Genomic DNA, 144,179 nt, shown 5'->3' on the forward strand with positions numbered 1-144,179 from the left:
TTGTCCTTGGAAAAACATCAGTTGACTATCAAACCAAATGCTGCAGTTTGATCTCTAAATTCAGTCACACTAGGAAGACATTAGACACAAAGGTATTCATGTTGCTTATTATTATATTTTAAATAGCACTTGAGCTTGTATACATTTGTATACATGTTTGTGTAAAGATGAGTGTCTGAATGTTCGTTTTTTTTTTTGGACTAGATTTTCTAGACAAATTGTGTGGGAAAACCGCAACACTAGAAATGCGAATAGAAAAGCAAATATGTGTGTGTGTGTGTGTGTGTGTGTGTGTGTGTGTGTGTGTGTACATGTTTATATTACATTGTATATTACATGTCCCCACAAGGGTAGTTAAACCTGAGATGATATTGAAAATGAATTAATAGACATACTAAATGATGTTTTATTGATAATTCAAAAATGCAGGAAGTTTTCTGTGATGGGTAGGTTTAGGGGTAGGGGACAGAAAATACAGTCTGTAGAGTATAAAATCGATTATGTCTAAGGATAGAGTCCCCACAAAGTGTGTGTGTGTGTGTGTGTGTGTGTGTGTGAATAAATTTCACATTTAGTTATGTTTAAAATTTAAATGTTTTAAAGCTGATCCTTTTTTCTACTTGGACTGAGTTTGGATATTATTACAATTTTAAATAACAATTTTTTATTTTAATATTATTATAAAATGTCATTGTGTCACGTACTGCTCTGAGACACAAAGGTTGAGGATCCAAATGCAGTTTATTTAATAGGGACAATTCCAAACACGTAATCCAAAGTATAGGCAAGGTCAAACACAGGCAGTCCAATCAAACCATCAAACAGGAAGGGAACTCAGGCAAAAGGGTAATTCAGAGACAGGCAAGAAATCCAAAACCATAAGACCAGGAAAATGCTCAGAGATGCAGTGTAAACTAACAAGACTTCGCAGGGAATGAATGTGAAAACCAGGCTATTATATAGGCTGAGACTGACAAGGTAATGAGACACAGGTGGATGCAAGCAGGGATGATGAGTCCGGGCAGTGAGTTATGGGAAATGTAGTTTATGAGTTTCTCTGGTGGCTCTCAAGGGCACTCCAGCTGGTGACCGTTACACTTTTTTTTTTTAATGACAATGCTGAATTTCCAGCAGCCATTACTTTAGACTTCAGTGTCACATGATTCTTCAGAAATCATTTCACCATGTTTGTATAAAGATGAGTGTCTGAATTCTTACAAAAAAAATTCTGTTGGGTATAAGGCCAAGCTTCATATTTTGGCAGTAGACTCAAGCCATATGTTTTCTTCCATCGACAGATACAGCAGCTGTGTAGTCGGCCTGGAAGCTCATCATCCATCAAATCTAGAGTTGGTTTGAGTCTTCTATTGTGTTTTGCCAATTTATTGTGTCAAGAACCTGATTTCATTGCAGTCTCTAGATTAAGATTCAAAGATTGTTGATTTAAAATAGTAATATTACTTTTGTGGTTTCATCTATCACAATTATAACCATAAATATTTTACAATATGACACAGACATTTTTCTTTTCAAATGCCCTTTAACCAATTAATGTGGTACAAAGATCTTTCTATTCTGACCAGGCATTCTTTAAAGTACAAAGTAAAGAGTTAAAAAACGTAATGTCTCATTCTGTCATTTCTTAATGTACTTTTGTGAATACTTGTGCTCAACAGATGTTTTTTAATTATGCGTGAAATTAAGGCTCCTGAATTTCATTTGTGTTCTCACCCAGCTTTATATTGTTGTATATAGTTGTATAGTTGATCTTGATTTATGTTTTTTTTCTTTTTTTTCCGCATTTGTATCTTCAGAACACATGGCTCGACAAACATTTCCATATGCTTATCTTCTCCTCCTCATCAGAGATAGCAGATTGTAAAATTAAGACGTGACAGATATTTATTTAATCCCCATATGCAGGAAAGATCACTGTCAATCTTCTGTGTTAGCCTTTCCCCCTTGCATATATCAAATGCACTCTACAACAAGGAACAATGAGTGAGATTTCCTCTGTCATGATTTGCTGTTGATGTAAGATTTGCTACTGCTGTGATGGCAAGCAGAGATGCAGAAAAGATGATTGCATTATAAAAGCATTTGGCTTAAGGTTATTTAATCAAAACCAGCCATATAAAAAGGGTTCAGCTTTTCTGCCCTTTATTCTCATCATCCTCTCATTATATTCCCAATAATTTCTGCTTCTACATTGGCCTTAACCATAATCCCTCTTTAGCAACAACAAACTAACAAATCAGGTCTGCTTCACTGCTCAAGTTTTTGCTTTTAAGCGGTTGTTTCTTGTATACATTGTGCTTACTAGAGCGTCCACAGGGAGCTCCTTAAGCATCACTAGTTTCACATGGCGTCAGAAAATGGCATATGGCCTCTCTTTACAGCTCCACATGCCCTCATTTGATCCGCTGCTGTGTTCAGAAAGACAGAGTTTAAACTAAACAGGGTTAAAGTGAGGAATTGGGAAAAGTTATTGTATTTTTTGAAAAAAGAAAAACCTGAATTATTGTATCCGTGTTTCATAGTTTGTGTTTTTGGACATTTAAGTCACACTTAATGTGTAAATGTGCAAGCATCTGCAAAACAGTGATGCTAGAGATCTGACAACTATCTTACTTTTCTGAGCCTGAAAAACATTCGGTTCTTGCATGTGTTTTCTTCTGCCTATGCGAACTAAATATCGATTTAATACTCTGACTATTGCCAGCAGTCATCACTCTGCAGCTCTCACCTGAATGCCCACTAAGGCTAAACAGGGTTGAACCTGGTCAGTACCTGGATGGGAAAACTCATGGGAAAACAAGGTTGCTGCTGGAAGAGCTGTTCAGCAGGGGGTTTCACAATGTGGTTTGTGTGGGTAATGCCCCAGTATAATGATGGGGACACTATACTGTCAAAAAGCACCATACTTTGGATGAGATGTTAAACCAAGGTCCTGACTCTCTGTGGTTATAAAAAAATCCCAGGATGTCCTTCATAAAGAGCAGGGGTGTAACCCCAGCATCCTGACCAAACTTGCCCATTGGCCTCTGTCCATCATCATGGCCTCCTAATCATCCCCATATATAATACTTTGGCTTCATCACTCTGTCTCCTCTCTGTCACAGACTGGTTGGATAGACTACACTACGACAAAGATGAAATTCAATGTCTTTAATTAGAAATCCACAATGAGTAAAGAAGTTAAAGACAGGCAAAGTAACAACCATTAAACATAGACAAGACTGGACAACTAGGAACAGAAACACAGGAACTTAAACACAAGAGAAAAACAAGGTAATTAATCACACTGCTGAACAGAATGACGAATCAAATGAGTAACCAAGGTGACACTAGTGGTGGGAAATAGGCAAATAACATAGAATCGTGACTCCGGTCTGCCTCGCTTTCTTTCTGCGGTGTGGTTTGCGTCTGTAAGCTCCATATAGCTTTCCGTTTTGAATCTCTATTTACTATCATTCCTTGTTGTTTATATCGCTAAATATATCGTACTCATCAACCAGATATCTGATATTATCTAATTTTGTCTGTCACATTGATCTGACTTCGCTAGCTTTAATCTAAATAACTATCGCTCGCAAAACACACTTTGCCGTCTTTTTTTCTCTCGCATGCTCGTGCCTTTTCGAGTCCATCAAACAACTGTGGTGAGTAAGATCAGAACTAGAGACGCATCCAAACTTTAATCAAGGATAGTTAGAATGCAAGGGCTTTAGATACTGCTTTGGATGCGACTAGCTTAGTGAACTCTGTACATTGTTCGGTTCCGGCTGTAGAGCCCGTGCAGCAGGGCAACTGGGTGACCGTGAGACGCTGTAGTCACGGGACAAAACACCGCTCTTCTGTTCCGATAACAACATTAAACAGGTTCTCTCCACTCAGTGAAGCACCCACTGAGAATCTTGTTGAAAGTGCGCTAGTTATTGGCGATTCTATTACACGGAACGTGAAAATAGAGACACCAGCCACCATAGTCACATGTTTGTCGGGAGCCAGAGTGCTTGACATCAAAGCAAATTTAAAAGTGCTGGCTACTGTTAATCGTAAATTCTCTAAGATTATTATTCATGTTGGCACTAATGATGTTCGACTTCGCCAGTCAGAGATCACTAAAATTAACGTTAAAGAGGTTTGTGAATTTGCAAGCACAATGTCAGGCACTGTAATTTACTCTGGCCCCCTTCCTGTTCGAAGGAGTGACGAGATACTTAGTAGACTGTCCTCACTCAATGGCTGGCTGTCTAAGTGGTGTCCGCAAAATAATATAGGGTTCATAGACAATTGGAAATGTTTTTGGGGCAGACCTGACCTGTTGAAAAGAGATGGTATTCATCCCTCCTGGGATGGTGCTGCTATTCTCTCTAGTAATATGGCACAGAGGGCCCTATCTTGTACCCAGCGCAACTGACTTTGTACACCGACGCATGTATCATTCCTATTTTGCACCCGACGTACAGCGGACTTTTCCCTCCACAGACGCACGTCGGTAAATTAGGGAATGAACTTGCGCTCCCGGGGGCGGTTTAGCGAAAAGAGGATGTTCCACAAATGTTCCCTGGTGCTATTTTGCAGTTTCAGAAAACAATTCCGCCACAGAAAAACCTCTTAAGTCAGTGGCGTGTTATTCAGAGGCTATTTTAAGGGCGCACGCTTGGCCATAATATAGCGTGTGCACAACTCGCATACACTTTGCTTCTCTCATATACACAGACGCAGCAGTTCCCATTTTTGCAAACCATACATAATTACAAGGAAAAATATTACCACACGAGGGAAATCATTGTGGTGTCCATGAAGATGTGAAAAAATAGGCATAAATCTAGCTTACACATTTACCCAAATTATTCAGGCTAATTGTAGTAATGACGGATCAAACCTTTTTGACCAATAGTGGCAAGACATTCAACAATATTATTGATCTGCCTTACTTAAGGTGGACGATGACACAATTTTCTTCTAGAAACAAACTTTGTTGCATTATTTTCACGTTATCATAGTGAAGCTGCTTTGATACAATCTGTATTGTAAAAAACGCTATATAAATAAAGGTGACTTGACTTGACTTGACTTGACTCTCCACCAATAAGCTGGTGTGTGGTGGGCGTTCTGGCACAATATGGCTGCCGTCGCATCATCCAGGTGGATGCTTTACATTGGTGGTGGTTGAGGAGAGTCCCCCCTTCCATATGTAAAGTGCTTTGAGTGCTGAAAAAAAGGGCTAGTGCGACGAGAGTTTCTGATTCCCAAGCTCTTCTTTTTAATTAATCAAAAACAGGCTGTGCAACCAAAGCAGTCCGATTCCTTAACGAATGGCTCAGAGCCATTCTATTCGGTGAATTAAAAACATGCTGTGCACCTGGAGTCTGATTAGTTGAGTTATTTTAGTGAATTGGACAAATATAACTGTGAGACTTAAATCACTGTTGTTACTGTTGTTCATATGATAGCATGGTTCTACAGATACACTTGATAAGTTTTGTTAGTAGGTCTAGGAATGTAACATATTTTATTTAAAAATATCCACCTTTTTTTAGTAGGCCTATTGATGTTTAATATAATAGTTATGGCTATTTAATTGATTTCATTTATACCTCTAAAAACAATTTTTTTTAATTTTTTTTTTATTGAAATTATCAGATAATTTAATAAATCCTTAAATTGGTAAGGAATAGGAATCATTATGAGGAATCAGATCTGGAGCTCTTCACGATTACTATCTTCATTCATTAGCTATTGACAGGTTCAACTAATGTTGGCTACAAAGTGTGACAGAATGTATTGTTTTATAATTGAAAGCACTTATTTTAGTAAAATGTCCTTAAAGTGTGCCTTTTTTTTTTTTTTTTTTATAAATGCAACCTGGTTTGATATTTTGTTACATAATACAAATACTTTTCTGTCCAAATGTTTTTTTTTTCTATATTTAGATATTTTCTGGAACTCATTGACATACATAAAATCTCATAGTGTAGTAGTGGCCAGTGAGTGGAGTGTTGAACTTGCGTTCATGGTTCAGTGCACCGTTTGCAGGGACGGCTCTTCGAGGCTGGGGGATGGTTATGAACTCATGAGTGTGCTATTGAACAGGCCACAGGTGTTAAGGTTGCATGAGGCCTTCAGGGCTTCGGTTGGAGCTGTCAGCTTCGATCACATTCTCTAATCGAGATATAATGTTACAACCTCTGCACTAGAGGGCTGAAATTAAAACTAGAGTTACCTCAGTTGTGATCACCTCAACAGAGAGTTCAGAAGCCACCGGTGTCCTTAAACGGCATTCAGTTTACCGAGCTGCCTTTTCTTCATAAACCCAATATAGCATAGTTAAGACCTCAAAATACTTCAAGCAAAACAGAAGAATGAACTGGTGTGAGATTTCAAACAAAATCAGTCCAAAGCGAAGTTTGTTTTGATTTTGTTTCCGGAGTTTGTAACAGCTTGCCAGAGCGAACTCTCTGTAAAAGTTGGCTGGTAAACACCTTAGAAATACTGTACCATTTGTCCGTGGCGATTTTTAATGGGTAGGTGTGGCTCTGGCTTTTCTGTTCACTTCATCCCCGAGGTCAGACGTGAGTAAAAAGATGAACACACTGGAGAGCTGCTTTAGAGTAGAGATTGACATTGTAATTCTAATTGAAAACGAAACTGGCAATGTTATTCATGTTTAATACTGTAAAGCCGCTTGCTTTAAATCAATATATTGTATAATGTGCCATATGAATAAACATGATGTGACTTAACTGGAGTGCCAAATTGCAGAGCTGGTGCAAACATTTCCATGTCATTATTATCAGATGATTTCTTAACTGCTGTTTTCTCACATCTGTCATTTTTGTTGTGTTTATTTTGTTATTGAAAGAAAGAGTGCAGCACATTTTTACATATCCATCTAAACATTGCTCTCAGCAGTGTCATGAAGTTTGCTTATAGTATACCGTAGCAATACTTGTAAAGCCGGTATTTCAAACCTGAGCGAAGAATGAAAAGAACTTTGTCGTGAGTATATCGGGGCCTTTAATGCACTGTAAAAAAAAAAAGAAAAAAAGTTTCAACTTAAAAAAGTAAGTGTACATACTGCCTTAACATTTTAAGTTTAGTCACCTTGAAATGTGAAGTTGTACACATGTAAAATTTTAAGGCAGCATGAACATTTACTTTTTTAAGTTTAAACAGCCTTTTTTTAACATTGTGTTGATTTGTATGAATCATTGGTCAGTGTTGGTACTGTTTGTCAAGTGGTTGCAAGAGCAACAAATACCAGTAAAACAATACCTCCTACTTCTTATTACCTTTGCGATACAATATACAACCTAACGCAATAAAGCAACCCCAAGGAAAACTGCCACGAATCAAAACACATGATATGGACATTGTATCTACTGAGCCAGTTCCATATTATCATACTGTTTGAGTCACTTGGGCTGCAGGTGAGCATGTGAATGATGATGAATTGCTGGTAATATGGGGTCAGTCAGTGTTATTGAGGTCTTACTTCCTCTTCATAACATGTTCTGCCATCGGCGCTTGGAGTGACTGTTTACTCATCCTGCCATTGCTCAGATTTCACCGGTGGTCTGCTGCCAGATAATTGTTCTCATAGAAACACACTTGTGCCAGTTGCTCTTGCAGTAAAGCGCAAAAATCCAACAACACAAATTCCTCGTCATTGCCACATTTGGTCATACAAGTTGCATAATGACGCGACTTCTCTCTCCACTTCCTGCCACATGACAAATTTTATCAGAAGATTTTTTTTTTTTTGTGCAAAGAATGAAAATAAGTGACTTCACAGATTCAAACTGGCTTCTAATATGACTAATATGAGCTGAATGAGGACTAGAACAGCAAGTAATGCAGAAGACACAAACACTTCCATTTCCTGTAAAAGTATCACAGTTCACAGTTCTATTTTCAAGGCCTCAGTATTTGCATTCTTTTCTTAACCTCTTTTTTTTACCACCATTTCGACGGATTACATTATAATTGATTATCCTTTTGCTTTTGACCAGATGTTTATGCCATTTTTGTTCACCTGAGATCTTTGCAAGAAATCCACGGTTGCCAAGACAGAAGGCTGCGTGACTGACAGTGTGCGTCTGCAGGGTGTGTTATGACGCAGAGTCTGCGAACCCCCTACACATGTTCTCTTACTCCCTCAACCGCAGGTGTGATGGCTGGATCCAGCACAGAAAATGATCTTTTTCCAAGTTCTTCTCCTTTTCCCTTTCAAAGAAGCTCAGCTGCTGCATATGAATATTTTATATTTTTGTAACATAAAATGCTACATACATTTTCACTGTGTTCAGCTGCTTGATTTCTATATAATTTTAAAAAGGACCTTTTATGCTGTTTTACATTTTCACATTTTTTTAGTGAATAATGTTGCTGTTTGAGCATTAAAAAGGTCTGCAGAGGTACAAAGCACAAAGTCTCTCCTAAGGGGATTATTGTCTATATCAGTAAGCACTGTTTCTGAACGCCCTTAAATGCCTCAGTTCTAGTCTTGAGTTTTCTTTCAGTAACGTACGTCACAATATCGCTCATTAACAATTAACAATGCAAGCTGAAGGCATTCGCAAAGAAAAAAGGGACGAGGCCTGATTTAGTTGCATTAAAAGTGTGTTGAAACTGTTAAAGGAAACATTTCCAAAACACGCTCAAAGCAGTTGACCAAGCACGCCACACTACAGCTGACCAATCAGAGCACTTTGGGCTAGCTAGGAGGAGGGGCTTCATAGAGACAGGAACTGAACAGAGCGTTACTGACGGACTGGGAAAAGTGGTGCAGCACAAATGTAAAATATATGAAAAAAAAAAAGTGTTTAAATTCTAGTAAACATTATTACTCCTATTGAGAAATAAAAGGACAAATTGAACTTGTCATAACTTGTCTAAGAGGGTTCCTACCTGCTTTATAGGTGTTTGAATCCTATAAAGTTCCCCAATAAATCTAAAGGACATTTGGGATTTGTGTAAATGGCAAGCAGACAGTTTTTCATAGTTTTTGTTGTGCTAATAAAAGGCTAGTGGATTATGTGACACAACCCTGAGAGGCGGACAGTGAAATGAACAGGCACAGACTGAGTCACAGCTCATTCTGTAACACTTTTGTCGGTTTAACATACAATGATATTCGTATGTGGTATTAACTTAGATAACTAATTTGCTTTTGTATCATAAACTGATGAGTCTTATTCAGAGAGGGAAATCACACTTTTTAAAGTTGCAATGTCTGTTAACGCCCAGGAAGTTGAATAAGCCACAGCTTTAAGCTAAAACCATGCAGATGATACAGTATAATAATCCAAGCATGGGTGGGATGTCACAGTGCCCAGTTTTTTTTTCTATTTTGCAAATGAGTGTACTGGAAAACAAATGTATTTAACTATATATGATCATATGTATCATCTATGAGTCATGAGCTATTATCATCACATGCAAATGCTGTGTGTATTACAAATGCTGTTATATTTCCTCCACCTTTAATGTTTTTATGATATTTCCAATGTCATACAATGGAAAATAGATCATACATCAAGTGTAGAGTGATTTTTCTTTTGGAAGGGTGAGCCATGGGTTTATCTAAGTCTGTCTCTCAGCCTGTTAGCTTTGACCTAATATTACCATGTCAAAGGAATTTATGACATGTGGTTGTGTGTATTTTTCCAAATAGTCTTTTCCAAGAAATTTCCAAAATGCCATTCATTTCTTTTCAAAGCCACTCACACTGTTAAAAGTAATGTACACTGTTAAAAAAAAACAGTGAAATTTACAGTAAAAAACCGGCAGCTGTGGTTGCCAGTATTTTACCGTAAAAAATAAGGTAGCAACCTTTTATGTTTTACGGGATTTAAATTTACGGGCAAAAAAACACAATGTAAAAAAAACCCTGTGAAATTTACGGTTTAAAAAACGTCAGCTTGGTTGCCAGTATTTTACCGTAAAAAATATGGTAGCAACCTTACTTTGAAAAAAAAAAAAAAAAACCTTCAGCAGGATTTAAATGTGTGGTAAAAAAAACATCAGCTGTGGTTCCCAGTACTTTACCATGAAAAATACAGTAGGAACCTTTTAGTTTTCACGGGACAACCGTTATATTACATAAACTAATAAATGTTATCATTAAATTTCACTAAAGTATTAAAGTCTGCTTTATATCTTTGTAATATACTGATAACCATCATAATAACGCAAGCGGTAAAAAAGAAAAAAACACAATGATTTAAGTATACCATTAGTTTTCCACAAACTGAGGCACATGTTAATATTAAGAAGGTGCACAGTGTCATACACACAAACACAAAACACCATCATGGTGACGCACACATGACTCCAAATAATGCCATAAACATTCATTAAACAATATATGATGTAATATAAACCCCAAATGTATAAAACTGATAACAAAAACCAAGAAGAAACATAATTATTTAAATGAAATAGCATCAAATGTGAAGTGTCACACAGGGAATTCTGGGAATGTCCATTTAGAGAAACAACAGGAACAGAAAAAAGAGACGAGCAGAAACACAAGAACTACAACTGACTTCAGCCACAGCCTTAGATGAAATCAACTGAAGATAAAAAACATTAAATCTGTGAAGATCTCAGCAGAGGAGGATTAAACAACTCCACAAACAGCATTACCAGCTTCACTTATTACTAACCAGACTGACTTTATTTCTGTCAGACGTCTACAGTTCTGTTTGAGAATTAACAGAGGTTTAGATGTTGATGATTTATTGTTTCATTTGAAGTCACCATGATGGAGATCAGTGACTGCTTTAGTTGGGCTCTTGACCCTTGACTTTCTGACATTAGTTTTTCTCTGCCTGCTGTAACTCTGTGTTTATAAGACATGTTGATTATGGCTAGGAAATCAGAGAGAAAATGAATCTTGTGATGGCGGTTGTGTATCAGTGATGGCAATCACCTTGTTTGATTCACTGAGCTCTTATCTTTGATTATATGTGTTATTAATTTTACATTATTGATTGTAGTAGCCCTATGATTCTACAGCATGTGATCCCTCATTGCTGTGATAATCAGAAGAATTTTTAAAACATTGTGTACAATAACGGTTTGAGCGGCTGTATCTTTCAGACACACACAGACATCAAGAATCAGCGTATGAATCTCAACAATGGTGATGATAAAAGTGCAGTGCACTTGATGGTGCCTCCAATCAAAACTCATCAGTATCTCCCAGCATGCATTGCAGCAGGAATACATTATGCTGAATTGCCTTAGTATTTTCTTTTATTATTATATCTGCTTTTATTTTTTATGTTGTTTTTGTTGCAGCTTTTTAGTAGCTTGTTTTGTGATGTTCAGAGTTTTATCTGATTATTGTGTTGATTGTCACCGTTGTTGAGATTCATACGCTGAATCTTGATGTCTGTGTTGGTTTAAATCAAGCAATAGTTCAAAACCTTTTTCTACACCATGTATTTTTAAAGTTCTTCAGATTATCTGTTGCTCACTTACAGAGATATTATACTCAATAATATGAAATATTTATTTTTAATATTATAATTAATATTATCACTTTGATCATAAAGTGAGAGATAAGACTCTTTATGAGATCAGTGAATCGGGCCACAATATGATGATTATCTCATCATTAACCTGCCATCATCACCTGGTCACATTTTTTCTCTGATTTTCATGCCATAACGTTTGTGTTATATAACCACACAGTTAAGACAGTCAGAGTAAATCTAAAGATAAAAAAGGGTCAAGAGCCCAACTAAAGCAAACACTCATCTCCATAATGGTAACTTCAAACTTTATTATTTTCAATAAAACATCAACGTCTAAACCTCTGGTAATTCTCAATAATTAGATTACAGGAAACCACAGCTGGCAGGTTTTTATTTTTTATATAAAAGTTTAGTTCAATGTTCAATGCCATAAAACCTAAAATATTACTACCGTATTTTTTACGGTAAAGCACTTGCAAGCTGCTAGTTTTTTACCGTAAACTTTAGTTCAGTGCCGTAAAAGCAAAAATAAATTCTACCGTATTTTTTACGGTAAAGTACTGGCAACCACAGCTGCCAGTTTTTCACCGTAATTTTTAGTTCGATGATGTAAAACTTTGTAAAATTAGTACACATTTGCTACCGTATTTTTTACGGTAAGGTACGGTAAATGCAACGGTAAGTTTTTTTTTTACAGTGTACTTCCAAAATCCGTACATTTAACAGTACATTAATGTAAAATTACATGAAATGTCCCGTGAGAGCTATTACAGTTTTTCACTGTATATAGTAAGGGTACATACCGTTAAGGAACATTTTTTTTCCGTTGCTTTTTTACAGTTTTTTACTGTTAAAATTACGAACAAATAAAATCAATAAAATCAATTAATTTAGATGTTACTACATGATGATGCACACTTTTTACATCAACATTTTGTTCAGTGCACTTGAAGAGACGCCAAAAGAATGGGAGTGTCATCAACCCCAATCCTGAGAAACCCTGGCTATGGTTTCTTACTCCAAAAGTTTACAAGATTTCATTGTCTTATTCTCATTCTATTATTTGTGCTGTTGCCATATGAATTAATTGGCATTAATTTATGCAGCTACTGATATTTCATCTTTTAACCACACTTTTAGAGGTGTTTTTTAAAATCCTATTGTAAAAACACACAAAAAAGTGTTATTATGAAGTGAATAAATTGTATTTCCCTTTCAAACCATACTTAACTGTTAATCAAATATTTGGATTAATTAATAAAATAGACTTTCATATCCCTTTTTATCACTGACTGATATACTGTGTATATCCATATATCATATATCTTAAAATTAGGTAAGTACAACTTCAGATGAACAACATACAACGACACAAAGGTACATATTACACTGTGTCATGGTTTATTTAACAAAAATAAAGCCAAAATGAAGAAGCCATGTGTGACAAACTAAGTACACCATATGATTTAACTGCTTGTAGAAACACCTTTAGCAGCAATAATTTGAAGTAATAATTTTCTGTATGACAGTATCATTCTCTCGCATCATTGTGGAGGAATTTTGGCCAGCTCTTCTTTACAACGTTACTTCAGTTCATTGAGGTTTGTGTGCATCTGTTTATGCACAGCTCTCTTAAGGTCCCACCACAACATGTCAGTCTGGTTGAGGTCTGGACTTTGACTGGGCCAGTGCAACACTTTGATTATTTTCTTTTTCAGCCATTCTGTTGTAGATTTGCTGGTATTCTTGGGTTCATGACCCAATTTCGGCCAAGCTTTAGCTGTCGGACAGATGACTTCACATTTGACTCTACTTTGGTATACAGAGGAATTCATTATTGACTCAATAACTGCAATGTGCCCAGGTCATGTGGCTGCAAAACAAGCCCAAATCATCACCACTTCACTATTGTGCTTCACAGTTGGTATAGTGTTTGTGCTGATATGCTGTTTGGTTTTCATCAATATTTGCTCTGTGCATTATGGCCAAACATCTCCACTTTGGTCTTGTCTGTACAAAGGACATTGTTACAAAAGTCTTGAGGTTTGTTCAGATGCAACTTTTCAAACCTAAGCCGTGCTACCATGTTCTTTTTAGAGAGAAGAGGCTTTCTCCAAATTGTACTGTTATGAACTTTAACATGCTAACTGGGGCCAGTAGAGTCTGAGGTGTAGTTGGCCTTGTAACCCTCTCTAGATTGATGGGCAGCAACAATTGTTTCTCTAAGATCATTGCTGATGTCTTTCCTCCTTGGCATTGTGTTAACACACACCTGAATGCTCCAGACCAGCAAACTGACAAAACTGCTTTTATAGAGGTGATCACACTTGCTGATGATCAGTTAATCAAAGACATTTGATTAGCAGCGCCTGACTGCTACTCACCCTCTTCATTCCTATGGAAGCAGTGAGGGTGTATGGCTTGTCAATTTTAGCCTAGTTTTTTGTTAAATAAACAATGACACAGTGTAATATGTCAAGTGTTGTTGTTCATCTGTGGTTGTATTTACCTAGTTTTAAGACCAGCTAAAGACCAGATGTTTTTTTGTTTTTTTTATGTCCTGAATCCTGATACGTAAAACCATAGAATTCAATAGGCTGTCCTTTCTTTTTCACATGAATATATATTGGATATAGAAAATATTTGACAGAGTATGTACTGTATAACTAATTCAGAGCCAGATGGGATATGTGACTGCCATCACAACATGCAAATGCTTTTAAATACAATTTGTACCTGGCTTTAGTCAGATTATTTGATATGTCATTGGCACTATCTTTTAACTACAGGTGTAAAATGTTGAAAGATGACATTATTCTCCTCACAAGGCAAGAAATAGGTTAGCAATTTGATTGTCACTTGCACTTGCAAATGTAATAATGTCACTTACATTCATTAAAGTCCTGTGTGACATTTTAAAATGTTAGACTGTTAAGACACTGATGCTGAATTTTTAAAGTTAATTCTTTGATGTCTGACCACTCCTGTTTATTTTATCTCTGAAAACTTTTATTGTTTGTTTTATAATGTTTTTCTTTTTAAAATTATTTTCTTTTTCTTCATTTTATTTTGCCTTTTGTGACTTATTTTGTTACTTATCTTACTTATTACATAGGGTAAGCATAGTGTACACAGGAAATGATGGGGAAAATGATCAGGAAATGTTAAGCTTAACAACTCAACATTTCAAAGCACCTTCTTTTGAGTAATAATGTACATTTATTATGAAATATCATTATTGAGGGCCTCTCTGCAACAAATCCATCCATAATCTGTGTAAAAAAAACAACCTATGACTATATAGATACAAACACACATTTGTCTAAAGAAGAACTTTAACTCTTTCTGAAACGCAACCTTTGTTATTCAGCGTAGACTCTGGCTTTTGTGTGGGTGACTCCTCTGGAGTCAGTGTGAGTTTTTGTGTGTGTGAGGGGGGGGGGTCTCCGAGTTGGTGCATCAGTCCGAGTGACTAGATCGCACCTCAAGGGGGTTGAACAAGCCTACAAACTGCAATTGATGTGGAGCTTATGAGCAACAGCACCTATCTGAGGAGGAGCGTTAGCATGAGCAAGCCCCATTGACGTGTCCCGTGCTGTGATAGGACGATTATGATGATGGAGGGTGGGGGCCTCCCTGTGAGGGCTCACGTACAGCCCACGTCAGCCACCCCACGACTAAATCCAGTACCGTGACGTATAGTGCATGAGCCAGCAACAACTTGAAAGGACTGCAAGAAGTCATCACTGCCTGTGTCACAATGAGTCAGATATTAGTTGACCTTTTTGATGCAAGACAATGAAGTTAATGACACATGTAGAGTTGAACTATTTGGATTATGACTTTAGGTTTACTGTGTGGAACAAATGGATAAAGTCTCATGGAGAAAAGCTAAAATTTGACTTTGCACAGACTGTATTTTCCAGCACATATTTTAGTTCTAAATCAAGAATGTTTGTTAAAACTTGTAGCGTACAGTATGGAGCACTACCAAATATATTCACCATTGGCAAGTTGGCAACTATTAAACTTTACTAGTCTTATTCTTTAAATTATAAATTAATTGGAGCTTAATACACTTAATAACTTTAGTTATTAGTTTTATAATTAGTTTATACAAGACAAAGAAAGTAAAGAAACACTTTAAAATGAGTTAATCAGATGAAATTGCTTAAAACGTGTAATACCATAAAAAGATTATGTTACTGATTACAATGTGCAATTTATAATCAGTACCAGATTACACAGTAATCTACCCGACACTGCCCACATCCAAATGAAGTCGGTGATCAGTTACTATTTTTCTGCTTATCTTCAAGTCATTTTAAAGTCATTTGAGTCTCATTTTATTAATCATGCCTTTGTTTTTTTGTTTTATCTTTCTTTTGCCACGTATTATAATAAACCACAAGTAAAGACATAATTGAATTACCACAAAGATCTCAGTGGGAGTATTAACTACCTGCAACATAATCAGTCTGATGGGAACAAGTTTTATTATTTATGCCTCAAGGGATTCCTGCAAATATACGCACAGAAATCAGACCCAGAGCCACAGAAACGCTTTCATTTCTTTGTACCCATATCCTCTTACTGATTTAATTTAGACCTTATGCAAATGTGTCACTGCATCTTCTGTAAAAATCACAGATTCTTCATTGCCCTGTTCCAAGCGATATCGACAAAGATACACATGCATCTTTATTAGGCTAATACTCTTTATCTGCTTGGAATTTGAGACGCAGCTGCAAATATGACGCAAATAGCATCATCATGCTATATTCAGCAAAATCATATTTCTTTAACATTTTTTTTTTTAAATCGGTTTTCATTTATCCAAGCTTCCAACCGCTATAAACAATCTTGTTGAACGATGAAGTAGCCAATAGCTTGTTTTTAGTGCAAGTATTACACAATAAGCTTGCAACTCCTAAAGGAAGTAAAACAGTTCCAGGTGTTTTAGTACAAAAAAAAAGAAAGTTTATTTTTATAGCCTACGTATCGTTTCAACATGGGTTGCATGTTTGTAAAAAATATTTAAAAAGTACAAAAAAATGTTGGGTACATTTTTTGGTAAATAGACGCGACCGAACAGAGGTCGATTTCGTAAGAGGTGGTAACCATAGCAACAGTGGGTAGCTCGAGAGAGTTCCATTACGGTCCGATAGGGATGATAGTCTATCATGACAAGTTTGTTTTATAGGCTATGTATTAAAAACTTTTTTTTAAAGTCTTAATATTTGACGTTTAGCTAACGTAGTCACGCGATTTGACAAACTGCGTTGCACGAGAAGAACCTCTACAGCGCCACGGAGAGAGAGAGAGAGAGAGAGAGAGAGAGAGAGAGAGAGAGAGAGAGAGAGAGAGTCCAATCTAGAAGATAATCTGAGCTGTTTAATTGATGAGATGAGACGCATTGATTGCTCGATTAGTCGTGTTTGAGTTTTGATTGGTCGGTGCAATCAAAAGGTACGCCAATCTTTATAGAGTATCATCTGCTGTTTTTGTTGTAGGTATTCAAAGGCCACTCCAACTTAATTCCTTTGATCAAAAACTTCGTACTGACGCAAAACAATCTGAATTTGATTATTGAATTACACTTGACAGACCTAAGTAGCAGACCCAATAAGGTAGCCTACATATTTAAAAATAAACTTTCATGAAAAAAAAATCATGTAAACTTCAAGAATGTCATAGATGTCCATTTTAACTTACGTCTCATATTCAATAAAACTGATCTGCATCTGAACATCAGCAATGATCTTGATGAAAATGTCTCGTGAGTTGTATTACGAATGTGTTTACGATTGACGTATATGATGTGGAGTTGGGGGCAGCGCTACTGTCATTTCCACCGCCCGGCTCGTGTTTACGCAAGGCGCAGCACTGTATATAAAGCACTTGAGGTGCAGGCAGGACAGATCAGTGAGTGTAACTTCTTATTGCTGAGAGACCTCACAAAGATTCGGGAGACGCAAAAAGAAGATTGGAAAAAGAATCTTCAGAGTTCCAGTCCAGAGAAATAACTGTACCTAAACTCTTAAACTGCTGAAAGTAAGTTTTTATTGTGATTATCATTCTGCATGTGGAGGCGCCAAATCAGAAGTTACGTTACGTGCTAAATTTGACTTGAAGTGCTGTGGGGAATCTAGGCATTATTGTTTTCATTAATGTTAGATTCATTCTGAGTTTGCTATGCAGGATACAAAATATGTTTTCAGTATATGTCATTTTTGTTAGTACGAGCACATTCAGCACCATGGACAGCAGACACAAACAATTAGTCCAAGTTCATTCATAGCCTACTACTTGTAATTATCTGCTAGGAAAAAGGCGCGATAGATTAGATTAACAGAACATTTTTTTATTATTATTCTTCGTAATTATTCCATCGTTTCACAAAAGTTTGTATCGTATGCTACGTAAACTAAAGTGATTCATTGCTTTATGCAGTTCAAACCGTCTTGATCTCAGTTGTTTTTTAACTTTCGATTGATTCAAATGATAATTCTGACAAATAATTCCGAATTTCAAAGAGATATTTTGTAAGTTTTTGCAATCGTGTTGACTGCAGTGTAGCGTGCACATGCAGCTACTATCATGCAAATCTGAATTTTACGCATTTCAAAAACCGATTTACGCTTTCCCACTTGTTGTCGCTCCCTCACTTAGATCCATTCAGACGTTTTATAAAACGCAGTCCACACGTGCACTGGTTCATGCAAGGAAATTAAAGGCGAGTTGTATTTTTCAGATGGCTGTCATGCTGAAGCCCTGGACCGTCATCGCTACTCTCCTCTTCTGCGTACTCCTGTGTCTCGGGACGCTTGTGGACGCCTATCCGCCTAAACCAGAGAATCCTGGAGACGACGCTGCTCCGGAGGAACTCGCCAAATATTACACCGCGCTGAGACACTACATCAACCTCATCACGAGACAACGGTGAGAAAGACACGCGGTGTATCATACGCACCTGTAGCTATTATGTTTGCTTAAAATGTTCTTATTATCACCCGACCAGGTGACCATGATAAAAAATCATTTCCCGTTAGTGTCAGTGCACCGTCTCCCAGGACAAATGACTAAGTTCTGCAATATGATTCTGAAATTGCATTATGGTCCACTTTTCAGTAGCCAAAGGCTCTTCATATAACAAATCAGAGTGATAAAACCCAACAGATGCACCTCGGAGAAGCCTCAAAGATTAAATAGGGTTCTCATCTGTCATAGATTGATGTTTCTCTGCAGCCCTGTCCTATAGAGGACCACATTGATTTACATATTTATAGTCTAACAGGAATTTGACATTTAGGACTATGAGCAACACATTCCAATAAAAACATTTACAGTAAATTGTTTTCTCTCCCCACAATACACCTTTATTCCAGGGCCTCATACTCTGTTAGTCCACCAAAGAACCTAAAGTCTTGCCTGTATAAGAGGTCAAAAGGAAAATCTATGATGCCTATCTGAGATAAAACAAACAGACGTGATGGTTCAAGCAGCTAAACCATGAGTATGTCACAGTCGTGACTACATTAAATGAATGCTGGCCACTTCACAAAGTATTGCCGATGTCCGTAATAGGGAGCAGGTGGGATTCTGTAGAGCTCATGTTTCAGAAATAGCTATAACATTAGTTTAGTCTCAGACTCATTGATGTTGCTTGTAGGCATCTATTGAGGAGTAATCTGAGCATGAAATTGCTTTTTTATTCGAGTGCCAAACCAATGCACTTTTAGCTTGTTTTCAGCATAGGCCTATTTATCTAGAAGATGCTGTTCTGAGAGTCCATATTCAAATTCTTCTCTCCATTTCCACGAAATGTTCTCTAAAACTGACATTCGTGTTTTTTCTAAAGATATAGAGGCTTCATTCATATAACCTGTGAGATAAATGTCAGAGTCTATAGATGACATGTCTCAAGCACATTCAGCTTTCAAGAAGTCAAAAAAACATTTAACCGCTAAATTAGATTCATAACGTCTGGGGTGAAAAGACAGTTTGTATTTATATCGGTGATTGGTGTCTGACAGATAAAGTGGGCTGACTAGTTCTTTTCACTTTCTGACACTTTCACACACCACAGTGAGCTCACTGTGTGAGCAATTTGAGTTCATTATTTCAGTACTGAAATGTTCCCAGCTAAGATACACGGATGGAATGAAGTAATGAGGGAATAAATTGTCATATTTCTTACATGCAGGTATGGGAAAAGGTCCACTTCGGAAGATGTGATGGCAGAGCTGCTGTTCGGGGACGATACAGAGCGCAAACAGAGATCAAGGTGGGAGTCTTTTTTACTTTTTTTAGCAATTTTAATGCTAATTGCTAATGGGGTTGTTAGTATACTTACAACAATAAAACAGATAAACAAAAGTTGGAAGTTAAAAATTCTAAAGGTATTTTGGGTGAATGCAGTTTTTTTTTAAATCCTCGAGGAACTCTGATAGGTTGTGTGTTAATGGGAAGAAGGACAACTCATGATTTTTTCACACTTGTAGAGGAATAAGGGGACAGATGGATCCCCGGCTTTCTTTCTCTCTGTCCGTCAGGAAGGGAGTGGGTTAGGGAACATGACGCACAGTGAATATTTGAGAGGCCTTGACATTTAACAGCCCTTATTAGGCCTCAAAATAAAAAGTCACACTGTGCTAGCTAATTGAAAACTGTAATAGACTGACAGAAATTGTAGCACAAATTAGAAGATGGAAAGATTTAAAGGTTAAATACTATCAGTGTAAACAATCGGAATAGGGAATAAACTATATTGATGTCAGTAAAAAAAAAAAAAAAGGTGATTGTTTATTTATTTTTTACATTTGTCTCTTTCAGATATGATGACTCTTATATGTGGTGAAGTTCAGTGACTGTGTGTTGACTGTCCTGAGCTAAGCCCACCTGTGCCTCCCACAGAAAACCTCCAGACAATTAAATGAGAACATCAGACAACCTCATCCTCATCTTTATTATACATCATCTTTTTTTCTTTGGTGCGCACAGAACAAATATCATTAACAACTGTACATAATATATTATAATAGGAACTATCAATGGAAGTGTATATGTGTATACATCATTGTGTCATTCAGAAATTATGCTTTTTCGTTTGTACCATGTAAATTATTCTATGTGATTAAAAGTTTATTGGATGAATTTGGCCATTTATTTTGCTCTGTTGGTTTTTGAAAAGGCTGTGCCATATGCCGTAAAGACAAATGACAAGTTAGGCTTATTTTAAGTTTTTATTATTATTTAATATAGTCTGATCGTAGTACATTTTCAAAATACCTAGTTGTTCTCTTTATAAGGTTATTTCTAAATGACCAGCAGATGTCCCTCTTGTAACATAAAACTCTTTTAGATTCCACACGTCAATAACATTTAGGCAAAATACCTAAATTCTATTAATTTCTTTTACCACAAGTCATTGCTAACATCTCATTCTACAAAAACAACTGCTCAAACAATTTTTGAACAGCAAAATGTATATGAATGACAGATAATAACACTTGTTTGGTAATATTTATTTAATGACGTGATGGTCTCGACTTATGTTAAACACATTTAGCAGAAGAAATGTTCGCTGATGAACCTGCAAATGCACATTACTCAACTGTTTGCCACTGTTATGTAAATGAATGGAGAACATTTAAAGCGGGCTGTCGAGAACATTCTATTGTAAACGCGGCCCTACAGCTAAACATCAGCCGGGTGGGTCCCACCTTCTGAGACATTTGAGCGTTGCCCCTTTATGTGTACGCAATGACTAGATTCTGATTTGATGCTTTGTAGCGGGTTAGACACCTCTCTAGAATCAAAACAACGCAACGAAGCTATACGGGAAAGGTTAGTATCTCTTTTTATTATACAAATAATTTAAAAATTGCGTATGTTGTGTGTTGATGTAGCCCTCTAAACGTATATTCCATTTAGGGATGCAAACCATATAGTCGTTTCATCTACTGTATAGTATAGTGTTGTCGTCTTATTGTTGTTAACGTTTCACGGTTAGGAGGGGGTTGTTGTTCTCCATTGGCATGATATTCTTTTATTCATCAAATTTAAGTGAAATGTGAATGCTGATTAGTGTAATTGAGGACTGCATCAGATATTTGTTGGTATCGCTTCTGTTCTGTCCATATTGTTGGCGGTGAGTGAAATTCTTGAACGTCTTTTTTCCCCTTATCATCAGCACTTAACCTATTTCACAGTTATTCACCAAAATAACTGCAAGATAACCTGTGATCAGAATGTAGAAATACACTTTCTAGTGCTTATGAATTGAGCTATACTTTAAGGATGTAACAAAGGTATAGGCTAAATAACTGAAACATTATTATGAAGAGCATCTTATTATGAGAGCTCTAAAAAGTATAGGAGAAATTATTATGGGCTGCAGCAATTAGTTCTGGTCCTCTAATGTGATTGGTCGAATTCCATGAAGTCGCATATTTATTATTACAGCTCTGGGACGTTTTACTAGCTGTGTCCGAAATCGCCCCTACATGTCCTTATATAGTACACTTTATTTCTGGTCAGACATTTTGTAATTGTATTCGAAACCATAGTGGAGTGGGTTGCCTAGTTCACCTATTCAATATCATTTTTTTTTTTTTTTAATTATTAAAGCACAAAGGAATAAAAACATGATAGTTGGTGGTGCTTTTATTTTGTGTTTGGTGACTGAAAACTTATTTATGATACCATTACACTAGCAGATTTAAAGCGTTAATGCCTATAGGAATATTATTTATGTGCTGTCAAAACCAGGTGATTAAAAGCAGAGAATAATCTGGCATAGTCTCAGCTTCTTGTTATGGTTCCTTAAAGGGGACGCATATGTATTTGTCTGTGCTTGAGACAGATGGGCCATGCCTTTTTCTGGCTCAAAGGGAGCAGATGGAGAGCGTGGCTGCTTATGATGTGGGCTGGGCCAGACCAGGGTGTCATTAGCATGGGGGGCTCAGTGGGGTCTGCAGGAAGGATGGGAATGGAAGAGGTGGGGGCCTCAAGAGTTGCCAATACATGATAAATTGACCACCCCTCCCTTTTATAAAGGGCTAGAGGAAGACCCCCTCGTGCCTTCTCTCAGGGGATCTCACTCAGATGCTGAGTTTGCATTCACACCTGGCCAAAACACACTGGAGCAGTCTGATTGGTAATGAGATTGAAATGTGAGCTTAAGCATATACCATATTTGGCTGACAGCTCTCCATGGGAATTGACATCAAACATTAGTAGACCCTTCAGCTAAAGCCAGTCTGAGAGAGTTTCGGGCAGTTGACAGAACGTTTTTTATTTTATTTATGGCTGTTTTTGGAGTTTAGGAGTAATTTTCAGATATTATTGCTCAGATATTATTATTATCTAGTTAAATAATATTATATTGATGAATTATTTAAAAGATATGTTAAATACTAAATGTAATATAAGCTAATACATAAGGCAAGCGAAAACAGATCCATGATTTTTAGTTGATCCATGTAGTTTGCTTTGTTTTTGAGGTGTACTGTTTTTTAAACATATATATTACTTTTAATCAATACCTGTTCTAAATGATTTAAAACCTTAAGAACACATATTTGTTACTTAAAAAATAAAACGTTAACTGAAAAACAATAAAATATTTTCATTTTTATTTAGTTTAACTTGATGTACTAAAATAACTAAAACTGAAAACAAAATAAAAATGAATAAAATCTGTATAGAAATATTGAAAAAAAAAAATCTAAACATTTTTAACAAACAATGGCAAAACAAAGTTACTAAAACTTAAGCTAAAACGAAAATGAATATAAACAATTCCAAAATATTCGTAAAAACTATAATAGTGTCCCAGATACTAAAATAACACTGATTTGGACTCTTGGAAAGAACTAGCATCAATTATTTGCATATTATTCAGACATTTTAAGTGATTTATGGATCAAATATATATTGGGCCCACTGTGTATTTTATATTTTATTATTTTTAAGTTTTGACATGATATTTTGCTTTGCTTTGTTTTTTCCCCAGCAACATTTATGCTAATATTTTGCTAACTGTGGTGTTTAATATTTAAAGTTTTAGAGGAGCAATTTATGTCCTGTTATTCTCAAGCTGTGTGCCTGTAGGTTAACAATAAAATCTGTTTGTTTTGTGTGGGTTAATAAAAGCTTGAAGATGGAGCCCTGAGGTGCTCTGTGATTAAAGATGGTAACTAGTGGACAATCAGAAATCAGAAGCTCTTGAGGCGTTCACAACACCTATATATTCAAAGAAAGCACAGCCAACACCCCTTAATAAAGACCGTTTTTTTAACAAAGGAGTTGCTGGAAATGAGCTGAGTGAGACACTAGACTCCATTTAAATGAGTGTCTGTGTTTGCCTGAACTGAACTGACACTTTATCGCAGTATAGCAGCATCACTCTGAGCCTTGTCATGCGTGTGAATAAGCTAGAGTGTGAGAATGAAACGGAGGTGTGTGTGAAGTCTGACCTCTCCATCCCACCAGGACTGATCTCAGCTACATAAACAACAGATTCACACTAGCATCACACAACCGCATGATCAAAGATCCTATGTTTTGTGTTTTCTTCTTTAGATTATTAAAATAATTAGACTATGTATATTGCAATTATTAAAACCAAAATGTGGAAATGTTTTTCATAACTTCCTTTGTGTAAAAATGATTTTATTTCATGGCCCAGCAAAATCAATGTATTTTTATAAAGTGGATAGAATAAGTCATCAGTCTGAGTTGTTCCGGGAATTTATATTTACATATTTATATTTATGCATTTAGCAGACACACACACACACACACACACACACACACACACACACACACACACACACACACACACACACACACACACACACACACACACACACACACAGCTTGTAAGCCATTTTAAGCCATTTATCCTAGCCAGCAGCATTATTAACAGTGTACAAAGTCAGGTTTATTAGAAAGCTAGACTAGGAAACAAGCTAGAGCAGAGGTGAAATGCAAAATTGGAATTTTTTTATTTTTTTTTATTCCTAAAAGCAAAGTGTCAAAAGCAGGCTTATTTGACCTTGTTTACCCATACCTCATATACATATAGAGAACTGACTCAAGATATTTCAGGACTGTTCTGGTGTTTTAAATGTGTCATGTTCAAAGTGTTCTTTCATCTCTGTCATCATTTACTCACTCTCATGTCATTCCAAACCGGAGGAATTTTGAAGAATGTTGGTAACCAAACAGTTGTGGTGCCAATTGACCTCCATTGTATAGACAAGGAAAAAAAAAGATATTTCTCATAATATCACCTTTAAAAAAACAAAGGAAATCATAAAGGTTTGGAATGGCATGAAGGTGATTAATGATGACAGAATTAAAAATTTGGGGTTGAACTATCTGCATAATAAGCATTCATATAGTTCAGATTCTTAAGTAAGGCGGAACGACTTCCTGGAATTCAGCTTCAATTCTGTGCAGTAGGCAGCTACTTTCCCCTTTAGGGAAGTAGGCTAGCCACTCAGCTCATAAGCCACGTAACATGTGGGGGGGGAAAAGGAATCGCTATAGCAACCACCTCCGTCATACAGTGTATGTGAAAATGGTTGCATGGGATTTTTGAGGAATGTTTTTTCATTCCCATTTGTGTTGAAATCCTCATAATGTTAGTAGAATGGTGCGTTGTTAATGTTCCAATGGGAAGATCTGCCTTTGACCTTAAGTAGTGAAGGCAGTGTAATCGTCTCTAGAGTAAACAGACCAATTTATTGCCCTCTGTGTGCTGTATCAGTACATTCATTACAGTGCATCCTGTTTTGTAATATGATTGACAGTGCAGCTCCTGTTCGTGAGAAACACAACAGATGTCTAGACCAAGAAAATAATTGTTTGCCTTATAGTTTGATGAGGCGTGATGATCTCTCTCTCTCTCTCTCTCTCTCTCTCTCTCTCTCTCTCTCTCTCTCTCTCTCTCTCTCTCTCTCTCTCTCTCTCTTTTTGAAAATGTAAAAAAGTTTTCTGTGAGAGTTGTGTTTACGGGTAGGGATAGGGTTTGGAGATACAATATACAGTTTGTACAGTATAAAAAAATATATTATTTCTATGAAAATTCCCCATAAAACATTGACTCCCAACATGTGCATGCATGCATGCGTGTGTGTGTGTGTGTGTGTGAGAGAGAGAGAGAGAGAGAGAGAGAGAGCAAATGAGAGGGAGAAAGAAGATCTTGCTTACTGGGAAACCATTTACAGAGTTTCAGAGCAGGAACATAAGGGAATCTGTCTGTCTGTCTGTCTGTCTGTCTGTCTGTCTGTCTATCTATCTATCTATCTATCTATCTATCTATCTATCTATCTATCTATCTATCTATCTATCTATCTATCTATCTATCTATCTGTTTATCTATCTGTCTATCTGCCTGTCTGTCTTTCTGTCTATCTGTCTGTCTGTCTGTCATATGGCATAATGTATCATCTATTTGACTGTAATGACCAGCAGGCAGAACATTATCCTTCTACTTAGCAAATAAATGGACATGAAATATTGATTTGGTTGTTAAAAATTATTTTATTATATGGGAAGAAATAGAGTGGAGTTAATCTATTGCCTGGAACAACAGTCAGTTATCCAGTTAAGTCAGTTATACAGAAACAGTAGAATGCAACGAGTATTCCAGAAAGCTGTATAATAAATACATATAAAACCTTTCAGTCTTATTCTCAGCACTTCTGTCGCTCCCACCGTCCTCCCCTCTCTCCTCCAGCGACTGGTGCACCTGCTCCCTGTCATTGTTTCATTTTGAGGACACGGCTGAATCTAAGCACCCCCCTAAAAACAGTTCATTCTCTCCCTCCCACCTCTCAACAGGCACACAAAGACTGCATGTCTCATTTTATTGTATATATCGCTATAGCAACCAAAGCTTACTAGTAAATGCCCCACTCTTTTACATTTATTTTTATTCCCCATATTTTATTTGTTTATACTTTACCCTCTAGTCCTAATGATGTAAAATATTAATGTTAAATCTCTCTCTGATGCTTTAGTTGCAGATTTCAAACATCATGCCTGTGGCAGCCACCGGCACAGAGCATGGTAAGTATCATCATCTAAGAGTGTTTTTGGCCCTGTGGACCTTTATAAAATAACTCTTAAACTGTTCACACCATCTCTAGTTTATTTGATGTGTCCAATAACAGTGTCCAAAAGTGAACATACATGCATCACAGAATATTTTTGTCACTTTTTCTAAACTGTCGTGAATATTTCCACCAGTGTCATTTCTATCACTTTCAAATTATGTATTTTGTTGCATAACTGCATTATGTGATAGAAATAATGGTGATGAAATGCTTCCAGTGTTGTTTTAATGTGTTGTTTTAACATTGTTTACAAATGTTGTTTTAATGTGACCTTCATATAGCAAAATGAAAAAAGTTTCGGTTATTTTTTAATGAAAATCAACCCTTGGGAGATACCCCCCAAAAATATATATTTTTTTTTTTAAATGAACATCTAATATAAAAGTATTTATTTACAGCATACATTTATTTATTTGCAATTCTTTGGACCCTAATGCAGATGGTTTAGCGTCAATACAGCACACTAGTGTTGTATTGTGCCTTTGGCGTAAGCAGTAGCCACAACAGAGCTGTGGCTCTGTTCATTCAAAGAATTTGAAGTCGAGCCAAAACAGTACAGATCAAAATATGAATTACAGAATAGATGAAATACAAAATCATTGAAGGTAGTTTAATTGTGGTGAAGATTTTCCTGGCGCTGTAAACATGGACACACTTGTGCCAAAGATGGCTGGCACAGCAGGGAAACCCAGCTTTAGTGAGATCATGCCCTGCATCTTAAGAAAAGTGCTTCTAAACAGTACCAAATTAGGGTTATTTGGCTTGTAGCAATAGCAGAACCCTTTTTGTTGCTAAATAGAATCCATGAAGAACCATGTTTTTAAAGTGTTATAAAGGTCCTAATTTTTAACAATAGTTTATTGTAATTAATATTAGTATATTAGTATCTTCTTACTAGTAATTGCTGGTATTATTAATATTATTTTTATATATATTATTTATTAATATGTTTTTTTAGTCCTTTATCTGCCTGGTCTTATAATATCTTGTTGCCTCTATTTGGATTTTACATATAAAAACAAATAAACCCCAGCATGTTGTGTCAATTAGGTACATTTATTTTTTATTGACATGGCAAATTGTAGCAAAAATGATCTTGTTCTAACAACAGTTGATAGCTGAATACATTCATAAATAACATTGACATTGAACACAATATTGATGTAATGTGATATAAGTAGGCTTAGGCTATGTGATATAAAGTCATGGGATATCAAAAGTGATATAATATTTTTTGTGACTGGGTGTTTAGGCATAAAATAATAATTAAAGAAAAGTTTTTTTTTAACAATATGGATCATAAATTCAGTATCTCTGTTACTTACTTTGTGGAGAAGAGAAGATGAGTAGCCTATATCCTTAACTGAACAGAGCTACTCACACTTACATGTTCTGTTAAACTTAAAAGAGAAAAAGACATGATTGGTAGGAAACCAGTTACAATATTTAAAAACAAAAGTGACAAAATGTATTGACATTTTAAGAAATAATTAATTTACCTGTTGAGAGTGTGTTGACAGTCTTTGTAGTTGTATCTGAGCTCCAGAAAAGCAGTAATGAGGAGGCTTTGACAGTTACAGATTTGAAAAACAAAAAGGCGGGAAAGAACCCTGAACTCTAACACAAATGGCTCGTTTCCACTGAGCGGTACGGTACGGTACGGTACGGTACGGAACGGTACGCATTTATTTGCGTTTCCACTATCAAAAGTTGTGAATGGTACCAAAATGCCGAACCGTACCGTACCACTTTTTAGGTACCCTTCCATTGGGGTACCTAGCACAGTGGAACGGTACTAAAAGGTGGAGCGAGACTCACTGCAGGACGTTGATTGGTTGACAGAGAATCGTCACTTGCGCGTGCTACAAGAGGAATGACAACATAAGAAGCGCCATTTTTTAATATACAGTTTAATATAATACTACTGGTACTGTATCACTAAATGTAATTTTAAGAGTTTTTCAGGCGAGAATGTAGTTGTTTAAAGCTCAAATCTGTGGTTTATTTATAAAGATGATTATTTTTTTCCCCGGTTGTGAGATCCATGCGTTCAGCGGGCGCTCGGCGCTCATGTTTCCCGGCTGGATGAGCCTTTCCTCGGCTAGTCCTCGGCGTTCGTCGCTGACTCCGACGGTAGTGGTTAAACATAAGATATAATTCGTTTTGTGTAGACCTAACGGGCGATCTTTGGTCTCGTGAATATATAATGAGTTCCCTGTCAATCGTTTTGGCTGAGGGCTAAGTTTAGTTTCATATTAACGTTATTTGTATTACTTTACTTGTAATGTTAGACTAGAGCGTTGCATTTGGATATTTGACTGAATTGTTTGCTTTATTTCTTATTGTATAGCTTCTTGTACTTTACTTAAACTTTTATATAGGCTATTATTGATAAAACTGAAATTTTACAAAAAGAAATATGGTTTCTTGTCATTTTTTATTACAAGATTATCACTGATGTTTATTGCAACATTTGTACAAATGCATATATTGCCTGGAATATGTTTATTTTATTTATTTTTTTTAAACGAAAAGAGGTAACGTTAGGGTTGTGTTTTAAATTTCGTTTTGTTATAAATAGAATAACGTATAACGTGCAGTGAATAATCAATATGCGTTGCGCATGAACCACATTTGTGTCCCTATAATGTTTAATTTATTTAAACGAAAACGAAAAGAGGCAGAGTGGTGTTTTATAACATATTTCGTTTTATTGTTGCTTAAAATGTAACGTTACATACAGAGTAAGTTAACAGAGATAACCGGAGTAGCAGAGCGAGCTGAGTGACGCTTTTAAGAACGCGATGTACCATGTAGGAGTCGCATGGCAAGTAGGCCTACAAACTTTGCGTACTTGATATTGAGAAAAGCCTAATGTCGGCGCTTGTCTTCTTGTGACAAACATGTCGAGGAGCAAGAACAAGATCTGCTGTATGCATAGGCTGTATGTCATCCATTGTAGTTTACTATGTTGGAAACGCTAGCCAGATCATGGTTAACAGACCCGAACCGTACCGTTCTGTCCCGTACCGTACCGTACTGCTCAGTGGAAACGAGGCAAAAGAACCATTCAGCATATAAAGGGTTCTTCAAGACGATACAGTTCTAAATAGAACTGTAAAAAACATATATTTTTTACAGGAGGTCCACTTGACATTTTCTTCTCCTGTAGTGTCTGCTAATACATACTGTGTGATTCTGAAGAAACTCATAGATTAAGGGTCTGTGATCTACCCTAAAAGGTCAGTCTTGTAGTGTAAACTAGTGGTCAACCGATATTGGTTTTTTGATGGCCGATGCCGATATCTTGGAGAGCAGGGTGGCCGATGTAAAGCCGATATTTTATATATATATATATATATATATATATTTTAATCAATATTTAATAAATTATAAATAAATTATAAAACAAAATTTTAAAATAAACATGCTTTTATACTTTAGATGGCAACTTCTTAAATTTGCAATCCTATTACAGTATTTTTCACAAAGTAATTGTTTAGAAATATATGAATATGTGAATAAAAAGAAGGTAAACACTGTAACAGGGCACTCAGTATTCTGGTAATTTCGTGCTGGTAATCATATTTTTTTCAAATAAAGACAAGGTAACGCTAATTTTACATACAGCACAGTGAAAACGATATGAATATGACACAGTTGGCAACTGGTTATATATCAGCATATTTTAAAATGAAGGATTTAAAGTTTTTTGATCGCGTCTCCTGTGAAGCTGATCTTCTGTTCGCATTCACTCACTTCGCACGGACCGACCGTCACTTGCTGACAGTAATGCACACTTCACAAGATATCACAGCTGGATTCGATTAAATCTGCAAGGTTTGTGAAATTAAATGTTTATTAGACATTCAGAGATTTGTTTAAATGACGTAGATGCGCATTTGCTGAATGTTGACGGCAAATGAGAAAGTATTTTAGCCTGATTGTTTGCCTTTTCTGTTACAAATAATATAAAAGCAAACGCTTTACTTTACTTACTTCGCATAAGTTACCATTTACTTTGTTTACCAGTTCTGTCTAACAAAGTATTAGATATGACTGACAGAGATCGTAAATTAATGAAGACGGAGAATGTGAGTGAGCGCTGTTTGATCTGAGGAGCTGCCGTTGCCGTTCTCTTCTGGCGCTGGTGTTCTCAGCGCCGCCCGTCAAAATAAAAGTCCGGAGCGCCGTCAAAATAAAAGTCCCGCTTTCAACACATCGGCCAATCAGAAAAACTTATCGGCCGATGCCGATATTTCAAAAAATGCCAAATATCGGCCGATATATCGGCCTTGGCGATATATCGGTCGACCACTAGTGTAAACCCTCTACATCATATCATATACACTCCCAGTCAAATTTCAGTAGTTAAAGGCATAGTTCAAGAAATCATTCTTACTGGCCTGACAAAAATGTAGTGTTCTGGAAAAACTGTGGCAAATGTCTGGCAAAAAAAACAAAACGGATTCACTACAAATTCATATTTCATGTACAGTTGAGCTGTAGGCTACTTTTAAAAAAAGACCTAATATCATCCATATGTGAATATATAATTATATAACAGATTGTGTGAGTGTGTGTTTGATCAAACAGCACAGTATCTCATAAGCAGGTGCATAATCATGTCTCTATTCCCCCCAGCAGTGCCGCAGATGCTGGACACACTGAGTGACAGCACCAGCTCTGCCACTGCCAATGACCTGGACCTCATCTTCCTCAAGGGTATCATGGAGAGCCCTGTGGTCAGTTTTCTTTCTGCATACAGTAGGGCAATTCTAGACCCAAAATGCCAAAAAAAACAAACAAAAAAAACTGTTCATTATCCCACTTATTAAATGGCTGTTTGGGTATTGTAACATTGTACATTTTCTTTTTTCTTGTCATTACTATCATTACTATTTATAATGCTTTGGCAATATTGTATGTAAATAAGTACTTTAAATTGAAATTTGAAACACACACACACACACACACACAGTTGTCAAAAGCAACAGTAGCAAACTAATAATCGATGATTAATATGTTGTTTAAAACCTGAATGATCTCCCAGAGTGCAGAGAGTCTGGAGGAGACACGGCTGGAGGCCGTGAGGGACAATAATGTGGAGCTGGTGCAGGACATCCTGAGAGAGTTGAGCCCCTTTACACACCACAGCAACACCGCCGCAGAGCTGTCACTCATTCTCAATCAGCCGCACTTCCAGGTACACAGCTGCCGCTCAACAAACCTGTGAAATGAAACGAGAGTAATACACTGTCTGTATTTATGGCTGACACACTATGCTTGTGATGATCAGTCTCTGTTGGAGACCCACGACTCTGTGGCCTCTCAGACGTGTGAGACTCCGCCCCCGAGCCCCTGCGCTTTCATGGAGCCGCCCATCAACAGCGCACCCGTGCCAGCTGATGCCATCCGGATGGTGGGCATCCGCAAAGTGGCTGGAGAACACTTGGTGAGACCGCATTCAGTGTATAATTTGTAGTAATGTTATATTAAATGATAATACTAATATTATATTAAACAAAAGGATTAAATAAAAATGTATGATCATGCTCTAAAATATGAGGTTAATATACATTATACAAAATGTCTTTAGTGAATATACATTGTATATTAATTAAATTATATAATTATATATTGTATTATCATATTTCAGTATAATAATAATATTATTCAGAGCACAGCATAATGATGGGATTGCATTTAATTTATAGTAATACTCTGCTCTAAAACATGTGATTAATAAACATTATACAAATTTTCTGTAGTGAATATACATTGTATAGTAATTTAATTATGTAATTATTCATGATATTGTAATATTTACATATCATAGTCGTTATATTAAATTATAATACAAATATTATATTTTAGAGCAGAGCATAATGAAAGGATTAAACTAAATATGCTTATGCTTTGTTCCTAAATATGAGATTAACGCAAATTATGTATTAAAAATAGATTTCATACAGAAAATTTCCATAGTAACAATTACATTGTATATTAATGTATATATTAAATAAATATATTTGCATTTAATAGTAATATTGTATTAAATTATAATATTATATTATAATAGTAATATTATATTTTTGATCAGAGCAAAACATAGGATTAAATGAAATTCATAGTTTTGCTTGCTCTAAAAATTAGAAAATATTAATATTTTATTCTTTAAAAATGTTTTACTCTAAAAATATTTATTATATGAAATTCTACAGTGAATATACAATTTTTGTTGGTATGCTAAATAGTAAATTAATATAAAAACGTCATGGTAAAGTCATGGAAATTCATTGCTCGAATTCAAAATGTGCTTGCAGTGTTTTGACCACCAGTTTCTGACTTCATCTCATGTTGTTGTGTCAGGGTGTGACGTTCCGTATTGAGAACGGAGAGCTGGTGATTGCACGTATTCTCCACGGGGGGATGATCGACCAGCAGGGTCTGCTCCACGTGGGTGACATCATCAAAGAGGTGAATGGGAGAGAGGTGGGCGACGACCCTCGTGTCCTGCAGGACATGCTGCAGGAGACCAGCGGCAGTGTGGTGCTCAAAATCCTTCCCAGCTACCAGGAGCCACATCCCCCGAGACAGGTACCATCCCCTCCCCCTAAATACAGAACGGGACACTGAGTGAGTCCCGTGAGTCGCTCTCAGTTAAAGCCAGATGTGTTTACTATGAGATCAGACAGGATCGTGAGCTGGAAGGTAGAAGCTTGTTATAGACGGTCACTTCCAGCAGCGTTCTACTATCCACCTCCTGATCTTATCATCTGTCCAGACTACATTTATATGGTTGTTTGATGGGGTGTATCATTTTAACTTTCAGATAGGCTGGGCATTTTAGGTTAAAGGCTTTAGAATAACTTCTTTGAAAACTGACCTCATTTCATATATATATATATTTTTGAATCATTTTCAATTTTCTAATAAAATTGTAACTTTAATGTAAACTATATTTCAGTCTGGATCACTCTCATCCTTGTCTCTACAGGTTTTTGTAAAGTGCCATTTTGATTATGACCCTGCCAATGACAACCTCATCCCTTGCAAGGAGGCGGGACTGATGTTCTTAAGTGGAGACATTCTGCAGATTGTGAACCAGGAAGATGTGAACTGGTGGCAGGTTGGTTGGTCAACTTAGGCCGTTTACACCTGCTATTAAGATGCGTTTTGGTCGATCACATCAAGTAGTCGAGGGAGACACATTCCCGTTTACACCTGGTATTTTAATCCGTCTCTTTTGTCCACTTTCAACCACTTCTGTCCTGATTTTTTCGAGGGGAGCCTCTATGGGCGGGTGTAGGGACTTTTTCAGATCTTTCAATCTAATAGATGAAAAAAGCTCATGCGATTTACATATAAACAGAAAAACTTACAGAGAGCAGCAGCTTTTGTTTCTGCTCTGATAGTCTCAAGTGCACGTTAGAAATCAGAAATGATGAGAGAACATTGTGCTTGGTATGTTTTTCATCTTCAAACCAAACTTGGGTTTAAATCCCGTCTGGCTAGCACGCTTCAAATAATGTTTATACATTAGGTCAGTAAACAGAGAGTATGTGATCTTTTGTGATATTTTTGTGATAAATATTTTTGCGCTAAAATGACATGCCAGATAGTTTATTAACTTTTAAAGGACCTAAAGTCACATCTGCTTTTTATTTAAAATGTAAGATATCTCTTTAAAATTTCATTCAAGGGAATTTCTAACAAACACACATAAAAATATGCTTGTTTATGATATAGAACAATGATACAACAATATTACCCTCTGAAAGCTGTACATTAGAGTCATATATCTCTTTGCAGGCACGTCATGTAGAGGGAGGCAGTGCTGGCCTGATTCCCAGTCAACTTCTGGAGGAGAAGAGGAAGGCTTTTGTGAAGAGAGATGTTGAGCTGTCACCAGCAGGTATATAAATATATGGATTAATTAATAATTTCAGAAACATTTCTGAAGGATCATGACACTGAAGACTGGCATAATGGCTGCTGAAAATTCAGCTTTGACATCACAGGTATAAATTACATTTACAATATATTCGAATAGAAAACAGTTCTTTTAAATCGTAATAATATTTTACAGTTTTACTGTTTCCCTATATTACTATATTTTCGATTAATAAAAAAAATCTTAATTACTCTGAACTTTTGACTGGTAGTCATAGTTTTCTCTCTTCTCTCTTACATTATATATTATTATTATTACAAAATTATAATTTATTCCTGTGATGGCAAAGCTGTATTTTCAGTATCATTACTCCAGTCTTCAGTGTCACATGATCCTTCAGAAATCATTCTAAAATCTTGATTTGCGGCTCAAGAAACATTATAAATGTATTTTCTGTCAATTTTGATCAATTTAATGTGTCCTTGCTGAATAAAAGTATGAATTTCAACTGTTTTTAAATCTACCCTACTGAATGGTTGATTTGTGTATACTGCCCCCTGGTGGATTTAATATGAACCATTACTATGCCTAATCTAATCCAGTGCTTCTCAAAGTGTGGTGGGGCAAATCAGAAAACAGAAAACAGCCAAGGCAACGGCGTTCTAGTGCATGAATAGCGGTTGGCTCTCTGCCTTTATAAACTCCAATTCCTCTGAACTTTTCTCCTTCAGACCAATGACTTCGCACCACTGCTCTAATCAAACATTCACACAGCAATGCAAACAGTTACAGTGCAAACTTTAGTTAAGATTCGATAATGCTGTAAATGTTTTTATCTAAAAATAATATCACTGTGTATTGCAGCCAATCTCTGCACTGGAATGGTTGGCAAGAAGAAGAAGAAAATGATGTACCTGACTACAAAAAATGCAGGTTAGGTTTTCTTTTTCTTCAAAAGCATATCTTGTGTCTTTTGACGCTCAACACTCAACAAACTTGGTATTGTTATGCGATTTATTATTATCTCTTTTATTCCCTGGAAGATTTTGACAGGCATGAGTTACTGATCTATGAGGAGGTTGCAAAAGTCCCTCCGTTTCGCAGGAAGACTCTGATTCTGATGGGTGCACCTGGAGTGGGCCGACGAAGCCTGAAGAATAAGCTGCTAGTGTCAGACCCTCAGCACTACGGCACCACCATCCCCTGTGAGTCTTCTCGGGGTATATCGGGTGCAATTCTCCGTTTTAGGAGGGTTCAGACCAGGGCCATATGCAGGGTTTTAAAGAGGTCCCAAAATGAAGCTTGCTAGGGGAGTTCGGAGGCATGCATTTTAAGAATTAAAAAAAGATTATAATAACAGTTATGCCTAATGTGATAAATATGTATTTGTTAATGTTTCTTGTCTCGTCACATTGCTAGTCACGAATTACTAGGCCTATTTTCAATTCAAAATGGTGAAATTAGACAAGTTTATTAGTTAGCATCCCTGTCAGTCGTTTAACATTTCTACCATAAACCGGTTTCAAATATGAAATGTTTCGTTTAGCTACTCATCTTATCTCGCACTTTATGACTGTTGACTGAAGCATCGGTCTGTAATTCTTGCTCAGCCGCTTCTGTGAACATAAAGCCCGTCTACTTTCATTTGTACAGGCAAGTATTCGAGACTCTACTGTAAGCTGCTGTTTGAACGGGACATCCCGTGTGAATGTAGTATTCCCTTTAGTGTGCGAATTTGTTTGCACTAATCTGTTAATAAACAGATAATAAAGAATTATCTGATGTTCACTCGGTTGTTCTTGTATCAATGTCCGCAGACACCTCTAGGAAGCTCAAATCAGCAGACAGAGAGAATATGATGTATGCCTTCACATCCCGGAGTAAGATGGAAGCTGATATTAAAGCTGGTCACTATCTTGAACATGGTGAATATGATGGTAACCTCTACGGGACCAAGATCGACTCCATCCATGAAGTAGTGGAGGCTGGACGCATCTGCATCCTGGACGTCAACCCACAGGTAAGGGTCCTCTGACTTTCTAAACATTGATGAGATTCTATAAACTATTACAGATAAAAGTTCTTTATTGGCATTGATAGTTCCACGAAGAACCTCCATGGAATCTTTCCATTGCACAAAAGGTTCTTTACAGTGGTGAAAGGTTCATTTGATTATTCAAATATTCTTCATTCTAAAAAGAAAACGGTTCTTTTAAACCCTAAATGGTTCTTCCATATCCTTTTTTTGGAACCTTTATGATGCTGTTTTGTAGTAGTTCATGAAAACCAGGTTTTGATTCTGATTTTTTCTTTTCCATAGTCCCTAAAAGTCCTCCGGACATCAGAGTTTTTGCCGTATGTGGTGTTCATCAAAGCCCCTGAGTTTGAGGTGCTTAAGACCATAAACAGATCTGGGATTGAGGCAGGAGTGGCGACCAAACTACGAACAGTAAGTCCCACAGTAGCTGTTTACTAAACTTGGTTCTCATAAAAAATCCTAAAAATGTCTCTTTTTAACAGGACGCAGAGCTAAAGAGGACAGTGGATGAGAGTGCCAAGATTGAAAGAGTGTACGGGCACTACTTCGACCTCACCATAGTGAACGACGATTTGGAACAGGCGTACAGGACCCTCAAATCCTCCTTAGAGCAGTTAAAGGGAGCTCAGCAGTGGGTTCCGGTTGGGTGGGTCTTTTAGAGCTCACTATAGCAGCTACTGTATGTTTCATGTGACACTTTATATCAGTGCTATCTGGTTTATATCATCAACCTCGTTCCAAGTGTGTATGCTGATCAGAGAGATCTGTCTCTTATATGAGTGCAGGTGTGAGTGTGTCTGTGAAATCACCATCTACCCTCTCCGAACACATCCTGATACAAACCTCAAAACCAGAATATCTTTTGTCAGAATTTAGCCAGTCTTTGTCTCAAAATCTTTTTGTTTACAGCATGAGTATTTACATTTCTGTTCAAACACATTTTGAAAGTAAAGATTAATTTTTGAATTTTACATACAAAAAAATATTAGTCTTAATCTGTTTTTTGTTTTGTTTTTTTGTCCAGTAAAAATAATCCCTCAATGAACACGATAGATTTACTTCAGACACAACATTGTGTAAGATAAAACTATGTTTTGTAGAATATATCTTTAATTAATCATTTATAATATGATACCCCATTAGCAAATAGTTTTTTGTTAGTTTAAGCATAAACTCAAAATTTTGTTAGATTTATGTTTAAACCAATTTTTTTTTTTTAAATATAAACAATATATTCAATATATGAACTTCTGTTCAAAAGTTTAGATTTTTTTAAAGAAATTAATTTTATTCTGCAAGAATGCATTAAGTTGGTTAAAAGTAACAGTAAAAACATCTATAATGTTACATAAGATTTCTGTTTCAAATAATTGCTGTTCTTTTAAATTTTCTATTCATCAAAGAATAAAAAAAATGTATCAATGTTTCCACAAAAATATTTAAACTGTAATAACATTTTCAATATTACTCTTTATACTCTATTTTTAACAAATTAATTCAGCCTTGATGAGCATAACAGGCTACTTTCAAAAATAAAATGTTCCAAGTCTTTTGCAGATTTGCAACTGAAGTAAATTTATCAAGTTATGTTTTTTTGCAATCCACTGGTTAGTGTACATTAATTCTGATGACATAGATGGTAGATGATTGGACAGTGTTTCATCTCTGAATTATATTTTTTATTATAAGGTTCTATTTTGCTTCAGCTCCTGTTGTTGTGTCAGGCACATGACTTTTGTACAGTTTGTTTCTTAAACATCCACATTACAGTACTTTTTTAAAATTTTGGGCAGGAATATATAGAAATGTGATCCTATTTAGACACTGAGAGCACACTGATAGGGGCATGAGAAATAGAATCAGCAGGCAGATCATATTTATAATAATATAATACTGTGCAGAAGGTGTCACTGAATGCAGTCGTGTATCGATTTCAGATGGTTGTTTTTGTAGATTTGTTCACCATCAACCAAATTCAGCTATATTTACATATACTACATGAAAATGTGGCAATAATAATTTGTTTGAAAAAGTTGAAAGGACCAAACATCAGGTTTACACCCTAATTAGAAATGAATCTGTGAACTGAAAGCAAGAACAGTGCTAGAGCATGACATCAAGACCTTTATGTTGATATCTATGAGGATGCTGTCGGTGTAAAATGTTGTCACTGCATGTATCTGTGTATCTGATCTTATTCACTGAAAACATTGTTGCATATTTATTATAATGCTGTATATGCTTATTGGATGACAATGTCTCTTTTTCTTACAGGCAAACCCTCTCTACTTTTTTATTATGAACAAACATAATGCAAGTGCTAATTAATATTCACCAATTACCATTCATGCTAATGGTATTTGGTTTGAATTCTGGCAGCTATTATTTATTTATTGTTTTTTATTGTTTATATCTATGTGTAAGGTATTTGGATTTTAGTTTTGATATTGATATTACATTTTCTACATATCAGATAATGGTATAAGCTAGAGGCAGATACTGTATAGTCATGTTTCACTTGCAAAATCAGTGTATGATTAGAATAACACTCTGTAAATTGCCTGATTTCTGAAATAAAATGTTTGGGGAAATAATGTGTGAAAAAAAGTAATGACTAATTCCATCAAAATCCCCCCAATATATATATATGAAGAGTTCAGATGCAAAAGAATAAAAAAAAATACTAGAATTTTTAGCTGCTCATGTCCTCAGACTCGGAATTATGCAGGTCTATGGAAACATTATCAAACTAAACGAATCAGCAGAGGTCAGGTGTACAGAGGTCAGAGCTCTTCCGAGTTTACACGTTAACGCTTTTACAAGCGGTAATTACAGCATGCTGTGAATGGAAGGCTTTTTATGTGCTTTTCATGGAAAAACGTCTCTGAATGAAATCAGCACAGGGAAGAGATCAAACTAAATACGAAAAAAAAGAAAAAATAATTAGCTCTAAATCCTCTTCACAGCTCGGTCTCAATATGAATGTGAAATCTAAATGTGAAAAAAAAACCACTTCTCGCTTAAACTCTCTTATGCAAGTAATAGTCCCTATGTGTGTTTACACTTTATTACATGTTACTGGCAGTGTTGTACACTCCCCTCACTAACATGTTTTATCTTCCCGCACGTTTGGAGATGACAACACAGCTTATTCCGATAGGGGGGGGTGACTTCTCAAGTAACCTGTAGAATTGCAGATGCTATTTGAAAACAGAAACCGTTGAAATGACCGACTGTTTATTAAGAAAAGATAATTCAGTCTGAAAGCAAGTCCTTCTTTTCAGCAGGTCAGGTTTTCAGCCATTTAATTTTAATGTCCCGATGGGTCTGAGAAAACAGAGAGAGGCCATAAATAAAATTGCCTCACTGAATCCATTCTTCCTTTTGTAAATGCAGTATACTTTCTCCATTCACTTAAATGTCACAGTTATTTTATCCGGTAAACTACAAGCGAATGGGAAAAAAGCCTTTTTATGTGTTTCTGCAGGTCATTTCCTGGATGTCTTACATGATTCACCATTTTATGGCAGAACAGTGTCATTTCTGAGAATATTTTAGTCATATAGTATTATGACATGGGCGTGTTTTATGTTTTTGTTTCCACTCACTTAAGACATGATGCACAAGGACTAGCTATGTAGACCTTTGTACCAGTAAACATTCCATTACAACCCTAAATCCATTGCATTTACAACCCAGACACTTCTTTTATAACATTATGACAATCATTAAATTACATAGATTACATGGCACAAAAAAGGATGTTTTGAAACAGTCCCTGAGCCTCTTGAATTTAAATAGGCCTATAAAATCAAACATGTCATAAAAATGATAGTTTGATTATCATCATGTATTTTTTTAGGTCATAAGATATTCTTTCTTTCAGGGTATGAGGGCAGCACAGTGAATCAGTGTTTAAGAAGCTCATGCAGGTTAGATGAATTGGCCTAAAGAAACTGGGATAGGCTCATACGAGCCTAGAAGGGCGTATAAGGAAATAGATCACAATAGCGTATCACAGTAAATGGACAGACAAAGAGAAACTGGCAATGTGGTTTTATACAATTATATTTACTGAAATTAAAGTTATTGAAGAGGTAGATAAAAATGCTTTTGAGTTTCATTTTTCTATTTTATGTTTTACATATTATAACAAAACATGACAATTCAATATATGTGCATTTTACAGTCTATGGTGCATAACTGTGCATGCACTTTAATACAAAGCTGTATATTCACCACATGTGATATTTCAACTTTAATTTGTTTAAGTAGTTCATTTGGTTCATTTTATTGTTTATTTTATGAGTAATAAGTGCATTGCATGGTGATTAGATGCATAGTCTATGGCTTATGTCTGTGTGGGACCGTGAGGACAATGACAGGAGGTGGAGCTTCCTCTGTTGTAACAGCGCTGGACTTTGAGCTCAGGTGGAATGTGGACCATGAAGAGCGAGCTTCCAGACAGTAGGAAAGTTGGCTTATATATATAAAAAAAAATTGATCTCTTGTTAACATTTTCAGGTACATATAGTGGATATTATTAAGAGTGTGTTTATACAACATTCTTATTTTATTTTACATTAGCTATAAAATTTAGAGCAAGTCAACCATATATAGCATTTATTATAAATGAACACATTTTATTTCACAAAGTCAACAAAAAAGGTTTAGTTAGCATGTGCAAAATTTATAAATATTCACTAAACAAAACATATATACATTTTTTAACTTTTAACCAAGTTCCTTATGCTCATTGTGTGAAACAGTTCATGACCCTGTATGACGTTCAAAATCCCAAAAGAGTCACAGATTATCACATCTGTGACATTTTCTTCCTCGCTTTGCATATAGCATGAGTAGCTAGTAGTCCTTGGAAAAAGTCAGGAGAATCCCACTTTGTTTCTTATTTTTCCTTTAACCAGTCCAAGTGCTTGAGAAACTGTGTGATGATTCATGATTCATGAATGTGAGGGTGAGTTTGAGACAGATTCTGAATATGCAGGAGGGGGTTCAAGAGGGGAGGCTTCGGGCTTCAGATGTAACTGCAAAATAAATGTTGAATCCTCGTTATCTTTAAAAACATTTCAGGACAAGATTCACTCAACGATATTCGACAATATCTCCACGGTTACCTCGTGATAAGCCGGAGGGGGCTCGTGCTCGTAGAACTGTACGGTGCTGTAGCGCGGCGGCCTGTGCAGGTCATCTTCGGACAGAGAGATCGGAATGACGTACACGGACGGATGATCCACGGCTCGAGCTTGACCCTGCAGGCGCTCTATGCGCTCCTTACGGGCCCGCTGGAACATCTTACAGAAGCCAGTACAGCAAATTGTCAAAAATGCAAAGGTTATGATAGGTGCGAAGATCCTGAAACAACAACGACAGCATGAGTGAGAGTGAGCATGTGTGCTGACGTCATATTGGTGATGATAAAGAACATATTATAGAAAACTGAATGGACCATTTTCACATTTCCGGAATAAGGAAGGAAACTATAGTAAACTTTTATAAGCTACAGGTACATAATAAATATTATTATAGTTTTAAAATCTCCAAATGAGATTTTAAAAAAATCTGCTAATGCATTTTCACAAATTTCCAAAAAGTGAAAAAATATAAGATTGAAGTCAGAAGAAAGATACTTTACACACACACACAGAGAGAGACAGAGAGAGAGAGAGAGAGAGAGAGAGAGAGAGAGAGCGAGCGAGCGAGCGAGAGATTGTTTCATCACAATCTGTTTTGGAGAGCATTGAGAGCAGGTATACATACTTTATTATTATAAACTGATCAGTCATATCCATGGCAATGAAGGAATTGCCAATTCAGAAGCAACTCTGTAAGGAAATAAATTACATTTGGTGATGACAGCTTTAATTAGTCTGTGACCAATAATATAGGCCATATACATGGGATATTGAAATTGTGGGGTTTTCGCAAACTGTTGTAACTCAGGCATTATCCTATGGCAGACTGGACAGGTATGAAAAAGAAGCAAGAGCTTAATATTTATTCATATCATACAGTCTTTCATCCAACATTTAAGAGGCGGGTTTTTATTGGACAAAATGAATCTTTTAAATGAATCTTTCAAAATACCAACAAGCAAGTTAAAAACCATTTAGCACCATTCATTTATCTTAGAAATAACTTTTTTCTTTTGTAATTCAGATCCTGGAATTCCACAAAATATAATTTGTAATACGATAGGATGCTATATCACTTAAATGTTAAGAAAATACAGAATTTTCCAGGTCCTATTAGATCTTTAATGTCTTTTAATGAATGTGTGAATATTTAACTGTCTTTAACCACCATAATAAACTTTTGTAACCAAATGGGTCAAGACAATGATGCAAGATGTCTTGCTAACCGGAAATGTCCTAGTTCAGTATTGAGGACAGATGTAAAAGATAATCACTGTGTGGAGGTCAGATACATCTTCTGAAGTACAATTTTTGTTAAAGAACTATAGGCTTTAAACACAACATATTGTCAATTTCCATTCATCATTTGCCATTTACTGTAAGCCAGGGCCACCAAGGTCATCTATCTATGGAATGGCCAACTCATGGTCACAAAAAACTGGCCCCAGACCCTTTTACATTTAGTGAACTGTAGGCCCATAGCAACTCAGGAGGGTCCTGAGATTTTTGTGCTATACACACACTCCTTCAACACACATCAAGAAACCCTTCTACTGACACTATAAAAGCATGTTGATTTCTCCTTTTTTCACTGAATTCCAGTAGTGTTTTAGACAACACCTGTCATTTCCAGCGATCAAAAGAATCAGAGAATCTCAAAATAAAAGAAACTCTTGACAATATAAAAAAAAGGTTTGAACTGTGGAAAACTTCTGCCCTCAACATTAGGATACAGATCAATATATTTATACAAGCCCAGTCACATGTCTGTGATATTCTACTAGCATAGGTGAACATCTTACACACTTTATTTATGTAGTAAGTGAATTTATTTCTTAAATCAAGCGGGTTTTTAAGCACCTGACTGAAAAACAAATAAAAGTCTTACCTGAAAGAACGCAGGCGATTATGGCAAAACTGTTGACTCTGTGTGCACTGCTCTGAGTCTTATCCGAGGGAGGGTTTATAGTGCTGATAGTGAAGTTTGAACACTTTTATGGTGACTGTCTGGTGTTTAAAGACACAGCACTTATCACGTGTTTCCTGTAGCAGGACATTGTCTTTTCATTTTAATCACAGAAGTGTTCCTCATTATTTGTTTTTGTTTATTAGAAGAAGATGCTTTTTCACTTTTTACCTCAATTTATCATTAAAGAACAGTCATTATATTGTCTCTCCCTGTTGAAAATGAAAGCTTAGATCAACATGCATTTCCAGGTTGCAAGTCCAGGCTGCACTGTAAAAACTTTATGCATAATTGAAAAAATTAAGTTATGTGAACTTGACAATTCCACATAACTTATTTTTTTCAGTTACGCATGAAGTTTATTATCAGGTTAAGTCAACTGGTCATTTTTTACAGTGTGGTTTGTGTTGTTTTGGTTTTGGAACAGCTGGTGAAGCAGCATATACTTTCTGGCAAAGATTGAACAAGGAAGTCTTACTATTTAATCCAGTAAAGATGCCTGGTTGGGACCAGCATCCAAAACATTATTTGCTGTCTACAAATGCCTCCAAATTATGTGGAAATAAAGAGGGACACATTTAGATTGACAAACTTTGGACAGTTTAATATCTTTCATCAACATGAAATAAACATTGTGAAACAGTCTAAAAGAGAATAAAAAATGAAAATAATAAGGCTACTGGTGCTTATGAGCCAGATCATCATGAATGAACAAGGCAAAATATATTTGTATAAGGAGTGGATAGTTATAATTGACATAAAACAAATCAAACCTTATTCCCAGACATCAATGTTAACAGTTTATTGATTCTATGGAATGTAAACACTAACTTGGTATCATGAAATTGTGACTGAATTGTGTATTAACAGATTTCAATCACTTACTAGGGGGAAATACTGCATTTGCTGGGGAATCAATAAAATGTTATCAATTTATCATGAGTAATAAAGGTTTACAATTAGAAGACTAAATTATATTACACAAATATATTATTTCATTATTTACTCTACACAATTTAAACAAATATGTTTACAGAATTAACAAATAACCATCCACTATCTACTTCTTTGTGAACTAGTGTACAAAAACTGTTTCTTAATATGTGGTACATTTAGATTATAACTTAAAGTCCTGAGAAATCAATTATCATTATCATCATCATTATGAAAGAGCAAAGTACACTTTAAAATAGGAGAGGCTTTACATGTCCACACAAACTCCTCTCTGCTGGAAACATCAGTCAGCATGTTAGGGATTTTCTAAAACTTCAACATAGCATAAAAGCATTTCAACAGCTCTCAACAGCCAATCGTTTCACCGTTTCACCTGATAAAATGCGAATACAAGATGCCTTATATGTCTAATAATTGTTTTACTAACATTCTGTATTCTTATGGCCAGTTAAGCGGTGGACTCCACATAGTTGCCAGGAAAATAACCCTTCACTCCATTCAGAACCCCCTCACACCAGCCATCCTCTGTCCTGCTGGTGAGGTAGATGATGTCCCCCTCCTGAAAGACCAGGTCACCTGGGTTGCCTGTGTCGTAGCTGTATAGTGCCACCACTTGGTAGGAAAAAGAGTTACGATGGAAAATCAGTCCCTGTAGGTATCTCACATTCTGAATGTCATGACCAGTGGTGGACGAAATACTCAAATCAGGTGTTGAGTAAAACTGTAATAAAATAATACTCCAGTAAAATTATTAAATGTAAAAAGTACTGATTTTTTGCAATACTCAAAATACGTGTGTGTGTGGGGGGGGGGGGGGGGGGGGGGGGCACACACAGACAGAGCTTAAATAGTTTACAGCTCAGTCTGACATCATTATGATTTATTATGAATTGTGAAGTGGCCAACACTAGTCAATAAGAAAGGTTATGCAGACACTCAATATGTATTGATCTGCACATCAGAAAACAGGCGTCACATGTTAACATTTTTAGAAAAAAGCTATGCTAACATGCCAGTTGTCTATCATTTGAAACTGCTATGGAAGCAGGAAATGCATGGGCTTTCATTTGTGTTATTTTAATGTTCTGCTTAGTTTTCACCTAAAATCTTCCCTGTTCAGACACAGTGATACACAAATGTGGACATGTGCACATTCAAGCATTTCAAACAATGGGCTTAAACAGCTCGCCCTTTTACAAGCAGATTTAGTTCACAAACAACTGACAGCTGTGATCTAAATCTGATTTTCATTTACAATAATAAATCCTAAAATTTAGACTTAAAATGTACTTTTCGAGCCATCAGTCGCGTGCGCACTCACGCCCAGAGGATCTCGCGTTCTCGGCACATTTTGAGTCTGATTTGTGAATTCATCCAATTGTTGACTCAAGAACTGATGCAATTGGATCAATCCAATTCATTGTACAGTGTGATTTTCGAACAGATTTTACAGGCTAATTGAAAAGAATCAGTTCACGAATCGGACACAGGGGTGGGTGATGATTTCTTCAGTTCAAAACAACGAGTAATGACATGTTTCGATAAAACGTAGTGGAGTAAAAAGTATGATATTATGCTTTGGAATGTAGTAAAGTAAAAGTAAATGTTTCTTAAAGTCCCCCTGTAATCAATAATTGTATCCCTTAGAACTCTACTTTGATCACCAAAATGACACATTTAAAAGTTTTTTCCTTAAGAAAAAATTCTTCATGCCTTAAAATGTAACTTTACACCCTTGCCTCATTTATACGCGGTTCTATAAATATGCAAATTAGCCCCGCCCCCACTCACTCGCACCAGCTCAGAGATCCACTCGTTGATGATCACAAGTTGATGTGATTGGTTACGAGGTAGTTTGTGAAACACCAACGATTTCAAACCGCGTTTTTGAGACTGTATTTGGTTCACTGTAGTTTTAAAGAAAAAATACTAAGCAATGGTGTAGACTTATGAACTACTGACATAGTTTGTCTTAAAGCATATTAAAAACACCACATAGACATATAAACAACATTAAATACTGGATTTTCACCACAGGGGGACTTTAAAATAAAAAATATTGAGATAAAGCACAGATTCCTGAAAAGTTTTATTAAGCTACTGTCCACCACTGGTCAGTACAAAATTATCTCGGAAACCTAAAATGTCAATACAATCATTGTAAACACCTAATTACAAAATACCAAAGTCTTGCTATTATGATACTGATTAACAATGCAAATTCTTTAGCTCTCTAAAAAAAATTTGTTTGACCAAAATTAGTCAACATTGAGCCTACCTTTCTCCAAATAGTCGGCTGGTGCAGATATGTCGTAATCAACAGGGGGAGGTAACGGGGGCATATCCTCATAGTTGTCAAAACCATCTACTGGTGGTGATGGGGGCGGTGCTGGAATCTCAAGGTCTAAATGTGCATCGACACACAATGTTAACACATATAGACAACACTAGAGCAAATGCACCTTTGTCGTCACAAGCGAAGTGTGTGAGTTCTGCGCTACAAGCCACATCAAACAAAATTGTGAAAACAATAATTTTTTTCCGCTTCAAACACATGGAAGACCACACAGGCAATCGATCATGATAAAAATTATAAAAATGCATTATCCCCGTGGGTGTCCATATGTCTGAAAAGAACAATTATGTTTGCAATTCCATTTGTTTACAGTACAAATTACACACTTCACATATAAAGGAATAGTTCACCAAAGATAAAAACAAAAATCCATCATATGGCTTCAGATAATTTGGAATATAGTGCACCAGTGTTGTTAATAGCTATTTTATTATTAATACTTTGAATTATCTTTTATTTTTACATTTCAGTTTTCATTTTAAGTTTTAGTAACTTTGTGATTTCGTAATTAAAAAAAAAAGTATTTATATTTGAATTTTTTATTTTAGTGTTTTTAGTACTTCAACTTAAAATAAATGCAAGTTTTTCATGTAATATTTATATTTTATTTTAACAACACTATAGTGCATAAATTGCATGGATTACTTCTATCATGCCTTTTTGTAGCTAAAAATCAAACAGGCTTGGATTAACAGTGAGAAAATGATGACAGAATGTTCATTTTTTGGCTGAACTATCCCTTTAAAATCATCAGACTCATCTGAGTTTTCAAAAGAGAGATCTAACTTCGTTGAGGATGTAGATCGAGTGTGGATCCTGTTGCATGCCAGAATGGCGTGATACGAGGTCGAATTATATGCTGGCTTGGCTCGATGAAGAGCAGATTGAGGGAAGTGGCAAATATTGAGGAAGAGAAGAGCATCAGACAGCAATGCGCCACACTTACCCAGGTGCTCTAGGCGAGCAGGGATCCTGCACAACGGGCTGAACGAAGCAGGCGGAGCCAGAGGAGGCGGGTATGGAGGGGGTGGGGGTATCATGACTGACAGGTGTTCATAAAGAGAAGTGCGATGAAATGTTTAACTAATATGAACAGATTAGAGATGTCTTCAAGGGCCAGATAATAAGAGTGATTCAATTTTAACTAAAAGAGTCTTTGAAATGTCGAATGTTTTTGGTATGTCGTATCAACATTTTTGGCCTCAAAAAGAGGAACTACCAATGAACTGTAATGAATCAGGTTTTAGGAATGAGCGGGGCCTTACGTGATTGAGCAGAGGGCAGAAAAAGCGAGCGTGTGTACAGCGAGCGAGCGCTGGGGCCCATGCGGACCCTCAGAGAGAGAGAGCGAGAGCTAGGAGGATGGCGTCGCACTCGTGACCGGCGAGAACGCGGAGCTGAGTGAGAAGAGAGAGACAAGTGTGAAAATAAAAGCATAGAGAATAAAAGCTCACAGAAACAAATACCAGCAACACCAAGATTAAGAGCAAAGGCTGGCTGTAACAGAAAGCAAACATGTGATCATTCAAAGCATTTTGAAGCGAGACACAAAGCATCAAACAAAACAAAATACCACGTTTGAACAAACATACGCTTTGATTTGGACATTTTTGTACCTTCAAAGTTCTCTTCATCAGGCATAGGCGGTGGGGTTGGAAGGTCAAGGCCATCAGGGGCTGGTGGAGGAGGCATGTCACTGGGAGCTTCTGGTAGAGGAAATCCATTCTCCTCGGCCACTAGACAAAACATTTCTTTATTCAATTCTATTATTCTATTTTTACACTATTGTCATTGGATTATTTTCCTCTGGCTCCACTGCAGCAGCATCCATATACTGTATGCCTACTGATCGGATTGTATTTTTACTACACACATGCATACTTATAGAACATACTTTCTTTTTATTTATTTTTGTGTGTATAATGTATTATTTTTTATTTGTTTTATTTAATAATATGTAGGTTAGCCTAGTAAATCACAGGTTTTTAAGAGTAAGTTCTTACACTCGCAGCTCAAGTCCTAACCAGTCTGTCTACACTGAACATGAAACAGCTGAGGAACGTGACGCAAACACAACCATCAGATCATATTTAATGTTTAATGCACAGTTACACTACCCTTCAAAAGTTTGGGGTCAGTAAGATTTTTTTGAAAGAAACTAATCATTTTTTTCAGCAAGGACACATTCAATTGAGTTATTTATGTTACAAAATATTTCTATTTCAAATAAATGCTGTTCTTTTGAACTTTCTTTCTATTCATCAAAGTATCCTAAAAAATAAAAATTTTGTTTCCAGAAAAATATCAAGCAGCACAACTGTTTTCAACACTGATTTGAATAATAAACATATCTTGAGCCACAAATCAAGATTTTAGAATGATTTCTGAAGGATTATGTGATACTGAAGACTGGAGTAACGATGCTGAAAATTCAGCTTTGCCATTACAGGAATAAACCACGTTTTTAAATATATTGAAATAGAAAACAGTTATTTGAAATTGTAATAATATTTCACAATATTACTGTTTATACCGAATTTTGTTCAAATAAATAGAGCCTTGGTGAGAATAAGAATCTTCCCATTAGTTCCCCTTAGCATGAATTGACATTGGCAATGAGTAACTTATTACAGTATAAAATAACGGTTCGTTGTTAGTTCATGTTAACTCATGTCTGTTAAACAATATTAACAGATACAACTTTTGATTTTAATAATGTATAAAATGTAAATGTTGAAATTAACATGAACTAAGATTAATAAATGCTTTAGAAGTATTTTTCATTGTTAGTACATTTTAACTAATGTAGTTAACTAGTACCGTCAACAAATGGAACCTTATTGTAAACCAAAAAATCCTACCGACCTGAAACTTTTGACTGGTATTGTATGTGGAGCGGCTGGTAAGGACAACAAATGTATTGCTCCTTGCTTTATCATGTCACATCTAGATGGCATATGGCGTAACCTCCTGAAACCTTTGAATGTCCTGCCATGTTGATTGATCTGTCAGTCAGCACAAACTAACCTGTTTCAAGAGGTGGAGCTGGTGGAGGAGGTGGTGGTATGGTTATCAGGCTGCTGGGATCAGAAGTATTGACTGAAGCAAGCATGGGTGGAGGTGGGGGGATGTCGGTACAGTCAAAGGGAGGAGGTGGAGGTGGATCAGTCATCTGCCCGTGATCCTTTTCACCCTCTGCCTCCATCAGTGGGGGTGGAGGGGGTGGTCCTTCATCCAGCAGCGTGCGGATGATGTCACCATCAGGGCTGGTGGGCCAGCTGGGCACTACAGGGGGCGGCACGGCTTTCCCAAAGCTCGAACTGCGGTGATGGGAGAAATCCAGTTATGAAAACTGATACAGATGTGACGTTAGGATTATACTCAGGAATGATAAAACACTTTATGAGCTCTTACGCAATAGACTTGTCATTAAGTGAAGTGAGGGACGCTCCATGAGACAGAGTGGGAGCCATAGGACACTGGACAGGCTCTGGAGGACGGCTGCCTCGACTTGATGATCATGCACACACACAAACACATAATGAGCTGTCAAATAGTTAATATTAGACATGTACTTCTGTATTTTATGCAGAAAGCCTCTAAAAAGACACGTGCATGTCTCATGTACTCGTGCTGAGAAACTAACGCTACCACAATGCAAGCCTTGTTGCTTTCAGGCAGTGCAAAGAGGGGAAGTGGGTAGAACAAAACTAAAATCACTTCCTGGAGAAAGGCCCTCCAACTGAGAAAGAAGAGGAACAAAGGCCTGAGAATGAGGGTTTAGTTTGAGTATATCTGATTTCATCCGAATTTTCTTTTTTATGAACAACAGAGACATTTTCGTGGAGAATCTAAACCAGAATAAAAGGAAATGTAATGAGTAGCATGATAGTTTGTATTAGGGTGGCTGCGGTCATGTGGGCACGTCAGGAGAATGAATAAATGTAAACGGCATTCTCACACAGGATGCATACTGGTGATCAAAAACTGGTAGACACTGCATAACAGAATGAAAATTCCTCGAGAAATGTTTTTAAAATTAAACAGCATCACAGCACTCATGGCACAAGATGCTAAAAAAAATAGCCCGACACTTTGTAATGGTCAATCCCTTAAAGCACATTCTGTAATTCTTGTTATTAAGAATGGTTTTCATTGACTGAAATAAAGCTGAAATAAAATACAAATCTTGGATGAAAAACTTAAAAAATGAAAATGAGAAATGTTTAACCTGGCAAATAACTGAATTAAAATAAGCTGAAGTACTAAAATTACTAAAACTGAAATAAAAATAAATTAAAGTTAAATAGAATTTTTTTTTTTTTAAATCCTAAAAATTACAAATCCACATAACACACTTACATTTAAATGCAATTAAAATGAAAACTGAAAATATTCAAATAAAAGCAAATTCAAAATCTAAATAAATTCTATAACAGTATTTAAATAATACTAAAATCACACTCGCCCTGTGTGAACAGGCCCTAACATGTGAAACAGATGTACCTCAGCGTGCTGCCGCTCCGTGTCATCGTAGCTGTTTTTAACTGTGGCTGGCCAGAATCCTGAAAACAACAAATCTGATGATTAGCAATTTGTAGATTGAACTTAATTATAATATCAAAACAAAAACAATCTACCTGACCACCCTGACTCCTTTCTATTAGCATTATCTGTTTCCCTTAATATTCCAATAGGGGACTTTAGGGAAACCAGTGTGAAAACATTTAATATCTCTGTAATTCTTTTTGATGATGCTAGTAGCACAGAACTCACACACTTCAGCTTTACAGGTGAAATATGAGGTAAATAAATACAATTATATTTGAAGAGTTCAGATGCAAAAGCCTCTAAGTGCCATCTGAACTCTTCTTCTAGAATGATCATTTTTATCAAGCTTGTATATTAAAGTTGAGTAATTTCACTTAAATTACCTATTAATTGTCATTTAAGTGAAATTACTAAACTTAAAGAATGATATAAATGATCATTCTAGAAGAAAATTTCAGATGGCACTTAGAGGCTTTTGCATCTGAACTCTAACCAAAAATTAGGGTCAGCAAGATTTTATTTTTTTATTTTTTATAAGTCTATTCTGGTCACCGAGGCTTAATTTATTTGATCAGTAATATTGTGAATTATTATTACAATTTCAAGGCATCAAGTTCAAGGCATTGACGCTTGCTTACAGATCTATCACAGGCTCAGCTCCCTCCTACTTTCACTCACTCCTACAAGTCTACATCCCTACCAGAAGCCTACGATCGGTCAACGAGCGACGTCTCGTGGTTCCATCACAGAGAGCCACAAAATCACTTTCCAGAACATTCTCATTCACAGTTCCATGCTGGTGGAATGCTCTCCCCACCCTCATCCGGAATGCAGAATCCCTGACAACCCTTCTCTTCCGTGAGCACTTAACCTCATTAAAAAAAAAAAAAAAAAACCTTTCCTTTTCCTTTATATCCTACCTTTCCTTTTCCCTTATGTCCTCGCTTATGCTACTCTGAACAATGCCTGAACTTCGTATTTTGTGCACTTCTTGCGTTGTTATTTGCCTCTTCACGATGACTCGCTTAATTTAGTCCTAATTTGTAAGTCGCTTTGGACAAAAGCGTCTGCTAAATAACTAAATGTAAATGTAAATTTCAAATCACTGTTTTCTAGGTTTGAAACATATTTTATTCCAGTGATGTCAAAGCTGAATTTTCAGTATTGTTACTCCAGTCTTCATAGTCACATGATCCTTCAGAAATCATAATAATATGATGATTTGCTGCTCAAGAAACATTTATTTTATTATCAATGTTGAAAACAGTTGTGCTGCTTAATATTTTTGTGGAAACCATGATACACCATAATTGAATGCACCCTTGCTGAAAAAAACAACAACGTACTGATCCCAAACTTAGTGCTTATAATAAATGTATGATTAAAACAATAACATCTCAAATGAAAAACTACCTTCTGCAAGTATAAAAATATGTGTTTGTGCTTATGAGTATATGCACAGTGTAAGACTTGGTGTGTGTGTGCTAACTTGATACACTTTCTAAATATGGATGTGCTTCACCAGTCTTCTGTGGCAAGTGGATTCCTGTGAAAGTCTGCTAAATGCTATCAGAGGTGGACAGTAACAAAGTACATTTACTTGAGTACTGTACTTAAGTACACTTTTTGAGTATCTATACTTTACTTGAGTATTATTTTTTCTGGAAACTTTTTACTTTAACTTCACTACATTTGAAAGACAAATATCGTACTTTTTACTCCACTACAATTCTGTCAAGGTCCTTGAGTAGATAGTAGTAACGTCAGTCAGGGGATGATTTTGGTTGGAAATGAAAGTCAGATTGACGTCAGAAACCGACTGATGTTGGTTTCTGACGTCAACCCGATTTTCGTTTTCAACCACAATACAACGTCTGTCCAACGTTGGAGATTAAAGGAGAACTCCGGTCAATTTTAACATTGAGCTCATTTTTTTGTAAATTTGGAGTGCTGTCAGTACAGAGAACAACGACAAAAATCGGTGTTGCCTACACCGTGTTATCCTCTTTTTAAAATTTGCACCCTGTTGACTTCAATGGGGCATATTTTAAACCTGCTTTTACCCTCTTAACATCCTTGATGTGTCATTACAAGTGCACAACCAATGTGAGTGATTCCTTTAGAGTGAACACGGGTGAATCTGACTGCAGTAGATGTGAAAGATATGAATAAAAATGAAGTTAATTCGGCCAGCGCACATACCTGTATTTACATCCTGTTTTCGGTTGAAGTCCAAAGTAGTCGATTGTCGAGTTCACACGCATATGTTTAGTTACCTATGATCACGCGCGTGAACTCGACAATCGACTACTTTGGACTTCAACCGAAAACAGGATCTAAATACAGGTATGAGCGCTGGCCGAATTAACTTCATTTTTATTTTCACATCTACTTCAGTCAGATTCACCCGTGTTCACTCTAAAGGAATCACTCACATTGGCTGGGCACTTGTAATGACACATCAAGGATGTTAAGAGGCTAAAAGCAGGTTTAAAATATGCCCCATTGAAGTCAACAGGGTGCAAATTTTAAAAAGAGGATAACACAATGTAGGCAACACCGATTTTTGTCGTTGTTCTCTGTATTGACAGCACTCCAAATTTACAAAAAAATGAGCTCAGTGTTAAAATTGACCGGAGTTCTCCTTTAATATCAGTCCGGCGTTGGATTCTGACATCAACCTGATTTTCATTTTCAATGTTGGGTTTGGTCTTCAAAATTTTGTCATTGTTTTGGTGCACACTAGCTTATAGATAACAGTAAGGTTAACATATTCATACTAAAAGACAAAAAAACTTTAAATAGGGCACTATTTGAGGGAACAGCCATTTGGGTGTCCGAAACCATTGTGGACGTTATTGAGTGACTTATTCAATCTCACATTCAATCCCACTACTGAAACTGTGTTCTAGAAATAAATGTGATATTGATATGAGGGTAGGCAGGCATAGATTCAGAGGCATAAGGTACTGTAAGTATTACACACAACAATGCAACAATAATAAAACAATGCATTGACATTTACTTTTGATACTTAAGTAGTTTTAAAAACAAGTACTTCTGTGCTTTTACTTAAGTAAAAATCGGTCTTTACAACTTTTACTTGTAACGGAGTAATATTTGACCAGAAGTATCTGTACTTTCACTCAAGTAAGGAAGTTGTGTACTTTGTCCACCTCTGCATGCTATACAGACCTAGCAGGGTATCAATGAGCTAGCTTAGCATGAGTAGCACCAAGTAAAGACTGTAGCTGCTTTTCCCACGCTGCTTAGTGGCTGGTAGCCAAATGTGTGTTTGTTTTTGAGGGAAAGAGGAGTGTAAAGGAGGTAGGAAAAGAGAGTAATCTGAATGTGCCTTTGCTCTGAGTTTGTGTGCACTGTTAATTGGTCAGACTAACTGTTTTATAACAGGATGTGGTCAAGTGTGTGACACGAAGAGATACTCTATTTTGTTACCATTTTGATTTTTATTTCGAACTGCTATGAAGGGAAGAAATGAAAAGTTCCATGCTGAAACAGCTAAATGTTTTATCTTAAAGATTCTTGACACCATTAATCATTGTAACACTTGGTAAATGTAATCCTGGCTTATGTTGTTCCATGTGTCACACTATTTATACTTTACCCTAGGTTAGAAAATAATACTGAATAGACAAGTGTTTCACACTGTACAATTGTAAACCCTGGGTTAACATTGTTATTTGCACAGCACGCAACATGTATTTTTCGTTCCACTTAATATATTTCCTTTTACATTACATCACTGAAACTGTTCAAGGCACATGGATATTTAAGCACTAAGGCAGATTCTGGTTGGTTGTCTTGATAATTAACTTACTGTAACACACTGTATACCTCTGACACCACAATATGGGGGGTTAACCATGCTCTGTACCCACTTCATGAGATTGTGTGTGTGCTCACCTTCACGCCATGGCCAACAGAGTCCAGGCTGGAGAAAGAGATGGGTGTGCGGGAGTACTTGAGCTTGGCTTCTTTATTTTTTGCAGGGGGGACAATCTTATGACTGCGTGAAACCCTCTTGGCAACTGTGAAAGCGCCAATCTCTCTGCGGGCCACCTTCTCCCTGTGCATGTCCACTGTCTGTATACAAGCAGAGAGATTGGGAAAAGTGACACCTGGAATTCTCCTCTAAAACAACATTTTGGTAGAAATCTTCACAATCGACATGCTACAATATCACTCATTAAACCGCAGCCTTATCTTGATTCTGATTGGTTATCGCTGCATTCTGCAGTCAGATTTTGTTGTTGCTGATACATTTAATGATTAATATTAAACATGAAAAACATTTTTTAAAACACTATGTAACCCATGTATTTTTTATTAATTTATTAACTAACATAAAATTTTATATTTTGGTAACACTTTATTTTACAGTGTCCTTTTTACATAATGTTACATGTAGTTGCTATAATAATACCAGTAATTATTACAAACCCTAATCCTACCTTAACCCTTTGGTAAGTACATGTTGTTAATTAATATTACTCAGTACCTAAATATATAAATACAATGTAACAATGACACCTTAAAATAAAGTGTGACCAATTTTCTTTACTAATTTTATTAATCATGAATTAGTTCACAAAGCAATTAGCTATTAATGTTACATCTGCCCATTTAACGGGCATTATTATCTAAACCACTAAAACCCTTAAAAATAGTTTTTTTCATTGAAATAAAGCTGAAATAAAAATTAAAAATAGATATTAGATGAAAAATCTAAAGAAAAATTAGTAATGTTGCCTTGGTAGCTGACTGAAATAACATAAGTTGAACTGAAGTGCTAAAATTACTAAAACAGAAATAAAATAAAAAACGAATAAAAATGACAAAAGATCATAACATAATTACTGGAAATTATAAAAGCTTATTCAAAATAGTAATACATATTAAAATAGTACACAAACTACTAAAATAACACTGTCAACTGGACTATATTAAAACATCTGGCTAAATATAAACTAAATATAACCGTAAGCATAATCTTATGGTATTTACATCCACCACAGCCTAAATCTTATCGCTGTTTAGGCTGTTCCAACACACTCAATCCCCTCAGTAAAGGTTTAGTCAGTGATGTAGGAGGAACTGGAAGTCTCGCTATGACATTAGATTCTTCCTGAAATATGTCAATCTGGCTTTCCTCTGTGGGCACTCAGATAGGGTGAGAAGGATCAGTATTACTCCAGGCCTGCTTGTTACAGCTCTTCTTGGGCACAGGGCAGACAATAGAGAACATCAATCAGCGTTCAAACTTTGCTTCTGAGCGAGAGAACAGTGGCCCTTTCATTCCAAGTCTGGGATCTGGCTCACCCCCTCTCTGCCCTGCCTCAGGTGACCTGGTTAGGCAGGCTGGGCACGGAGCGCACTGGAATGCTGCTGTGCCGCAGTGAGAGGAGCCAAGGGAACCGAGGGGCAAGGGGGGCCCTGGTGGCATGGAGTATTATCACCCGGGTGACAGGGGGCCCCAAACAGTGACCACCTACACTGAGCTTTGGGACATTTCTACAACAGCCCTCAGCACTTTACAGTAGGAAATCCTCCTTCACCAAGAGACCAAGAGCGGTTTTGCAATCAAGCATGTTATTACCATGTTTGCCAAGCAGTAATAACAGAGAAACCCTTTTTGAAACCTTTCACAGATTCATGTTCAGTTCAAATGTAAACTCAAGGCTATAACAATCATAATCGTTTAAAAGTCTTATCAGCAGGATTGTGTGTCACTAAATTTTATTGAGTGCTTTTTGAATTCAATTCAATTACTGAATTTAAATTGAGATTGAAAACATGATGAAAAATTGCAATTTGAAACTGAATATAAGTAATGTAAATGTAAAGAAATTAATACAAATGCTGTAAATATAGTTTTTAATAAAACATATAATTTTCTATATAAATTACCCATAAATGTTATCATAACAACATATATAGTTTTTCCAGGAACAAACAAAAACTTTTATTTAACTTTTATTTTTCATTTTATGGACTATGATGGAATAGATTAAAATGACAATATTTATGAATGACAATAAGTATTCTGTGGATGCGATAAACATTTTGTGGTGATGTATGAGTTGATGTACAGAGGTAATTGTTTTGACATACTGATGTTTAGAGAAATATTGGGAAACAAATAGGTATTGATGTTTTGCAAAACTTGAACTTGTAATGAACTGATCATTATCATAGTTTAGAGACCAAACCTTGTACCCATATATAATTACTAAGGGAAGTAAGGAACCAGCACATGCACAACTTCCTTTTTTTTTTAAGAAATGAAAATCGACATTGTGAAGCCGACAAAGTTCATATAGTCAGTATGATAGGACTTAACTGCTTTACACTGATAATAATGACTGTATCGTGATCATATGATCAAAATAACAAACATGTTCTGAAGTATCGCAAAATATTTGACTGTATATATTCCAGTCTCCCTAAAAGAAAGAGAGGAAGGGGCCGATACCTGTCCGATCTGGTTGACGGACGACTCTATCTTGCGGAGCTGCAGGGTCTGTGCATCCAGAAGCTTGAGCACATTGCTGGCCAGAGAGCTGATCTGATAGGCCACACTAGCCAAAGACTGAGCAGTGAAGGCCTTGGTCTCCTCCAGAGCTTTGCTGGTGTCATTTCCAGACTGCAGAGGTAGAAACATCCGTTAAACAGACATGACACGCTTCAAACAGGTTCATTTTACTTCGTCTTAATGTACTTTATTACTAGCTGTCATTGTGTTGCATGCAATACATGATCTCATTTTACATCCTGTCGCAAAAAAAAAAAAAAACCGGAACAAATAGTTTTGTATACAAGTGTGTTTGTAGCCAAATGCAGTTAGGCTACTTTCATTTTCTGTTCTTCTTTCCACTGACTTCTATTGTGTTTATAATGTGCCAATTATATAAGTTATACTTTAAGGCTTAATCCTACAACTCACACAAACCTTTTTGCATTTTTAGATTTTTAGACATTAGTTTACTAAGCAATTTCCGTCTCTGAGACCGCTGACAGGTGATTACAAGTTTTACTCTTTGTGGGGAGTCAGATTTGGTCTCGACTGCAAGGAAGAAGACATACTTGCTTCATCTTCTCACTTGTATGTGTTCCTTCCTGCCTGAATTACAAGAACATGCACATTTATATTGAGCAACCTTTTAAATACGAGTATACGCAGGTAAAAGTAAAAGTTCCACAGTTTTCAATCTGTTTGTACAAAGTGGGAAAGTCAGTATAGCCTACTGAGAGGCTCCAAACACTCGGTAAAATAAATACTATACAATTTGATCAGGTAGAGGAATTATGAAAGGGTGCAAGATATTGTCACGCGTTTTTAAAGTTGAATTTCTATTAACTTGAACGCCACGTTTTAGAGACGCGAGCGCAACGCGTCTCTGTAGCGCGTTTTACACAGAAAAACCCTTACATTTATAATGACGTCACTTAAGTATGCTATTACAGTGTTTAATTACATTAATTGAATTAAGTTAAGTTGTTGTTTTGTAAATGACACGTCTCGTCATTTTTAACAGTCTCAGACTGAATATGTGTTACGTTAAGCTGTGTCAGCATCTTACCTGCAGGTAGTTGCTCTCGCAATACTTCGCTACTTCGTGTAAATTGTTGTAGTTGTCTAAAAGTGCTTTGCGAGCAGAGGGGGCATCCTCAAGTATTTTTGTAACTTCTTCGCCGTAGTTTTGATCCTTCATTGCGCGGTGGAATGATAGACCGTTGAAGAACAACTCCGGAAACCTCCGTGCGACAGCAGACTACTGATATCTGTCAGTCAGACCCCATCCGCCACTGCCTTCCTCTGTCATCAGTTCTCCTTTGATGCTGCAAGCACATATCTACTCATGGGGTGTATGTGGAAACGAGGAGCTTTGGATGCCATTTTATATTTAAACCCCATTTACATTTAAAACAGTAAGCAATAATTTAGCAGCTAAAGTGACTAGTTCAAGAAACATAATAGCATACTACACATACTAATACTGCGGTTTTATTACTGCTACTTTCATGGTGGAAACACGCCCTCTAGCGATTGTATCGATTGTTACCATGTGTCTATAAAAGTGAACTAAGAGAAGAATAGACAGCTTTAAAAATCTAAAACCCCGGTTTCACAGACAAGGCTTAAAGGGTCATGAAACCCCAAATCAGTTTGGTCATGGCCCCACTGTTTATTTAAACCAGAAAATAAAAGAAACCTTTACATAATAATAATAATAATAAATAAATAAAAAACTTACATTGTAAAATGAATTACTTACATTTCTAGGGCACAAATCATTAGAACATTTGTGACAGTGACATTAACCATGTATAGCACTTTTTAATCATGTAAAACAGTAGAAAAGTAATGTGAATTACTAATAATAAATATTATTTTTCCTATGCTGATCTTTAAAATATTTATTGTGTAGAAATTGTGAGCAAATATATATATATATATTTTTCTTTCTTACCCAGTAAATCACAAATGACTGGAAAAGTCATGTGAATTCATTTGTTTAATAAAGAACATTCACCTTTTAAAACTTCTGGAATTCTAAAATTGCATATATATTGTAATACAAAAACATTATATCCATTTTATATTAACATTATATATAACTTTAAGACCCTCATTGTACAGTATGTAATGTTTCTGTCTTTTTTCTACATTTCTGTATCATGTCTGAGAATAAAATAATAGGTCATTTAAACATTTATACAATAAAAGTATATATAGATTTAGTTATCCTCCATCTCAGTATGTTAAAGAACAAAAACATTTGAAAAAATCATTCAGAAAAATCATTAAGCAGCATATTTATTCAATTTCACATTGCACTTCACAGATGTAAACATACATCAGTATAATTGCTGCAAATTCAAGTTCTGTTAATATCTGCAAAAATATCTTCCTTGCTTATCTGCCAAATAAATCTGACTAAGACAGTGAAGAGAAACATAGCTGTGATGCCAGTGTAGCAAGCAAGTATAAGTTGTAGTGCATAGACAGACTCCGGGTCAGAGATTTGACGCAAACGTCCCAAGCGGAGATACACCCCCAGTCTGATCTGTGCAGCCAGCTCTCCTTGGAGCCAGCAGAAATAGGAGCCTTTATCTTTCAGCCGCAAGGGCCTGAAGTGTAGGTGGTGACCGGTGTCAATGAAGATGCGAGAAGAAGTCTTATTCAAACCCTCCATATACTGAGAGCGGTAAAGAGGTGCTGAGCCTTTATCCCAGGCCACAGCGTCTTGGGGTTTGGCGCCAGGACAGGTCAAGACCAGATCAGAGCCTGTGGGGTGGTTGTGGTAGTGGATGGTGACATCCGAAGAAGCTTGATCATCATCCTGGAGGAACTTCAGCAGAGCTCGTCTCTCTGGAGATGTTGTAGGTTTCGGAGGACAGATGGTGTGACAGTTCCTCACCTCAAGCTCGGCCCCGTAGCTACTGCCTGAAAGTCCAAACTGTTGGGGAACGGCTGAGGAACCACAGGAAGCCGCTGCGTCCGATTCGTGCTGATAACGTACATGGAGGTAAATGCTTTTGACATAACACAATCCCACACGCGTCTGCTCCCCCCGGATGTCACAGCGGTCACATTTAGACCATGACCAGTAGCTGGTGAACACTTGAAACATTTCCGTTTTCATTCTGACGGGCTTTGCTTCTTGTACTTGAGTTCTCTGTTTGACATTCAAGGGAAATAAAACTTGATGGACCTCCTGGACATCAACATCGTAGCCGTAGAAGAATTCACCAGAGGCCGTGCCACAGATATAGTGCCCTGAGTCAGCTTTCTGGACCCTGAAGACCAGAAGGCTAAACAAACGGATGGAAAAGCGACTGTGCAGATCTGACCCTCTGCCAACTTTGGATGATTCCACCACCGTAGTGCCTTCAAAGTCTGTGAGGACCTTGGTGTTCATGGAGCCTATTTGTTTTTGATAGTACCATACCACTGAATGAGTCTCCTCTGGTTTGCAGTGACAAGGAAGTTCAATGGTCATATCGGCTATGAAGGCCGCAGTGTCAAAGACAAGAAATGCAGGACAGGCCCTGCTGGCAAAAATGTCCTTCTTATCCTCAGGAGCCTCATAGCCTGAAAGTAACAATGGGCAGATGGCCCAAAAACAAATGGCCAACACTTCTTTTAACATATTTCTGCTGGTGTAAAGTACCAATTAAAAAACAGAAAAAAAACAACAACAAAAAAACAATGGAGTTTTCAATCTAAACTATTTTTGGATACCATATTCCCCCATTAACCCTTTAAGTTTTATTGTAATGTCAGTCTCATCGTCCTCCACATGTGTCAGACTGGCCTCACAAACCATTGAAGTGTCAGAAGAATCATCTTTAGAAGTATGATATTCTCCTCCTGCAACTTGTAGCTTGTGGAAAAGCTCCTCACAGGCTTTTTGTTCTGCCTTACTAAGAAGAGTCTGGTTGAGGCCAAAACGACCAGTTCTGGAAAGGCCGTCCAGCACTCCAATCACTTTTTCCTCATCTCCTGACTTAAGACACTGTGACAGAATCAGAAAGAACTCGCCTAGAAGACCAAAGCCAACCTCAGTGCTGAAGATTTCCTGCAGAGCCTTGCCTCCCAGACTCACAAGCAGACTGTACTTTTCAAATGAGCTCCCTGCGAACTTGCGCCAGCCACGGATGAATTCTGATGCATTTCTTGGCTGGATCTCAGATAACTGCGGCTAAAGACAGAACAAAGTTAGTCATAGTCAGTCAAGAGGGATGATCTTTGGTGAGATCTAGCATCCAGATGATCAATTTATTCATATGCAAGAGAACATATACCAGGTCAAAGGCTCACCTGGACCTCTTCAGTTGAAGCACTTTCATGCTTTGTCCCAAAAGCAATTGGATTCCACGGTTGTTTTCGGGGTGCACCAGAGATGTCCTTTCTATCAAGAGGCTTTAAGTGAGATGCAAGTACTATGTCCCTGAAATCAAAACATAACATATTTCCAATTAAAATATAAAAACGGTTACAAGAGTGACAGACACATGCAGTAGCTACCCGGTAAAGATAAGTGTCAGAATTAGTAATCGTTTTGGGAACAAATGTTAATTACACAGTGAGGAACGCACCTGAATTCTTCATAGCTGGCGACATTTTGGTTCAAAGCACGAAATTTGGCATCATTTTCCCTCTGATATTTCCTGTCCGCTTCCAGCGCCGCTTGTAGCTCTTTTTCAAGAGAGCTGAAATTTATCACATCAGATTTCTCCATACCTGCTCTTACTGCTTACCGAAAAATATGGACGTAAGAAGTCACTCAATTTACTTTTAGAAGGAACTGATAATTTTATTTACCTCTAAAGTCAGAAATCCCGCAACTTCGGTTAGCCGAAAATGAGTACAGCTAACTTGCTAGCTCACGCCTCCACAACAAACTGGTCTCCATGACAACAACGCAACGCACTCACTGTCGCACTGGAACTTCGGAACTGGCAGCAAAGTTTGATTGTCGGATTAGCGAGTTTTATTGAAAACAAATTGGATAGATTGATCATTGACAGAATGTGTAAATTACCGCAACATATAAATTACAAACAATGTAATAAAAATGTAATGTTTTCAACCAGCGAGTCTGTTGAGAATACAGTATCTCACAAAAGTGAGTACACCCCTCACATTTCAAACTTTTTAGAGTAATTATCATTGTGCTGCTTGTATAGCAGTAGATATTTACTGTCCTCTGAAAATAACTCAACACACAGCCATTATTGTCAAAATAGCTGGCAACAAAAGTGAGTACACCCTAAGGGAACATGTCAAAACTGTGTCCAAAGTGTCAATATTTTGTGTGAGCACCATTGTTATCTAGCACTGCCTGAATCCCCCTAGGCATGGAGTTCACCAGAGCTGCACAGGTTGTTGCTGGGATCCTCTTCCACTCCTCCATAATGACATCATGGAGCTGCTGGATGTTAAGACACATGGTGCTTCTCCACCTTCCACTTGAGGATCACCACAGGTGCTCAATAGGGTTCAGGTCTGGAGACATACTTCACCCTCAGCAAGGCAGTTGTCATCTTGGCGGTGTGTTTGGGGTCGTTATCATGCCGTTCGGCTCAGTTTCTGAAGGGAGGGCATCACGTTCTGCTTCAGAATGTCGGAGTACAGTCAGTATGAGATAATTGTACTCAAAGCACAGATTTTAACTACTCTAATACAAGATACACAAATTTGTATGGTCCTGTCAAGCAGACAAAAACATGAACATGATGAATAGGACATGTGGCTTTGCATGGTTAAACGACATACAGCTATTATCACTTAGAGGTGTACTCACTTTTGTTGCCAGCTATTTTGACAATAATGGCTGTTGAGTTATTTTCAGAGGACAGTAAATATCTACTGCTATACAAGCAGCACATTGACTACTCTAAAATATATCCACATTTCATTACTATAGTATTGTACCTTGAGAAGATATGCTAAAATGTTTGCTGAAACATGAGGGGTCTACTCACTTTGAGATACTGTACATAAAACAACTGACTTAACTTACTTCTGCTAATTATCTATTAAAAACATAGTTAATGCATTACTTAAAGTCTAGCTTTAGGCCTGGTTTCACCAACAGATTAAGCCAGGACTAGGCCTTAGTTCAATAAGGATATTTAAGTAGCTTTTCTTTTTAAAAGTCTTAGAAAAAAACATGTCTTTGAAAAAACATTACTGGTGTGCATCTCATGGCAAAACAATGGAGGAGACATTAAGATGTGTCAGGGCAAGTTGCTTTCTGTTAAAACATGCATTTTAGCTAAGGACGGGATTTAAGCCTTGCCTGTGAAACAAGCTATTAATGTCAATCCTCAAGATTCAAGATTTCCCATGCAACTGCATTTACCACATGTAGTGAAGTCAAAACTTAATATGCCCAACAAAGTCTGTAAAACCTTAAATTTTGCATTAAAAGGCTTATAAAATGCCACCACAAATTCTATCAAAACATTGCAGTTTTAATTTTATAGTCTCAAGGCAATTTCCTACAATCAACAGAGTGACACGTGTGTAAACTTTTGAGTATTTATTGAAAACGACAAGCCACATTTGAGCTCAGGCAATGCTTCCGGCATTGGAAGCAATTCTGGGCCACAGGTCTGCACATTCCTTGGCTACGGGTCCTGTGATAGCGGAGCCTAAAGAAAGAGAGAAACAAGTTAGCACTGCACCTGAGCTAAATCCGGAAATTGAAAACTAAAATGACATGCATCAAGAAGAGAAGTGAAATGTTCCATCACGGATTGAGATTTAACAGCACATGGCGACTGCCACCTCACCCATTAGCAATGGGATTTACTATTTCCTTCTACGACGACTCACCCAGCCACTGATCAGACAAAGCAAGTGCTTTAAGAAGGATGCTGAAAAGATCTGAAATTCATCACTTACCTTTCATTTCTCCTTTGTTATTCACTATGACCCCTGCATTGTCTTCAAAGTATAGAAACACGCCATCTTTTCGCCGATACGACTTCCGCTGTCGTATCACCACCGCAGGATGCACTAGATTAAAGAGGGGACATCTGTATAAGCATACATGCTTCTCTAAGCCAAAGCCAGCAGAGTGCAGTTGCAACAGGCTCTGAAAACACTCACCCTTTTTCCTGAGCTCTGGCTTGCCTTTCTTCACTGTGGCCATAACCATGTCTCCCACACCAGCAGCAGGGAGCCTGTTCAGACGACCCTTGATGCCTTTGACGGATATGATGTACAGGTTCTTGGCACCTAAACAGGAGAAAAGCCACAGATCAGTGGAGTTAAAAAAATATATATTTTTTTAACTTATAGTTAAGTTATATTTTCATGCTGCAAGTTAGTTTAATAGACATAAGTCTGCAAACCCTCAGCCAAGAAAAAGCCTGCGATAAACCACAAACATTTGTTCCATCACGGATTGAGATTGAACAGCACATAGCAACTGCCATCTCACCCAACAGCAATGGGATTTAATATTTCCTTCTACGACAACTCACCCAGCCACTGATCAGTCAAAGCAAGTGCTTTAAGAAGGACAACAACCACATATGCCCAATGCTGGAAGATCTCATACCTGTGTTGTCAGCGCAGTTGATGACCGCTCCCACCGGGAGACCCAGTGAAATACGGAACTTGGCTCCCGATGACCCACCACGTCCTGAAGAGAAAGACAAAAACATTATGATTTTACAACTACCAAAATACACTAAAATCACATTTGCTTTCCGTTTAGCAAGCCGTTCTATCTATCAGTGACTTAAACCATCAAACCATCTAGTGACTTAATTATGCGGACAGCGGTTTACATACAAAACTTTTTTTTTGGCCAAGAACATTTGTCATTTACATTAAGACTACTCCGACCTCGTTATAAGGGAAGGAAAGGAAAGATCTGGGGCCAGTTGCACAAACATAGCCATTATATTAAGATGGTGTCTTAAGTATTAGTATGACCATGATCTAGCAGTTAGGCAATTAGTCTTACCTTTCAGTCTATGTTTTTATGTAATTGACTTAAACAGTTATGGACAGGCTTATAGAAAACAAAACAAAGTGTGTTGACTAACCTTTAAGACTAGTCTAAGCAGTTTATGCAACCGGCCCATGGTGCAATTTTTTTGAAGTGATAAAGGCTTCAGTCACCATTCACTTTAGGTGCATAAAAAAACCTAATGAAAATGAATGGTGACAGGATGTTCATTCCACCTAAAATCCAGCGTTTTCGACAAAAGAAATTAAGTTAAACAGGTTTGTAACAACGTGCGTAAAAAATTAAAGACGTTTGTTTAAAGGTGAACTAAGTTATTTAAGTCTGCAAAATGTCTAGTTGTCACCGACACTGCAGCAAGTTTATAGTGGTGAACTGATGTTTTCTACCCGATACCAATCCGATTTCATTCAGATACATTTACGAAGACAATATTTCAGAGCTAGGCAAATTGATCAATTCGGTTTCCCTGTACGATAAATCTCCAAAATATGCATTACTCAAACACGCTAACGTGCGATTCAACTCGCCACCATTCAGTCGAGTGTATACCCGCTTCGCTGCATGTTTAAAGTCTCACACCTCTAGTGCTTTTACAGTCATTGTTAATTTTACATGATAGTTATCATGAAGCAGTGTTCCAGAACTTGCTTTCACACAACAAAGTTTGCGTAAGAAGTGTTTAATCACCACTACTGGCTCCACGAGCTTGGGTCTACGTACTTAGCAAACATGGCTCCTGCCGTTAGCCGAAAATGTACATATCTGTTTTTATCAAAGATATAATTGAGCATTTACATCAATATATCGACAATATAATTCCTATATGACCAGTTAAACCCATGTATTGAGTTAGGGAGCTTTAGCGTACCTCATTTCAAGGATGATTTTAGATTTCCATGTGTGTTTCTTACCTCTCTTAGACATTGTCGCCGAAAGGGAAAGAGGAAGAGAGAGAAAGGAATGATGGGATATATTCGTGCGCGCACCACAGATCTCACAGCATCCGGCGCAAACTTCAACGGCACTCTCTGTGCATCGCCACCTAGCGTGGCGTATGTCGCCTAACTGTCAAATTATATCAAATTAAAATCAAATTATATGCGAGGTCCAAATTGACCAAATACATTGTCATTAACGTGAAAATATAGTGACGTTAAAGACATATTGAACATGAAATCCACGTTGGTTTTTCAATTAAACGTTTTACTCATATTGTTATATGCATAATATATATAATATGTGAATAAAAACAAATATATATTAAAATGAGAAAATAATGAAGTGAAATAGGCTAACTTTTATATAGAAATAGGATAACCTCACTGTAGATTAGCTGAAAAAAATAATTACAAAGAAATGGCAAGAAACACATTGAATTAAACATGAAATTTGAAAGCTGAAACAATAATGTACTCCAATAATCTTTGTTTTATTTACAACTTTGAAAAATATTTTTTACAGTGTATATGAATTATTTGTGATGGAAATTACGGCCTATAAGAAACCTAACTCACAGTTGGAATTACACTGTCACAATTTAAAAAGAAAGAAATGTATTATATTTATTATAATCGCCATTATATTTACATGCATTTTGTAAATTAGCTGCGTTAAAGAAAATGTCAAATGGAATGGGTAAAATCAACAAAACATCAAAGATGCAATGAGATGTTCAAACAAGGAGAAAATACTCAAACCTGAGGTGTTTTAATACATAAAAACATGTTTCCATTTGACCAGCCCTTTGGAATTGGGTGTTGCATGCTCCACTTCCCATCTAAACAAAACATTTATCGTCTTTATGGAGAACAACATTTGGCTAATCTAATACAGTATTACATTTTTTTTTTTAAATCTGTTGGAATAAACATTGAAATTATTAATTAAATGCATCATATTGCCCATAGAATAAAACATTTAAAATTCAACAACATGCTAAAAGAATGAGATGGAAAAATGGGAGATAATGTTTTTAAAAATACAATGCTCCATATTTAAATGTGCTTTATAACTGCATCTTAATAAGTAGACAAAATTATATACAATAATATACACACATTTACACTACCGTTCAAAAGATTGGGGTCGATTGGCCTTCTTAATGTTTTTGAACATCTCTTTTGTTCACCAATACTGCATTTATTTGATCACAAATACAGTAATTTATAATAACTGTTTTCTATTTAAATATGTTTTAAATTTTCATTTATTCCTGTGATGGCTCCAGTCTTCAGTGTCACATGATCCTTCAGAAATCATTCTAACATCTTGATTTGGTGCTCATGAAACATTTCTTATTACCATCAAAGTTGAAAACTGCCTAATATATATGTGTGGAAATCCAAACTTTGGAATGTTATAATTGTGCATGTATACAGTAATGAAACATTGTGATACTGCTATTGCATGTTGCTTCTCAGAGGGTTGCGGATCTGGGTCAGGGTGGGCGGGGGTGGTGATGTTGGCTAAAGAGGTCAGCACTGGCAGCTATCCCAGCGCAGGTTGTGTTCACCCTGGGCACAGACACTGCATGTGCTCTGCATCCCCTCCTGCCTGTCAGGAGAGCTGGTGCCAGGCACACTTCCCTTCATGGGATGGCATCCAGCCTGGGTGAGAACACTCTCTCCTTCTCCTGCTCCTCCATCTGTTTGGATGTGTTGTCGGAGTCAGTGGCTTCATTGTCTGCTCGCTGGCGCTCTTCACAGGTAGCGTGAGGGTGCGCCTGCCACGTTCCATCCTGGTATGTGCAGAAACACACCGTCTGCTCATCAATCTCCACACGCTCTCCAGCTGAGATCACGCGATTTCCAGCAAAGCAGTTTGGCCCTTTGAAGAGGAGACAGGAGCACACTGCAAAAAATGCTTTTCTTACTTAGTATTTTTGTCTTGTTTCCAGTCCAACTATTAAATAAAATTCTTAAATCAAGATGCATTTACTAAAGTTTTTGCTTAAAACAAGCAAAATGATCTGTCCATGGGGTAAGAAAAATAATCTTGTTTCTGTTTGAATTAAGGTTATTTTTCTTACCCCATGGTCAGATCATTTTGCTTGTTTTAAGCAAAAACTCACTTCATTTTGATTAATTCCCCCGGAAAACAAGACATAATATCTAATCTAATTTTACTTATCTAGTAAATTAATCTTGATTTAAGAATTTTATTTGGACTGGAAACCATTTTTTGCAGTGCATCAAGCTCAGTATTTGGGGGGAATTATAGCTAGTTCACCTAACAGTTAAAATTCTGTCGGCATTTACTCGCGTCGTTCCAAGCCTGCATGACTTGCTTTCTTCTGGAACACAAAAGGAACTGTTTCTGTCCATTTAACCACTTTTGACTGAAAATTTTTCCGTTTTGAAATGGTAAAAGTTGTAACTTTATTGGAATGGTACGAAACTTGGTGACTTTTGTGGCACTTGTAAAGTGAACCGATTTTTTTTTTCAAAATTGATGTTTTTATGTTCCACAGAAGAAAGAAAGTCATGCAGGTTTGGAACGACATGATGGTGAGTAAATTATGGCAGAATTTTCTATCCCACTATTGCGCTCAAACAGAAATTACCAGGTAGACGCCCACAAATGCATTACGTTTATACACAATGTCTATTATACGTTTTAAAATGGATACACATTACATAGGCTACCCATTTCTACATAAACATTACACACACACAATCTGTCCACCTCTTGCCTTCTGTTGTCAGGGATGGCCTAATGCCCCATAGTGCCTGTGCCATCCCAGCATGCAGTGAATTAGTTCCTATTTATAGAGGGCATGTTGGTAGTAAGCAATCTATCGAACAATTCCATTGCATCATTCTTTTTCCATGACATCACTGCGAACTATGCAGTAACAAATCAATCAAAACAAGAGGTGTTGGCTCCACATCACCAATGAAACTTCCTGATTGATCCTTGTGAGTTGCACAACACAACATACATGCCTCTCAAAACACTAGATGCATGTGATGGTGTTTGTAAAAACATTATTGGATGCACGTGTAATGTTGCATGTGTAAGGACCCTCACCGCTTTTGCACACAGGACAGCAATGGTTGGGTTCGTATACAGGATTTACACAGTGTAAGACAGGACAGCCGGATATGCTGCAGTAAACTTCTCTGTTGACTTCACACCGGCAACGCTCACAGGGTGACAGCTATTTTACACAGGAACAAATGCTAAATGCATTAATGTAAATATGAGTAAATTATGAGTAATTAAAAGAGTAAACAAGCCATTAAAAGAGAATTGAAACAGTCTTACTGTTTAATCATTTACTCTTATTTTTCTTTATCCCACACAAAAATAATAGATCATTGACTAGAGTCAAACAAAACGCAGATATTATACAATTATCATGCAATTAATATTATGTCCCAACTTGAAACTCTTAGTTAATAGGCTAGCACATATCCAGAAAGTGTAGTGTTGTAATGGGGAAAAAAATATGATAAAGGTCGTTATTCTACGCTATATTATACTTTTTACATGGTTGTGATAAACATCAGTAAAGAAAAAGACAAAAAGTTCATTTATTATAATAACAGGTCATTATTATAATATCCGGTTAGACCAATAAAGAAATATATTTTCCAGCCTAAGAACTTATACGCTGACTCACCCTAAATTCCTCCAGCATTCTGTAAGTTTTGCCTCCATGCACGCAAACTTTACTGACAGCTTCACACACGGGACAGCACGACTTGTATTTGATGCGCGTGCATCTCGGGTGTATACGCGGGCACTTGGGTCTGACACACACGGGTCCATCCTCTGTGCAGGTGCAGGGACACGCTGTGGAGCTCGGATAATAAACCTCTCCGATGCCATACACAAAACCTTGATCGTCGATACAGAACTTGCCACGATAGTCACCAAATTCGTATTCCAGCTCGGATTTGGAAGAGTACTCTGATGCGCTTTGGAGAACGAAGCACTGGAGTGCAAACGAGAAGCACAGGACGGGAGATCGCATCGTTACTGGCAGGAAGTTGTAGACTGGTTTGTCTTCATGCGCGCGGGTCAGTGCATGAACATTTGCCCAATGACATACAGGACCCACCTCCTGTAACTGTACAGGCTTGCAGGCAACAGTATTTTTTAATGTTCGATGACTATCAGTAAAAAACAAACTTTTATGTTACATTTATTTTTTACAATAATAATAATAATAGCACGACTGTGTTGTAATTTTTGAATCATTCTAATCTTTTTAAATATTTTAAAGACTTTTCCCTTAAAATAATATTGAACCGATGGATGGACGGACAACTGGTTTAGGATACAAATATCTCACGTGAAGAGCTTCACAGAAACGGTTACGTACCGATCCAAGTGGCGCTCACTCACTGCAGAGCTAAAAATGACATCCAGCTCTCCCTCTCTGGACGTCCTGCTCCACCTCTGGATCTGATGGGTGGAGAGATAGAGTTATGGGTAGGTTTAGGATATAGGCCCTGTCCCAAATGGCACACTCCGGACTGTGGACTTCCTCAGAGTAGTGACGTCATGTAGTGCAGACCTATTATATAATAGGGCCCTTGGCGCGAGTCCACGAGGGCGCATTGAGAGGTATTTTTGGGACAGACTCGATCGTCAAGCCGGAAATAACAGTCTGGTTGTTGTTGGACAGGAGAAATCACCTTTTTGCGCTCCGACGTCTTATCTCCATGTCAACTACACAGCCTAATTTTTCAGTTCTATATTTTGATATTGTGCATGCCACCTGGGCATTAGACAATAGATACATCATGCTTATTTAAATGATGTATACAGTTGTACATATTAATACATAATGTTCCTTTTGAACTAAGATTACAATTTTAACACATAATGAAAATGTGCATGAGTTTCAGATGAATTTACAGGTTTCAATATTCATACTATGTTTACATATGACTCAGTAAAGCCCTGACATTCGGTTCTATTTATTTAATGAATCATAATGTGATCGTATTATTCAACGCGCTATTATTATGTTTGAGACATCAACCACTGGTCGATGACCATAATGTTTGTATAAACTGTAGGTAACAACTGGTAAAATCTAGGTCATAAAAACCGCAATATTTTCTTCTCAGCCATGTCAACAATTGTCCGTGAGCGAAATCTCCTCCCATCCGTTGTCTGATTGGCCTTTCGCAAGGATTCCTGGGTAGTTAAAGTGTGTGGAGCCTGCATCTATGCGGGCTTCGCGGAAGACCGCTTCAAGGGTACAAAGGGGGCGCTGCTGAGCACACTTCAGAGCGTTAAAATGCTGAATGGGACGGCCTACGGACTCGTAGACTTGGCGAGCACGCGCAATTCAAGTCCACGAGACCGAAAGTCCACATGAAGTGCGCCATTTGGGACAGGGCCATGGTTGGACCGTCTAGCTCCACCCATTACGGCCAAATAAGAGGTGCCCTTACGAAAGAGTATAGCTTCAAGTTCATTTTATGAAGTATACTTAAGTAAAGTTCAAGTATATTTTTATACTTTATGTAGTAAGTATACTATATACATGTAGGCAACTAGTAGTAAACTTGTAAGCATACTATTTCAATACTGCTTGGGACTAAATTGAGTGGTGCAAGTATGATGTCACTTTGTAGGCCAAAACACGAAATCGTCCTGAAGTCAATTGTTTTTTTGAATGGGGTTTTGGTTAAATGGCTGAAATAAGGTCTGTGGTGAACACAAGCTCAAGACACTTTCACGTTTTATTCTACGACATAAAATACATCAATATTACCCCACTCGTGATTTTTTTAAGCTGTTACGCGTCTTGAAAAAGGCGGTTGCAAGTGGCTAAATGGGACTACAGAGGCTGTTGGGTCAACTATTCTGACTCAAACGATCTGGGAAAAGTTGTCGGAAGAGTTGTCGGAAGTTTAGTGGTGGTGACGTTGAATTCGTGGGACCGTGGTGTAGTTCGTTTATAGTCTACCTTGAGCTTTTTACTCCTGGCAGTTGCATTTAGGCTTCAAAATTCAAGAAAGTTGTGTTTATGTGATAATTATCTTGATGGACAAAACGTGAAAGTTTAATAAACTTTTGTTGATCACAGAGCTTGTTTTTAGTGATAATCCAAAAGCCTATGGGAAAATCCTATTGGGTTTTTCCGTTTTTCTCAAGACAACCAGTGTGATGCTAACTGCGTTTGGCCTACAAAGTGACGTCATAACCGCACCACTCTATTGGCCCACTTTTTAGTATATACAAGTATACGTTTAAGTGTACTATAAGTGTAACAGTAGTAAACTTTTAAGTGCACAGCTAGTTTCTTATTTGTACTGCATCTGTACTACAAGTGAACTTATAAGTATACTAGTAGTTTTTAACTTTTTTTTAGTTTATGAAAGTATACTCAGCAAAATACCATTTTAGTAGTTTTATACTGCATGTATACTTGTAAGTTTTTTTTTTAATTGAGCATAACATTTTACTTATAGTTTACTATTTATATATTATTTTTGCACTTTAAGGCTACAATGTTCCTATTTTGGATTTCTTTTATATTTTGAAACATAGGCCTACCTTTAACTCCTTCCATTTTAAAAACCTTTTATTCTAGCTTCATGCATTCTTTTTCTATTTTTATCAACACTTGAATGTGAGAAAGTTTACTTAAAAAAAAGCAAAATTTTAAACAAAAAGCTGAGAAAATCGCATTTTTGTCAAAGTCCGGATAGGATTCAGTTTGATTATCAAAACTCAGATGGAGTAGATCAAACCCCCAAAGCTTCACAGTCGTTTCCTCTTCATGGACTAGACATTTCATTCGGTAACAGGCAGTTTTGATTTATATTCTGTTTAATGTTTGATGATCGTGTTGTTTTACATTTGCGTAAGCGACCTTCTTCACCTGTGTTTTGATCCGGAGACTGAGTCTGTACTCTTTCAGAAGAGGCGTAAAGCGCCCCCTTCCGTATAACAGTGAAAACATGAATAGCCGGAAAATTCAGTCAGTGGCGGGGAAAGAGTTGAGTAGATTTGAAGTAAATCCTTATGTACACTACCAGTGGACTATAGGATGCTCAGAATTAGCATCATATCTGTTTTCTTTATAAATAAATATTTTCCAAAAAATGTTTTTAAATAAACAAACTGTCTCAGACTTGGAACTACGAAAAACTGATTCTGGTCTATGGACTTCTTAAATTAAAACAAATCGTTTAAATCTTTGTCATTAGGAACTATCTTACAAACATTTCTTGCTTGGTTGATCACAGTCATTTTTAGAACCATCTCACACATTTCACATGTGCTAAAACGTCTCCTTTAACACTTGACTTATAACAGGGAAAAGCTAAATGATAAGTTCGGGACAGGGCTCCATCAAAAAGTCGCACTCTATGCTTACGGAGCACTTTTTACTATCTGTGTCAGACATATTGATCTGTCCATTGTTCCAGGTGGTTGCTTGTTGGTTGGTGGTTGCTTCCAGGTGCTTGCAGGGGGTTTGGGATTTGATGAAAAGCTAATTTATTGAATTATAAAAAGGTACAAGAAAAATAAATTAATAATTTATTAAAATAAAACTATTCAAATATTTTTTTGATTACACTTTATTTTAAGGTATCCTTATTACAGTGTAATTAGCCTATACATTTAAGTAATTCGTAATATCCATTAACTATGTAATTATAGGGTTAGGATTAGGTTTGGTTTAGGGTTCGTTGCATAGTTATGCATAATTCATTATTACAAGTCAGGGGCACTGTAAAATAAAGTGGTACCATTTTATTTGTACCAGCATGCCATGCGACCGTTATTGAACGCTAAAGAAGCGTGAACATGTGAATGTGTTGTTAAATTATTGAAATGTTAACGGTAAAATCTCAGGGTGTAGGCCTACTTCAAGTAAAATTCTTTAGGTAAAAAGGTTTTGGCTGACAAAAAAGTTTTGAAATCCCTGTGTTTACAGTATGTGACCTCGATTACAATCGCTACAACTTAGACTATATTCTTGTTTTTGTTCCACTGACGTTGTGTAGCCTAACTAAAAAAAAAATCTTAATTTCTGGCCTATAGGCTACAGTGAAGCCATTATGCAGCTATTTAACAGTCATTTATATTGCCTATTTTACTATTTGGTAGTAGGCCTATTTTTTTGCATTACCTTTATATATCCAGAAACCTTATTCCTTTTTGGAAGTACTGTCAGCTTTGCTTATCTATTAAGTGATTTTAATAATTCTGACAGTAAATTATATGTATACAATCAGAGGAACAAACAGAATTAGTCAGATTCAGAGTTTAGTAAATTAGTAGGCTATACGATTAAACATAACACGATAATCTGGTGACACTTTATTTTTGATATTCTCGATACACGGTTTGTTGTAGCACGTGCTTTGATTAGTCTCTTCTTTTTTTGTAATTGATTGTTTATTTCTGTCAACCTAAGCTTGTACCGAAACAAACCTTGCGAGTTTATAAATAAATGTTGCATCATTTGCAATATAATTACAGAGTGTATTAGTAAAGATATGCACCGCCCGCGAATTTTCATTGGATAATAACACACGTGATTTGGGTTCTAAAGAAAACGATTGGCCTCAACTCTGTTGAATAATTCATGAGGAGAAGAAAAACACACATGACTAATTTTCTTAACATTTTAAACGAACACTTAAACGTACACAGTGACCGATTTGTAAGATTTGAGTGTGCTCTATTATCAGTTTAGCATGTTATTGTGATACCAGTAATATGTAGCGATACTTGTTTATCTCGACGCAGCAGGTTTTATCCTAGTGGCAAGAGTAGTGGTGAGCGGCGTTACAGGCTGGATGTGTTTGTGCTGCATCAGCTTACAATTGTTCCCCCAAAAGCCGTATCGTTTTAAAGTTTTTTAGCTTGATTTTAAAAACTGCTCCCCGAGAGATGGCATCGTTAACGACGACGGATCCGGTTTTTAATCCAGGGGCCATAGGGCTGTCAGAGTCTGTAGTCCCCGCTAGCATGTTTGCTCCTGGCCGGGGATGCGGCGGCGATGATGACGGGCCCGAGTGCTTCGAGGACGAGGAGATGTTCAACGGCGAGGCCCTGGATCTCGGCATAGACTTCTCCAGCAAGGTAGGCCTCAGAGTTAGCTTAGTCGGAGTGAATTAGTGTGTTTGCAAAAAAACGTATTATTAATAACATGACTACATGTTGACGTTTTGAATTGACTTTTAATCATGCGATTTGATTTGCATCACTTTTTTGATATTTTCACGGTTTTACCTGCTGACCGCTGAGTGCTTGTAACTGTAAACCTAAGCTAACCCGGCTATGTATGTTCAACGATGTTTAAAAAAAACAACATATTTCTTGCCTGTAATATCGTAGTGCAGTATTAGGATATAACTTTCTGATTTATCCATCTTTGTGGGGGTTTCGCTGTAAAGCAAGCTGATTATGGGCTGTAAATCTGTATTAAACCCAATGAATGAAAAACATCAGTGAGGGAAGAGATGACAACCTGACAACACAAAACCTGATGAAATATCAACGCAACACAGAGGGTTTTCCCTTTAGCAGGAGGGAGTCACTGAGGAGATAAACAGACCAAAGAATGAGGAAGTCAGTGCATTATTACACCTATTGATAACTTTTATTTATGGTCCTAAAGTTTGAACACCATGTAGAAACAGAGCTATGATCATGGTTATTGTAGTCAACTTATACCATTAAAAAAATCTTCTGACTTGAAATAAAATACGTCAGCAGAAATACAATTTAATCTTATTTAATTTTAGCTAGTTGCCAAGGTATCATTTCTAATTTTCACTTGGTTTTACTTGATGTACTTAAATGTTTAAAACTAAAACTGAAATAAAATTGATGAAACCGATATTGGTACATTAAAATTAACCTAATACAAATAACAAAACATACAACAAAAATACTACATGTTTAACTACAATGGAAAATATAAACATAAAAACCCCTTCATAAAATAACCAACCTCTGAATATGAACATTCTGTAAGTAATAATAAGCCGCCAGTGCCTACTGTAATGTTTCCAGTTAATAAGTAATCCAACAGTGACTAGCCATCATTTGTTCATTCGATACAAATTGTTACTATTTTGTTACAGGTAATAAATACATTTTGCCATTAAGTTCTATATCTTAAGCACATAACCTATCAACGATTTATTCCAAATAGTATTTGATTGTTTTTAACCTCATTCCAGTTTTACTAGTAACTATTCAATAGTTTTAGTAGTTGTTTCTTAGTTACTAGAAACTAAAATAGTTCAATTTAAATATATATATATATATATATATATATATATATTACAGTTTCCCTTGTTTTAGACACTGGTGTACATTCCAGTTGATACTAGTAACAATCTTTATAGCAATATTTTTAATTGAACTATTAAGTACCTGTTCTGACTAACAATGTCACATGGCAAATGACTAGTGAGATGAGAAATGGTACTAGTATGAATTGGAATAGATATATTAATGTCTCGTAAATGGGTAAAAGTAGAAACGCACACACGCCAATAAATAATAACTAGGCCTAGTACCTAATGAGAAGTACAAATATTTCATGTACTGTCTCAATTACTTTTATGTATTAAAATGACATGCATTATAATTACCCAAGAATTAGAACAGCCTACACCTTTTTCGGTTATTATGTATAACTTTATTTGTTGTGAAAAATTGTCTGCGAGGATCGAAATAAAATCTTATGTTATGTTACAATGAAAAACATGTCACAACACAGCACAGCTTGACACGTCAGTTTCTAATTTAGGTCTACATAGCCACCAGTGCCTAACCTTGATGGACGTGGGAACCAGTGCAGATGAGAGTTTGTGTTTTCCGCTGTGACAGCGGCCTCCTTATCATTCATCAGACCGTTTCAGTCTGAGGGAGGATCTGTTTTCATACAGCTGGAGCTGAGCTCTGTTTCTGCTAAACGGTGTTTTGCATGGAGCTTCGTCACTCCACCTTCTGCAACATTACTCCTCATGACATCTGATGTAATAAGCAGTAAAGTCAGTCAACTGTTCTCAAAGTCCATTGATGACTTTGTTGTTCCCTTTTTACGTTGACGTTGAGTCAGATGGCAATAACAAAACAAACAGGAGAAATTTATTTTCCACAACCATTCTGTGTTTAATAAGACTCATTTCCTTTATGCATCATAGCTAGCCCTGGTCAGTCCCAATGGAGAACAGTATGACTTGTTACTACGGCAGCTGCGTGAGAGGATGGACGAGGGCTGCGGGGAGACCATCTATGTCTTGGGTGTGGGTTCAGGTAAGACACTGAAATGAACACAGCGAGACTCAATTTAAATTTTTTATGAATTTTTTTATGAATACTTACATGCTTGTGTCTCTCTCTTTAAGATGGTGGAGACTATGGTTTGAATGAGAGTGATATGGAGGCGTCTGTGGCCACAGTAAGGTCCATGTGTGAGCAGATCGAGGCAGACCTCATCCTGTTGAGGGAGCGTACTGAGGCTGGTGGCCAGGTCAGAGATTACCTTATTCGCCGCCAGGTGGGAGAAGCCGACTTCTTGGAGGTTAGGTGAGTGATGACAATGGAGAAAGTGGCCTTTTCTTGCAATTTAAGGGACAGTTCAGCTCAAGCAAAAATAAATACTTAGACTCATCTACTCGTTGTTTGAACATCTTTTTTTTTTTTTTTTTTTTGTGGAACACAAAATGCGATGTTTATTAGAATGGAGAAGCTGGTATTTTCCATACAACAAACGTTGACCATGAACAAATGCAAAGAGCGAGAAAAGTTAATCCAAAAGATCAAGAATGTACACTACCATTCAAAAGGTTTTCAGCTTGGTATGACTTTTTTTGTTGTTGAAAGAAATTAATACTTTTATTCACATTAAATTGATCAAAAGTGACCGTAAAGACATTTATAATGTTAGAAAATATTTATATTTCAAATGTATGCTGTCCTTTTAAACTTTCTATTCATCAAAGAATCCTAAAAACACTGCATCAGAGTACACACAAATATGTTAAGCAGCACAACTGTTTTTAACATTGATGATAAAAATATTTAATGAGCATAGGGGTGGGTGTTATGGAAAGATATCATATCACAATTTTTTTCAGGAAGATCACAAGTCACGATTTTATCACTATTCTTTTTCATATTGGTTTTATTATAAGTCACTGAGCAGTACAGCAAAACTAATTTGCCTATTTAAAGAATGTAGCCTTACAAGGTAACAAAATATAAAAGAAAAAGAATGACTTCACTGTATAAATTACATTTTTTTTTTTTTTTTGGATGAACAATAATACAGTAATTACAAACAGCAGCAGGTATATTAGGCTGCTCTCACTTTCAGATCTCATGCACTGATCTAATAAACAGACACACATCCGATTTTCTCCCAACTTTTACTTAAGACATAACTGACTGTGTTTATGGACACCTTGTGTGTATTTGACAGAGAACTTAGTTCAGTACACACGTGCTGTGTTAGCGCCCAGAAAAGCATATGTCAGAACAGCGTGCAAATAAAATGTTTAGCCGGCAAGGCATGCAAAAATAAACTTTCATGATTGCAAAGAACTGCAGTGTCACATGAGCACAACCCTATGGCTGTGTTGCTAAACATATGATGTGAATGTACATCACGTAGTACAGTATATTGGGACGGGGCGCCGCGCCAGAACTGCAACTGATAGAATGTGCATTACTATATTTCTTTGAAAGCAGATCGTGGAGACATTTTAATCGTTCACAAAATCGTGATATCGCAAACCCCTACTTGAGCATCAAATCATCATATTAGATTGATTTCTGAAGGATCATGTGACACTGAAGACTGGAATAAAGATGCTAAAAATTCATTCTGCTTTGCCATCAGAGGAATGCATTACATTTTAAAATGTATTAAAATAGAAAAGTCAACTTAAATTGTAATATTTCACAATACTACAATTTGTAGTGTACTTTTATCAAATACATGCATTCTTGTTGACTTCTTTCAAAAACATGAAAAAATCTTACTGACCCCAAACTTTTTAATGGTAATGTACCATATCAATGACCCATATGACTTGTGCTCTGTTAAAAGGGCATCTTTAATGTGTCTTCCAAGATATATTAGACACGTTTGCTTTGAGTGTAGCCATTTCGGATTACTAACTCAAAGTCATGATGGTGTTTATCTCAGGGTGGCTGTAGTGGGGAATGTGGATGCCGGTAAAAGCACTCTGCTAGGGGTGCTGACTCATGGAGAGTTGGATAATGGTCGTGGCTTTGCACGACAGAAGCTCTTCAGGCACAAGCACGAAATGGAGAGTGGGCGCACCAGCAGCGTGGGCAACGACATCCTGGGATTTGATCAAGAGGGCCAGGTAGTCAACAAACCCGACAGTCACGGAGGCAGCCTGGATTGGACCAAGATCTGTGAGAAGTCTTCTAAAGTTATTACCTTTATTGACCTTGCTGGCCATGAGAAGTACCTGAAGACGACTGTGTTTGGAATGACAGGTCATCTGCCTGATTTCTGCATGCTTATGGTAAGGAGGGAAGACAAAGCTCTGTTTCAAAACCTATTGAGCCTTGATGTTTTGATAGGCAGCTACAGTTTCTCCAATGGCAGCATCCTATTTGAAATGTTCTTCATGGGCAGCAACACTGTCAACAGTCACTCACGTGCATTACATAAATAATATGAGTGAGCCACACAAGAACTGCCTCAACTCACTATTGCTCACAATTGATTCTGTTGTAGTCTGATATTAGCACGTTTCTAAGCTAAGGACTTTTCACAGCGAATACATGGTGAAAACAAATATTGGTAGCACTTTAAAAAAAAAAAAAATAAATAAAAAAAAATAATATATATATATATATATATATATATATATATATATATATATATATATATATATATAATAAAACATTTTAGTGCTGATTGAAATATATTTATATAAGACATTTCTCTTAACTGTGTAGGCCATCTTGAATTTTGGCTAAAATGTAATATAAAGGTGTGGTCACATTAACAACATTTAAGCAAAATTTGCAGGCAAAAAGGTCCATTGTTTATTTTCAATAGTGTAGCAATGTGTTAAGCACAGATCACACAGAAGTCATTCTCAAACGAGCAGCTGTTTGTTGGTCAATGCGGCAAATTGTGTGACCAATTTGAACCTGTTGCAAAATCTGTGGATGGAAATCTTTCGCTCTCATGCGAAACTCCTAGTCGTGTAGATTCCTATTGCAATGACTGGATTTCGACTGCTAAAATTAGCTGAATAATGGTAAATGTGACTGCATCTTAAGGCAACGTGATTAGTAAGGAACTATTTGGATCAAACTTCATGTTGGGAGTACACTTCCTTGGCCTAAAAGTGCTGCCAAAGTGGGCAGCTCATATTGTTGGAACAAAGTGAACTGATTGACATCTTTAAATTTACTCATTTTCACTCTCTTTTACAGATTGGAAGTAATGCAGGAATTGTTGGCATGACCAAAGAGCACCTGGGTTTAGCATTAGCTCTCAATGTTCCCGTTTTTGTGGTGGTTACTAAGATTGACATGTGTCCAGCTAATATTCTTCAAGGTGAACCATTAGTCCACAAATAATGCCATTGTTTCATTGACTGTAAATTTGGAAAGCTGTAGGTAGTGCCATACTAGTGAATTTAACACTGTCTGTCTTTTCAGAGACCTTGAAGCTCCTGCAGAAGATATTAAAGTCTCCAGGCTGCAGAAAGATCCCTGTCCTAGTCCAGAATAAAGATGATGTCATCGTCACAGCATCCAACTTCAGTTCTGAGAGGTAGTGCCCCGCAATACACATTGCTTACCTGCCAACTTTTAACCCAGTTATGCTCCAGACTTATTTATATTTGTGTGTTTTGTAGAATATGTCCCATCTTCCAGATCTCTAACGTCACAGGAGAAAACATGGACCTACTGAAGATGTTCCTGAACCTGCTCTCCTCCAGAAGCTCGTTCAAAGACCACGAGCCTGCCGAGTTCCAGATAGATGACACCTATTCAGTACCAGTAAGCATGCTTTCTGTCTCTGTTTATATATTTATGTTTCCCCTCTCTCAACGGTCTGATTTTTTTTGGGGGGAAGGGTGTAGGAACGGTAGTGTCCGGGACCACGTTACGAGGGCTGATTCGACTCAATGACACTTTGCTTCTTGGACCAGACCCTTTGGGCGCTTTCCTCTCCATCACCGTCAAATCCATCCACCGAAAGAGGATGCCTGTGAAAGAGGTCCGTGGTGGTCAGACGGCCTCTTTTGCTCTGAAAAAGGTATGTGGCGTGGGTTCCAGACTAAATAAACTGCTAAAATGAGACATTTTGTCCAAATTATTTTAGTTGGCAATTTACGGAATCACTCAAAGATGATTGATCAGAAGCGGTTTAGTTCCTAATTGACGCTGTCTCTCTAGTGACCCTGATAGACCCATTTCACAGACTGCAATGAAGTTTCCACAGTTAACATCACAATTCTAGTAAAGTTTTTTCAAATTTATATAAATTTATATTTAAAGGCACACTATGCAAGATTTGTACCTTAATATAACAGCTTTGAAATCATTTCGATGGTAAACGAACTCGTAGTAGGGTGAATCATCCCGCTGGCAAAACCAGCAATGCAGGTTTGAGTGGTGGCGCCCCGACAAATCTCGCGAGAATCACAACTTGCTTTACAGCACGTCGTCACATACATCAACAACATGTGAAGCAGCCTCTATGGAAGACAATAGCACGCATTTCAGATGTGAATCATAGCAGAGTCGACGAAGAAAACGAAGAAAGCGCGGTCGGAAGAGTGCAGAGACGGCTCTGCGTGAGTGGTATTTACGACAGTAACGTTAAATACAAGTACTCCACAGCGACTCTAGGGGTCGCTGTTTGAGAAAAACGGAAACTGCATAGTGTGCCTTTAAAATACATTTACAACCCTAGATTTTGTGTTTTATTACCTTGGTAGTAAATAACAAAACATGAATTAATGCTGCTGTGAGGGTGTTTCTAATACAACAGCTGAGGGAGTGATGGCAAATTTCACATTATTCTCTCTTCTAACTGCTGTAATCAATCTCTTGATATTTTCCCCTCTTTTGGAAAGTTATGGAAATGCTATAATGTTTTTTTTCTTTTGCTGGTGGGGCAAATAGGAATACAAAAATGATATTTGCCGATATCTCCCATTCATCACTATAGAAGTTTACCCAACTATGTCAACTTCCGTTTCTGAGAACCCACGTAAATGTGAAAAGGGTTCATTGTATTTGTGACATATGGCAGTTTTGTGAATTTTTCAGCCTTTTTGAAAAAAATAAATAAATTCAAATACTGAAAAACATGGTGGCTATGTAGACCTAAATTAGAAACTGACGTGTCAAGCTGTGCTGTGTTGTGACATGTTTTTCAATATTTATGGTTCCATCAAGTCACCCACCTTACAGTTTTAGATTCAGCATTACAATTGGACCTCACTGCTAAAAGTTGACCAATAATTTCTGAATATGTTTTAGTATACTATTCATTACACGAAAATTAAGTTGAGAATATGTATTATTAATTACAAATAATGATTCCCGGTTAATTTTGAATCGGACACAAATCAGTTCAGCAAGAGAATCAGTTGCAAATGTTTTACTCTGAATCAGACTCGCTCACAATCCTTCAAACCGCTAATTCACAATTGAGTTTGAGACCGTTTTGTGAATCTTTTTGGCTGATGTATTAAAAAGAACTTGTTCATAAGAGTAATTTGTTCATGAACCTTATATAATAACTATCCCCTCCTTATTTCCTTATCATTTCTCTCTCCTTCAGATCAAGCGCTCCTCAATAAGGAAGGGGATGGTCATGGTGTCACCAAGATTAAACCCACAGGCATACTGGGAGTTTGAGGCCGAGATACTAGTTTTACATCATCCGACGACCATCTCGCCTAGATATCAAGCCATGGGTGAGATACAATGCTCTTTTACACTCTTGAATGCAAGTATGTGAGATTTTCCTCTTACCATTTTTCTCGTACTTCCCTTCCCACAGTGCACTGCGGTAGCATCAGGCAGACGGCTACTATCCTGTCTATGACCAGTGACTGCTTGCGCACAGGAGACAAAGCTACCGTCCACTTCCGCTTCATTAAAACCCCAGAGTACCTGCACATAGACCAGAGGCTTGTCTTCAGAGAGGGAAGAACCAAAGCTGTGGGCACCATCACCAAGGTCAGCTTCATGGGGCATAAGATTGTGTAGTGTGTAACATCATTATTATTGTTCAGAATTATATTATAAACTTCATGTTTATTAGTGTTAATTTTTCAAATTATAATTGGATCACTTTTGTTCTCTTGACTTGTAGTTGCTCTTGTCAACAAATAACCAGCCGTCAAACTCCAAACCTCCGCAAATCAAGATGCAGTCAACGAAGAAAGTCCCGGCTAGAAGAGAGGATGGAGCGGCTCCACCCTGTGAGGAGACTGTTTGCACAGGATCGCCAGCCGCTCAGCAAAACATACCACAACAGGTAACAACAGAAAGGGTGTGTTGTGCTCAGATTCATAAGTATTGTCAGTTTCTCTTCCTGCTCTGGTTTGTCTGATCTCTGTCCAGCTTTCTAATAGCTTTCTATCACTTTTTCCCGTCACTCCATCTTTTTTCATTTCCCTTTTGATACTCATATGAATTATGGCTTTCTTCACCTGTTATTCCATTTCATCCCTCCTTATTTCCCATATTTCCCATTTCCTTTACCTTATTGTTTCACACTTATTACTGCTTCAGACAGAAATGGAGGAAGACCCTCAAAACAAAGAGAACAAGGTAAAACAAGGGAACCAAGTGACTCACTCATTCCCAAGACTGCTAATTATCCCCTCACAGGAACTGTGCTGTTTATAGGTTCTCGACATTGCATGATGCATCTTTTAAGCCGGGCTCAGACTACGGGAGTTTCATGCCGATTTATGTCCGATTTACCCCTCCCGACATTCGAGGAACAATCGTGTCCAGGGCATCGGACGGTTCCGATGTTCGGCCCAGATTATCTGGTAATGTGAGGTGTTTACAGATCAAATCTGAAACCTCCCGATCTGCTCACGGACACATCAGGGCCGCCCAGACAATATCAAACATGCTTGATGTTTAGTATTTTAAATCGGGATGATTACATCAGTACTTCCACTATAGCCAGTGAGACAAGTCTACAAGGAGACAGAAGTGATGGAACTTTTGAAATGGCGACCGTGAAACAACAAGCAGCTGTACGAGTCAGGTGAACACAGAGATGGAGGAACGGCTGGTCGAATGTGGCAACAACACGACTGCCTTTTATAATGTCTCACCTTATATACTGGCTACAGCAAGTTGCTGTGACAAGTATCCATTTAGTTTACATCCGCTTCCCCGTGAGACCATGTGAGGTGCTAAATCTGACATGATAATCTTAATATTGTGTGCAAGTTTGAGATTTGAAAGAGGAAAATCTGTGAAGATTTTCATTATTTGTGTGATGTAATGCAACCAGATTTCACAATCGGTTATGATTTAAAAACTCCTGTAGTCTAAACCCGGCTTTACCCAAATTATACTGTGGCATGGAAATGAGCGAGGCTTCTGACCACCTGATTTCATTTCGAGAAGGTGTTGTTTAATACTTGCTGGTTTGTGAGTCCATAGCGTTCCTGTTACTGTATATTTAGGAACGAGTTGCTAGTATTTTGGGTGATGGTTATAATTTTTTTTGGGTGATCATTAGTATGATCTGTTTGGCTGACATTGACAGATGGACAAATATTTAGAATTTTGTTGAGATTTGAATCATAGACATTTACCAATAATTATTATTATTATTATTTTTTATTTTATTTTTGGCAAATTTTATAGTTTTGAATCCAAATTCTGCATGCGACAGTTTTTTGTTTTCCGTTTTTTTGAGATACGAAATGTAATATTCCGATCATAAAATTACAGCTTCAAGTTTTGTTTGTTTTTTTATCTGAATGATTTTGAATGCATTTCTAAATTTCATCTTTAAATGACACGTCTAGATTTCAAATTGACAAAATTCTAATGTTTTTGTCATATTTTTTTTTTTTAGTTCCATAGAAAATGGAAACGTTTTTAGTTGCGTTTGCAAATCAAATACTGATTAATACCAATGAACCACATGAATCATTTTCTGGAGTTGTGTATTATTATTATTACTATTATATGCTTTATACTTTTAGATATTATACCAAGTATGTATAAAACAAGTGATATAAAGTGTTACCAAAAATGTTAGTTACCATATCAGGATCAAGTGTAAAGTTTCGAAGTCAACAATCATCTTAAAACCTCTTTTTTTTCTTCTTGCAGCCAAAGTCTGGAGGCAGAAGACGAGGAGGTCAGCGGCATAAAGGCAAACCTCAAAACACCTCCACAGTGACCCTTGCTGGTGCAGTCGGGGGCTGCTAAACTCGCCCCTTTTCAAGAGTCCAGTACACCCTCCATGTTTTACTCATGCCTTTTACCCGCCCACACGGACCATACAACTTCAGTGACAAAGCTTAAGGAGTTCACAGAACCAACATGCACATTGTTTTGTGAATTTTAACTTATTATAAGACGTGCGTGTGTTTGTAGACTGTATATACCGTAGATATTGAGACTATAGGACAGGCATACTGCATGGTGGTTCTGTTTCGGCTGTAAATGTCAACTTGAGGATAAACTTTTAGTCTTTTTCTTCTTGCTGAACATGACATAATTTACTTGCTCAATTACTTATTTCTATCCCATTTTTAAAATAATCCCATTGGAAACTAACTCTTTATTATGTAGCAAACTGTTTTAATGGGACTATTAACAAGCCTCGTCACAAAACCACATTTAATTTGAATTAGCATTATTGTGGACCACAACGATAAGAGATGCTTTTGGAAAGTGTTTTGAGCCGAATTCACTGGTGGCTTTAAGACACTGTGACTTGCAAAGTTTTTTGGCAGCTAGTTGAGTGTGAAATGCAAATTGGCATTTGAACATACTTCAAAATCTAATAACATTGCTAATTATTACCTCAGTCTATTCACAGTTTCCCAAATCCTTGGTCACCCGAGTGTTATCAGGCCTCACAGACTGCTCAGGTTTTAGGAGCATATTAAAATTGTCAAATAAGATATTTTTTAGGTTACCCAGTGAAATGTATGCAGAGTAAGGGATGAAGAACAGAATGTAGATCTTAAGTTTCAAAGATTTGTGTAATAGTTCCTCATGGGGAAACTTTTCAAAACAGTGCCAGTTGTTCTTGGATAAAAAAAATTAAAAAAAAGATGTTTTATTAATTAACCTGTTTTTTTTTTTCCAGCTGTGATTGACAGGCCTCCTGAACACTTGCTGTATATTCTTTCAGATTGCTATACTGTTTACTGAGCTTTAGTATTCACACCCTTGAGGCAATATGACACCTGGACCATTCTCTACGTTTACATGTTGTGAAACTTTCCACAACCAATATAAAAATAAACTGATGTTGACAATTTAAGCAGGATGTGATTCTTTGCTACTTGAGTTTATCTAGTCCAGGGACCCCTCTTATGTATCACAGCGTTTTAATTTAACTCAATTCATTTTGAGACAATGAAACATTTAGCTGAACTTTAAATACAACTTTTTTTATAGTCAGCATTACTCTATTTTCTAAATGCATTACTTTTATTTCTAAAAGCTTAACCTAGTAACTTTTAATCCTAACTCAATCTTCTGGTGATGTGTACGGAACTTCTCCAATCATTTAATCCGCTTAAACCTCATCCCTTTTTACAATCGCCTGCAAGCTCATGTTCAGATCTGCCTCCATCCAATCAAACATTCAATGGATTGAACCTGAAGACCCCGTCCTTCATCTTTTCTTTTCAAGACAAAGTAAATGATTGAAAACCATTAAAGCAAGTAGATGCTGCACAAATAAAAGACAAGAATTCTTACAGATATAGATTTTTATTTACGTACACATTATCGGTTATCGTGGATATGATCTACAGCCCTGTGAACTGGTCATGCTCAACCAATACAGAGACTAGTTTTTGGTTCAAAACAAACGTTTTTTTTTTACTTTACCAATTACAGGAACTACAAAATGGACCCTTTTCCTTTAACTTACTGTATCATGTAATTGTGCTGCTGTAGACTCTTCTGTCATTCTGACAGGATCAGAGTGGTCCATTCTGACTCGATCTAGACTAATGCAGCACTGGACTTCAACTCTACATATCAAAAAAAGCTAAATACCACTTTCTCTTCATACTTTACATGGTTCGATTCATTGCCACACATGGCCTGATAGAGGCTGATTCAATCAAGTGGCAGAGAGAGAGAGAGAGAGAGAGAGAGAGAGAGAGAGAGAGAGAGAGAGAGAGAGAGAGAGAGAGAGAGAGAGAGAGAGAGAGAGAGAGAGAGAGAGAGAGAGAGAGAGAGAGACTACAATAAAGTCTCAATCACCTGCCATCATTAGTTTGCTGTAGATGTAATTTGATTTTACAAATGCGTGGTGGTAACCAGTTATTTTGGAAACCATCTTTCTTGATTTGACAATCCTTTGACATTGCAAAGCGTAATTATGAAAACGTGTTTGGCTAAATGTGGTTTAATTTCAGATTTTACATTACTAATATACACAAATGTGAAACGTGATCATTCAGACACTGATTTAGCTCTTCAAAACAATCCTTCAGAAGCCAAGATTAATTTATGAGTCATAACCACCATAATTGTGCCCCAAATGGTGCAATATTTATTTTGCTTCGGAGGAGAGGAAGTGCACAGACCACACTGGCCCTTTCTGTAGTTTGATTCTGTGTGAACTCTTGGCAAAGGACTCCTTCCTTTTTACAGACAGACTCTTAAATGAGTCACAAAAAGTGAAACTATTGTGCCAAGACACACAAACACTCACCATTTCAGCCATGTGACATAAAGCTGTACATGAAATGAACATGAATTTCACATGTGACCCCTGTTTTTCTGCAGATGGAGAGTGATTTGGCCTATGTTTGCAGCTCGCGGGATGTGTGTGATTGTTTTTTTAGCCATCGATGTCCCAGCTGAAGAGGTGATGTTTCACCAACATGTCCTGAACTCCCTCCTTCAAAGGGCTCTGCTCCTTCTCCTGGAAAAAGAGTGGGGTAAAGTGAGCCGTTTGGTAATGTGTCTTCACAATTGCACTGCACTGATTAAACAGCTCTCTGTTGTCTTAAATGGCTGAATTAATTAAAAACAAATGGCTGCGCTCAGCATTCCCGCTTATTTTCACGACTATCTTGCTGTAATTAAACATGGCACTCTATCAGTGCTTGAGTGCTTAAGTCAAGAAGGTCACTGGTGACATGAGAACCACAGTGCTCTAACAACATCTCAGCTAAAGGACAGAGAGGAAATTCCTCTACGAGCTAACAAGCTTTTAAGTGAATTCTGAACTCCAGGTAATGCCTGTCACTGCTACTTACAGACAACAGCGAAGACAGACAACCATTAGCATCAATCCTACATCTAGACTGAAGAAAGGATTTTCACGAGCATGTATACTTAATAGTCACAATATAATCTTGTGCAACACCTGTCAATTCCGACACTGAATTCTGTCAGAACATCCAGACAATCCCCCCTAAAGCCTGTTCACACAAAGTTGAATGTCTGCATGAAGTTTTGATTACAGTCATATTTTTAAATGCATTTTTCAATTGTTCAGGTGCAAAAATAAATAAATATTCAATGAGTTTGCATTTATCATGTTATAATATGATATATTATACACTAGTACCGTTAAAATTTTGGGGATCAGTACAATTTAAAAATTTTCAGCAAGGATATTAAATTGATCAAACGTGACAGTAAAGACATTTATAATGTAAGAAAATATTTATATTTCAAATAAATGCTGTTCTTTTGAACTTTTTATTCATCAAAGAACCATGAAAAAAAAATTATCACTGTTTGTCTCAATTTTTTAATCACATTTTCAACTGATTATAATCAGAAATGTTTCTCGAGCATCAAATCATCATATTAGACTGATTTCTGAAGGATCATGTGACACTGAAGACTGGAGTAATGATGCTGAAAATTCAGCTTTGATCACAGGAATAAATTACATTTTAAAATAGACTAAAATAGAAAACAGTTATTTTAATTGTAATAGTTTCATAATTTTACTATTTTTGATCAAATAAATGCAGCCTTGGTGAGAGACTAAAGAAAAATTCTTTAATTTCCCTTTGATTTAGATGGAGAACTGGCAAAAACTGATGAAACGATTAAATAAAGCAGCATTAGATGCATTGTGAATAGTTCTGGTGCTAAATGTTGGCTGTTTAGCTGCATATGACTTGGTGTGAGCAGGCTTTATCTTTACAAGCACACTGGGATACAGGGGTCTGTCTGAAATGAAATGTAGTGGAGAGTAATATTTGCTTTAGAGCTTAATTAGCATTCAACACAAAAGCGGCTAAACTGTTTTTTTTAGAGGTTTAGTTCACATTATCTGGAGCCACTATGTAAACAGCAGTGCAGGACACACCAAGCGCTACAGCTACTAAGCTGCTACTACCACCACCACCACTTCTTCTTGCTCTGGCAGCTAGTTATCAAGCAGCAGGCTAGTAACTAGTTGCCAGCATTACCTAGAGGTCCCAACTAAAGAGGTGATGTTGGACCAAGACATCCACCACTTCTGATTTGAGAACGGGAGTCTTCTGGAATGGCAGACAAACACGCAAACACGTTACCCGTGGTGTCTTTAAGGGGTGTTGAAATGAATCGTTACTAAGATGCAGCGCGATGTGGACGTGGACGATTCTGCATCGATGCAGTAATAGACCATAATCAATTATAACCGTTGTAGCTAGTGATGCACCGATGTGAAAATTGTGGCCGATACCGATAACCGATATTAATATTGCTGTTATGGCCGATACCGATATTTACCGATGTCGATATCTCTGTATAGAAAACACATTTTTATGATAATCAAATAAAGAGCTATTTTCCAAAACACTTTTTTTTTTTTTACTTTTGTAATTTATTTTCAGAAATGACTGATATTGGGCACCTTTACCTGTGTGCAAAATATGTCATCAGATTTTCAGAAGAAAAAATAAATATTTATATAAAAATAAATAAAGTGTGTCCTGAATTCACACTAAGAATAAGGATGAAAAGGCAATGAATAGGCAATGTCAATGTCTGAGAGTTTTGTATAACATGCTCATTGGGTTAAATGGTGAGATTGACGAGTGCTGAAAAACTGCTGTTGAATTTATGTAATATATTGCAACGCATCATGATATTGAATCAAATTGAACCGTTGACATGATAATCGTAATCAGATTGAATCGTGAGACCAGTGACGATTCACACCCCTAGTGTCTTTGTGCGTGTGGGAGGACATGTGAGACGCTGAGTGAATGTGAGTGAAGAAGTGTTGATCTCGCACCTCTTTTTTGGTAGGCAGCTCACAGTCTTGGGAGAGACTGAAGGCAAACTTTGAGAGAACTCTGAAAGCAGCACATACAAACTCATGTCAGTAATACACTCAAAATAACAGTTATGGCAATCACTTCTAATACACAGAAAAGCTTTAAACACTTCTTGACCAATTCATTTTAACGACCCTTCCATTTATGATTACAGATCATTCAGCAATGAATCATTCAGACCAATTTGTGAAAGATTTGAAAAAATTAAACAAATGAATTACTATGGCTTATGAGAAAATTTAATGTTTAATTAAAGTCTTGAGAATTAAATAAAAACTACATTAACACATTTTTAAATTTCTAATTTAAATTTTAAATTTTCCTCTGTTTGAATGGTTTGTAACAAAATTTCAGCCCATCAGCAGAGGCTCAGTCTTACCTGAGTTCACACTTTATCTGAACCCAGCCAGGACTGCGCAGGAAAGACCAGGGATGGTACCATTTCTCCACGGCACTCATACTGGAACACAACACCTCCAGCCACAGGTGCAGCACCTGCTCACTGACACAACACACACACATACAGATGAGTATAGAGAGTCTATGCTGCACGCTTGCATTATGGGAAAAGAAATGAAAATTAAAGAGATACTAAACCAGCAGGGGGACTTACTTTAAGCCCACACAGATGAGCGAGCGGAACTTGACGTCCATCTGAACATGTGCAGTGTCGTGGCTCATGTTGACAGACTGCACTGCCTAAGATGACAGGCAGAGAGCGCTCAATGCACACGCAAATAAACAGTACTCAACTGCTGATCACTGACAAGATTTCTATTGTAAAACTCACCCTGTACAGTAGCTCTTCAGGTGTGAGCACCTTCCCATCTTCATCTAACCTAAAAAGACAAGGATTCAACCGGTCAACCAATTACTTTTATGAGGTTTTAAAGAAGGTTAGAGATGGGGGACTCGAGTCGCAAATTTAAGGACTTGAGACTTGCTTGACTAAATTAAGAAAATGACTCGACTTGACTTTGACTTGAGATCCAATGACTCGAGACTTGACTTGAACTGTATGACTCGAGAATGACTTGATATACATTTTTATATAAATCATCGCAACATCAATTGATGAACAAAATTAAAGCAACGGAACCATTGACGCCAGTCATCAGATTCTGCGCGATTGCGTGACGCTGCACAAGCCCAGAAAAAACATACATCGCGGTGAGCGCGCTAAATACAAAAACATCTCCTAGCATCGTTTCTTTTTGGATATAAGCACTAGAAATTGACCATATTCATACAAGAAGATTTGCTGTACGCATAATAACAGGCAAGGGATGTTGGTAGGGTTGTGGTAGGGGGGGTTGTGACGACATGCCCCCACGGAAGAAAATTTTGAAAAATAACCCCTGAAATTATGACTTTTGGTGAATATTGTGGAAAGTAATTGATACATTTAGATAAATATATTTCATACATTATAGCATATTATAATACAACTTATACAACTTATTGGGCCTATATATTTATAGAATAGCGAAGTAGGCCTAATCAATATACAAGACTGAACCACATAGATATGAAATATAAAGGCTATCATGATCATTTCGATCATTTGTTTACTTTATAATACGTTTTATTTTTAACTTAAACAAATACAACATATAACATTCAAAACTCATCGGCTTAGACTGCATTTTAAGAAAAATAAACAACAGTATTCATTGTCCCTCACGCATTCCAGCCACGGGTAGTCATTTTCCCATTCAATTCTATATTTTAGTGCTCTTTTCTTTTTCGCCGGCTGCTCGGAGGTAATGTTAGTCATTTTTACATTTCCCGCTGTTGTCACTTGTCGTCATCGTTGCTACGATACGTGACTCACAATGACTGAAACGACCAATTAAAAGGGCTTTCTCTGATGATGTTCCAAGATGTTAAAAATGCTACGCTGATCATAGACAAACAGAGGGAGAAATTGGTATCTACCGCACCGTTTTTTTTTTTTTCTTGTCTTCGTTAATATTCTGACATATATTAGAAGCTATGTGTCTGTCATGGATTTGCACTGAATTGATTCTCAAAAATAGTTCAATACGGAACAAGACTTTAATGTGTCAAATGCGGGATGATTCCGTATTATACGGAACGGTTGGCAACCCTAGATGTCGGACGACCATCACAACCTCGAACAGTCGAACTTCATTCACCACGTCTAAAAGTAAGCTATGGCTTGTTTAACCTGTTTGTTATAGTTAATTTGACTATCTTTAAATCTAGAGAGAATATTGGTCAAAACAGCATGCCTCTTTATACACAATTATGTTTTCAAATGTAGCGTAATGTTGTCAATATTCAAATAATTAATGATGGCATACGTTTTGTATAACATTTGCCACATTTCTTTCAAATCATGCTTTAAAGCCAAATATGTCGTTCTTTCCAATGACAAAAAACAACATAGAAAACTGTTAATGTTTTGTCGTGTTTTATGTTTCTCTTAAAGCAGGGTTATGTTATCAGGGGGTTGGGGCAAAATGCCAGCAGAATTAATATGCACCCAAAATTCAAAATGTGGTGGAAAAATTGCCCTAGTATGAGTTATTTTTATAATTAGCCTATAACATATGATATTAAAAAATATTTTCAGAATATTGGCGCGATTGCAAATGTGATAATGATTTTATAAAACCGTTCAGTTCATATTTATTTTTTCATGCTTTAATGTTGGCCTAATTTCAGTTACATTTACATTTTAGGCTATGTAGTTTGAAATTTTATTTACTTTATAGATTTTTATTGGAGTAACCACTCAGCTGTATGTGGAAATGCATATTTAAAAAAAAATGTTGCAAATAAAACCATAGTCCACAACTTCTGTAGTTTTAACTTATTTTAATATATAAATTCAGTGAAGTCATCAAACGTTTGTATGACTTGCCAGTGACTTGTGACCCAAGCTACGACTTGACTTGACTTGCTTGACATAAAGCAGTGACTTGACTTGACTTGCTTTTCACAAAATTGACTTGGACTTGCTTGAGACTTGAAGGTTAAGACTTGAGACTTGCACATGTGTGACTTACTCCCACCTCTGGATCTTATGTTATTACATGTCTCACCTGTAGGTCTTGCATAGCACCAGTCTGGAGTAGACAGAGTTGAAATCTCTCTCCACTTCTCTGCTGGCTGCCTGTGATCAACACACACACACACACACACACTCTTTCACTCACTACTGGCATATACGCATCTATACTGTATATTTATATAGGTAGCACAACCTGTTGCAAAAGCACTATAAAAAAAAAAAAAGGAGAGAGTAACAGGGCGGTCACACTACACTTTTCGTTGCATTGACTTCCATTCATATGCATGCGAATGCGTCAGACCACAAACACAAGTTTATGTTGGTGAATGCCTTTCACCAACATTTGGTGTTTGGTGAACTCTGAGCAGCGAATTCATCACGTGAAGACATGTGACCAGTAGAAGATAGATACGTCACGGCGTGAGATATTTTTGCAGTTAAGTCAATGAGATTGTATATTTTTTACATCTTGAGTGTATTACTATTTGTTTTATGTTGAATTATTGTTTATAAAAAAGACTGCAGAGCGTGACGTTAAATCAAGACCGTTGCAGTATCCAAGGAAATTTTGCATGCTCAAAGACTAGTGTGACCGTGGCTTAAGACAACATTTCATGTACCTCCTCAATGAAGAGCCATGGGTGACAGGGTCCCCCAAGTATGGAGGGCTTCTTCAGGCCGTGCTGAAAGATAGCCTTGAGAGCAGGACACAACGAGCCTCTGACCAAGTCATTGACAGCCTCAGTTACGGTGTCATCTCCAGCCAGAGAGTACTGAACAACACCACAGATGTGCATGAGAAAATAAACCTCTTAAAAACCAATTATCTGAAGCAAAGACATTATTTATAATCACCTCTTTACTTCGTTCATCCAAGACTTCCACAAATTTTGCAGGAAACCAGCCTAAAAAGACAAAATGGTTGTGGGAAATACTAATTGGCTGCGTCCGAAATCGCACACTCTCTTGAGTAGGTAGGTACTCTTGAGTTTTGAATTTGACTAATTACTTCAGGGCTGCTAAAAAGTTCTATATAGTATCATATGCACACCAGAATCTCGCTGGAAGTAGAAGGTCATCCAGGTACTTTTTTGCCTACTCTTTTATCAGTACTGTGAATTTGCGAGACATAAACGACAGTGTTTATGTGAACTTTGTCAAATTACATGCAAGGTTATGTCAAAAACATAGTTTAAGCGCAGTATCACATGAAAGAGAACTTAGTTCAATAGTCATGGGACGCTCCATCTGACAGCCAGCTTTCTATGAGTAGTTTACTTTCTACGAGCTCAGAAAACCATATAATCAGAAGTTTAGACTGATTTGGCTTTAAAACGCATGCAGATAATAAGCTTTCATGATGATGAAGAACTGCAGTGTCACGTAAGCGTGACCGCGATAGAGATGATAATCAAAACCAAACAGATGTTTTCGTTTTTGGCAGAGTATCCGAGGCACGAGCTATACAGGCTCCGCCCTCTTCTGGAAAGCACAGAGGGGAGCAACAGCTCATTTTCATTTAAAGATACGGGCATGAAAACAGCACGTTATTCCTTCCACTAACAAAATAGGCATTTACAACATGGTATTATAAATTATCTGTGGGGTACTTTGAGCTGAAACTTCACAGATACATACTGGGGACATCTGAGACTTGTATAACATTGGTAAAAAGGGGCATAAGCTTATTGTAAGGTCATCTCAGCTCACCTCTTAGGCCGTTCAGCTCTCCCACCCAGCAGTGCTCGTCTTTCTGTGAGATGATCTAAGAATAAACACAGAAATACACAGTTAAGGATGAAAGGTGAAGCATCAGTTAAAATGTTTAGATGACAGAAACAGCTGTTTCTCACTGTGATGATGTCATTCTTCCGAAAACCCAGTTCATCATCGTCGTGCCGTTCAAAGTCCAGTAAGGCTTTGGCTCGTCTCCGACGATTCCGAGACACGACCAGGAAGTTCTCGTGATCCCTTTGATGACTTTCCATAGAATAGTCTGGAGTTAAATCCTAGAGAGAAAGAGACACACACAAGGAATGTACAAAACAAACGTTAACAAGAACAAACATTTTATGGGCTCAAATAAAAAATATATTGCTAATAATGATAAATAATAATTGTAATTATTACAATACTATAAATATCATTATTACAATTGTTATCATTAGTATAATTATTAATAAACAATGATATAATCATATTAATAAATTATTAATGGCTACAAGTAAGATGGACAGAAAGAGGAATTCCGTATTATCAAATGAAATATCTGGCTTGTTATCCGACTAAATAATTACAATTGATTAATAACTCGAGACTCTCCATGACTCACAGTGGTCTGTTTACAGGGAATGCAAGTGTTCTGCTAATTTCTTGTTGCATAGGCCTAATGTATCCAATTCAACAAAACAACTCAGCGAGTCATCCGGATGGCTCAGTGCAATGATACATGAGTCACAGTGTGGCCGTTTCAGTGCAAATGTTCTGTTTCTAATTGACTTCTTCCTGGCAGATTTATAAATGTGATTCATTTGATTGAGTGGCTCTTACAGTGCTGCAGTTGCGGGGGTCCAGGCAGTGAAAGTGTTCTGCTGTGCGACTGATGGCTTCTCTCAGCGCTGCCACCAGCTCTGTCTGTTTAATGTTTTTGGCCTTTAGCGCCTCCACCTCGTCCTCGCCCCAGAGCAGCGAGCTCAGGGTGGATTTCCTGTGCAGGCTTTGTCTACGGACCACCTGCACAATGATGACAATTATGAGCGAGCCTTTGATCACATTTTGTATATTGTTATTGGGGTGTGTTAAAATGTGTGCATCACAGATGATGGTTAAAGGTTCGTGATCTCACCTTGTTGAGGTTGGTGTGGAGAGAATGGGAGTTGTTGGAGTTGAGCTGGGCCTGCTCTGCCAGGATGTAGGCCAAATGCTTGTGTCTGAGTGTATCTAGGTTATCCTGAGACAGAGATCCTGCCAGACGCACAGCCTCTCCCAGCACTGCGGCCCCGTCCTCTAGTTGACTGGGCAGATCTGACAGCGTGTTGAAGATGGATGCCGAGTTCTCAGACGATACCAGCTCCTCCTCCTTTAAAACACAGGAAAAAACAATTATTATTGACTGTGTGTCATAAACACTCATGATTGCCCTGTTTAACATATGAAGGCTTAGTAAATAGAATGTTTTTTAGTTTTTTTTCATACAATAAAGCAAAACACCCAAAGACATGTGCTACCTTGATCTTCAGCATGCCCAGTGTAACCTGGAAAAGCACCACTGAGCTCTCGTAGAAGAGCAGGTCCCAGATTCGCAGCAGGATGCGTATGTCCACCACACTGGCAAATGCAGTGAGGAACCAGTGTAGAGTGATTAAAGACAGTTCTGAGAGGGAAAACAAACGATAGAAGTTTTATTTTATTTTAACATATTTTTAGGAGGAATACATCTTTGGAACTATGCAAAATTGATGATAAAACCCAGCAACATTTATTAAATACTTTTTGCAAAAGTAAATCAGGGTATTTGCATTTTTTTTAAATAAAATTTTAGGCTTTTTAAGACAAATACAATTAATATCATATGTCCCTACAGAACAAATCCATAAAATGTTATCATGCATCTCAGATTATTTTACTTAATTAAACAAGCAGTTGTACATTAAATTTCAAAACAGGGTAACTGCAATTTTAAAGTACTTAAGACTAGTTTTATTTAATATACACAAGTATTAAAAATGGTTTATGTACTAATATATCAATACATAAAAATTATAGGATGACTGATATTGGATTTTGCTGATATGATAATGTGCGTAAAGAAAGGTAATAAATAGATTATAGTGCCGATGCTCATAAAAATGTATAAACTGAATGTGTTAAATGTTCTTTCATTCCAGACTTTCATTCCTGTGATGGCCACAAGAGTTTATGTTGAATTAAATGCTCAATACAGCTTATCTGTACAACTAATATCCATAAGAAAAAAAAGATTTTATGCATAATGTGGTACTTTTAATTATAGACAAGCCCAAAATACACTGGGACTCTTATTTTAAAAGTGATAAGGAGGGCTGATAAATATGCACTTCTACAAACATCTACAAGATAAAAACAATAAAGTAAACATTGCCATTATTCATCAACAGTAAATCATAGGCAGTCACTTGGGATAAATGCACAGGATTCATTGATTGCGAATCGCTGAAACCGAGAGCCTGTAGCGCGTGCAGCGTTTTGACTTTGAATGTGCAGCTCTCACATTAATTACATTTAAATAATCGCCTTTTGAAGTTTAATAATCAATGGCTGTATCGCAATTCCTGCTTTTTTGGTCCTCTAATTTAAGACCTCTTAAATGTGCAGTAAATGATTTCTGAGAAACGCTGTTGAAAAATGAAATCAACACCCAAATAAAAAAATTGTGAATATTTGCTAGATGTCTGCTCTGGGTGTGTGCTGAAAAAAATGTATTTGTACATAGTCCAGGTTGTGTAAATAGTTGAAAAAACAAAGTGGACCGGACCGATCCACTGAACACATCAACGGACTTGTAGCCGATCAGCAGCAACACTCATGATGATAGGGGAAGAGAGAGAAGGGAGATTTGTAGAAAGACTGTAGAAAGAAAGATGGCTGAGATATTACCAAAGAGAAAATGGTCAGAGGAATAACTGTATCGTAATGGTTACGATCAGGCAAGAACTAGGTCCCGCATTAATATTGGAAAAGCTTTCTTGCACTGGAGAGACGTTAAGGAGCGGCCTGAAAACAGACGCAGAGGTTGCTTTCTTTCTGCTGTTTCACAAAACCAAGATATGCTGTTGTTGTTGTTGTTGTTGTTGAAGAGTCACAGCTGTCTGATGCGGCTGCTGTTTGTGGTTGCCTGTGTTGCATTGTGTGAAAGGACGGGTGTGTTTGTTTGGGTGTTGATTTCAAATATCAACTGTATTTCTCAGACAACACTTACTACACCTTTAACATGATAATTAACACTTTTGTTATACCAATTAAGATATATAATAATTGTTGGCCTGGTTTCACAGATAGGTCTTAGATTAAGCCAGGACTAGGCCTTAGTTCAATTAGAACATTTAAATAGTTATTATAAACATGCCTTAGAAAAAAACATAACTGGTGTGTATCTTGAGACAAAACTTGGCAATGATATATTTCAGTGCTTTCAGTTAAAAACAGCTCAAACATGCATTTTAGTCTGGGACTAGGCTTAAAGGAGAACTCCGGTCAATTTTAACATCACTCACATGACCTGTGCACTTGTAATGACACATCAAGGATGTTAAGAGGCTAAAAGCAGGTTTAAAACTTGCCCCATTGAAGTCAACAGGGTGCAAATTTTAAAAAGAGGATAACACGGTGTAGGCAACACCGATTTTTGTCGTTGTTCTCTGTACTGACAGCACTCCAAATGTACAAAAAAATGAGCTCAATGTTAAAATTGACCGGAGTTCTCCTTTAAGTCTTATAACCAGGGTTCGAATTATGATTTCATCTTTGTGGGGGTCTCTTTAAAAAAAAAAAAAATGTAGCCTATGAGCAGGCGCGGTAGCTTAATAATGTAATATAAAAATTTGTAAATATAATACAAATTTAATAAAAAAGCGTTGGTAACACAATTAAATTTAAATAGTACATTTGGTTTAATTTGTCGTTTAATGAGGTCTAATATATGCTGTTAGTTTTTTGTCAGAATTTTCACGTAAGTGAAATAGATCCGTCAGATTTGGCCGTGTACTTGAGTGGTCCAGTGGTAGAACATTTGTCAAACGCGTCAGAAGTTCTGGGTTCGAATCCGAACTCATATCAGTTTTTTTTTTTTCATCAAATCCGATTATGTTTATAAGTGGTTCTATATCAGGCAGAGACACGTTTGTGTGCATTTTGTTTTGTAATTTTACTGGAACGAATAGAGAGTCTCCACAACGGATGGAAGCGCGCCCGAGTGAAGACTGTGCGCGAGCCACAAACAAACACAGTATCCGCGCCAATGATCGCAGCGGCACTTTTATCACTTGATTTAAGCATAAGGATGTACCGTAGTGTGATGATGACGATCCGAGATCCCGCGAGATCCATGTGTTTGGCATCTTGTCCTATCTTTTAAGTCATGCTACAAAAAGTGCTTTATTTGTAATTTAAAATAATGGTGCTGATGATTTTTAGAGACCCCCTCAGGTGTATGATTTTACTGCTTTCATGGGAGCTCATCCTCTCTCTATGGGAGCTCAGCTCCCACTGGCTCCCACGTAATTCGAACCATGCTTATAACCTTACATTTGATCAAACTGAATTAAAGATGTTTAAAGGACCCTGTAAATGTGAGGGTATGTGTGTCTCACCAATGTCATGCTCCTGTAGCAGCTGATCCAGGCGAGGCAGATACTGCACTATGAGCTGTCTGAGCACACGCTGGTCAGTTTGAACACCCAACAGAGTGGAAGAGAAGTATGAGGGAGGCAGTATGTCCTCTATCAGAGCACACATCATCCACAGAGCATCTTCTTCCTCCAGAAACAACAGAAGGCAGGACACCACCTGCATCAAAGACAAACACAAATGCCACAGAGTCTGACACCCGATGATCCAAACGTTAGACAGCAGAGAGACAAAGACTCTGTGTTAAGGTTGCTCCTCACCATGCCTGTGCCCTGACAGTAGCCGATGTCGGGATACAGCCACGCAAGCCCTCTCAGGACCCGCCTGAGCTTGGGCACCCCCACACTCGACAAAGTGTTGAAGCATGCATTAGTGGGCATGGTCCGCAAAAGATCCTTTTCTATCTGCAGCAGAGACAGAGAGAGAACCTTAATACAGGAAATATTGGAAGATGGCAATAAATTAATTAATCAAACTAATCATGAATAAAATGCATATTGATGTTAGCTGAAACAAACCACTTGTGGCAGACAGGTCAAATTAAAAGTAGTTATTTTTTTTAAGCACAGATTTCAAGACTTTTATTTTGAGATATTCAGATATTATCTTTTACGTATATTTTTGCCATAGTGAATTTAAATAATAGAACAATGTAAGCTTGCTAACATCTTTTTGAATAGGCATGTTTCATTACTCATCAAGCTGGAAGAAAACACAGAACATGTTTTTCCAATAAGATTTCTACATAACTTCTAAGTGCTAAAATTACAGGCTCCTGTTTTTGTCGTTTGTATGCATCAGCAAAATAAATAAATAAATGTTTATTGAATCATGAATGATTCATTTTCCTGTTTTCACTGTAAAGCTGCTTTGAAACAATCTGTATTGTGTAAAGCGCTATAAAAATAAAGGTGACTTGACTTGAAATGTAAATGACATACACTACCATTCAAATGTTTGGGTTGTGTATGATTTTTTGTTTCTAAAGTCTCTCATTCTCATCAATGCTGCATTTATTTGATCAAAAATCAGTAAAAAGAGTAATATAAAAAATAAAAAAATAATTAAAAAAAGAGTAAAAGAATATATATATATTTTTTATTTATTTTATTTTTACTTTATTCCTGTGATGTGTGAAGGATTCGGGATGAACCGCACAGGTTAATTGTATATACAAATGCAAGAGCCAATCAGGAGAGAGGTTTGGAGGATCTTCAGAGGAAATAAACGAATAAAAGCGGAAGTGGAAGGAGCAGCGGGATACAAAGCTGAATTTTCAGTGTCACGTGATCCTTCAGAAATAATTCTAATATGCTGATTTGGTGCTCAAGAAACATTTCTTATTATGATCAACTTAGAAAACAGCTGTGCCGCTTAATATTTTTGTTGAAACTGAGATACATTTTTTGGGGGATTCTTTGATAAATATAAAGTTCAAAAGAACAACATTTATCAGATCTATGGCAGAGATGACATGTACCTGCTTGGCTGCTGTAGTGTCATCATTAGAGCTGTTTTTGACGATTTCCCTGTAGGAAATTTCTGATGTTCGCTTTTTCTGCAGGGCCCCTGATAAACGCATCCACAACTAAAGAAATGCATAAAAGAGACAATGGAGTACGACACCGATAAACACACAAAGATCCAGCAGAGATACGGCTGGAAGATCACAGATTCGAGACGCACCGCTGTTCTCATGGGAATCTCTAAAAATAGCAATACAGCATAAACAAGATATTACCAAGACATCATGTCCTATTTCAGTGAGATTAAGAATCCCTCAAGCATGAACATGGTTGCCATGGGAACATTACATCAGAAGATTAGCCCCTGATGTTGTGTAACAATACAAAGACAGATTTAAATATGTTGTGAGGTTCAAACACACACAGAAGCACATTCAGAGGTCGATGAACAAAGGCTCTCAGTGCTGACCTGTGGTCTCATGCTGTGCGGTATGCCCCCCAGCACGAGGGACCGAAGGCGGTCTGAGCGGGCCAGTGTGGGGGAGATCTTGTCCCATGTCAGGTCTCCTACGGTGTTATTGTGGGTGAACTCCAGATGGGCTTGCCAGCGAAGTCTTTGCTGAGGGTCTTCTCTCTGAGGAGCTCCCTCACCACGCAGCCATTTCCGTGTCTCAACACCATCTGAAACGCACAAAAAACCCACTTTCAAACTTGTCAAAGAAGACAGTACCAGATGAGACATGATCTTTAAGAGGGCTTGACATTAAGCTTTTCCTTTTTACTCATCTTTTCAAACCTGATCACTTACTTTTCCAAGTCACCCATCCCAAAAACACTTCTACAACAAAGCTTTAACATATTAAATTATTGGCAATAATTATACAGTGTTATTTAATACATATTATATACTTGACTATTCACAAGTTTGGGGCTGGTAAGATTTTTAAATGTTTTTGAAAGAAGTCTCTTATGCTCACCAAAGCATTTATAAAATAAAAATACAGTAAAAAACTAATATTGTGAAATATTACTACAATTTAGAAGAACTGTTTTCTATTTGAATATTTTAAAATGTAATGTATCCCTGTGATGACAAAGCTGAATTTCTAGCATCATTACTCCAGTCTTCACAGTCACATGATCCTTCAGAAATCATTCTAATATGACGATTTGATGCTCAAAAAACATTTCTTATTATGATCAAGGTTGAAAACAGTTGTGCTGCTTAATATTTTTGAGAAGATTATGATAAATATTTTATAGGAATCTTTGATGAAAAGAAAGAATAGTGTTTATTTGAAATATAAATCTTTTGTAACATTATAAATGTCACTTTTGATCAACATCATGCATCATTGCTGAGTAAAAGTAATAATTTCTTAAATAAAATAATTAAAGAAACACTTACTGACCCCAAACTTTTGATTGGTGATATACTGTATATATACAGTAGCATTAAGATTATGCAAACTTAGTGAATAAACATAATACAATATAAGTACAGATTTAGCTGTTTTTCTGTGGTTGTCCTAGACAAGTGTTAAGGTTGAGCCCTATTTAACTTTTTATTAGTGCTGATATTCCCACACCAACCTTCACTATCAATCCGGAACCCAAACTCATCATAATTCAGTTCTGCTTCCATACTGGGGTCTTTCTGCAATAATCAAAACAACGTCTGTGAGAAATGAACCATCTCCCATGACAATGAAGATGTTACAATAACAAAACACCATTTATCTGGCACTTAAGTATCAATGCAATATTATAAAACATGCCCTCTAAGAATAAAAAGAAAGAAATGCAAGTAAACTACCTGACAGTACTTTGCCAGGATGTCCTGGGGCCACATGCTGGGTGTGAGGGCCGCAAAAGGCCCCCCTGGGGCTGGAGTGTAACTACCTGCTAAACAGAAAACATTATGAGGAGATTTACTGTTTGACAAAACACAAATACAGCCATGCTCACAATTAAAAATCTGTGCATTCATGCGGTAGCTTACTTGACATGGTGTTTTTTTAGTGTCTAAAGAGAAGAGTCCAATGAGAGCAGGTCAGGTTGAGGTTCACAGGCCCTAGATAAGGAAGAGCAACACATACCAAATGTGAAAAAACCTTTCCCACAAGACAAAGTAAAGCCATTAACACACATAGAGAGCGTCATTCCTCAAGTGATCAATGCAATTCACAGCCTGTGGAAATAATCACCTCAAAATATGTGCTTAAAGGAGCCAACAAAGCAGAATATCATATAACATTACTTTAGTGCAATTCAATAAGGAAAAAAAGAAGTACGCTATGAGGAAGTGAAGTGTCTGAAAGCTTTTTTAAAGCTAAACTTGAGCTGCAGTTAGCCTATACTGTGTCCTCCTTTATGCTCCACTTCTCCAAATCAACGCAGACACACGGGACAGCGAGCTAAATCTTCAGCAGCACAGCATGTTCAGATAAATTAATCATGCCAGTGAGAAGCCCATAGACAACACAATACCTTACAAGACTTCTCTCTCCGTAACACTGACATCAACCGGGTGTACAACCTAGTGTGATGGAAATGGTTTATGTAATGGCCTCAGAAGTGGTCAAAAGGGGATTTCAACGTGGAATGTGCAGAAAATGCAGACTAAGGATGCTCAGGTCAAAGACCCTGTAGACTTACCCAAAAAGTGCTTAACAAAGTAGAACTAACAGTCATATATTTAACTTAGATAATTACAAACCAATCACAGTGAAGAAGAGTTGAGTAGCATTGATTTTTTTCTCAACTGTAAGATATAGATGTACATGTATCTGTTCAGGGAATCTCTCTAGGTTGTTGTAACCAGTGAGCTCCAACTTTTATTCCTGCAAAGAGCAACTTGGGAGTCGTGTCTGGTAATAGTGTGCGATACTGAACAGAGTTCTCGTCCGCGTCTTTTTGCACTTGAACGGACAAATACACACAAAAATGTCAAAATATCAGTGTTAACACAGTCGGTTATGTCTTAAGTGAATGAAAACAGTTGACAAAGCACAACAGTATAGGCCTATTGGATCTGTGCAGCTCCTAAAGTGACCGCAGATTCCTGCTCCCATCTCTAACAAATCACACAACAAACGGCTGTCGCTGTTGTTGACTGAATAACTTTTGTAACTATATTTGTAATGTATATTTTATTTATAAAGTGCAGTGTTATTTTACATTTGATTACAGTTTCTGAACCTAAAATTCTTATTTAAATCACATCTTTGTTCAGTTGTGTTTATTTATGCGATTGCTCATTTGTGCAAGGAGTTCTGTGTTGGCGTTGTTGCTGAGCCAGAGAGAGCAGTTGTCATATAAAGTTATGAAGCAGCTTCACAAAAAACTTATTTTTAAAACAGTCAACCACACAGCAGACATCCCATGATCCCACCTAGGGATGGGACGATTACCGGTTTCACTATAAACCACGATAAAATGTACTGACGGTTAGTAATATTGTTTAAAATTGAATTATCATTAAAACCGTGTTTGATTATCACGATTTTAGATCCTGTCCAGCCAGCAACAGTCTGACGCAGGCGCAGCACGCAATGTTGTTGTTTTTTTTTATTCAAGAAGGAATTGCGGAAGGCAGTGACCGTGCTCGGGAGATTTTTCAGCCTTTTAAGAGAACCAATTCTGAGGTGTGGTCATATTTTGGCTTTAACAAAAGTCCTGAGGGAAACTTAATCAAGGATGGAAAACAATCGTTCAGACAAGATGATTACAACAATATTATCAAACTCTGTAAACAATAAATCAACTCTGATTTAATTTTCAATACAATTAAAAACGGAGACGCAAGACGGCAAGTTGTATTTGAATGAAACGAGAGAGCGCTTCCGTTGTGATACATGGTGTAACGTCTTTCAGAGAGTTTGAAGTCTGCCCAGATGAAGAATACAAGACAGTGCAAATGAACTGGTAGTTCCATGAGACTTTTATAGATGTTTTCTCTCAGTTAAGCACACTCTTCACATACATGTCGAAGAGCGAATGTTAAAAGGGAAAAGAAAACACTAAAACACGCTACAAATCAAAGTGGAAGTAAACACATTATAATAAAACAACGGTCAGCAGTAGATCGGCCATCTTCCTCTTTGCGCGAGCAATCTCACTCTCACTGTGCGTGCGCGCTCACATAAAAACAGCATGCATACAATAACGTACGCCATAGAAGAAGTTATCTTAAAGGCACATTAACATTCATGTCATGAACACTACTTAACACTAGGTGGCCGTTACAATGGATGTGCACAGTGTTATAATGCGTTGCTATTGACGACCGTCATTATAAGGAAGGAAATGCCACAGAATAGAATCTTGCTTTAAAAGGTGCATAGAGCTGCTTGTTTTATTTCTTGTTTGTTGATTTTCAAATATAAAACTTGTTGAAATGCCTTCAGTGTGATCATCAACTCTTTTTGAACACTTTCATCTCGTTTTAACAAAACTGTGATAATATTGATAATCGCGATAATTATGGGCACTATAATCGTGATATTAAATTTTCATACCGTCCCATCCCTAATCCCACCCTGCAAAAACTTATTTCCGGGAGATGGCACAGACATCTTAATATCAGGCTCTCTCGATTTCGGGGATATTGTATATAATTTGCGGGCGTCAGGGAGCCGCTATCAAATTCGGGAGAGGAGAGATGTCAGGGTATTGTTATTTCTGTGTTACAAATATTCATATTATCACAGAAGAACTGTGATAAAAGTTTATAGTTTGGATATGTTCAACACTGATTAATCCTGTAATGAAACAAGGTACGTAGACTATTTAAGAGCGAGTCATTGAATCAATCACTTCTTTCAATCATTCACACCGTCACCATACTTCAGGAGGGGAATTACCTTGAAGTACTGCATGTATTCGGGATGAGAATTACCCAGAAGGTACTGTAGTATTGTATTATATTATATTGACAACTGCGGGTTGTTCAAATTGTCCGTGGTGAAGAAGTCAGATTAGTAGGTTAATTTCCACGGCATTGTTTCTTCTCTAAACTCATAACAAACCCGTTAAAGATAATGTACCTGATATATTTGGGCAAAATGGTTTAAACCCCAAATAATACATTTTAAAAGCAATCATCTGTGAAAAAAACAGGCTTTAGGATGTCATCTACCGTTTATTGATGAGAAGCTTGTTCCAGGGACGGAAAGGCTTGGCCAATTACATGCTCAGGAAAAAGGGGGTTGTGCATATTGAACTCAGGGACAAAAATGATCAAATAAGTGAGTATATCATGAATCCATTTTCCAAACCATGTTTTTGTCTTATCCTGAATCACTACGGTCCACCCATAATAAGCGTTTATATTCGGACTATTTTAGACTGGTTCGGGCCGTACTGCTGCGGAGTAGCCCAGTACCTGCGTGACTCGTCAGTCGTCATAGACATAAACAGAGAGAAGTAGCTCCGGATACAATGTTCTTCCACAAGATGCATGCAGTTTGTTTATTAACCGAAAAGTTAAGGACTGCAGCTTTAAGGAAATGCGTGAGAGAGAGGGGATATGAGATTATAGGCTCACCCACATAAAAAGAAACAATAGCAAAACTGAATGCCAGGATTCTCACCTATAAGCTCTCAGACCTTTTGGTCTCCGAGTCAGTGTTTTAAGAAATGTGATGGTTTATGGCTGCTGTACCAGCCAGAGGCTTTTTAGCTGGTATGCAGATGCACCATTCAATTTCCTCATTTGCTTAAAATAAATCACTTCCTTGTTGAATAAAAAGCAAAGAGTGAAGGACTGCTCTATAAATGCACCAGAGCTTATCTTCCTGCTCAGCCTACGTGTGTGTGTGTGTGTGTGTGTGTGTGTGTGTGTGTGTGTGTGCGTGTGTAAGAAAGAGAGCAATGGAAAACTTAGATGTTATCTGGATATGCATAATGCAACCTCATGGAAGCTCCATTTCACTAAAGGATATGAGAGAGAGAGAGGGAGAGAGAGAGAGAGAGAGAGAGAGAGAGAGAGAGAGAGAGAGAGACCTCAACTATAAGGATGTTTTTCTGCTGAAATTATTATTATTATTATTATTATTAACCCTATTTTGGTGCTTTGGATAAGGTTGCTGAAGTCCCCTGGTTGAGAACCAATGTTCTACATTGTTACAAAGATAACATCATCTAAATGGCTAACATATATAGGCCTAAGGTTTTGTAAATCCTGGAACCCTGTTTTGTGAAGCAAACAGCAAACTGCAAAAAACAAAACAAAAAAGCCTTGTGAAAGTTTGGAAATCATCAATAAGAATGTCTTCAAATCATCAATAAAGTTTTGCAGTGTACTCCAATGTAATGGAGTTACATTAGCCTATATCCGTATAATGTGCAGCTTGTTATGAATTTTCTGTTTGTAAATAAATAAAATTAGTGAAGAATTTTGTAAAGAAAACATTGAATGAAAACCATTTAGTTCTCAAAGTTAAAATATAGCTTTTTATCCATTTACAAACCCAAATGAGATCAGATTCATGTACAATAGACCAGTGTGCCTGAGCCTCAGAGGACAGTCAAGACATCACTGCTGGCTCTCTGTAGGAGTCTCCATCATAAACAAACACTTACAAACAATGACACTCCTCATCACGCTGTGAACCCCATCGACAGTATCATCCCTATGGCAACAGATCCCACAGCAACCAAAAAAACAAAGGAAAGCAGCCGAAGTGATCAGTGTGTGAGATAGGAGTCAGTGATCCTAGATAGGGTTAGGAATCGAAAATCGATTCTAATTCTGGAATCGAATACTTGAGGTCAGGAATCGGATTTAAATTTCGATTCCTTTGTGAGCGTTTCACTATGACTTTGAGCGCGAGACGACTCGCACGCTGTTTTTTGTACTTTTTTGTGGACAAATCCAAAGCGCGCTCACAGAAAAGGTGATTTTAAACCATTCAAGCCCAAGACGACTCGCACGCTGTTTTCAGTGCTGCAGGCATGTGTAACTATATTGGGCAACTCTTAAAGTGACAGCAGCCGTCTCTAACACTAATCAAACAACAAAAGACAAAGAGAAAATTCACTCGTTCTTGACTGAATAATATTTGTAACTAGGCCTATATTTGTAATGTACATTTTATTTATAAAGTGCAATGTTATTTTTACATTTGAATACAGTTTCTGTACCTGAAAATCTTAAAACACTGTTTATTTCAATCGTATCTTTGTTCAGTTGTATCTATTTGTTGCGATTGCTCATTATTTTATTACTGAGTGTTTACTTGTCTTTAATAATGCTTGAAATTTATATTAGTTAGGCTAGTTTTTCGATGGTATTTTTAAACCACAGGCAAAAGTTCCTTGCGTAAGTGTTCATGATATTCAGCTACAATAAGACTAAATGTAAATGATATCTAAGGCTTTTTTTTACCTTATTGGAATTGAAATTAGGAATCGATAAGAATTGGAATCAATAAGCAGAATCGAAATCATTAAAATTACTACTCTCAGAAGAAACCTTACAAACCTCAGAAACCTTACAATTTCCTATAACAGTATAGGTTACAAATTCCAGGACTCTCAAGAAAATAGAGTGTGGGCTGCAAGCTGCTAATGAAAGTAGATTGGATCATGTGAAGTTAGGTAGATAGATCATTGTACCGTTGTCATTAACCGACACCAGGGTAACTGTGATTTTGGGGTGAATTTAAAATGACCAAACTGCTGGTGTGGCTGAGGAATAACGGGTATATTAGCTAGGCTAGTTGATGAGGCAACATTTTTGTAATAAAGGTAACTTGATGTACTAACATCATAAAAACTTTAAAAAATATATAAAAATAGCAAAAATGTAAAATAAAAATTCAGAATATTAATAAAACCTACTCCCAATGACACAAAAATAACACTGGTGTGTGCGAGGCCGTGATTGTGAGAGACGCCTGCCAACTGAAGGCCATTCATGCCATGAGGCACGTGGCAGCTCTCTGACGTCAGCAAGAAGGGGAGAACAGAGGGAGGGACGGGGGCAGTCAGTGTGTTACATGACTCACGGCGTGTTGTGACTAGAAGAAGCTGGAGGAAGGAAAGATGGAGGTGGGGCTGTTGAGAGACAGGGGATCTTTCCCATTGAGGCTATTACTGGGGTACCTTTTTTCCAACACAGCTGGACACACTCAGAGGCCATCAGACATCTCAGCTCCTGGGTGTCACAAGCTGGTGATCTCTGGCAGGATATCCTAAACTACCCTGTGCTTAAGGAGGGCGTGAACCACAGTAGACAAACAGAGCCAAACCTTACAGCCACACTATACGTATGTCAAGGGAGTGTCGGTTTTAAAGAAGGTTCCAAAACTTCAAGCTGACAAAATCTTTGTTAGCACTGACCAAACAATGGGTCTCATTCACCCAGCATCCGTACACACAAATTTGTGCGTGAAATCTGCGTACGAACATTTTTACAAACAAATCATGATTCATCAATAGCTTTACTTCTAAAATATAGGAACAACTGAAACCACTTTACGCAGAAATTACATACTCTTGGTGGCCTAATAAACATGTAAAGATTACATTTTAAGAGGCTGTTATTGGGGTGTTTGTTTTTTTTGGGATGGAAGGAGTAGAGTTAAAGGGGTCATGAACTGAGAATTCAAATTTTGCTTGATCTTTTGACAGTTAAGAGGACGTTATACTATAAAAATATCCTGTACGTTTCAAAACTCAAAACTATCCAAAAGCTTTTATTGAGATCAAGGACAGAAAACGACAGGATCTGAAAAGTGTGGAATTATGACGTAATAGTGCAGTGAAAGACCGCCTTTGCAGAAGATGATCAACACCTAGGTCTAAGGCCTCGTTTACACTGTCAGTGAAATGTGACCCAATTCCGATTTTTTGCTCATATGTGACACAGATTGGATGTGTTCTATGACAGTGTAAACAGGAAAAAAACACATGCATTCGGATATTTCGAGATCGGTTTCAGGCTTCATTCATATGTGGAAATAAATCAGATATAAATTGGATATGTGCCAATGTGACTGTCATGTAAACAGGCAGATCGGATTTTCTGAGGCATTAGGCAACGTCTCCGCGGTTTAATGACGAGAGAAACCCCGACGCGCTTCTGCAAAGGGACGGATGGCCCGACGAAACGTTGTGTCGTCGTAGGAGAGGAATGTGGACAAACGTTGACAACATATCAAAGGTTGGCTTGCTCATCCTAAAATTTCAGACCCACTGCTTCTCGTTAAAGCCCGCCACAATATGCTCCCACCAGTCCTGAGATCTCTCGCACACAATAACTGAAGCATATGCGCACGCTGCTATGGTGGCACTTTTCATCCGCCTCAAAATCATGGTGATGTTTGGCGAACTTTGCTTATATCGCAGAGCTAGCATCAATCATATTTCGCTTTCGTCCATCTGTGCAAGAGAATTTAACCCTTTAAGCATGCGCGATGTTTCAGATAGTATGGCAAGTTTAAACACATGAATCGAATATGGGTCAAATCAGAATTGGGCATCAAGACCTGCAGTGTAAACGAGGCCTAAGTCACAGAGTCTTTAGCGCCGCCCACTGGCACGTTAGTGAATAGTGACATGAAAACGAGAAAAGATTGACACAGGATCAATAACATTCTATAAGGATTCTAATGCAACTTATGCAAGGAAAGTGGGGTTTTTTTTTCCAACTGTGCAAGTCTCAGCAGTGCATTATTTGTTTGTATTCGGTACATTTCACAGTGGATTATTAGGTCATTCAGTCGCAATTTCGCCCAGGCATTTCAAACACAATATGGATCCGTCAGCAACGCCACAAAAATGTAAGTAATCATGTTTATTCTAATGCCTGATCTGTGATCAGTGATTTCTGATGTGCGATTATTCAAGTTCTGACAGATTTTCTTTGTCTAATCGTTCAATAGGCTACTGTTTATGCATCAGTAAATCAAACCAGTGACTAAATGATCAACTTCATATTGTTTCTCTTAGTACCATGAAAATAATCTTATTTAAATTGTGATTAAATTGAATGTGATCAAAGAATGACTTTACAGTCTTTATCTTTATCTTAGTACCATGAAAATAATCTTATTTAAATTGTGATTAAATTGAATGTGATCAAAGAATGACTTTACAGTCTTTATCTTTATCTTTGGTGACTTTACAGTCACCTAAGATATCAATCACACAGTTTATCTGGACACTTGCCAAAACTCCCATTATCAATGACACTGTTACACTGCACAATGCAGCTCTTACTGTTTTTACATCGTGTTTGCATTGTTATTTATGGTGAAAGCATTCGTGAGAGTGCAGAAATCATGTTGCAATGATGAGATCCATTATGAATCTTAGCCAATCACAGTAGTGGACGTTAACACTTAAGTCTCACAGCAGACACGTCCCTTCAAACAGAGCGTTCAAATCAGAGGACTAAAATCAGGGTATAGCCATTTATTTCTAAAGTCAATTTTTGATGTAAAAATCATATTATTATAAGTAGGGATGCACCGATCCACATTTTTTCACTTCCGATCCGATCCCGATACCTGAATTTGGATATCGGCCGATACCGATACTATTCCGATACCAGAGCTGTGTTTGCTTTAATATTTTTGTTATCATTATTGTTTATTTTATATGATGCTGAAATAAACTTCTCTCAGGCAAGTATGATATACGTATGCATGTATGTCCCAAAAGGAAACTTGAGGTAAGTATAAGGTCAGAAAAGGAAGTAAAAAAAAACAGGAAATCCTGTTAACAGGAAAAATCCCATTCTGAAAACAAATATGCAACTGTAAGGGTTTCAAATTGATTGTCATGTCAATATTTATTACATTCCCAAAATGTCAAATACTTGAGTCTTGAAATATAAGAAAAGTGCAAGTGTAAACATCTTACACACACTATCTGAAGGGTGATCCTTGCTCCTATGCAGTTACTCTCTCGATGAATGCTCGATCAACATCAGCATCTTGCAAACAGACTGCGAACAGGATTTCACCTCAGACGCGCGAATGGATTCAAAATATTCAAGCGTCTCCTAGACGCGGTAGACGCGAATTTGACGCGCTATTCGCGTTTGGTGTGAACGCACAGTAACGTGGTGCTTTTTTAAATGTTTGATTGCGTTCGTTGTGTTGTACGACGCGAGGGAGCTTTAAAGAGCTCTGAATTACGGCTTTGCAAACATTGCATTTAGCTGTCTTGCTCTGCGGTGTTTCCAGTGTGAAGTATTTACACAAAGCGGACATGTTGGCTAGCTGGTTTCAAACTGCGGAACGGATTTCTCTCATAACTCTGTGTCTCATTGAGCCGCGCCTCTGTTTAGGAAATCCATTCCGCAGTTTGAAACCAGCTAGCAGACTCGCCGGCGGGAATCACTTTTGGAGTCATTTCAGCAGACAACTATAAAGCGCAGACATGACTCATGGATATCGGATATCTCCGCAGGTTGGATCGGGAAAATCCGATACGTAAATTACGCTGGTATCGGTCCCGATACCGATACTGGATCGGATCGGCCCCATCCCTAATTATAAGTGCACCTCAGGAAACACTTTATACTTATATATCCAGTTCATGACCCCTTTAAATTACAATTAGACATTAAACCTGAATTATCATAGTAACACAAATTGCTTTCACTTATTGATGGCATCATACCCTCGAGCGGCAGGCACAGCAGATTTCCCCATTGTCATTGCCTGTGTTGCACACGCTAGTGAACATGGGGGTGGAGGCATCAAGCTAGGGGTGAGATCTTTTTGGGTAGGGGCTTGTTTGTATTGGTGATTTTAAATATTAACAACATTTACCAGAAATTGCTTACTGCACCTTTAACAGCTTCAGTGAGGTAAAGAACTACAATCCTATGAAGCACTGTGGAAGAGAAACAAATAAAAAAAAGGAGAAATATTAAACTATTTTATTAATAGTTTAACCATTTAAAAAAATATTAAACTAATTATTATTCTAATATAATAATAAAAAAATGTATTTAAAAAAAAAAATGAATGTAGGGATAGTTTATCAAAAGTAAATTAGTCATCACCTGTATGACTTTCTTTTGTGGAAGACAAAAAGAGATGCAAGGCAGAATAAGAGTCTCAGTCACCTTTCACTTTATGGAAAAATGTGCAATGAAAGTGAATGGTGACTAAAGCGGTCAGTACAAAATATTCTTAGTGTCTAGGATCATATTTTGTGTCCCAGAGAAGAAATGACGTGACCAGCATGACCGCATTCTTCATTTACATTCTATGGAGACCTTTAAAAAAGGAATAATCAATGGCAGGACGAGTCATTTTACCATATGGCACCTGAAACGAGTTCACGAACTAGCGCACGGGTGCAGTTCACAATGAATCATTCAGAATAACGGATCTGCTGTACTAATAAGGGTTCGGGGAAACCGAACCCAATAAAACACAGGAAATTAATCTCCTCAGAGACATTAGAAGACAATCATCTATCGTACAAGAGTGCGTTTAAACTAAGTTGCGCACTGTCAAAACACTGCTGCTGTCAGACAAGCAAACTTCACGAGTTGAACACCTTAAGAAGAAACGTTGATGTACGTTCCTTAATATAATCTTATTTTGTATTCAGTATTATTACATATACAGGGCAAATTATAGCAACCAAGTCCTCCAATTATGAACATACTGCTCCTCAATAATATACGATACTCTCAATACGTGCAAACTAACGTTACTTCTGAGAGGACATTCAAATCTGTGTGCCGCTTTCATAGTCGAAACCGTTACTGAGAAAATACATCTAAATAACACGTAAACAGTACACTAAAAATGTATGATAGCCCGCTTTAGCTCCGAGACACTAACTGGTCGCTGGCTGGCAGAAGCCATCCAAGCATCAGTAACGTTAATCAATGCACTTGCCGCTACGATTAGCCACCGAGCTAGCGAACCAACAAATGTTATCTATCTTCTTACCTTACGTCATGCTGAATCACCTTTCTGAAGAGATGTACTTCGTTGTACTATTAAGCATATATTTTGCAGATACGGTGCAAGTATGGGATGTGTAATTGTAACTCGGGTTTTGTGATGGTGGACAGACCGACTGTTTTGCGTCATACACCTGTTCGTGTCTCGCACTGAAGGATTATATCCTTCCGCCAAAAGAGATTTCCTAAAGAACTAGTTCCCATCCTACTAACAGATTTTGTCTGCTTGAAAGCAAAAAAACAAAAAAAAACTTTCTATAGCAGAAAGTACGGTAACTGTGATTTAAAATGGAGGAAAGTAACGTTAAACCGTATTTTACCAATCTTTTCAACATTTACTTTACATCATATCTGGAAACTTCACTTTGCGCTTCATATGAGCTTTCAAGCGAAATATCGAGTCAGCATAGAGAGTTGAATAAGAGTCGTTTGGCAACGAACTGCTCACGTTAGCCGCGTTGTGTAGCCCATTATCATCAATGCTCAGAAGTCATGGAGCAGAGCAGGAACTATAGCAAACTGCCAACACAACATAATCTCCATCCGCCGTCTTGATTAAACGTCATGACGTATACTTACAACGTTGATTAATCAGTTTATTCATTCGTGCGGTCTCTCTTTACCACCGTTTAAACTTTAAAGCGTATTATTTGCTGTCCATGTCGGTATTTTAGCATTTCTATCTGACCACAGGGCAGATTGGTACTGATTTGCTTAATTCTTTCTTCGCGTAATTTTCGCAGTAGATTTATTACTTTAAAAAATGACATAGAGAACTGTTGGGTTAAAATACATTTTAAAATACATTTTAACTCCTGGGATACAAAAAGAAAGAGTCTTAATGCAGCCGTCAATGACAATAAACATAGGCTACATGAAATATACATAGCCTACATATACGACAAAGACTTTATGCTATGTGGATTTATTATATGTATATTTACACACACACACACACACACACACACACACACACACACACACACATGAACTGTTCTCCATTTCACTGAATAACATGAAGTTTAAAAAAACAACAACAAAAAACATGAATTTAAGTTGAAAAGTGCCAATGCCAACTTCACCACAAGGTGTCAGGATATTGCAAACTATTTTAATTAGAGCAGTGAAGTAGCCCACAAGATATTACTGGAAGATGATTTTATTTATGGCATACTTCAACAAAACACAGAGTGAAAAGGGGACACATAACCGCAGAAGAGGAAAGTTAAGTTTACATGCTGAGAAATTGTTCATGTAAGACAATATGTAGCCTACAGGTTTGGGGCACATGAAGTTGGTTAACTGCATTTCCCAGAGAACATGATCTGTCTCTCTCAAGGTGTGAAGTTTTTAACAGTGAGAAAAATCTACAGTTAGATATACACACATTGGACTGCTTCTGAAAAAGTTCTCATGCTAAGTATATACAAGCACTTGTTAAATTGCAATAAATATATAACAGACATTGTAATAGGTAGGCTATGTTAATGGAGAAAATATACATTTATAAACGTTTGGCAATCCTTGGAACTTGAAGTGAAGACCAACCAAACTAGACAACTGTATGGGCAGAGAAGTAACCAAGAGAAAGCTACAACGTTTTGCAGCAGAGAACATTGACTGAAATATGAGAAGCTGTTAGACATAACCAATCTCTTTCGCACTGTTCAGCCTCTTTGGGTGAATAGCTTGAAGGAAACCACTTTATAAGTCATGCCTGGAGTTAGAAGCCATGTGATGACCTGAAAAAAATGAGTAAAACTGCAGACTGAGAAGATGAAAGTTGAGCTTTTTTTCTTCTTCTTGAAACTCTGTCGTGTAGCCTAAAATATTTATTCCCATATTCCCATAAATAGAGATCCCATAGTTAGCATTAATGCATTAACTATAACAATAAGCAATACATAGGCTATGTTTGTCAGCAAGGGGTTGCAAAAAGGCAGACATAAATATGCTGGATCTATTTGCAAGCAGTCTTCTTAAACGAAAACCTCTCCAGGCTATCTGGAATCAAAAACACATACATCTGAAAAAAAGATTGAAACAAACAGCTCTTTAGGAAAAACTAGGGCTGAATCCGAAATTGCATACTTCCCTATAGGCAAAAAACAGTATGTGACAAAATAAGTATTTTGTCACAGTACTGAGTGTACTTATGAGTAATTATGCATTTCTAAGGCACTAAGAGAAGATCTAAGATTCAAAATGAATCTTCAGCTGTCAGGCGGAGGTCTCAGAAAGTTGAAATTTTACAAGTTTCTCAAATTATGAGTGCTTTAACTTGTTTATTTTTTTACAAGTCAGATTATTTTTTACAGTTATTCTGACATGGCATGGCACCTGTACATAGGCCTATTTATCATGGCTTACTATAAATTGTGCATTTCTACAATGGCGTTAGTAGGCTAATTGACAGATTGTGCATATGATGCAACATTAGGTGTAATTGTAAGTCCAAGGTGACAGCCATACTGGTAAAAAATTGTGAACTAGTAAGACCCTAAATTGAGGGAAACTGCCATTCACAAATTCTATTTTGGAAGTTCCATATTAAATATAATTTTCAGACATCATTACTTCTAGAACAGTGTCACAGTAATTTTACATAGGCTACATAAATCTGCAGTGTGAAAGGACTTCCAAAGACGTTATTCATCTGCACTCATTTTCAGATTATAGTGTGTCCGAGTTGCAGGTCAGAGGCTAGGTAACATGTCTCTGTAGATTAGATTTTTAGAAGTAGATTTTTATGTAATGTGCTCATGTGTATGTGTATTGTTCCTATTTGTATTCCCAAGATAAAAAAAAACCCTTTCAGATGTAGCTATTCATCAAGAGGGCAGCTGTATTACTCATACTTCTGAGTCAGCAGCAGTAGCGTTTCTGTATAATATAGGCACACAAACAGTGCAGACAAATGGTAAGTTGATCAGGATTCTATAAGAGCATGAATGAAGTACTGTAGTGTTTTGAACAAATCAATTGCCTCAGTGATTCACTCATCAAAACAGTCATTTGCTAGTTCCTGAATGAATTGGTGTTTTGAATGAATCGGGTGGAGCGAATGATTTAGTGATTTACTCATTAAGACAGTGGCTGCATCTGGAATTGCATAATTTCTGAGTAGGTATTTCTTTTAAAAAGTAGGCTATGTTATATATCCAGCTCAATTTTATGTAAGAGCAAGCATGCATTTGTAACTTGTAAAAATTGCAAACTGGTATTTGTTATAATGTTGTTAATTTATTATAATCTACATCTGTCATGTTGTCACTGTCATGTGACCCACCATTATCAGTTGCGTCACTTCCCTGCTATTCATGACTCATCTCCCGTGGCCTCATGGGATAGTAAAGTGTCCATAAGATGAGCACTTCAGAATCTCAGCAGGGGCCAGTTGCACAATAGCCATTATGTTAAGACTGTGTGACCAACTACCAGTTAGTTCGGGGTAATCAGCATTATTTTTTGGTATTAAATTAGACTTTTTATGAATTTTTAAAGATAAGACTGATAAGTAATAAGACATGTCTTAGCAGGCCCTAGTACTTTTCACCCACTGTTTTATGAAGACTGTGAATTCAGACATACTCTTTTCACATATTGTTTTAGTAGGGAAGTATGTGATTTTGGATGCAGCCAATGTAACCTGCAGAAGAATAACTAAAACAGTGAAAGGGTGCAGTTGACTGGAACTTGTTTTATATTCTTATAGACAATTAACTGATTATTTTAGTCATGCGTTTTATTCTGCATTTGGTATTTTTTGTCTTGCTGTGTTGGTCAAAGCCCAATCCATCTCTCTCTCTTTTCTTCATCTGTGTGCCCTTTGTGCCCCTTGCATTCTTATCCTTCTCATGTTCCTCCATTTGCCCTGTTGCTTGAACAGTTATGTTGTTACCTTATCCTTCTGCAGCCTGCACCCTCCCCTTTCCTCTCAGTCTTTCTGTCCTTCCCTTTTCATTCTCTCCGTCAGTCTTAAATTTGTCTTTTCTCCGCCTGATCCTAACTGCTCCTGGCTCATCAGTGTGTCGAATATGCACTAGTGACTGAGACAGTTGCAGTCCCTGTGACGTTAGTGGAAGAGTTAGAGAGAGAGAGAGAGAGAGAGAGAGAGAGAGAGAGAGAGAGAGAGAGAGAGAGAGAGAGAGAAAGATGGCAGGTGTTTTAAAGAGAGACTCCACAAATATTTTTTTCTTTCGTGTGCCTGTTGAATCGATGATATCAGACCATGTGGACGTGAGATGGCTACAGGATCAGTATGCGATACTGACCCAGCCGGCAGTGTTAATATTTATGGAGTGTGATTCAGCAGGTCTCGTACAGGAAGACGGAGGAGAGGAAGAAAGGGCTGGTGGGTAAAAGAGGGTTTTTTGATCCTCAATAAATCCTGGTCCTCATTTGCACACTCAGTGCACTGCAGTACTGTAGCTCTTCCTGCAGCTCGACAGATGGCGCTGTTGCATTCCACAATGAGTCTGCATCTGACACGCAGGTCTACACTCTTGACACTATGCTAATTTAATCTATAGTGTGTGTACTCACCAACTCGCCAAGTTTCATTATTCACACAGTTGTATATGCCTGGCAATCACATAGGCTAATTTGCATTAGTTACATTGTAAGACCTCTAAATCATTAAAGGGCAGGCTGTGTTTTGAGGATAAACACTTTTGTGTGGAAGTTTCACTGTGAGCAAATGTTCATCCCAGACAAAGTGCTGTCAAATAGCTTTTCTTTTTTTGCTGAAGATGTATGCTCTTGGGGCTCTTAAACATCATAAACTAGTCAACCTGAGTCTGTCAGGAGCTAAGTTATCACCTGTGATATGTGACTGCTACTATATTGCATCATCTGGCTTGTGAGTTTGCAGTCTCTTGGGCTGAATGTAAGTCTTTCAGCAGATTCACAGATGCACTGCTTAGGCTCTCACATGGGTTTCTGTCACGTTGGTTGGCTCACATGTGTGATTCTCTCTTATATGGTTATTTTCAGAGTGCCATACCATACTACTCATATGATGTCTGTAGTTTGCAGTGAGTAGGCCTATACTAAATACCTTGAGTACCAGGGCCAGATGATGGTCCTCTGAGGCCACTGCACACAGCTCGAGCAGTATTGAAAGCATATCTGCCCTAGTTTTGTTTTTTGTTTCTTGATTTCCTTCATGCAAAAAAAAAAAAAAAAAAAAATTAATTCTAATTCTAATATTTTAATATGTACAAAATTAATTAGCTATTTTTTTTTATGGAGTAAACAATAAATACTAAGTAATATCCAAACCAACTCAGTAAGATTTTACTCAGCAAGGACGCCTTAAATTGATCAAAAGTGACAGTAAAGGCATTTATAATGTTGCATAATATTTCTATTTCAAATATATGCTGTTCTTTTGAACTTTCTATTCGTCAAAGAATCCAGATTTTTTTTTTTTTTTTTTTTTTTACTGTTTTCAACAATGATAATAAAAAGAAATGTTTCTTGAGCACCAAATCATCATATTAGAATGATTTCCGAAGGATGTGACACTGAAGACTGGAGTAATGATGCTGGAAATTCAGCTTTGACATCACAAGGATACATTTTAAAATAGATTAAAATAATTTTTTTTGTTAAAGTTTGTGGTTTTTAAATTGTTCTCAAACCTTTAAATTGTAATAATATTTCACAACATTACTGTTTTTACACCAGTTTTGATCAAATAAATGCAGCCTTGGTGAGCATATGAGACTTTTGAACGGTAGTTTACATTTTTGCCATTTGACTCATATCAAATGACTAAAATGTACATTGATCTGATAGGATTTATTATATAATTTATATATTATTATATAGTTGTTTATTTATTATATTATTTTATTTTGCTCTATCAGGTGTATATTAAAGTGAACATATTTACTAATCTGAACTATTCTTTGATGCACATTTTCTGAAGAAAAAAGCTTTTGATCTTGATAAAATAATATCCTGGCTTTTTTGCCTATAATAAAACAAGTTATGAATGCTGTAGATTGTAATTACTGTCAACAATTAGCCAAACAGTGACACAGTGTGCACAAGTGAATGTGCTGTAAACAGTGCCATAATCTGCAAAAGTAGACTTTAGATGGCTTGCTTCAAAGTGTTTTATTTTTTAATAAAAGAACCACCTCTGGCTAATTTGTACATTGATCATGATTCATGATCATATTTGAAAATCCATTGTTCCAGAAACATTGTAAAGAACGAGTGGATTTGATCATGATCATATTTGAAAATCCATTGTTCCAGAAACATTGTAAAGAACGAGTGGATTACTCGGCTGAGATGAGGGGACGTGTAACATCATCATAACTTGCCAACTAAAGGGACTCAGCTGTACATGTGATGGGGCCAGTGACCCTGGTGTTAAGCTTGCGCTGTGTGCGGATGGGCCTCAAGGCCCTCGTGTTCAGCTCGTGGTGTGTATGCTGGTGGGCCTAGTGGCCTTAGTGGCCAGCTTGAACTGTGTGTGCCGACAGCTCCAGAGACACTAGCGGACAGCTCATTCTGCATGATCTGAGGAGTCCGGTAGCCCTAGCGATCACCTCATGGTGTATGTGCCAAGGAGCCCGGAGGCTTTGGAGGACCCTGGCAGTCCGAGGCCCGAGGCACTGGCCTGGTCCCCTTAATTCAGCTCTGCGGATGACCTAAATGTGCAGCCTGAGCCTACTGCATGGAATATTGTACCTCACAATGCAAAGCAAGCAGTGTTAGCATGCAAGCATTGTGTGATGGATATTAATAATAATAATTCTAATTATCCACAAGAAATATGAAATGCGGAATGTGGAGGGCCCACAGCAACATCCTGCACCAGGGCTCAGAACTCCATATGGTCCTCACCAATGCTGTAGTCATCTGTTAAAAAATATGGTAAAACAGAAATGCTGTAACATTTACAATTTCAAAATATCAGCTTTCTATTTTAATATATTCTAAATTATATTTTATTCATGTGATTATAAAACTGAATTTTCCTGATACTCCAGAAATCATTCTAATATGTTGAATATATTTTTTTTAAAAATAAAAAAACATAAATATTATTAATATTAATATTATATATATTCTGAACATAGCCTGTCTCTTGCACACTGTCAGATCACATGGATGCTAGTAAAAGAGCTACGCTGATGTGCTCAGTGATCTGTGTATGTCTCTGCACATATGCTAATCATCACTATTCACTCTGACAGTCAGGCTCAGGCATTTAAAAGGCTTAATAGATAAAATGCCAATGAATTTACAGCACCCACAGTTCATGCTGTGAACTCCTTTATTATGTTGTACCTGAAAATATCCATATTGTGTCTGTGTGTACGTGCTTGAGTGAGCATTTAATACTTCTGTTGAAACATGCTGATTGCATTACATTACAAATTTAACAATTGTCCCCCTGCTGTCTTTGTGTGCGTGTTTATTTGTGTGTTTAAGGATATGAGAACTATATGGCGCTGGTCATTCTCTCTAGGTATACAGTGTGTGTGATTACATTAGAATATAACAAATCCCAGAGGCTGCGAGTGTTCTTTGTACTTGACCATCACATGAAGAAATATGACAGGCTTTTACAAGCCTTAATCCGTCATCCTTCAACAGATTACGCTTGTCCCAACTCCATCTGTTCGATTGCGACATGCAAAGAATTAAAATAACATTTATTCGCTTGGGGTTCTGCAGGCAAAGCTGGATTTCTAGTCCTTAAGGAGCAGGTCAAGAGTTCAGCGTCTGTGCCGCCTTCGTACGATCCAAATAACACAGAGGCTGATGTCACCATTTCATACTCTATGAATCAGCCTGGGAATGACAATACTGGTTATTCTTCGCTGGGTCAAATATGACAGCAGAGATCTGACAATGAGAAAGAAGCACGTCGTTTTTTTTAAATTCCAGCAAGCAAGCATGAATAATGTTAACTGAAGCTTTGTTTCTGCATGGAAAGAAAAGACAGTGATTTCAAAGTCATCATTTCGTTGAAGAAATATTTCACCAAAAAAAAGAGAGAAATGTTTTTATCATTTACTCACCCTTAAATCAGTATGACTTTCTTCTGTGGAACAGAAAAGAATCTTTCAGCTGTTTTTGTCCATAAAATGAAAGTCTTTGTAGTTTCAAAATCCAAAAAGAACAGAAAGGTTGCATAGAAGTAATCCAAGTTTTCTAAAGTGATATTCACTCTCAAGTCAAATCATATCACTAATTAGCTCATGTTTACAAAAAGCCCTAATCAATTATTGCAATAAAGTCAAACCTCATTGGTAACATGCAATAACCTTCAGAAGACTTGGATTAAACCTGGGTTGTATGAATCACGTGTACGCAACCCCAAACAATTCTAATACAGGACCTGTTTGAGACAAGTTAGCGATAGCAGAGACAAGTGAGCAGGAAGGGTCAAGCAGCAAATCAATAGCTAGTGACAAATGAAGTATGATGGTGAATGATTTGATATTTGAACATGTCTCCAGAGATTATGAATGTGTATGTGAATGTGAATGAAAGATATTGAAACATTAAGTTGTAAATAGCTTTATAATCAGGAAAGAGACAGACATTTTCTACTTTGCTGCAAGGTAATGTTGGGCTTCATGCCAACAGTAGAGTGATTGACTGATGTAGATATAAAGTAATTGAATGAATGGATCGCTGGGTAGCTATAGTTATCTGGAAAAAGACAGACCTTGAGTGAACAGATAAATCCACTTATACTGTACAGTATAGTCTAATAGAATGAAAAGGAAAGCGAACAGTCTGCCTGTAAGCGCTTGCAAGAGACTGTGTTTTTCAGTGTTGAACATGCGACATAGTTACAGCACCACTCCAACGGCACAGTCCATTAAGACTTTGTCACATCCAATGAGGATTTATATGCACAATGCTTCACCTACACACAGAGAGACAGGGTAGAAAAGAAACACATTCTTTAATTCAATGGCACTACAAGTAACTTGATGAAACAGGACAGTGAATGTCACTGATAAGGGCCTTTAATGAAAATGCCACGCAATACATAAAAATACAAGAAATAACAAGCAATAAAAATAAGATTACAACAATTTAAAAAGTGAAATGATCAAATACCAAATTAAGTAAAAAACATTTTCAAGATTCACTGATATGTAAAGTCGAAAAACCGGATACAATGAACAACTCTTTGGCCCAACACAACCTTGCATATGGGTAGCAACATTCAATTTGAAATGTAATATGCAAAATGACAATACAATATGTAAAATGGCAATACATTTCTGTATTTAAATAGAAATTTTCCATTATATTTGTGCAACTTTGGTGCAAAATGAAAAATCAATTATTGTCAGAAATTGGGTTTGAGGAGATGAAGCGAGGATTCAATTGCAGGGAAATGAAGGCTTTTATTACAGTTTTTCTCGATTGCTTAAACACTATAACCAGGCTTTTGAATTAAAATTTCAAAACCATAACGCCATTTATCAAAAAGCACACCCATTTCCCTAAACTATAAACACTATTCCCTGTTTTGACACATGAGTCAGATTTGTTGAACTGTCACTGCAAAACTCTACACACAAATCCCTTCATTTCTCATTGCTTAGACCATGTTGTCATGTATAAAGCACTAGCATTCAAAATTGTTCACTCAAGTCAGCACAGCTTCAGCTCAGTTAGCACACAATTGACCCTTCGCAGGGAGCTTGATTGACAGGCGATCTAACCAATCATAATCCGCCATCCGCCATTTTGTCCGACAAAGCAGTCAGGAGAGATAGCAGATTAACATGGGAGAATTTGAACTTGAAAAACGGAATGTACTGACGCCTTTCCGCGGTTAAAACAACATTCCTTCTTATGTTCATTCATGTTTATTTGATGCTATATATTAACTAGAAGGAAGAGATGATCGGTTCACGAGCAGCTTTAACTGATGCTCTACAGCGATCTGTCAGACACATTTAAGAGCCACAAAACGGTATGTATCGTTTAAATTTCTTTTAAAAAATGACCACATTTGAAAGGTGAGACTTTGTTTATTATGTCTAATATCAAAAGTAACCGAAAAGTAACCTGGTCCGTCCTGTCTGTCAGCGTGTTGTCAGTCTCCTCTCTGCTCCGCGATGTATTTTTCACTGCGTGAGAACATGGTGTGGCGTGAGAGCAGCGTAGCTTGTCGGGCATAGCGACAGTAACTAAGGGGGGCGGGTCTCTGCGAAGGGTCAATTATCCAGGTGGAAACACTAAGAGTCAAAATTTAACACACATCAATCAGAACCTTCAATAGATATATAAAAGGGCCCAAATCAGTTTATTGCGTTTTGGAACAATGGATCCAGAAAGACATAAAGGAAGAGGGATAAGAATGAGGAAATTCAAGCCACTCTAGTTGCCCACGTCTTTATCAATGGTATGACTATGAGGGAGGCTGGGCTACGAGTAAGGCCAAATTTGAGTCGCTTTACCGTCGCCTCGAGAACCTTCAGGGAGGTGTGGTGGCAAACAAAATTCTATCACTGAATAAGAGACAAACATTTCCAATAGTCTTTGATGAGGTTTATTTTCTTGCAAGAAAAGGCCAGTAGTCGTACAGTCACACAGTGTGGCTGCAGTGACAGTGAAGGGAGGGCATCCTTTCTCCTTTATAGTCTTGACTCCCAGAATGTTATCTTTCTAGGCAAATGATGGTATTTCAACCATATGTGGAACATTCTTAGACGTATCCATCATATTGTATCCTTGAGTGGAGACCCTCCTGTCACGACCAACACTCTTTACTATTCCAATACAATTCGAATTCCATATTAGAATATGGTTTGTGTGTGCTCTTTTACTGTCATATGTTGGTCACACACATCTTACTGTAAGTAAATATAAAAAAAAATTAGAGGAGAGAGTAAAAAAAAAAGAGTAAAAAAAAAAGAGTAAAACAGGAAAAAATATATATTTTTGTGTGTGTGTGTTTTCTGTGTATGAATAAAAATGTGCCAATGTATCCACTGGTTGTGTCTTTTGTGTTCATCATGTGAAAAGGTTTGTGAGGGGGGAACCACAAGCAACATAACTTACCAGTTTTGGAAATGTTGTTTTGAATTTATTGCACCAGTGTCTTAGACTATGTTGTAGTGTGTGTGATTTTGAGGGCTTGTGTGTCCTGTCTGAGGGCAAAGTTTGGTTTTTCAGCAAGAGTGAATGGTTTTGAGTGTAGAGCTTCATTTTGACCTGAAAATAGGATGTTTGGGGAATTGGGTGAGACGTTATGGATTTGTGTTTATAGTTTTGAGAATACGAGGCATAGTTTCAAGAAATGTGTTTAAGCAATCGAGAAAAACTTTAATAATAAAAATAAAACAAAATACAAACAAAAACTACCCCGAGGGAGATGACTTGACTTGACTTGACCAGCCATGTGCTCACACAAAACAAGACATGAGCAGCTAATGAAAACACTTATAAGCCACGTGTTCACACAAAACATGCAGAGCATGAATGTCTGAATCCCGACACAGAACCGAAACCAAACTAAACAGATGTGCCGGGACCCAAACACCACCCACCGCACATGTAACAAGGCATACAGACAAGAGAGCGCACGGCTCGAGAACGCTCAAAGACATGACAAAACAGGAGTGTCAGAGCCCTGTCACAAAACCAAGAAATAAACTAGACAGAAGTGACAGAACCCTGACAATTATATAATTTACATTTGCCATTTCATACACTTGTATCAATAATACATGAAGAGTTCAGATGCAAAAGCCTCTAAGTGCCATCTGAAATTTTCTTTCTAGAATGATAATTTTTATCAAGCTCGATATTTCAGTTCAATAATTTCACTTAAATGGCAATGCAAATGACCTATTTATTGTCATTTAAGTGAAATTACTGAACTTAAATATACAAGCTTTATAAAAATGATCATTCTAGAAGAAAAGTTCAGATGGCACTTAGAGGCTTTTGCATCTGAACTCTTCACATATTTTAACAAAATTAAAATGAAAATGTATTACAGAAATGATTAGATATGTTTAACATGTTCAAGCAAAAACTGTAGCAAAATGATGATTTAAATGTTATTTTTCTTAATTGCATTTTCACTCACAGTTAAGACACTTGCGATTGCATTTTCATTAAATATCCCGCAATGAATGTAGCAAAATTCAATGTGCAAACTGAAAATGCATTCCGGAAAATAGACATTTATAATTATTCACACATTTACTATTAGGATTGATACAATATCTTATTCTACACACACACACACACGCACGCACGCACGCACGCACACACACACACACACACACATATAGGTTATTGTGACATTCACAGGGAATGTTCAGTAAAGCAGAGTGAAGTTGCTCAGACCAGATGTCACAGGAAGTCATAGAAACTCTTTGAAGTGACACATCTGAGCACCAAAAACATCAACTCTTTCTGTCTCTCCTCACCTGAAGCTGAGAGGATCTGAACATTGAGTGTGCAGACAACCAAGAAGAAAAACTAGCTACATTTCTATTCACTGTATTTAGCATTTTGATAAATCTTTCATTGACCACAGGACTCCACTATGCTGCTTTGTCAGTCTCTGTCTTGTCTAAAAGCAAGCATTAATTAAGCAGGCTTGTCTTGACATTTTCTTCCATTTTTATGTAAATGCCGCTGTCAAAATGGAAACAAACATGTAGGGCACACACACCCGCATACGCATGGTTACGATTCTTTTTGCTTGTAGATTTTGTCACCTCTTGCAGACACATTCGTCTTGATGAATTGTCTATTTAAGACCAGTGGCTTGGCGGGTGATATTCTGCAGGGAATTTTTCAGGCTGTGAAACTGTGAAAGATAGCTTCGCTGAGTCTGGGACGTCATTAAAGTTTCCTCTCTGTCTTCCAGACACCGACACCATTCAAAAGATAATCTGGGAATTATAAATTATTCACGCCCTTCAATTATGTAATATCAGAAAAAAGAAAGGAAGCGGAAAGAAAGTCTGCAGTATGCGTGATGTTTGACGTGGTTGACGGGTAGGATTCACTTCAGCCTGCGAATATTAAAATTCAGCTCTAAGGTCCCCAGGAGGTATGGTTTAACATCAGCTCTATTTTTATGTAAAACCACATTTTTATCAAGTCAGGTTCAATTGTATTAGATACATGATTAGATTATAGAAGATATAGGCCTACCATACATGGGAAATATAATAGATACAATGCAGATATTCTCTCATAAATTCTCTTTAGCTTTTGGTAGTTAAACCTGATGAAATATGAGTTCGGATTACAGTAACCACATTCTGGTCCGAGTGGGATGATATATATATATATATTTTTTTTTTTTTTTTTTTGACTCTTTTTCTGCTTCTAGCATGGCCTGGCTAGAGCCTTTGCAAAATACATGAGCAATATTTTATCCAGGCCTTGACTCTCAGATGTGATTCTGCATTCAATTCTATAATCATAATTCTCCAAAAGGCCACAAAGATGGAAAGTTTCCAGGGTTTCCCAGAAACCTTTATTCAAAGCATTGCTAGAACTATTCAGGTTGCTTTCAGGAAGTTTTCGCAGAAGGGATGTGCACAACATTTATCATAATTCTTAGTGCTTCCCTAAAAATCTCTTAACAAATCTTATAAAATCACTGCCCTCACTCGCTTCTTGAACCTGGTAGATCCATGCATTTTTTTGCAGAGATTTACATTTTAAATGGTCCATCTTAATGCTTGGCTTGTCAACTGTTCTCTCTCTTCAGCCATGTTTGTTCCAGTTTCTCCCTGTTATTTTCATCAGTCTTTAAAAGGATAGTTCACTCAAAAATAAAACTGGTCATCATTTACTCATGTACCATGTTTTTCAAAATATCGTTTTTCATTTAGTACTTTTGAAAACCCAGTTATTTTCTGAATTTGGCCATTTCCTTTTTTCAGCATACCCAAATGTACACCATTGCTAGCTGATACAATAAAATATACTCTGGAGGCTGTTCATGATGAATGGCTGGCTGCCTCGTTCTTCACACTTTATATGCAGCATCTGAAGCTTTTACCATCATCACATGCATTTTTAATACATTATGTGAAACATATATTTTTTAGAAGAATATGCACATTAAAGTGTCTACATCTACCCAGTCTTAGTCATTTCCATATTTGTAAACAAATATCCATAAAACACATCAGGTTTGGAAGAACAGACATCAAACAAACCAGTCCCATTACCTTTTCAGCAGCATATTGCCATTTCTGGATAGTATAAATTAATATTGATTGTTCCTGTTGAAATGTAATGTCTAAATCAACATTGTCCCAATCATCATTCCTCATCAAAATAGCTTTAAAGGGATAGTTCACTCAAAAATGAAAATTCTGTCATCATTTACTCACCCTCAAGTTGTGTTGAAAAAGAAGATATTTTGAAGATTGTTACCAGTAGTAACCAGTCACTCACATCATGACATCATGGCAATGGCAAACCACAACCATTCAATGATCCAATCAATTACCAATGGACAACAACATTTCTCAGAAATCGCTTACTCACCTTTTGAAGCAGCTGTGTTATTTTAAAAAGTTGAAAAAAATGTTCTAACAAGTTGGTATTTAGGGGCTACAGAATCCTCGATTCTATAAGAAATGTAAAAAAACACCAGATATTTCATGATATTACACTTTTGTAAAAATGTCTTCTAAATGTATCAACCCATTCTCACTCCCAAGGCGTCAAACACTGAAGTATGGTCAAGCGCCCAAGGCGTCACAATGAAGACGCCAAAGGCGCCCCTGTGTGTCACTCTATGGACGAATTGGAAACTCCATTGCTTTCAATGGGAAACCTGTGGCATCAACAACAGACGCAAATTTTATCAGTAGGAAATCGCGCTGAAGAAGTCTCATATTGAACACATTGCGATATTTGGCATCAGTTCACGTGTGCCATATGTTTAGTCGAAAATACGCTGTCCTCTAATTGATATAATGTATTTTCTGTTTGTCGATATTAATCAGATTAGCTCCCTCATTTTCAGTCACTGCATTATATCTGTTCCACTGAGGCTTTGCGTCTCATTGCTTTCTAATTCAAAACACCTTAAGCTATTGACCTTCAATCAGTTAATCATATTCATATCAGGTTCAAAGTAGTACAATTAGTTCCAAAGTGGTATTAAGAAGCACAGTAAAAACAACACTCACAATGCTTTTATCACAGTAACCTTAGTTTTACTGTGATATTTGTTGTAAATTAACAGTAACCACAAAACTTACCATGCTTTTACCACAGTAACCTTAGTTTTACTGTGATGGGTGTGGTAAAAGGACAGTAACTAACCACACAACTTACCATGCTTTTTTAACTCAGTGACCTACTGTGATAGGTGTAGTAAAGGATAGTAACCACAACTCTTACCATGCTACATAGTATTTATGTGTAATATCTGGTTAGTTCTTTGGCTTAAACAAGGCCTTATGCTGCACAGACCAAAAACATTGCATTTGTGCTTTAAGATGGATAGCAAGAGAAGGCACAAACTTCAGAAGATTCTAGAGGGAAAAGACTAATGTGCAGCCACGGAGGAATACAAGAGGGAAAAACTCCGGTCTCTAGTCTCTGAGAAGTATGCATGGCCATAGGTGCTTTATGAGGATGGTACGTCCTGTACCCATTTCTTAATTCTTGCCATGAAATTTGTATTGCAATATTTTAACAATTTTACATTGTACAGGTTATCACTTGGTTTTTGACCAAGTGAAGCTCTTGAAACAAGTAACAGAAGAGTATGTTGTCTTGAAAGAAATCCAGCATCACTGGTGAAGGCTCAAAGAGACCATGCCTTTCTAAAAGATCTTTTAAAACAGGTTGCTGTTGATATGGGTAAGACAGTTTTTGTTCAGTACTTAGCTTATATTATGTGCTGCAATGTGTATATTATATAATGTACTGACTGCTGCTTTGTAAATTTAAATCAGGAACGGGCAAATCTGGCTCTTTTGCGTTCTCCTTTTTGAGGTAGAGAGTTTACCTCCATTCCTAATTGAGCACACCTTTTAACCAAAGTCTTCAGGTTTATTTAAGTTATAGACAATAGGCAGGAGGGTTTGAGGTTGGAGCTAAATCTGCAGGACAGTGGACGCTGAGGGCCAGAGTAGCCCATCACTGCTTTAAATAACGCAGAACATAAGCTGACCTGACTGTCCATTAAACAACTTAATTTGAATTGTTTGTGTTTTTTGTTTTACTTTCAGACCAGGACTGGAGAACATCTGACAACGGGATGTTAAGACTTCTTACTCTGGTTGAGAAAATTCGACACCACATCAGTGATCACATCTTCTGTTCGTCAGTTGTAGTAGGGTACAACTGAACAAACTGTTTAGACGAGGAAGAAGAACATGATAGAGACATGTACAGGGAAGAGCAAGAAACCAGTTTAGCTGTGATAATGAATCATTATTTTCCAACACAATATCAAATCTGTTTTCTGTATCATAGGTGACTGGGTAGGATTCTGTGGCACTCATTTTGTGGCTTCAGCAGCTGTGAATGGATTAATATGATGTTAATGTATTTTTGAAGACCCATTTTTATTTGTCTTGAATCTCATTTGTCTTTATGCTACTTAATCAACTTTATACTGTGTCCTGCAATTGTCACAGTGTCTGGTTGGTGTTCACTGGGTGTCCACTAGAGGTCTTTTCCCCACACTGTTACATCCACTCATGAACAGCATTTCCCATCATCCTTGTCTGTCTTATCATTGATCATTGCACTCAGCTGTTCCCACTCACCTTGTTAGTATCTGTGTATTTATACCCTGTCTGTTCAGTCATTGTCATGGAGTCCTTGTATAATGTCACCCTGCACTTTGGAGTTTTGTTTCTCGTTTGTTTCTCGTTTGTTTCTCGTTTGTTTCTCGTTTGTTTCTCGTTTGTTTCTCGTTTGTTTCTCGTTTGTTTCTCGTTTGTTTCTCGTTTGTTTCTCGTTTGTTTCTCGTTTGTTTCTCGTTTGTTTCTCGTTTGTTTCTCGTTTGTTTCTCGTTTGTTTCTCGGACCTTTTGCCTGCCTGGATTATGATTACGGATTACCCTTAATAAACTGCACTTGGATCTTACCTGTTTGTGTGCATCTCGTGACAGAAGGACTCCATCATGAACAGATCCAGCAGTACGGATATTCGTACCCTTCTTCCTATCACTGGGAAGGAGAGGAGGGAGAAAGTAAAGAAATTATTTTCTCTACGTCAGCAGGGCTGGAAGGTGAAGGAATTGGGCGTGATGTTTTGTACTCTCTCCAGTGGCTTGGGATATAATAAGGCAATGAAAGATTTTTTTAACGATTGCCTTGATGATCCTTTGCCGGACTGGGAGATGAAGGGGCTGGAGGACCTGAACTATTGGAGGTTTATACATTTCCTGCACCTTCGTACCCAGTGGTATACACCGCCTACGTCTGTGTATCCAGAAGAGATGGCGGATGTTACGCTTGCATCTCCAGACAAGATGGCTGACTCGATGCCTGCGTCTCCAGACAAGATGGCCGACTCTATGCCTGCGTCTCCTGACAAGATGGCCGACTCTTGCCTGCGTCTCCTGACAAGATGGCTAACTCTGCGTCTACGTCTCCAGACAAAATGGCCGACTCTACGCTGATGTCTCCAGACAAGATGGTCGCTATGCCACTGCCTCACCATCATAAACGGAGGAAGAAGGTGTTCCTCGTCCCTCACTCTACGCCCGAGTTCCCCGAACAGCCCGCTGTCATCCCGGAGGCCGTCCCCGAGCAGTCTGCTGCCATCCCGGAGGTCATCCCCGAGCAGCCTGCTCTGACGACTCCACCAAAGCTGCTCGCCTGGCCGACTCCATCAAGACTGCTCACCTTGCCGGCTCCAGCCAGGCTGCTTGCCCTGCCGGCACCACCCCAGTTCCTCGCCCTGCCAGCGCCGCCCCTGTGTCTCGCCCTACCGGCTCCACCCATGCGACCTACCAAGCCAATACTTCACGTCACTTCTGCCGATCCAGAGACTGTTCACGTCACGTCCGCCGATCCAGAGACTGTTCACGTCACGTCCGCCGATCCAGAGACTGTTCACGTCACGTCCGCCGATCCAGAGACTGTTCACGTCACGTCTGCCGAGCCAGTGTCTCCGGACAAGATGGCCGCCACCGAGCCAGTGTCTCCGGACAAGATGGCCGCCGCCAAGCCTGTGTCTGTTCCTGTTCCTGATATGTGAACAATATTTGAGAGAAATAGGCCTTTTGTGTAAATAGAAAAAGTTTTAGATCTTTTTAGGGCAAAAACAAAAGTGTTGCGTTTATAATTTTGTTCAGTGTACTTTGTAACATGAAGCGCCATTTTATATGGGTTAAACGATAGTCCAATCACAGCGAGTTCTGCGTTAAAGTCACAGCCAATAACAACCCAGCTGAACAGATGCTTCACACTACTTGTCAATTTATGGTAAATTATGACAGATCTCTTCCGGTTCTGGCTGAAGGGATAGATTCCTTAAATATTTAATATTTAGGTTGTTAAATATGTATTCCTTCTAATTAAATAATACAACTCACATTTTAAAACAAAATACTCCTCTGTGTGGTTAAACTGATGCATAAATACATTTGAAAGAGAAACCTTTTTTGTAAGCAGTGGCCTACAGCAGGGGTAGTTTTGCAATATTTTAATTAAAGATAATTGCATGTACAAAAATGCTTCTAACGTTTACAGTGTATGTATAGTATATCAAAGGTATACATTTAATCATTTAATTATGCCATTCTCCACCATTTGAATAAATGTAACAAAAGCATAATGCATGCACACAATTTTGAAAGCATATTCCAATATTTAATGTCAAACTGTTTAAAGACAAATGCAGTGCTTAAAGCTACTGCAAAACAGTAAAAAAAATCAGTTCATTTTATATATATATATATATATATATATATATATATATATATATAAAATATCCAGATACAGAGGCAATTTATTATAGTGACACACAATGTTAAAAAAAAATCGCTATGATGAAGTAATATTTTTACAAACCAAGAGATGAGATTCAGCTTTGTTATGTGAAAATATATTTGTTTCTTCCCTTTAAAGAAAAAAATAGGCAAAAACTTAAGAACATTTTACATTCTCAAATTTAATTATATATCCTTGTGATTATTGTTCACTTTTATTGTAACTAAATGAAAGGTAAATTAAAATAGTTAATGATTATAAATGTCAGTAAGAAAATGCTTCTATAAAATACATTCACAGGAATATTACATTTACATTAACCAGGTAGTGATATAATGATACCATAGATGTAGTTATAGTGGACATTGTAGTGGACCACTGTAATAAAAGGTTTAATGAAGCTAAATGTAAGACATTAAGTCCATCTAAATGTAAAGGTAACAAACTCACAGAATAATGTCCAGTATGTCAAATGTGTCATTTCTGTAATACTCTTTCAGCGCCAAACAGAATTCCATAATATTGATTGTTTTCAAAAGTTTTTCCTGAACACTCTCACTATCTTCAGTTGTTCGGACAAACACCTGCTATATACACTTGCAGAAATATACATTTGACTATTGCATCATGAAGTCGCTGCATGACTATAGAACTAATGGATGAATATGTCCTTTAGCAAAACTCCTGATGAGCACTGACGCTTTTTTGATAAAGGGATTAAGCAGACATCAAGTACAGTTTATGAAGCTGAAAAGAGAAAACAAAATGCATTAACAATATGGAAAAAGTTAATAAAAAAGTGAAGTAAATTACTATTTTCTGTATTGGTTCTGCATATATCAAAGAGATCCTGAGGAGGAGTGGGACTTCACACGAAGACTTGAAACTGAGACAGAGCTAAGGGTGGACACCTCGCTGGACATCCTTTGCATGCCCAAACAACAGTTTATAAAGCGACGAGAATACTTTTTATTCTCATACAACCCAGAAGCGCTACGCAGTTAAAAAACTCGAGGCCCAGAGAGAAGGAAATGAATAGTGGAATAAAGTCGTTATTTTTGGGGGTTTTTTGCGCACAAAAAGTATTCTCGTCACTTTATAAACTTAAGATTGAGCCAACTGTAGTCACTTGGATTATATTAACGATGTCTTTAATACATTTTCTGGGCCAGCAAGTTATAATGTCTTAGAAGCCTATGGATGAGTGATCCAGCTCTCAGATTTAATAAAAAATATCTTAATTTGTGTTCCGAAGTTGAACGAAGGTCTTACGGGGTTGGAACAACATGAGGGTGAGTAATTACTGACATAATTTTCATTTTTGGGTGAACTAACCCTTTAATAGCAAGCAATATTTATATGAATTTGTAAAAAAAAAAAAAAAAAAAAAAAAACATGATTTACATGCAAACGGGACAGTTATCAGCAGTGTAACTGATCTGATTATGACAAAATAATTGAATATCTCATGTCATGTGACAAGTCAGATTAGCTTTTCCACTCTTGCAAACAGAGGTAGGTTATGAGGTGTGGAGAGACATCATGTATCATTGGAACATGAACAGACAGGGCCCAATTTGTAATAATTTTAAAGAATACAATGCAATTAATTTAAACTTTCTGACAGTGTGTGGGACATCCGACTACTTTCCAAGAAGGAGCGCAACTGATTTACAAATATCGCAGGATATTCTGCAGGATTATTTACGAGTATACAATTAGACAAGACAAGACAAGACTTTAAGACTATGTTCGTACTGATTGGGCTATGGGTTTTGTAAGAAAAGGTTTAAGAAACAACAAATGCTCGATAAAATGTTTGATTAAGGGTTAAAACCAACACATACCATTGCAAATACTTGCCTTTGCAGCTTTCCATCTCCTCCGTTTACTTGTCCTCAAACAATAATGGGCTGACTGAGTCCGAAAGGCCCTTCCCACATAGCAAACAGACTTGGCCCAAATGTGGCCTCACAATGGCAATGCTGGCGTGTTGCCGGCACTGGCATGCATCATGTCAGCCAACTGTGGGCCATGTGTGGCAATGATGGCACTGCATGCATGACGGCAGACAACATTTGGGCCGATTGTGGATGGGAGGTGTTTGGCCCAGATCATGTCAGCCAACTGTGGGCCAAGTGTGGCAATGATGGCACTGCATGTCGGCAGACAACATTTGGGCTGATTGTGCATGGGAGTTGTGTGGCCCAGATCAGTGTAGCGATTATGGGCCATGCTTTGTGTACTGGACAATTATAAGTATTTAGGCCGCTACTATATATTCAAGGATTGATTAGTTTTCAGCAGTGTTCACAAAATTCAATAATCATTTAAAAATTCCAAAATCCATTTGACCTGAACAAAATATAAATTTTTCTAACATGACAATTGAGTTAATCTTTTTAACTTATTTATTTTAATTTGTTTTTATGAATTTCTAATAAAAAAAACGTAATTCACATACAAAATAGTCTAAGTTTTCCATACTCTTTAGTTTAAGCACCACACAATCATGTTAAAACTTACTATATATATATATATATATATATATATATATATATATATATATATATATATATATTCAATACTGTGCAGTGAACTATTGTTTATTTTTGTGCGATCTCCACGGTAACAGCAGCTTTCTGGTTGGTGGATGAGGTTCACGTGATGCGTCGTTTGAAATTTCTCCCGCTGAAGGGTGAAGAAGACGTCTGACAACCGAACCGCTGTTCAAATAAGTGAAGCTATTTTGTGCACGAGTCACGACCTAACAACATTAGATACATACAGCAATAAATACAGCAGATATGCAACCACATTCTCTTTTGCACTCATGCCGAAACAGATCAAGCCTGTGATGTGTTCACTCCTCTCTTATTTGTTTTGTATTTTTATTTAACCTTAACCTCGATTAAAAATCGACCGTGGCAGGTACGAAGGTTATTTTGGCAGGTTTTGTAATGGCAATCTTTTAAAAATAGAAGAATCGCTTTTTTGGAGCTTTTTTAAATACCTGAATTCAAACACGGATGTCACTTTGTTCTTTATTGAAGTGAACTTTTGCCTGATATGGTAACGTTAGCTGATTCACTGCCCTGAACTTGAGAACGCGAGTAACGTTACAGACTGACGCGACCGGGGTGCGATAGACCGGCCTGCGGGTCATTCAATAGTGCCACATTATAAGCAATCATTTCCTGTATAAAATTTAACCGAAGCAACCTTATTTTAATTTGTTACCTACATTTATTTACAGTAGGTGGATGAATATTTGTATATGCATTTATTAATTTAGTATTTTGTCTTTCAGCTGCTGTGAGGAAAAAATCGTCTGACACATGCCACTGATCAGGAGATAGAAGCAACAATACAAAGATGGCTTCAGCTTGCTCCTGATAGAGATGGAGGAAGGAGACCCAGACAGCAACATAGTATCAGCCCAGATGTGGGCCGGATCTGGGCCGACACTATGTTAGATGTGGGCCGGATCTGGGCCGACACTTGCTGTCTGGGAAGAGCGCTTGAGGAGAAAAGAGGGGCTGCAGAGCTGTACTTCACTTCCTGAGGACAGTCCTAAATAGCATCACTTTCTCCCTCACACATACAAACATTCTTATGTGCAAATTTGTTTTAAGTATTTTTTTTTTATTTGCTCTATGTTTGTTGAGAGTAAAATTACATTATAATATGTTTAAATTTCAGTTCTAGATTCATTGATAGATTCATTTATAGATTCATTTAGTTAGAATTGAAAAATGTTGTACATAGTTGGCTGTTCAGGCAACTAAAATAGTGTTCACAAATTCTAGCTGTTTTTCTTTCTTTTCTTTTTTTTTGGCTTGTGCATTACTACAATAAGTAAACTACTGTTTAAGACAGACCAGAACATTTTGAAATTAAATGCACTTTGAGGTGGTAATAAGATGTTAAGCTTTGAATGTACTAAATTTTATTGTGCCTTATTTGTTCACATGGTTTGGGTAAGATTAGGCTGGGTTATGGCTCAGTTTTGGGGTTTCTGGTTAAAGGGTGGTGTCGATATGGTTAACGTATGGCTGAGAATTGGTACCAATAATAAAACCTGTATTGGCCCAGTTCAGGGCCAGTTAAAGGTGACTAACTGGCTGAGATTCGGGCCAGTTATGGCCCATGTGTGAACCTTGTCTTTAATCCAGTTCTGGGCCACTTCAGGGCCGTCATTCTTTGCGGTACTTGGGCCGAGTGAAAAGTGATTGTGTGGCCCGGAGCTGGGCCAGAACAAATTTGCTATGTGGGTTATGGTCTTTTCAGCTGAAAAAAGAGAAAAGAAAAGATCATTGTATAATATATAGGATTATTTAAAGGAAAAAGTACAGATTTACCTTACACTTTTTGGATTTTAAATTATTAGGTATTAAAAGCATGGTAAGTGTTGTGGTTACTATCCTTTACCACACCTATCACAGTAAGGGTTACTGTGGTAAAAGCATGGTAAGTGTTGTGGTTACTGTGCATTTACAGTAAATATCACATTAAAACTACCAATAGTGTGGTAAAAGCATGTTTTGTGATTACTGTTGTAAGCCCGTTTATCAGTCCAATGGCGGTCTCCAATAATATGGGGGAAGGTTTTTGCGCGTTACTGTCTTTCCTTTTACGCAATACAAGAAGATTAAATGAAATACATTTTTCATATGTATTACCTCGTTATTTCATCTGACTCCATAAATGAAAAAGGTTTTAATGATATCTGAGCATCATTAAAAGTGAGCAAATGTTTGATTATTCTTTTTAACTCTTTAATTATATTTTACCCGCTCAGATTAGGAAACTATGTCGCTTTTGAGGTCCTCAGGCCTTCACAATCTCGCCAGCTTCGGTCACTAAACAGAGGTAATTGGCTATATACCTGAGATGGTCGCATTCATGCTTACACAATCAAAGATACTTTTGTATAGCCCCCATGATTTTTGCATACACTTGAATTTAAAGTAACGTTTACTTCAGTAGAGGTATGGCCACTACTACAGATATAAGTCGACCAACTTATAACTTCTCTTATAATAGCTTTGGATTGGCCATGCCGTGATTTCTCACGTAGGCTAAACTTATCTAAAGTAACATTAAATAGGTACAGAGGTAAGACACACCCAAATTTAGGTTGGTCAAACAGCATTTGCTGTCCTAAACGGAAATTCCCTTCTTGTCTTTGCAAAACCAAGTACACTTGAATTAGCGCCAAATATTAGTCACCACTAATCTGACGCAGATTTGAGGTAACATACGAATCTGTTTAATCTACTTGGGAAAACAATTTCAGAGCAAGTCAGAATAAAATCAAATGTAACAATTTATTATGTCAGGTAAATGTATCATGACAATTTCATAATCAGTTCAGAGATAATAAATACAAACCATTAAGCTCTGGAATAAAGAGAAAAGATGCAAACCTGACATTAGAAAATACATGATGCTAGGTGTCTTGGCCACTCTCTGCATCCTTTGACGTCTTCATTGTGACGCCGGGGGCGCTTGATCTTGCTTCAGTGTCTGACGCTTTGGGAGTGAGAATGGGTTGAGCACTCATGTCATGTCTACATCTACTGTCTGCAAGAAGTGTTAATGAATGACAGCAATGACTCTGGCACTCCTTTTGATATCTTGTTCAAATCTTTGAAATTATCATCCCGAGGCCTGGCTCAGTCATAAAGGATGGTGACCTCTCTTTCCTCAAGACATTGCAGTGAATTATACCCATAATGAGCACTCTTTCTGATCCACAACAAGTGATTAAGGGGCTTTTCTTCCCAGGCAGCATTTAACCACAATATGCTGCACCAGTTCCTTCATAAATTCATGTTTGTCTGAAAATTGCTGTAAAACTGCAAATGCATTTCTAGTGATCTATATTCATCTCAATCTGTCTGTTAGAGCAACATGTTTACCTGCTATCTCCGAGAGAGCACTAAACAACACACAGAATACAAAGAACAAATTCAAGACCTCTATGAGCTGCAGCCACCTGAGGGTACCTCCTTATTTAAGCAGCATGTGGTGAATGTTTTGCTGTAAGCACTTCAGTTCTAGACCAGAGCTTCTATTTAATTCAGAAATCTTTAAAGGATAAAGGAGGAAAGCATCCTGTCTGTTTGAAAGATTGATATATCAAGTATTAAAAGCAGTGTCAGCTGGACCGATTCAAGGTCAAAGAGGAAAACAAAGTAGATTTGTAACATTTCTGAGGAAAATCTGTGTGCAAAACCCACCACCACAATGCTGGGGTGTTGCTAATGTAAGACCGAAATTCCTGATAAGACTGAACACAAGAGCTTTCACAAAAACAGATACCATGCAAATCTCGAGAAGAGATCATGAAACAGGGACACATAAAGCCATTTGCCTAATCCTCTCTACTCACCTGTTTGAGATACAGAAAAGACGTGTTAAAGGGAAGAAAGGAGCTGGGGAATAGTGGAACATTAAACCGAGAATGAGGGCTAACATAGTTACATAGAGACGAGCCATTGAAAGCCACAAGCCGTGATAGACCACACAGAGCAAGGCCACTATGGACCACACAGAGACAAGGCCATGACAGACCGCACAGAGACAAGGCCACGATGGACCACACAGAGCCAGGCCATGATGGACCACACAAAGACAAGGCCGTGATAGACCGCACAGAGCCAGGCCACACTGGGGCACACAAAGCCAGGCCATAGTGGTCGCACAGAGCAGGGCCACTCTGGGCCACACGGCCTTGATAGACTACAGATACAAGGCCGCAATCAGCCACACGGCCTTGATAGACCACAGAGACAAGGCCGCGATCAGCCACAACGGCCTCTAATGCCACACAGAAGATGAGGTAAGACTTGACAAGGCCGCAAGGCCACACAAAACCAAGGCCACTATGGAACACGAGACCACCATGGCCATTTTTTATATACAAGACAAGGCAACAATATGCCACAAGGGCACTATAGACCACACAGAGACAAGCCACACAGAGGCAACGGCCACTAGGCCACATTGAACCAAGGCCGTTAAGGGCCACGAGGCCACCATGGACATTTTTTACATACAGGACAAGGCAACGATATGCCACAATACCACTATATGCCACTATAGGCCACACGGAGTCGAGGTTACACAGAGACAACGGCCATTAAGCCACATAGAGACAATGTCACGTTGGCCACTCAGACGAGTAATGTGAGCTAAAGACTATCGACAGGATAGATAGAGCATGACACCACTTGGAAGAGACTTCCAAGAGACTTGGAAAATCGGGATTGAAATATTTTAAGTAAAATTGAATGCCTGCGAGCAATCTACTGTATGGATGGATGAAGTTTTTAAATTGCGATTTTCGCGATTGCGGGAAATAGAGGAATCTGAAAGGAAAAGCAAAACATTAAAAACGAAGACCAAGCGGGGTTGTAAGCTTTAAAAGTGGAAGGAGCTACGCCTTTAGACATGTAATGTCTAGCTGATCTAAGCAAATCGTCTAATTTAACCTTATCGCTGATAGGGGTGGGCAGGATGTTGGATCCGTGTTGGCTGAAGGGCAAAGCCGTCTGAAAGTCTGAAAACGAAAGCAAGAGAGCGCATCAGCAATAACATTGCAGTGGCCAGGTATATGAGCAGCCTTAATTATGAAGTTGAAAACGACTGATTGCCAGATTAAGCGTCTCAAAAAAGGCATATTCGTCTGGCAAGATGATCTACCTTTGTTGATGATGGCAACAGTGGCTTCATCATCGCAAAACATCATGATATGTTTCCTCGACCACGCTGAACCCCAAATTACGCTGGCTACGGCTAAAGGATAAATCTCGTAGAGTGCGGAAGAAACAGACCCGGAAGTTGTCTTAGGAAATTCGATTGCCCATTTCTCTGCAAACCATTGCCCTTGAAAGAATCCCCCAAAGCCAATAGAGGGGGCGGCATCGGTAAATAGATGTAGGTCTGCGGATGATTCGAAAGCATCATTGTAGAAAAATGAAATGCCATTCCAATCATTTAACAAATGAGTCCAAAATTTGATTTCAGATAGACATTTTGTTAGCAGGCGAGAAATAAAAGCCCTGCCTTGAGGGATAATACTCATGGCAAATTTTAGGTGACCGAGCAGAGAAAGCATGTCGCGCTTAAAAATGACGGGTAAAGAGAAAAAAGATTCCAGAAAGGACCTGATCCTTAGAAGCTTTTCGTGTGAAAGAGAAGCTTGCATTTTAATCGTATCGAGAGAAATGCCTAAGAATTCTAGCGAAGTAGAGAGGCCCAGTGTTTTTTCTTCAGAGAGGGGAACACCGACGTCGCTAAATATCTGTTTAAGTATGTCGAGGATAGAAGATTGGGAAGATGGAAAATCGATCAGCCAAAAATCATCAAGTAAATGCAAGACGAAAGGAAGCTTACAGACATTCAGCAGGATCCAACACAGAGCTTCGGAGAGACTGTTGAAGATATGAGGGCTACTTCTACAACCAAATGTGAGCCTCACAGCGAAATAGAATTTTGAGGAGGAGAAGCGAAAGGGCCAATGACGTATCCTTTATTAACCTCCTTCTCTAGTAGTGCTGAAACCACGTCGGGTTCAGTTCTGGCTGATTTTTTTGCTACGAAAGAGGTAGTGAGATGGGAAAGGATGCCCACCCGAAACCCTTGGGGCAGACCGGTGATTAAATAGTCAACGAATGATGAATCAGGGTGAGAAAAGATGTAGCTTGAAATGTTTGTAATATTAATAGGAGTAGATGGGTGTCTATTCAGAATTGTCTATTCTATTTTTTTCCGAATTAAGGCTCTCCCGTGGGTTGCAGATCTGTACCGGCGTGGACAGACAGATTTCGGGTGCGGAACCTTGCAAACAATTTTCAGCACCATGGACAGCGAGTGGATCATGCCTAGCGAATGCTTTAGGGCAAAATGAAGCCGTGTGTCCACGAGCACTACAAATAGCACAAGCCAAGCTTTTTTGGCCACAGAAATGACCGAGCAGTTCAGTGTCAGTAACTGACCAGTCTAGTCTTGAGTTAAAAAGTGTGATGAAGGAGGCAGCAGAGAATGACTTGTGGTATTCGTAAAATAAAGTGCCCCCATATCTTTGGTTGAAGTCCACCATCATAGCTAAATAGAGATTTAACTCGTCCCTTCTATCTGGATAAATTTGGCACAAAATGTCTCTGTAAATGCTAAAAGAAATTACAAATTCGCCAAGCAAAAGATTGCCATGTCACCACAGTCAACCATTTTCCTGTTAGCAGCAGGCGAAGGAAGCAGTAATGTAGCCAAGTTAATGTCCTTACCTTGGATGATGTTAGCTCTTAGATGGGGAGACACCGTTACAGCGGCGGGTGAAACAAAACGCCTACTGAAAGCTTGAGCAGGAGCTGCTGTGGAGAAATTGAAGTCTGAAGAAGCCGGTGGAGCAGAAACATCTTGGAATGGCGTCTGAATCGTATATAGAGAAGCTGGCAGGGTAGCTGATGTCGAAGGCACACTCGGGGGGTCGCTTAATCCGAAAGGAGGACGGAACTGTGGAATATAGCTGAAGAGTTCGTGACAGGATCTGAGCTGAGGTTAGGATTTGAGAAGGAATGTTCAAAATTCGTCATTTTAGATTCTAATCCTTTGACCGTTTGAGAGAGGCTTTGAACTGCAGAGATGAGCTGATAATTCATATCGGTGGGATCGGCGATCTGCGGAGAAGATGGCACCCGTGCAGGCAGCGATGCTCTTTTTGCTGGATGAGGTGAGGATGATTTGGCAGTTCTCTTCCTGCCGGCTTGTTTTGGCTGAGCTGACGATGTTGAGGCTTGGTCAAAGAAATGGAAACTAGGGGGATTACCCAGGGTGTTTTGGGCCAGAAGGAGT

General features: G+C 37.4%; 10 protein-coding genes across 16 annotated transcripts; 3 read left to right on the plus strand and 7 right to left on the minus strand.

Annotated features, from left to right (window-relative positions):
* Positions 1-17,411: 17,411 nt before the first annotated feature.
* On the plus strand, positions 17,412-20,651 carry pyya (peptide YYa). The gene is made up of 4 exons (XM_084137981.1): positions 17,412-17,549; positions 18,250-18,437; positions 19,702-19,782; positions 20,331-20,651. The coding sequence occupies exons 2-4, from the start codon at positions 18,250-18,252 to the stop codon at positions 20,353-20,355; spliced, it is 294 nt and encodes a 97-aa protein (XP_083994107.1). The 5' UTR covers positions 17,412-17,549; the 3' UTR covers positions 20,356-20,651.
* Positions 20,652-21,245: 594 nt separating this feature from the next.
* On the plus strand, positions 21,246-39,149 carry mpp2a (MAGUK p55 scaffold protein 2a). 2 transcript variants are annotated; one of them, XM_084125612.1, is made up of 13 exons: positions 21,246-21,344; positions 26,531-26,579; positions 31,271-31,371; positions 31,680-31,832; positions 31,926-32,081; positions 32,999-33,226; positions 33,627-33,758; positions 34,442-34,544; positions 35,388-35,456; positions 35,567-35,728; positions 36,341-36,543; positions 36,844-36,972; positions 37,044-39,149. In XM_084125612.1, the coding sequence occupies exons 2-13, from the start codon at positions 26,549-26,551 to the stop codon at positions 37,218-37,220; spliced, it is 1,644 nt and encodes a 547-aa protein (XP_083981738.1). In that variant the 5' UTR covers positions 21,246-21,344; positions 26,531-26,548; the 3' UTR covers positions 37,221-39,149. The 2 variants fall into 2 exon arrangements, with proteins under 2 accessions (XP_083981738.1, XP_083981739.1); XM_084125613.1 differs by having other exon boundaries at positions 21,261-21,344; positions 31,274-31,371.
* Positions 39,150-40,603: 1,454 nt separating this feature from the next.
* Positions 40,604-43,706, minus strand: LOC311085498 (uncharacterized protein). Its single transcript, XM_084118003.1, has 4 exons — positions 43,603-43,706; positions 42,340-42,404; positions 41,697-41,934; positions 40,604-41,606 (listed from the first exon to the last, which is right to left on the minus strand). The coding sequence occupies exons 2-4, from the start codon at positions 42,369-42,371 to the stop codon at positions 41,523-41,525; spliced, it is 354 nt and encodes a 117-aa protein (XP_083974129.1). The 5' UTR covers positions 42,372-42,404; positions 43,603-43,706; the 3' UTR covers positions 40,604-41,522.
* A 551-nt stretch (positions 43,707-44,257) lies between these two features.
* On the minus strand, positions 44,258-59,575 carry abi3a (ABI family, member 3a). The gene is made up of 9 exons (XM_084117998.1): positions 59,143-59,575; positions 58,035-58,205; positions 55,466-55,645; positions 51,497-51,555; positions 50,405-50,500; positions 50,018-50,310; positions 48,607-48,726; positions 46,913-47,038; positions 44,258-45,246 (listed from the first exon to the last, which is right to left on the minus strand). The coding sequence occupies exons 1-9, from the start codon at positions 59,272-59,274 to the stop codon at positions 45,083-45,085; spliced, it is 1,341 nt and encodes a 446-aa protein (XP_083974124.1). The 5' UTR covers positions 59,275-59,575; the 3' UTR covers positions 44,258-45,082.
* A 779-nt stretch (positions 59,576-60,354) lies between these two features.
* On the minus strand, positions 60,355-61,716 carry LOC311097993 (Ig-like V-type domain-containing protein FAM187A; the record flags this gene model as incomplete). Its single annotated transcript, XM_084137993.1, has 1 exon — positions 60,355-61,716. The coding sequence occupies one exon, from the start codon at positions 61,714-61,716 to the stop codon at positions 60,442-60,444; it is 1,275 nt and encodes a 424-aa protein (XP_083994119.1). The 3' UTR covers positions 60,355-60,441.
* dnaaf19 (dynein axonemal assembly factor 19) lies at positions 60,355-63,073 on the minus strand. Of its 2 annotated transcripts, none has more exons than XM_084138003.1 (3): positions 62,666-63,073; positions 62,388-62,517; positions 60,355-62,268 (listed from the first exon to the last, which is right to left on the minus strand). In XM_084138003.1, exons 1-3 carry the CDS (start codon positions 62,806-62,808, stop codon positions 61,795-61,797), a joined length of 747 nt encoding a protein of 248 aa, XP_083994129.1. In that variant the 5' UTR covers positions 62,809-63,073; the 3' UTR covers positions 60,355-61,794. The 2 variants fall into 2 exon arrangements, with proteins under 2 accessions (XP_083994129.1, XP_083994130.1); XM_084138004.1 differs by having other exon boundaries at positions 61,689-62,268; positions 62,388-62,779; positions 62,892-63,073.
* Positions 63,074-64,599: 1,526 nt separating this feature from the next.
* On the minus strand, positions 64,600-67,042 carry rpl23 (ribosomal protein L23). The gene is made up of 5 exons (XM_084128285.1): positions 66,969-67,042; positions 65,641-65,724; positions 65,187-65,315; positions 64,980-65,093; positions 64,600-64,726 (listed from the first exon to the last, which is right to left on the minus strand). Exons 1-5 carry the CDS (start codon positions 66,979-66,981, stop codon positions 64,644-64,646), a joined length of 423 nt encoding a protein of 140 aa, XP_083984411.1. The 5' UTR covers positions 66,982-67,042; the 3' UTR covers positions 64,600-64,643.
* Positions 67,043-67,466: 424 nt separating this feature from the next.
* On the minus strand, positions 67,467-71,536 carry LOC311067788 (von Willebrand factor C domain-containing protein 2-like). Its single transcript, XM_084089881.1, has 3 exons — positions 70,682-71,536; positions 70,087-70,216; positions 67,467-68,883 (listed from the first exon to the last, which is right to left on the minus strand). The coding sequence occupies exons 1-3, from the start codon at positions 71,033-71,035 to the stop codon at positions 68,645-68,647; spliced, it is 723 nt and encodes a 240-aa protein (XP_083946007.1). The 5' UTR covers positions 71,036-71,536; the 3' UTR covers positions 67,467-68,644.
* Positions 71,537-75,610: 4,074 nt separating this feature from the next.
* gtpbp1 (GTP binding protein 1) lies at positions 75,611-87,550 on the plus strand. Of its 2 annotated transcripts, XM_084135746.1 has the most exons (13): positions 75,611-76,122; positions 78,201-78,312; positions 78,405-78,585; positions 80,210-80,558; positions 81,484-81,607; positions 81,712-81,826; positions 81,912-82,056; positions 82,133-82,315; positions 83,852-83,987; positions 84,074-84,252; positions 84,389-84,553; positions 84,811-84,849; positions 86,386-87,550. In XM_084135746.1, exons 1-13 carry the CDS (start codon positions 75,931-75,933, stop codon positions 86,482-86,484), a joined length of 2,019 nt encoding a protein of 672 aa, XP_083991872.1. In that variant the 5' UTR covers positions 75,611-75,930; the 3' UTR covers positions 86,485-87,550. The 2 variants fall into 2 exon arrangements, with proteins under 2 accessions (XP_083991872.1, XP_083991873.1); XM_084135747.1 differs by lacking the exon at positions 84,811-84,849.
* An 833-nt stretch (positions 87,551-88,383) lies between these two features.
* Positions 88,384-115,538, minus strand: sgsm3 (small G protein signaling modulator 3). Of its 4 annotated transcripts, none has more exons than XM_084135722.1 (22): positions 115,358-115,518; positions 104,431-104,502; positions 104,245-104,330; positions 104,022-104,085; positions 102,898-103,109; positions 102,443-102,550; positions 101,223-101,366; positions 100,926-101,121; positions 97,806-97,951; positions 97,424-97,657; positions 97,129-97,311; positions 96,432-96,587; positions 96,289-96,343; positions 95,434-95,483; positions 95,199-95,351; positions 94,610-94,680; positions 92,329-92,377; positions 92,152-92,237; positions 91,918-92,040; positions 91,496-91,556; positions 90,684-90,755; positions 88,384-89,173 (listed from the first exon to the last, which is right to left on the minus strand). In XM_084135722.1, the coding sequence occupies exons 2-21, from the start codon at positions 104,435-104,437 to the stop codon at positions 90,684-90,686; spliced, it is 2,256 nt and encodes a 751-aa protein (XP_083991848.1). In that variant the 5' UTR covers positions 104,438-104,502; positions 115,358-115,518; the 3' UTR covers positions 88,384-89,173. The 4 variants fall into 4 exon arrangements, with proteins under 4 accessions (XP_083991848.1, XP_083991846.1, XP_083991845.1 ...); XM_084135721.1 differs by having other exon boundaries at positions 88,776-89,173; positions 104,245-104,333; positions 115,358-115,497; XM_084135720.1 differs by lacking the exon at positions 90,684-90,755 and having other exon boundaries at positions 115,358-115,538.
* Between the last annotated feature and the right edge of the window lie 28,641 nt (positions 115,539-144,179).

The sequence above is a fragment of the Abramis brama genome (assembly GCF_963993115.1).
Source record: "Abramis brama genome assembly, chromosome: 1".
NCBI lineage: Eukaryota > Metazoa > Chordata > Actinopteri > Cypriniformes > Leuciscidae > Abramis > Abramis brama.

What these genes read in the sequence shown, in the direction of transcription:
- gtpbp1 (XM_084135746.1), top strand. Translation starts at nt 75,931, where the DNA reads ATGGCATCGTTAACGACGACGGATCCGGTTTTTAATCCAGGGGCCATA. An exon ending in GCCGACTTCTTGGAGGTTAG is followed by an intron (nt 78,586 to 80,209) that starts GTGAGTGATGAC and finishes TGTTTATCTCAG; the next exon opens with GGTGGCTGTAGTGGGGAATG. An exon ending in GCCTAGATATCAAGCCATGG is followed by an intron (nt 83,988 to 84,073) that starts GTGAGATACAAT and finishes CCCTTCCCACAG; the next exon opens with TGCACTGCGGTAGCATCAGG.
- mpp2a (XM_084125612.1), top strand. Translation starts at nt 26,549, where the DNA reads ATGCCTGTGGCAGCCACCGGCACAGAGCATG. An exon ending in GTATCATGGAGAGCCCTGTG is followed by an intron (nt 31,372 to 31,679) that starts GTCAGTTTTCTT and finishes ATGATCTCCCAG; the next exon opens with AGTGCAGAGAGTCTGGAGGA. An exon ending in TGTTGAGCTGTCACCAGCAG is followed by an intron (nt 34,545 to 35,387) that starts GTATATAAATAT and finishes TGTGTATTGCAG; the next exon opens with CCAATCTCTGCACTGGAATG.
- pyya (XM_084137981.1), top strand. Translation starts at nt 18,250, where the DNA reads ATGGCTGTCATGCTGAAGCCCTGGACCGTCATCGCTACTCTCCTCTTC. An exon ending in AACCTCATCACGAGACAACG is followed by an intron (nt 18,438 to 19,701) that starts GTGAGAAAGACA and finishes TCTTACATGCAG; the next exon opens with GTATGGGAAAAGGTCCACTT. An exon ending in GAGCGCAAACAGAGATCAAG is followed by an intron (nt 19,783 to 20,330) that starts GTGGGAGTCTTT and finishes TGTCTCTTTCAG; the next exon opens with ATATGATGACTCTTATATGT.
- LOC311085498 (XM_084118003.1), bottom strand. Translation starts at nt 42,371, where the DNA reads ATGGATATGACTGATCAGTTTATAATAATAAA. An exon ending in GATCAGTTTATAATAATAAA is followed by an intron (nt 41,935 to 42,339) that starts GTATGTATACCT and finishes TTGTTGTTTCAG; the next exon opens with GATCTTCGCACCTATCATAA. An exon ending in CCCCTCCGGCTTATCACGAG is followed by an intron (nt 41,607 to 41,696) that starts GTAACCGTGGAG and finishes TTTATTTTGCAG; the next exon opens with TTACATCTGAAGCCCGAAGC.
- dnaaf19 (XM_084138003.1), bottom strand. Translation starts at nt 62,808, where the DNA reads ATGGAGAAATCTGATGTGATAAATTTCAGCTCTCTTGAAAAAGAGCTA. An exon ending in GCCAGCTATGAAGAATTCAG is followed by an intron (nt 62,518 to 62,665) that starts GTGCGTTCCTCA and finishes TTTTGATTTCAG; the next exon opens with GGACATAGTACTTGCATCTC. An exon ending in CTTCAACTGAAGAGGTCCAG is followed by an intron (nt 62,269 to 62,387) that starts GTGAGCCTTTGA and finishes TTCTGTCTTTAG; the next exon opens with CCGCAGTTATCTGAGATCCA.
- LOC311067788 (XM_084089881.1), bottom strand. Translation starts at nt 71,035, where the DNA reads ATGCGATCTCCCGTCCTGTGCTTCTCGTTTGCACTCCAGTGCTTCGTT. An exon ending in GAATGCTGGAGGAATTTAGG is followed by an intron (nt 70,217 to 70,681) that starts GTGAGTCAGCGT and finishes TGTGTAAAATAG; the next exon opens with CTGTCACCCTGTGAGCGTTG. An exon ending in CTGTCCTGTGTGCAAAAGCG is followed by an intron (nt 68,884 to 70,086) that starts GTGAGGGTCCTT and finishes TCCTCTTCAAAG; the next exon opens with GGCCAAACTGCTTTGCTGGA.
- abi3a (XM_084117998.1), bottom strand. Translation starts at nt 59,274, where the DNA reads ATGAAGGATCAAAACTACGGCGAAGAAGTTACAAAAATACTTGAGGAT. An exon ending in GCGAGAGCAACTACCTGCAG is followed by an intron (nt 58,206 to 59,142) that starts GTAAGATGCTGA and finishes CTACCTCTGCAG; the next exon opens with TCTGGAAATGACACCAGCAA. An exon ending in AGCCGACTATTTGGAGAAAG is followed by an intron (nt 45,247 to 46,912) that starts GTAGGCTCAATG and finishes TTTCCTACCAAG; the next exon opens with TGGTGGCACTATACAGCTAC.
- sgsm3 (XM_084135719.1), bottom strand. An exon ending in TCCTGGCAAAGTACTGTCAG is followed by an intron (nt 104,086 to 104,244) that starts GTAGTTTACTTG and finishes TGATTATTGCAG; the next exon opens with AAAGACCCCAGTATGGAAGC. An exon ending in ACACTACAGCAGCCAAGCAG is followed by an intron (nt 101,367 to 102,442) that starts GTACATGTCATC and finishes TCTCTGCTGCAG; the next exon opens with ATAGAAAAGGATCTTTTGCG.
- rpl23 (XM_084128285.1), bottom strand. An exon ending in CAACTGCGCTGACAACACAG is followed by an intron (nt 65,316 to 65,640) that starts GTATGAGATCTT and finishes TCTCCTGTTTAG; the next exon opens with GTGCCAAGAACCTGTACATC. An exon ending in TAACAAAGGAGAAATGAAAG is followed by an intron (nt 64,727 to 64,979) that starts GTAAGTGATGAA and finishes CTCTTTCTTTAG; the next exon opens with GCTCCGCTATCACAGGACCC.